This window comes from Podarcis raffonei, chromosome 6 (genome assembly GCF_027172205.1).
Source record: "Podarcis raffonei isolate rPodRaf1 chromosome 6, rPodRaf1.pri, whole genome shotgun sequence".
NCBI classification, from domain to species: domain Eukaryota; kingdom Metazoa; phylum Chordata; class Lepidosauria; order Squamata; family Lacertidae; genus Podarcis; species Podarcis raffonei.
In genome coordinates, this window is record NC_070607.1 from 51,640,899 (window position 1) to 51,762,850 (window position 121,952).

Below are 121,952 nucleotides of genomic sequence, written 5' to 3' on the forward strand. Positions count from 1 at the left end.
AAGGTAAATGGCATTTCCATGTGCTGCTCTGGTTCGCCAAAAGCGGCTTAGTCATGCTGGCCACATGACCCGGAAGCTGTCTGAGGACAAACACCGGCTCCCTCGGCCAATAAAGCGAGATGAGTGCTGCAACCCCAGAGTTGTCCATGATTGGACCTAATGGTCAGGGGTACCTTTACCTTTACCTTGTCCTCCACTGGAAAGTCCCAGAGCAAGTTACAACAGTATAATCATATGCTTAAAAACAAGAAGAAAAATAGATTGTGAACAATTATAAAATCAAGTAAAACAAACGCAGCACAGTAAAAGAAACAAAACAGAAGAGGTAGGCCCCACAAATATATCTCACCCATCAAGCTATTTAGTTTGAACTCCCAGCCCAAATCCCTGGCACAGCACCAACCTTCTTTATTGTGCCCGAACTTTTCTGTTGAGATCTTTCAACTGTGTGCAATGGGCTGAACCGAATACCTAAACCACCCCAATGGTAATGGGTAAATCTTCTTCCAGGCTGAGATTCCACCTTCTCAGATTACAGGAACTTTTTTAAAAGGTTGCACTCCAAGAATCAAGTTTGGCACAGAACCACATGGATTTGTAGGCGACCTTGGCCAGATTCCCAGAAACTGGCCAAATTCCCAGAAACTATTGGTGCTTTCACGCTAAAAATACATATAAGAATACTGGTTTCTAGGTGAACACAGGTTGTTAAGATGAGCATTGCTGAGTAATAGTCATGTAAGGTTCATTTTAGTTCATATTGTTAATGAACATTTCAGGAATGCAGATACTCAGCTGTTATGGGCCAGGTTGTAGTAATAGCTCACATGGATGGGAGGCTAGCATTTTTATCCATTTGGATTTGTGGCTTGCCTTGCCTTTGTAGTTTGGGGCAAGCAACAGGGATAACCCCTGATATTTTGCTGCTTGAGGCACAGGACCCCGGGCCTCTGTTCCACATGCAGAAACCAGCTGCAGCAGCAGTAGAAACTTAAATACTGAGAGTGGGACATTGTGCTTCACCACATCTGAGGACAGCGAATTAGCAGAAGGGGTGCAGAGGAGGTCCTGCTGCATGCAGAGCTTTGTCTTCCAGCACCTCACTGCCATTTCCCAGTTTATGTCATCTGAGGTGGTGGCCTCAGTCTGCCTAATGGTAGGGCCAGCCCTTGCAATTATTGGTAATGTATAATCCTATACAAGCCAAAAAAATTTCCATTGGCAAACTTCTACCCTTCTACAAGGCTGTTTAGATATGACTTACTATTTTTTTTAATGAATTGTTAATTTCAAGTAACAAAACACACCCATAGAAGGGTGTGGTTGTACAGAAAAGGAAGAAAAATAGTGCCTGGTGGTTGTAGCTTTAGATGTTCCAAGAAAGGCAATTAAATGAAAGTGTCTCTTCATAAGGTTCCATGAGTCGATGGAGAGCCTAGGATGCACTACTACCAAAGGAACATAGAATTGTAAAGAGATATTGCCAGTTTAAATGATCAAATGCCTTGACTGCATCCAGCATTAGGAGAACAGTAGATTCTGGACATGACTGATTCCCAAAAAATGTATTGGGAACCTTTCTAATAGGGAAGGCCATGGATCTTTGCCTTATGAATCTGACTTCGTCATGGTGGACATAGTTGAGTAAAATTTTAAAGCCTATTGGCCACTATGCCTATAAATACTGGTAATTTAGCAAACATATTAATCAGTGAAATAGGTCTATACGGTTTAACCTGTTCAAAGTCTTTCTGGGTATAACTGTGATAATTGAGGTACGCCAAGTTTCAGGAATTTGGCCTCTATTGTGTATGTCAAGAAACAATTTCAAAGGGTAACGTGAGATTTGTTATGATTTTTTAAAAATTTAAACGGCTAATGAATCCATCAGGACTAGGTACCCGAAGCCCGAAGCCTGCAGGCAGCTCTCCGCAAGTCGTGGGAGAGCTGTGCGACTTCGAATAGCTTCCTGAAGCGGATAGCTTCCTGAAGCCTGGAGAGCGAGAGGGCACCGACCCCTCTCGCTCTCCAGGCTTCAGTGAAAGCCTGCATTCACCCCATAGGACGCACACACATTTCCCCTTCATTTTTGGAGGGGGAAAAGTACGTCCTATAGGGCGAAAAATACGGTATTTTGGATTTCTGCCAGAGTAAAGGATAAAATTTTGGAATTTATTTTCCCCCCTAGGCATTTTATGTAGACTTGAGAGTCCAGTAGTTCAGATTCATAGTTTTGTGTGTATATATTCAGAATTTCTTTTTTTCTACAATTTTTTTCACCTTTTTGCATTTTGAGAGTGCATCACTCGTTTTGCTTGCTTCATGTGTACTTTTCTCGCTAGGAGGACATGATTTTTGTTGCTGAATTTATGATGATATTGCTTTATCTTCTGAAGTGAATTAAGTATCTGTGGGATTTCTGGAGATCTGGGTTCTGCTCTTTTTCTTAAGAGTTTTCTGTACACTCTTTGGCTTGGCATGCGTTTTCAAGATTTTGGAAATGGCTGTGGCCTGGGCTTGTGATCTTTGATGATCGGAGATGGAGGTGAAAACCAGCTGTCCAGAGTACTGCTTTTGATCCTCTGATTCTGCAGCCCTATTTGGGGCTGTTAAAAGTTTGAGCAAGACTGTGTTTTAGAGCATGCTATGCTCTTTTTGCTTCTGGGGAAGGAAGGAGCAGCAGATCAAATCACCACCTTGCCTTGGTAACATCAAACCCCCCCATCTCATTATAATTTTTTTTAAGGTCTTTTCAAACATGTTTTTGAAACAGCTTTCCAGCAGGAACATTTGTGTAACATGATTAGATGACACATAACATGAAAATTTGCACAGAATGTTATTTTCCTCTATACAAAAAAAGAGCACTGGACTTGGTTATATCAATGTAAAGAAGAGCATCTGGACCAAACCAGAACTTAAGTAAATGATACATAATGAGAAAATGCCAAGGTTCCTAGGAAAGCGCTTTCATCACCCTGCTGACATGAGGCAGGCACCATCACTGCACTCTTGGGGATGCATGCAGACACTGTCTCTGTTGCAGCAGGCCTCTCCAGAACAACACATGGTTTGGTTACATCTGTTCTTAACTGTGATCTATATGTTTTATTGTCTTTAGCAGATGTTTTAAATATGTTTTTGTTTTACATGGCCTAGGCGCAAGCTACATGAAAGACCATATTCCCTCATGCAAACCTGCCTGTGCTTTGAAACTTGCTCCCTCCTTGCCTCCCATTGGCAGGTGAAGATTTTCTTGTTCCAGCAGAAACTGACTGCTTTTAATGAAAGGGCTGGTGCCATGCTGATTTTATTGTAATTATTTGTATACATAGTATGTGTGTGTGTGTACACACACACAATTTCAATAGAATATATATATATATATATATATATATATATATATATATATATATGTATAATATACATGTATATTGTTTTAATTATGATTCCCCCCCTATGTTTTTAGCTGTTCTTATTTTTATCAGGGAAGACAGTGGGGGTATAAATAGGATGGTGATGATTATGATGATGATAGTGTATGTATATGTGTATATATATATATATATATATATATATATATATATCACAAAACTCAGATGTGTTTGCCACTCTAGGCTCCTTTGCGAGGAATGGCAAGCTATAAATGTCATTATGTAAATCAATAAAGCCCAGGTAGAAGAGGGTAGATAAGTAAGATTCTGGGTTTTATGAAATTTTGATACCAGCACCCTGAAGTGAAGGGCAAATGGGACACGACAAACTGGTCTTCTTTATGTCTGTGTCTGTCCTGTTCAGATCTAAGAAAATGTGCATGTGGGTGAGGAGACAGGAACTTCCGCTCCTTTCCTTGGTGTATTCTGCTGCTTTAATCACTTTCCTCCCCAATCTAGATGACTTCAACTCTTGGAAACTCCACCCAAGTTCCAATCCTGGGCTTGCAGCAACAGGGGGGCAAGGCAGGGTTCAGTTCCCCTCATCTGTGTGGCCTTCTGCTGTAAAAAAGGAAATTTAAAAAATAGATGCCTCCAGCCTCTGCTTTCAATGTGAAAAGGGCAATCATATGAAGAGCACCTGTGGCTTCCCCGTCACAGCTAGTAGTTTGGCCCAAAGAATTCCTGCTCTCTGTGCTTTGCTGGCGTCTGGATGTCATTCGGAGGCTGAGTTGGATGTCTCCATTCCATGGATGCCTTCCTGGTGACTCAGGTCCTCCTGACACTGAATGAACAGCGAGCCTGTTGGGAAGCAAAGGAAGGAGACCATCAGAACTGTTGGTGACGGTTCTTCCTCGCAGTCGTCTTAAGACCTCTTGTCAGAACAAGGGAATGCACTGGCTTGGGAGAACTCATCCCCGGCTGGGGTACACCCTGAGATGATTTCTAGCTTCGTTTTTCAAAATGCAGCGAACCATTTCCAGGCTTGTAAATGATGAGCAGGAAAGACTGGAAACTGAGGGCACGCTTCCAAGACTCTGCTTTTATTACACTCAACTGCAAGCCTCGTTCTCTACGGCTTTGTGAACCGGCAGTGACACCAATGCACTATCCACCAATGTTTCGGAGATGACAACGGTGCAGATGTTTGCACTTTCCCCTATTTTCATTCGTGGTGCCGTCGCTCACTTGCTCAGCACAATCCTCTCCTGCCCTGGCTGCCGAAGCGTGGTGTGTGTAAAATATGGGAGTGACAGTTGTCATCCTCAGGCTGAAAAGTGTGTAACCAAGGGTAGGGCAAGAGCTGTGGACAGAGAGGGAAAAACATTCTTGCATGGCAGACACTGATAATCTGAATAGGAATAATAAAAGGTGGTGGTTTTTAGTTCCTCTAGACAGAGGGACGCAGGTGGCACTGTGGGTTAAACCACAGAGTCTAGGACTTGCCGATCAGGAGGTTGGCGGTTTGAATCCCCGCGACGGGGTGAGCTCCCGTTGCTCGGTCCCTGCTCCTGCCAACCTAGCAGTTTGAAAGCACGTCAAAGTGCAAGTAGATAAATAGGTACTGCTCTGGCGGGAAGGTAAACGGCATTTCCCTGTGCTGCTCTGGTTTGCCAGAAGCGACTTAGTCATGCTGGCCATATGACCTGGAAGCTGTATGCCAGCTCCCTTGGCCAATAAAGCAAGATGAGTGTCGCAACCCCAGAGTCAGCCACGACTGGACCTGATGGTCAGGGGTTGCAACACTTTACCTTTACCTTAGACAGAAGAACATGTAGTGGCAAAGGTTGCCTTTCTAATATGTAACTGGCTCACAATTTACTTTTGACTGTTTCTGGTAAACCTCTCCATAGATCCTTTTTTTCCAGGGTGATTTAGACCTGTTACAACTTTTGGGGGCAATCATCTAGTGAGTTCAATTACATCAAGCACTATATGAATAAATAAGTGGGATATTTCTCTGTGTAAGATACTGATCTGAGTAAGATACTATAAAAATAAATAGCATAGCCCATATAGATAATAATGAACTCCCTTTGTTTCTGACCATTTTATTGCCAAAATCTCAGCTTGAAAATGGGATAGTTCCTTTCAGATACTGCTAAACCCTGACCAGAATAGGCCACTTGTCTCCACCTTCTGGATATTCTGAATATAACCCCACCCCCCGCACACACACTTTCCATCAATATCTAATATGTATAGCATCTGCAAAGCCTGATAGAGAGGCAGAAGGTTGTAGTCAACCAGTCTCAAAAGGATGTTTTACTAAGATGAAGTTCTAGCTTTTTGAACCTCTCCAACTAAAAGTTACTTCTTATTAGCTCACTCAAATGATGATAGTTAATAGAAAATCCTTTTTAAAACCACATACCATTTTTTTAGAGTTCTTGGGCCTGAATCAAATCAGTAGGGCTTCCAATTTAACTCACTTGTCAATCGCCTGACATTACAGTGATCTTGGGTGACCTGTTTCTGCTCACATAATTTTAAATCAAATCACAAATGGAATACCCAGAACTTCTGAAGCACTAACAGTCAGCTGATAGTTGGGGTGTCCTGTCAGCTAGAGATGGAAGGATCTATCAATTTCAATTATCTCAGCCTCTCATTATTTTCAATCTTAAATTCAGTTCTCCGCATTTCTGCATCAATTTGCCTTTTTTTTAAAAAAAAAATCTCTTGAGAATTGAATAAATTTATCCTAATAAATACATTTTTATATGCAGTTTTGATTAAGGTACGCATTTTTTGCAGGTAATTTCCTTTGATAAAATGCACATTTGTATATTGTTTTCACTAATATGATCATGTTCAGGCACACTTTCCCTCAATATGCACATTTTTGCAAGCATTGTTTGGTTGGAGAAATGCAGATATGTGAAATTCAGATATGTGAAAATTTCAAAAGGTACAAAAGAAGGAAGGCAAACAAAATTACAAATGGACTACGCAGAATTGGATAAAATGACAAGAAGGATTCGAAACCTGCGGGACCAGAGATTTGCAGAAGATTGGATGAAAAATACGAACTATTTGAAGAGCAACTGTAATCAACAAATTACACTAGTAGGACTACAATAAGTTTTGTAAGGAGAAATATTTGAAATATTGCAAAGAAGAGAGATATTAGTTATGAGATTTAAATGTAATAATGAAAATAAGAAATGTAAATCAAGTAAATAGATTGGAAAATTTTCAGATGTGATTGACAGAAGTAAAAAAAAATGTATAAGATGTTAAAGTATGTTTAATTATTGTTAATTATATGAAAATTATATGAAATTATATGAAAATTATATGAAAATAATTATATGAAAATTTCAAAAGGTAGCTGCGTTTTGATTCACATAATGGTTTTGGAAAGTGAATTTGATAGATTTGCCTTTGCGAACTGGTTAAAATTTATCCTGCATTCCTACTATCAGCTGATAGTCATTGCAGAGCCCAGCACTAGAGGATTCCTGACCAGAAGGATAATCTTAGTTAGCAGCCCTGGCCAAAGTTGAGCCAGCCTAAAAGCCAGAAGCAGAAAAAGAAGTGTGAGGCGGAGGAAAACTGTCATATGCATCTGTGTGTGTTTTGGCTTGGGTGAAGGTTAGGGGGAAATGGCCTGAGGAAAAAGCTACTGGGGAATTATTATTTAGCTGAAGAGATCCCTCTTCGAACTGCAACCAAACATATGTGACCCTTGAGAATGAAGGATTCTGCCAATAAGCAATCTTATCCTACTAGCTGAAAAGCAACACTTCCTTCCCTTATGGTGCTAATTCCTTCAATAAATATGTCAGCTTTGTTCATTTTATAAGTTTATCTCTAGTAGTGGTGTTGATCCCATGTCTGTGCCAGAGGAATCTTTTCGGCACCAGATCAAGACTCAGGCATTTCTTTGCTGATTTATATCCCCCGTGGTCAGGGCCGGATTTAGGTTTGATGAGGCCCTAAGCTGCTGAAGGTAATGGGGCCCTTTGTATGTCCAGCTGTCCTTTGTCAACAACAAATTGTCGCTGTGCTTGTGTGTTGAATATATGCTATATGGTAATTTATGGAACTAATAGGTCCATACACAACACAAAACACTGTTGCTGTATGCAGGTTTTATTTTGTTTTTCATCTTATATTTTGGAAATGTACCTCCAGTTTTTTTCTTTAATTTTTTGGGGGGCCCCCAAGAGTGTGGGGCCCTAAGCTATAGCTTGTTTAGCTTATACATAAATCCAGCACTGCCCGTGGTTTGCAGGCTGTTTCAGTGGTGCATATACCAATGTCTGTGGAGGTGATTTTAAAGTACAGTGGTACCTCAGGTTACATATGCTTCAGGTTATAAACACTTCAGGTTACAGACTCCGCTAACCCAGAAATAGTGCTTCAGGTTAAGAACTTTGCTTCAGGATAAGAACAGAAATTGTGCTCCAGTGGCGCGGCGGCAGCAGGAGGCCCCATTAGCTAAAGTGGTGCTTCAGGTTAAGAACAGTTTCAGGTTAAGAACGGACCTCCGGAATGAATTAAGTACTTAACCTGAGGTACCACTGTATCGTAACTGTATTAGAAGAGTTGCATCCATTGTTGTACCTGCTTTTGCCTCTTACTACACCCATCCCTGGCAAGTGGCCCCTGGATGTTGCCTATGAAATAATGTAGCCCTCAGACTGAGAAAGGCTCCCCGCTCCTGTTTTGTATCTTTCATAAAATGATTTGTTATCTTAGTGATCCACAGCTATGGAATCTCCTTTCTGAGGAGAGAACCACCAGGTTCTCTCTCTTCCCGTGTTTAGATGGGGTTTGTGAGGTAATGATTTATCATTTGGGGTCCCGCAGAAGAACATCAATGGCAATTTCCAGAAGCCCAAGCTGCCACAACTACCAGAGATGCTAACTTGAAACTGAAGAGCAATGCATGCTGGGTGTTCCAAAGCTAGTATTGGTAGATATTATTTCTGCTAAAAGAAAAGAGAGTGCTTGCCGTTGAAATGATGACACAACCATAGCCTAAGAAGAGTGGTTCTAAGGCAGAGATGAAGAACCTGTGGCCCTCCAGATGTTGTGGGACCCTAAGTGCCATCAGCCTTTGCTAGGATGGTCAGAGATTATGGGATTTATAACCTGAGGACATATGGAGAGTCAGATAGGATGTCCTTATAACTTAAGGACATATGGAGGCCACAGGTTCCCTGTTCTAGAAGATGGCAAATCATCTTGGAAAGTGTATGCTTAACTTGTCCATGATACACCATCGTTGTGGCTGCCTCATGAAAATATAAATAAAATATGCTGTGATGCAAAACTGGAACAATCACTCAAAGCCTTGAACCAGCGCTTGATACAACAGCTAATGTCAAAGTTTTACAACCCAAACAGGCCTATAAATATTTCAACTGATATATCAAAACTTTACGATTTCTGGCAATTAAGCTGCTTTGAGGTTTGTTCATTTGTTTTTAAAATCAAGCAGTATATAACTTTTATGAAATAAACTAACTGCATTTGCATCAGACTCTCTCGCTGATACAGAAGCCAGATATGCATAGATTGAAAAAGAGCTACTACTGTTTTCTTATGAAAGATTAACAGTGCAGCCCTATATCCATCTACTTAGACATAAACCCCACCACATAAGTGGGTATACAATTGTAGTGTTAATCGATATATGTGGAAACTGGCCACAAGTTCTTCATGCCATTTTTCAGCATATCACTAAATTACTGTACACTGTATATTCCAAGAATGTCAATTAATCTCCAGAAGCATGATTTCTGTTGAGATGTTTACTGCTGATGCACTTTTAAGAGCATCCAACTCATTGCACGAGGCAAAAGGCTTTAGAGGCTGACATACAATCTGATGTGAATATGATTTTAACTTCCTGTGGCAAATCTTAAATTCTTAATTATTGATTTAATTGGGGCTACTCTGATTATGAGTTACTCAGAGATCACCCCTAATTTCCCCTTACTTGATGATCTGCATGTTTGACTCTTTTGTTACTGTGTATTACTTAAGGAGTAAGATGTAAATATAATTTATATTTTAGAGATAAGTCAGGGCAATTTTTACGGAAAGGAACTCATTTTCTTTTTATTATATGTGCTATCTGATTAGCTTTTTGTTGAACCAGGTATAAATTGTAATTTGATTTGTAAAATATGCAATAAGATTTTTTTTAAAGAGCCATTCCTCTGTTTAACGCATTAGTCAGTTCTTTCCTTGTCTGCTCTAGATGACCTGTTGATTGAGCAGGAAGGTTAGATGACAGTGCAATTTCCTGCCACTTTCCTTATCGCAAAAAGTCCAATCACGTGGGGAAGCGGTTTTTTGTGCAAGACCTCCCAATCAACTACAGTTGCACAGCCTGAATTTGCCCTTGCATGATTGAATCCCACGCCAGAATAGGGAGGAGGAGGAAGAGCTTTCACTTCCCTTAAGGAGTCTCAAAGCGGCTAACAATCTTCTTTCCCTTCCTCCCCCACAACAAACACTCTGTGAGGTGAGTGAGGCTGAGAGACTTCAGAGAAGTGTGACTAGCCCAAGGTCACCCAGCAGCTGCATGTGGAGGAGTGGGGAAGTGAACCCGGTTCACCAGATTACGAGTCCACCACTCTTAACCACTACACCATGCTGGCTGTCACCATGGCTGTCACCATGCTAGTGTCAGTTTGGATGCACCAAACTAGTCATTTAGGGATACACCCTAGCATGGTATGCCTCTAAATTGTATGCAAGAAGCAAAAGAAGGCTTGAGACCGCTATACAAACCTGACACTTTTCTTGTGCTTTATCATAAAACTCTTATGCAACAGGTTTTTTCAAGGGAAAGGAATACAGTGGTACCTTGGGTTAAGTACTTAATTCGTTCCAGAGGTCTGTACTTAACCTGAAACTGTTCTTAACCTGAAGCACCACTTTAGCTAATAGGGCCTACCGCTGCCGCCGCACCACACCGCTGGAGCATGATTTCTGTTCTCAACCTGAAGCAAAGTTCTTAACCTGAAGCACTATTTCTGGGTTAGCAGAGTCTGTAACCTGAAGCGTATGTAACCTGAGGTACCACTGTACAAGATATTTGAGAAAAATACTTAAAAATATGCACATTGGATAAACAAGAAGCAAATAGGCACACTGAAGCACACTGTTTAATTCCAAAGAAGATTTCTCCAGCATCTTGAGATCCTAAAAAGCTGGTTTTGCCAGCTGGAAGCCTATTGGCAAACTTTTCCAGCCAACTCCAACACTCAAAAGTGTTTTCTCTTTCTCTGGCCAAATTCAGACCGCACAAACTGTTCCTTTCAGCCCCAGTTCACACAAGTGGGTGTGACACATTCCTCAGGCTTGTGATTGTCACCAACACCAAAGCCCATTAATCAAGACAGGGCCCTATTGTCCACCAACTGGGGCCAGTCTATCACAAAGACTGAGCGAGAGAATACCAAACTGAAGGGTGGGCTTCTTCCTTCTTATTTTTTTGTGCTTCCCAACATCATTTTACCAGTTTCTGAGCCGGTATCACTTTACACATTGCCTCTGACAGGTTTGCTGTTGATTAATTTCCCACCCAGCATCTGAACGGCTTTCGCTAAGCTCTTTACAGTTATTTCATTTGGGTGTGGCAACACTGCTGGCTGCTACAAGCCCATATGTGGAGAAAACAGAAGGATCGGTCATGGGGGCAGATTCCATTCCCCTCCCCTCCCCCACTCCTGAAACAAGCAATACAAGATGACAATCATCCCGGTGGTTCTGATGCAGCAAAAACTGTGCTTGGTGTATGTTTTTAATGATGCCCATCAGTTCCCCGAAGAGCGTCTGCAGTCCCGCCCAGGAAGACCTGCTATGCCAACATTGCAACATGAGTTATGTGGGCAGCTCAACTGATAAAGCAGGGTGAGCACTGGGTAGATGTGTAGGCTGATTGTGTGTGGGTCACTAGATTTCATCTCTTTGTCAAGCGATCAAGGAAAGGGACATAGGGTGAGATTGTGCAGAGAGGGGCTGGCCTGATTCTCCGTGGCTCCCAAGGCTGAGATCAGTGGAACAAGGGAAAGAGGCTGCAAGCTGGAACACAGATGTAAGAGAGCAAAAAATGGGTGGTGTGCTCTCCGCATACAATGATTCTGCACTGTGTATACACTTTGGCTGTGTACACATTCCCATTTGCTCTGGCTCCAGTGCACTCTGCTGCTGGTGCTCGGAGCTGTGTACACGTTCTTTGTATAAGTTTTTACTGGGTTTTCAATTGTACAGAGAGCATACCAAAAAACATAAAGCCAACATAAAACTTTCCCACTGCCTATAATGAAACAGGAGAGCAGGAACATTAACACCATATATAAGAAAACCATGAATCATTGAGAGACAAAAGAAAGTACAGTCATACCTCTTGTTACATTCGGTTCAGGTTATGTCTTTTCAGGTTGCGTCCCATGGTGACCCAGAAGTGCCGAAAAGGGTTACTTCCGGGTTTCGCTGCTTGCGCATGCACAGACACTCAACATGATGTCACGTGCATGCACAGAAGCGGCAAATTATGACCTGTACACTGGATGCATTCTGCTCATGTTGCAAATGGGGCTCCAGAACAGATCCCGTTCACAACTAGAGGTACCACTGTATAAATACAAGAATAAGAGCTGGGCCTTAATAAAGACCAGAAGAAGATCATGCAAGCCAAATTGTCCTGGCCATTTCTGGCAGATGCTCTTGTCTGTGTGATTCAGAGGTACATAAAAACAAAGCCCCACCATATCACACTAAAAGACTGTGGCTGTTCTTTACCCTGCACCAAATGTAGGTTGTGGGTAATCTTCTCTAAGATTGCAAGGATAGGTTGTTCAAAGGTTTCCAGTGTCACACTACTGTCCACCTGGCAACATTCTGTAGGAATGTCAAAAGTTCCTTCAAAGCTGTTAAGCTATGTACAGTACACATGATGTTAACCACAATGTATATCTAATCTGTAGTTTCTTGAGAAAAACTGCTGGTTGGTGAGTATTCTCTCAAACCAAATTCCATCCAATCTGAAACCGTAAGCCGCAGTTAAGCCCAAATGTGTACTATTTAGCCATCTGTTGCACATGTGCAGAGGGGTGCACAGATGACAGCTTCATGGATAGGTAATGCACATTGAATGAAAATAGCCTCATTCCTTCTCAGGTGTGTACAGCAATTTACAAATGCAACTTGAAATGCAGCAAAGAAGGGGATGACCTCACTGTGTTTTCAGTCGCTCATGTGTGCATGGCATTGGAAACAGAAATTCTTTCTCCTAGCATATCCTGCCTGCAGAATATGTCTCCGCCCTCTCCCCACCTTTCAAAATGAAAAACAAAACATGTTTCTTGCAGATGTGCACATGCGCATCTTTTACAGACAGAATTGACTCTTGATAAACAGCCTTTCCTTTATTTTATTTTATTGCTCTCATTCTACTGAAGTCAGTGGCAATAGTCCAAGTGATTCTTAACGAAGAAAGATTTCAGCTCTAACATTATTTTCTCCCTGTGACTTATTTTTAAAAAGAAACAAATCCTCAGAATATTTTATAAGGTGGTGGCATAACATATTAGACTAGTTATCCTGAAGAGAATGAAAACCTAAGCCACAAACCGCCCCCCCCATTGAAGGGCTTTTATTTAATCTCAAATTTGTGGTTTGACAGCGAAACAAGCTGCCTCCCAGAAGCGCTTGTACTGATGATCCTAATAAGAGGTTGTGCAAGCATCTGTCCCAGATGTTTTGAGTTAAGGAAATCTCACCCCACTGGGAAGTGAATGGAATATATTACATTCAAGCAAGCCCACTATGATTTGGGGCACTTTGCTTCCTGCTGGTAGACCCTTAGATGCATCTTCACTCCCACTGGGATGTGCTGGCCAGGACCTGAGCCTCCTTTTCATTAGACTTTTAACACACAGACACACGAAAACTTCCAGTCAAAGAAATCCTGACGGAAAGGAACGGAGACAAGAGACGTTCCAAACAAATGTTGCACAACAGCTGCTAAGGATATTATGTTCTTGTTTTGAGGTCACACAATTGAAATGGTGAAGGGGAATAGGTGCAATCATGCAATAGTGAGGATGTTTGCTGGATCAGACCAAAGGGCCCGTCTAGTATCACATCCTGTTCTCCCTAACTTTTATCTATGTTCTGTGACCCAGCCCCACTTGACAGGATCACAGCTGTTTTGTACCCTTGCAGTCTCTGCTTTGCGGAGCAGCCGCTCCACCTGTTGTTAAATGATGCCGTATGAGCTGTAACCATAACTCAGCATCTGTAATGCGCATTCCTTTCTCTTGCTAACCACAGAGAATCCTGGAATCTTTTCCCCTCTGAGTTTTTCTGCAAATTGAGACTGCACTCCCCTGCAATTATTCCTATGGCTAGTGGGATCGTAAGGGAGCATGGGGGGGGGGGTCCAATGGCCTCCCAAACCACCTCACCACTGGGAGAGGTAAACATGGCAAAAGTAGTAATCAGAAACTAGGAGTAGGAAAAGCACTGCAGGAAGGTTGGGGGGTAGAACAGGAATGAAATGTTAGAAATGCAAACTCTCTATTGCTATATACAAGATCATTCTCTCCATTGTAGCAAAACCGGCAAAGAATAAACAAATGAAAAAAGAGAAAAGTGGTTCTTGCTTCAAGAGCAGTTTAGTAGGAATATATGTCCAAACAGCCAGGGTCTAATAGTGAATCCATTCTTGGAGACGGAGAATATGAAAGCTGTTTCTGATTACACAGATGTCCCTGTTTAATTAGGAACATAAAGGAAACCCAGCAAAAAATACTACTACTCTTTCTTTGGAAAAAGAATATATGTTATGCTCTTTTCAGTTGCTCATACAACATCCTTTGGACCATAACAGACTTCCCATACCTGATGCTCTCCAGATGTTTTGGACTTCAACTCCCATCAGTCTTAGCCCTCACAGCTGTTGGGAAAGCCTAGCCTATAAGAACAGCTCAAGTCATCCAATCCTGGGCACATTTTTGCATGGGGTAAAGCATAATGCAGAAATGAGGTGCTCATGCATACATTCGGCAGTGCGGTGGCTGTAAATATGTTGTCAGTTTTTAAGTTCACACCAGGTTTGTGCAAAACGATTTTCATTGAAATAGAACACACAGTTGCACCAGGCATAGAGCTACATATACCTTTAAATGACATTTGAAGAACATCTCCCCCCTCAAAGAATTCAGGGCCCTTTTCTCATCCTCTGGACCCCCTGGGAAACTCAACAAACCTGCTGTCGCTGGAACTGGGTGTGAAGAAGACAGCTGAATGGGACACAGCTGTGGGCAGCCTGAGGAAGTGCCATCCACCTTGGGCCTGCCCAGAAAAAGTAAGGCTAGAGGGAGAGACTAGGGTGATACCTGCTGCTTCCAGGAACCCTGCTCCTGCTGAGAGTTTGTTTGCTGAGACCTGGGGGCTGGGAGGGAAGGTCAGAAGGAAAAGGAATTGATTTTGATTTCTAGTAACCTTGTAACATTTCTATATGTAACTGTGTATTTTTGTAATATTTTGCTCAAGTTGTTGCTTCAGTTTCTTTGTATACCTCTCGGAGATGCTTTCAATGCATTGAGTGGTACAGAAATTAAATAATCAAGCAATCCTATTGCTCTGTCAGTAAGCAGCAGTGAGCTCCCCTGTTGGGAGGCCAGGAAAGCATCTCCACATATACCCATGCTATCTGTTACTGCTCTGATACCCTTGCAAGGGTCCCATTGGATTGCCAGTTAGCGAGTCAGTGTAGTGGTTAGAGTGCTGGACTAGGAACTGGAAGACCAGGGTTCAAATCCCCACCTAGCCATGAAATTCACTGGGTGACCTTGGGCCAGCTTAGCCTAACCTACTTTGCGTGGTTGTTGTGGACATAAATAAGGAGGGAAAACCACATATGCCACTTTGAGCCCCTTGGAAAAAAAGGTGGGATATAAATGGCCGGTTTCTGGTTTCATGCTGGGGAGCATTTGTTGTTGTGTCATTTGACATCTGCTGCCTGGAGAAGCAGAGATGCCATCAGTGTGAAGCAACTGTGAGACCTTTTGGTGTGCAGGTGTGTCAGCAGGGGGAGGGACATGAAAGTGAAATGGCTCCATCTACTGTACAACTATTTGATTGTGATTAGATTTGTAAATTATCTTGTTTAAAAACTTCCAAAATCCCCTACGCATGGGGAAAGAAAAGAGATATTTTCCCATCTACACACTCTCAGCATTACTTCTGTGCTAAGTAAGAGATGCAGAGAGATTTGCCAACTTTTCTTCTGGCAGGGCTCCTATCTCTAACAGCTTCCTGCTGTGCAATTTAATAACTGGAGTTTTCCCTGTCAAGGAGATGCAGTGAGCCAGGGAGTTTCATCTGCACAATGTCAAGAAGCCATTAAAAGCAGGGAAGCCCTATTTGTGGGGTGGGGGTGGGGGAGTTGACAACTCTAGAGGTCAGAAAGAGCACCAGAAGTGTTTCTTCCACACATCTGGGTTGCACCTTTCATGCACGGCCTGCCTGTCTCTGCATTGCTCCTTCATACAGAAGAACATTACTCTTCTCTCTCCATCAGAAGCCCTGTGCCTTGAAAATCACATCAGAAACAGAAATTCAGCTTGGGGACAGCTTCCTTCTCCCTGTGTGCCTCCCTGAATATTGTAAATGCTCCTGTTGATTTTTCTTTGCCCATAAAGAGCCTCTGTCGGGGGTGGGAAATATTGGCAACTCTATCAGAGAAATCACTACTGCCTCTGAACATTGTCTTTGGGACTTGCAAAGATCAGATTTGCTGAACAGTCACATTTCAACATCTTCTTTTTAAAGTAAAACTGTGTGCAGATATGTCCTCCAAAACAGAGCATATGTTCTTTCTTCTTTTTAATTCAATTCTTATGTCAAATTTGGTTTCCACAAATTATAGCATGGGAAAGCCCATCCTATATCCCTGAAAAATGTGCCCACTGATGTTTCTCTCAGCAAACTGTGCTTGCCTGGGGACAACCCACAGAAGCTGCTTTTGCTACAGACCACCGAGTGTCCTCTTTTCTTATCTGTTTATACAGAGAACTTTTAATTTCCTTCTATGATGGATTACTTTATTTACAGAAGCAATGTTTATCAACATGCTGCTGGCACAGTCTCTTTCCAGCTGCCTCTGGTCTATATCATAATGTTGTTAGTAGAGCTGAGGTTAAACCAGCCTGAAGGGACCCAGAAAGCCAACGAAATGGGAAGATGTACAGAGGGGGGTTGGGAAGGTGTAGAAGTTCACCCCAAGGCTGGCTCAGCTTACTGACTATACTGCTGACCCTTGGGTAGACAGAGGCAGCCGTCTCAGGTGCCAGATGCTGGAGGGCATGGACTGGCAGCAAGGTGCTGAAAGCAAAGCTGGGTGTGCCATGCAGCCTGTTCTGTATCCTCTGAGACTGCCTGCTACCTCAGCTGCAGTGTAGGATGCGGTCCAATCCCCAACCCTGGAAGTAAGATTCAGTTGCCACTCCAGTCGGCTTCTGTATGGGAAAGGGGTGGTGGCACTATCTTGTCCTTTGCCTCAGGCGTCAGAATATATAGGGCCAGGCCTGCTGAGGCACAAAGCACATTTCCCAGCCACAAAGAATTCTGGGAACCGTTGCTTGTTAAATATTGCTGGGAATTTTAACACTGTGTGTGTGATAAAAGATAGTACCCAGAATTCCTTGAGGGGGTAAATGTGCTTTGAATGTGAGTTGAATGTATAGTGTATATGCAACATAAAATAATTTTTGAGGAGTTTACAGGTGATTGTTATGCCGAAAATGCTTGAGGAAGGAGAATATCTCAGTGATAGTGAGGGAGACTGTGATTTGTGGGTTAAAGCCCACTCACAAATCAAGCAAATGTCTGGAAGCAGCATGAGGGACAATGCGTAAAGATATTCAAAGTGTGTGGTGTAAATTCGGTGTTTTTTAAGAACAACCACCCCTTGGGCTTCCAACTCCAGGAGGAGAAAACACTTGAGTAGGGGGTGGAATGTGGAAATGTCATTTCTGGGACAGCGAGCAAATAAAAACAAAGTGGAACAAAACTGAGGAAAGTGTTGGCATGGACACAATTTGTGTCTTTAACAGCAGCTGAACATATAGAAATTAAGCAAGAGAAGTTTTCCTTATCGTCTCCATACCAGAAAAACCTTTGTTTCTTAAATTCCTTTGCATGAGGCTGTCGAAGATGCTGAGCCAAGGTCTGTAATCAAAAATTTTAGAGTTGAAGGGACCCTGAGGGTCATCTAGTCCAACCCCCCGCAATGCAGGAATTTCAACTAGTTCATACATGAAGGATGGCCATCCAACCTCTTCTCCAAGTTTAGCTGGCTTTGCAATGCCAGGTACAGGAAGGCTGTAAGAACTAAAGCAGGAAAAGAAAGAGCTTTTATTAGCCTAAACGTTGTTGCTGCGTCACTGCAACAAGCTGTATGATAAAGAACTTTGTGGAACTTGAAATCCCGCGTGGAGGCAATCCAGTAAAAGTTATTGATTTACTCCATGTTTTATTTCCTATGCTCTTTGACTACCACATAGCCAATAAAAGCTAAAATGCCTAATAAAAGTAGATGAGACGTGAATACCGATGCCTGCGGGTGTGGTAAAGAAAAATGGGAAGAAGCTGAGGAGCCAATTAGCTTACTGTTAGGTCGCTGGGAGTCCTGCCATCGCACAGACTTTGAGGTTGCAACTGCAGCATTTGAATAAACAGTGGCAGGACATTACCTGTGTGTTTGACTCGATGGAAAGCCCCAGCCTTTAACCTGGGGCTTGGCAGGGATACAAGAATGCTGTGGCTGGAATGAATTCTGCATTATTTGCAGCAGCAGCAGCAGCAGCTAGGATTAATATTTTTGCATGAAAACCTTCCCAGGTTATATGAAAAAATGCAGTCAAAATAAACTTTGATCCTTGGGGAAAGCTACACAGGGTGTATGTGTGTGTGCTGTTACAAAAGCCCTCAATGACTCTCCGTTGTAATGCTAACAGCTCTGCTCTTCAGACAGGTTTGCTTAAGGCAGCCCAGGAATCCCCTTGCAGCTTGTATTCTCCCTTCATATCACAAAGAACCCAAAATACCCAGCATTTATTAATTTCCAGGGTTTACCCCAAATCTCTAACAGTGCACATGTGCTGATTGCCAGTTTACCATGTACATGTGCATGTTTTATACAGTGGAAAACATGCACAGAAGCAGGAAATGCTCAGGCTAAAAGCAGATCATCATTCATGTTCGTCCACTGTTTATCTGAAAGCTATAATTACAGCCCCAAACTCTGTTCAATGGAAAGCCTCACACTTGCATAAGGAGAAGCTAATTGAATTCCCAACTATTGTCAAGTCACTAACCTTCCTTTTTCTGGGCATTGTGCTTGAGAGGGCATTCCCTGGTTGTTTCTGCGCTATTATTTTTATTTTTATTGTTGCTTATTAAACTTATTAGTTGCTTTTTAAAAAACCCAATATAACCCAAAGTGACTTACAACAGTAAATAAATAACACTCATGAAGACCAGGATAAAACAAAGCACAGAAAAATCTAAAACACATCCATGTTTATAAAAGGCAGAATTAAAAGATCCCACTCACTGAAGGAGGGCAGAGAAAATTAAAAGTCAAAAGCCTGGCGCCTACGATATATAATGATGGCGCCAGGTGAGCCTCTCTGGGGAGCGCATTCCACAAGCAGGGAGGCACCATTGAAAAGACCCTTTCTCTTGTTGCCACCCTCTGGACCTCTCCTGGAGAAAACAGGTGGAGAAGGGCCTCAATTGCAAGTGCAGAGTCCTGTTCATAGGTGGAGAGGAGGTCCTTGAAGTATTAGGGTCCTGAGTTGCCTAAAGCTTTATAGGTGATAGTTGTAGCTCTGGGATGGGGAAACTACAATACATTTCAAGTGCATTCAGTCTGGGAAGGCATGTGCTTTCAATGTGTGTCGAATGTGCTTTCAATGTGTGGTGTGGATCTGCCCTAAGTTTGTTTTCTTTCAAAAGGGTGCAAGCACACTCCGCATGGGACAGTGCAATGGTGCCTCGTCAGCTTCTACTGAAGATGTAAAGCTGAAACATCAGTTCATAAAACTGGTGCTGGCATCAAGGAGAGAGGTGCCATTTTGTCATCACAAGCACCAGTCTGTTGGCACCCATGAACCTGGCACAGCCACACTGTGCACAGCAGCCGTAATCGCACTGCACCCACTTCTGAACCAGGAACAAAATCTTGTCTGAGCAATTGGGAAATACAGGAAGACTAGATTGTGGGAGCAGCTTCTCTCTATGACAGGATAATAATTATGCAATTGTTGTCCAGTTAAATAATTATAATCTTCTGAGACAGCTTTCCTCATTCTGGTGCCCTCCATACGTTTTGAGCTACATCAGTCTCAGTCAGTATGGATGTGCTGGCTGTGGCTGATAAGTGCTGTAGTCCAAAACATCTGAAAGATGACAGACTGGAGAATGCTCTCTGGAGAAAAGATTTCCTACATAGTCAGGAGACCTGTCCAGTAGCTAAGAACATTCCTTTTTTAGCTCTTCCATAAAAAATCCCAACTTGTTTCAGCCCATTGGTGATTTTAAACTTTTGTAATGGATGTGTGTGGGAGCTGCTTGCTTTGCTTTGCTTTGTTTTTAAGATGAGGTCATTGGAAGTTGTGAATTAGTCATTAGGATAAGCCGTGTCCACACTCTTCAACATTGTATGAATGTCACACACTAGAGGAATTCAGGGTAATCACAAGCTGTAAATTCCATGGATTGACTTGTTTCTTGGCTGTGAAGATGCTGCTGGTACTGTCCATTGAGAATTTCATCATTTCCACGTGTTTGTTTCAAGCCAATTCATTATTAGTCTTTTTGACCCAGCTGTGAGTCACATTCCTTTGGGATTCCACTCTAAAAATCTCAGTCAAGAGAAGCTGGCCTCAACTGGGGTTCTCTTAGGTCAGGGGTAGGAACACTTACATCTCCAGATGTTGTTGGACTCTAACTCCCATCACCACTGACCACTGGCTATACTAGCTGGGGCTGATGGGAGTTGAAGTCCAACAACAGGTTCCCTTCCCATGACTCCCATCTCTGTCTGTCCATGGTGGTACTGCAACACTGCCGGGAGGTAATTCAGCCAACCATTCTCTCTCTTTGATGTACACATGAGCACCAATTTGGCAGGTTTGCACTTCCAACCTTATAACTGTGCTAAAGACGTATTCCAATATTTCTTTGTGCCTAGGCTGCCTTCCTTTAATCTCTTGTCTGCCTGCCTTCTCTAGGACTGCAGACCTTGGCTGAGCTCTGGAGTGTGAGACCACACTACCCATGTAAGGCACCCATTCAGTGCCAGTTAAGGGAATGCTATTAAGGATGATGGGAGCTGTAGCTATGTAAGGGGGAAACTACCGTTCTCAGGATTCTTTTCAGCAGAATCGTGTGTTTTAGAATGTGTGTTGAAAGTACTTTCAATGCATGGTGGGGATCTGCCCCAACCCTGGCTCATTTGAAGGCTTGCCGTGTTGTCTCCTGGATTTTCCAGCTTCCATGCTAGGTCTGTTCTAACTTTACTGGATTGAACCCTCTAGCTGGACTTTGGAGGTACCAATCCAGCCTAAATATGTGTGCATTTGGAAACTGACCTACAAACAATTACTGTCCTCTGCCTTGGTGATAATTTATAAGTGGAAATTCCACAGATGTAACCTTTTCCAGCATGGCAATGCTGTTAACTTAATGGCTTCATGACAGGCACAAAACATGTGGCCTCTGTAGCAACCCAACTTTCACTATGATCATTCCACATTTGATGCCAACAGTATCACATGGTAGTGTTTCTTCTCTCTAGTTGGAGGCAGTGAATTTTATTTTATATTTTTAAGGATGGTCATGATGATTGCATAACATGTATTCTCTGGAACAAATAACTAGTGTTGCTAAATTTGAAACTCATTTTTTTTCAACTCCCAAGGTCTACCCAAATCCTTGCACATAACAAGCAATATAAGTTCACAACAAGCCAAACACAACACTTTGCCTCCCTAAACATAGGGAATCCATGTCACTTTACTGACCAAGTAGCCCAATCTCTGAGAAAGATGCCCCGACATGTGTCATAATGACCTAAAGTCATTCTGGGACAAGGATAAGTGGCTCACTGTGTAGCCACCACACTATCGCATCTCCTGGTTTAGACAAGACTCAGTAAAGCCACTAAGCTGTCTGTGGGCATGGATAGAAATGAACCTTTGGGACCTGTTGGGGAGTGAAGAACATAACACCAAAATTAAGCCAAGTCTATCTCTTATATTTGGTTAAAAATGTTTCAGATGTCACATACATGTTTTCTGTCCTTGGGTAATTACATCCAATCTACTTCCAGAGTAATTTCAAGGTATTTGCTTTGCTTCTGTTCCAAGCACACACTATAGGAAGCATTGCTATACAGGACATCCCCACTTCCTTAGTAGAGTGATTGTTCATTGTTAAAGAAAACTCCATTACTCTGGAAAACAAAAGTACTGAGCTCCCCTGGAGCAATTTATCCTCAGTTGCGCAGCTTCCCCTGCTTTTCACACCATGGCGATGCAATGCAGGTAACTCTCAACGCATTTAACTTGTGCACATTCAGCTTCACACACTTGGTAAAAAATAAATTAAAATAAAATGAGGTGGAAAGAAGGCAGGAAAAAAATAATTTTGGCAATCCCAGCCACCATTGAACCAAATGTGTTTTGACTATTTGTGGTTTTGGCTTCAAACATAACCACAGAGTACATTGAGAGTCACCTGTGTTCCTAGCCTGGGACACAAAGAGGACAGGGCTCCCACATCTTTAATAGTGGCACAGAAGAGGGATTTTCTATGGAGCTTCTGAAATCCCCTGTTCTGCACAACTAAAGGTACAGGAACCCTGACCACCCTAAATACCAGTACTCATTTGCAATGAACAAGTGGTGATGAGCTCCATTAGATATTAAGAAACATATATTGTTGCTCTGAGTCTTGCACTGTCAGCTCAGGGCCTTACACTATGGGTTGTTGTTGTTGTAAGTGTGCTTAAAGCACACTGATCCAAATCAGGGCCCCACAGCAATTGCCTGATGAAAAGCAGCTAGAAGCATTTTTAACTTTTCTTTACTGAGTTGCTTGTTTGCTAATGCCTTATTCTCTCTGTGTTTCGCCAATGCAAATACTTTTGATAGTTAAAGAACTCTGTGCAGATCCTGCAAACTGCACCATCACTACCCGATGGTTAAGTGCCCTGTGTGCTGCTGCTCCACAAAGAAAGGTATATTGTGTTTGAAAAGACCCAGTGTCCAGAAGACCTGCCCTGGTACGTACCATTCCAAATAAGTCCTCCACACTCCTCTACCTTGCAGTAGGACAGAGCTACCTGTACCTGAAGCATAGCAGAGAGATATAATTTTATGTCCTAATACACAAAACTGTATGGAAGTGGAAAGCCCCTTCAAGTGGGAAGAGCACTTGCGTGACAATTCTGTGAGTACATGGGCTTGGGCCCTTCAGCTTACACTTTCCAAATTCACAGTGATGAAGGAGAACTCCCTCTGACTTCAGGAACTTCGAGGAAGAATCCTGTTGACCCTCAAACCACATGTTCCAAAATAGGCCCCCTGGCTTTTGTGGATCTGTTTTCTAGGGATGTGGCCCAAGAACTGCAGCTTCATCATTAGATGGAAGATTGCTAGTTCAGATAATTTGTATCCCTCTCTCTTACTTCCCTACTTTTATGTGGACTTTGGCTATGCAGAAGCTTGGTGGGAAACACTGAGCGAGACAGGATGGGAAACAGGAAGCTATCAAGGCTGGTGGTGGGAAATGCATTGGTCTAGCAGCTGCTATACCACAAATAACAAACCACTTCGTTCATGTACCCAGTTCCCATGGTCTAACTGCACCAGGTTCCTGGGTAAAATGACATAGGTTGGAAGGCACAGCTGGAGGGGAAGTCACAACTGTGTTCCATCTTCCACCTGACTGAGAGAAAAGTTTACCCATTGAATGAGGCAAGAGCTGGTCCTCCCTTTAGCCCTTTATTCAAAGAACACAGTTTGGCCTCCTGGTGTACCTTTCAATGGGACACACATTTCATTGAATGTATATGCATTTATATGCACACGTTTCATTTTACTTGGCACCAATGTATACAGAAAAATTGTTCACATTATTATCTTGGCTATCAGGCAACAATACCTTGTCTGTTCCAAGTTCTTCCCCAGCAGTCTTTAGTATGATGAAATCTGCACAGCACCTAACAGAAGCTCAGTTAATCATTTCTGACCTCCTCCCACATTCTAGCTTCTGGCTGGAACTAGGTGCAGCCTCCCTGGCTTCACCATCAATCAGCTTTCCCCATGCCTGTTTTGTTTACCAACTGACCCAATGAAGTGTCCAGGAGAACCTAAAAGCTTGTACTTTGTGACATTTTAGTTGGCCACTCTAAGGCATTGCCCTAACCATGGGACTGGTGCTACACAGACCACTTGCCATTCTTCAAGCATGGAGAAACAGGTTACTACATTATATATTTTTGTTAGCAATTTCACATTTGAGTTCTTTAAGAACTACCCAGCGGATGTCATTCAGACCCAGTGGCCTGCCATTTTTAAATTTGTCAATAAGGCCTAGAGCTTCTTCTCTTCACACCATTATTGTCCCTCATGTCACAGAGGCTCAAAACTGGACACCAGGAATTTAGTGTCAATGGTTCCATGCTGGGGAACATTCTTCCAGCAGAGATTTGGCAGGGCTCTTTGCTTTTGTCTATCACACATCTCTTGAATTATTATTTTTTTATAATGCCAACAGACCTATGCAGCTTTTTAAAACGTTTCGATAAGCCAGTCATTTTAATGATTTTGTACTGTTTTCAATGCCTCTCGTAACCCCTTCCCTGTCCTCCTGTAGCTTTTGTATCCAGAAATCCAGCTGGTTCTTTCCATTCCATCAGATTGCCATTCTGTCTATGCCCTCCTTTAGGCACAAGAATTTCAGCTCACTCACTTTGGCTCGGAGGCTTCTGACATTAGCAAAAAAATACCTATACACAATTGTTATGTGCCGGTGTGGTTGCTCAAGAGCGAACAGGCAAGACTCCCACCAGTCTTTTCCAGGCTTTATTATCTGTACAAAAACATTTACAGTGCAGAGCGTCTCAAGTCCATGTCTGCTCAGTCGCTAGCAGAATCTGGGAGTGGGCGGTCCTTAAACCTTCCCCAGCATAACAGTCTTTTGACCCCCATCCTTCTCCTCCCCTCTCTGCGAGCGAACCGACTGCACAGAGAGGGCGCTGGCAAAGGGGGACTTGCCTCCCCTCCGCTTTGCTCAGGCTTGGTGTTGCAGCTCTCTCTAGCATCTTCTGATCCCTGCACCCCTTCCCCACTGGAGGCGGGGCTTCCCTCCTCGCTGGAGGAAGAGCTGCTTTGCATGATCTTCGGAGGCTCCCTGTAACACAACTGCCCTTCCACCTCTCACTTCTGAGCTGATGGCAGTTCCCTGACAACGATCTCTCTGTGTATGGTTTGGCACTGTGAGTACTCTCTGTGTATGGTTTGGCACTGTGAGTACTCTCTGTGTATGGTTTGGCACTGTGAGTACTGCAGTGCTTTGACCCCTTTGAATTACTATTGCTTGTTCCCGCACTTTCAGTGCCCAGTCCTACCCTCACCGTTTGGACAATCATAACCATTTTGTAACTGTGTGTAGGTGGCAATGGGCCCAAAGCTCAAAGGTGACATATGATCAAACTCTTGAAAGACCTACATTGGCTCCCAGTACGTTTCCAAGCACAATTCAAAGTGTTCGTGCTGACATTTAAAGCCCTAAACGGCCTCGGTCCAGTATATCTGAAGGAGCGTCTCCACCCCTATCGTTCTACCCGGACACTGAGGTCCAGCTCCGAGGGCCTTCTGGCGGTTCCCTCACTGCGAGAAGCCAAGTTACAGGGAACCAGGCAGAGGGCCTTCTTGGTAGTGGCACCCTCCCTGTGGAACACCCTCCCATCAGATGTCAAAGAGAACAACAACTACCAGACTTTTAGAAGACATCTGAAGGCAGCCCTGTTTAGGGAAGCTTTTAATGTTTGATGTATTATAGTATTTTAATATTTTTTTGGAAGCCACCCAGAGTGGCTGGGGAAGCCCAGCCAGATGGGCGGGGTATAAATAATAAATTATTATTATTATTATTATTATTATTATTATATAATCAGATTGTTTTTAGGTCCTTTCATAGACTCATAGAATTACAGTGTTGGAAAGGACCCGAGGATCATCTAGTCCACACCCTGCAATGCAGGACTATTGTTTTAAGTACAATAAATAAAGCAGTGTTATTTGTTTATTGAAGTGGATTCAAGGTAACAATATCCTGTAGGGATATTGCATTTTTACAATGCTCTAACTACAGCCTTTTGTCCCTGGCAAAATATGATTCTTCATGACTGATCATACATCCATTGTAATTGCCATATGAAATGCTGCCATGCATAGATGCCTACTGTGTAACATGCACAAGATCACTAGTGAGTATCAAAAGAGCCATCCTCCCCACACCAGACCATGCATGCCCTATTTTATGACCTTTCAAATGTTTCATTTTCTTCGGATATTATGAGCAAACTCCCTGTGCGCCCTAATCTCAGTGCCAATGATGTCAATCACCCTGATGCTGATTGTAGGCCTCAGTGCAGTATTTGCAGCATGAAGATTGCTTTGTCTCTCTTCCTTGGCCACCATTTGGCCGTAGCAGCTAGTAAATGGAAAGTGGCAGGCAGGCAGGATGACACACAATACTTCATGAAGTCTGACCTCATGCCTGAACCTGCAATAAAAAGGTAAAGGTAAAGGACCCCTGACAGTTAAGTCCAGTTGCAAACAACTCTGGGGTTGCAGCGCTCATCTTGCTCTATAGGCCAAGGGAGCTGACATTTGTCCACAGACAGTTTTTCTGGGTCATGTGGCCAGCATGACTAAGCTGCTTCTGGTGAAACCAGAGTAGCGCATGGAAACGCCATTTACCTTCCCTCCAGAGTGGTACCTATTTATCTACTTGCATTTTCTGGTGTGCTTTCAAACTGCTAGGTTGGCAGGAGCTGGGACCGTACAACAGGAGTTCACCCTGTTGCGGGGATTCAAACTGCTGACCTTCTGATCAGTAAGCCCTAGGCTCAGTGGTTTAGACCACAGCGCCACCCATGTCCCATGAACCTGCAATATGTACATATTTTATTGTTTTGCTGTGGAACTAAAGAGACCAGAAACCTACCCTTTGGAAAATCTTATGCAGGATTACCAAGGAAATCGTTAATAGCTTATTTGGGAACTGATGATGCAATTATAGACATATAAATTTCAATACTTTCTGGTTTCATTCCATATTTGCTATCTTTTGCAACCTTTTTGTCAGATTAATTTTTGACATGGATTTGTCAAACATGTGTATTTACAGAGTACACTTCTTTAGAATATGCCTAATATACTAATATATGCCCAGCATTGCTGTTGACCATGCTTCAGAGCACAGGAAATACCATGCCTTAATCTGTGGAAATACGTTCCAATGAAATGGGTTAAGAGCACATGACTGGAGATTCCGTCATCCATGGAGTTCTTGAACCTTCAAGCATTCTACCCCATAAGAGTTCCTTTGAAATGCTTGTGCAAAAAAGTTGGCTAGCCAAATGTTACTCAACCCCTGTAACTGTGCCACAGCCAGCAGCAGCATTATCAGCAGGTATTAGCGGGTGATAAATGTGTATCATCAAATGTTTCTGCACTTAACATTACTATTAAAGGTATGCAAACAGACCATGCAAACAGTTGGCAACCCTGGAGAGTAAGAAATATTCTGACAATTGCTAAATAAGAATAAAACAGCAGCTTTGACAGCAGCTTGGTCTGCAGAAATCCAGAAGTGAAGCTTTTCATAGCATGGAGATTAACATTATCACATAATGTTTGCCAAATAGTTAAAATACACAGCTGCAGGGTCTAATTTAGAAGATGGGGAACCCTACCAGCAAGCCCCCAGCTAAGTCAAGTTTTGACTTAACCATCTTAGTCTTGGATCTCTATGAAACCTTTTTCTAGTGCTCTTGGACTGTTTTGGATTGAGATACAATGTGCCACTTGCAACAGAATATCCTGAAACTCTCATGTTTTTGATTAACTTTGTACCAGATTGTATCTAATGAACCAATAGCACAAGCCGATCTGAATCGCTTGGGAACCATAAGAATTTCTTTCAGCTTTTCTGTGGAAATGAACTGGGTTGTTGTTTCTTCTGGTATTGCTAAGCTGCTGACAGGAAGAAATGCAAGGCGAATATGTTCTCAAGATGGAGTTGATGACAACCTGCCAACCTAGCAGTTCAAAAGCACATCAAAGTGCAAGTAGACAAATAGGCACTGCTCTGGCGGGAAGGTAAACAGCGTTTCCGTGCGCTGCTCTGGTTCTCCAGAAGCGGCTTCGACATGCTGGCCACATGACCCGGAAGCTGTATGCCGGCTCCCTCGGCCAATAAAGTGAGATGAACGCCGCAACCCCAGAGTCAGCCATGACTGGACCTAATGGTCAGGGGTCCCTTTACCTTTATCTAGGCTAGTACTACAAAATGCCAAAAGTCTCCAGTGACTGCATTCCAAGGAATGCAAAACCCTAGGTCAATGCTTCCATCCCTGGAGTCCTCACCACTCTGAGAATTGGTGTGCAAGCTTCTAACAATATTCTCTTGCGGACTCCTTAAAATGGGAGAATCCAGGTATCTAAGTGAAGAGATCATGAGCAGGGCAAGCAGTTCAGAACTGGAAGGAAGCAGTGAAGATGGCCTAGTAAGTTTCCCTTCCCCACTGGCAAGCTTTAAAGATGAGGCATGACACACTCACACACAAGACTCTTGCACCTTGCAGGAATGTTGAGGTTGCAAACTCATGCTCCATCGGTGAAGGTGGGTCTGCTCCCCTCTGTGAAGGTGGTGCCTGGTTCTAGGTTACAAGGCTACACCCTCCTGTTCAGTCATTGCCACCTCATATTCAGCCTCCCCACTTGGGTGATCCTCCCCAGCCTCCACTGAGGCTCTCTGCCCCACAGAAAGATCAGAGGGCCGAGATGACATCTCTGCTCCCCCTTCTAGAGTGGCTGAAGTTGAGGCAGAAAGGGGAGACCTGCCATCCTCCATTCCAAGTTCCCGTCCTGCAGCCCAGCCCTGCCCAGCCCTGCATTTCTTCCTTCTCCTGTGTGAGGCCCTGCCAATCCAAGCCTGATCCCAACAATTATCTACTGTGGGTGCTTCTACATTGTAAATTAAGATTGTAAAAGGTTTGTTAAGATATTGCAAATGGGTCGTTGGCAACAGGTTTGGAGGGCGGTGTTTTTTGTTTACTTCTAGAAAGGGTAACTCCAAATTAAATGGGTCTGTGTGTGTACTACAAGCTGCTGATAAGGAGCACCCATCCCTCTATCAGAACCCATGTGGAAGCACCCCGTATTCCTCAGTAGCCCAGTAGCTAATGTTCTGTTTTTTTAGCTCATCCATCGTTAGTGCTGAGCAATAACAAATGTAAATGAATAAATGCCACAATGATGAACTATCTTTCCTCTCCTTCCTTAGAAAGAGGGTGATCTCAATTCAGAATTATCCACAGATTCCACCTTTGCCTCCAGTTCCCTTCACTAAGTGTTAAGGGCTGGAACTGCAGCTATGGATATAAGCCACCATTCACTCACTTGCAGAGGAAGAAACAAAAAACTATTCTTGAGCTGGCAGCGTCTGGTGACCTGGGTCTATGTAACAAGCACAACAACAAAATTGGGGGTGGTGGGGTTTTGCTTTCACTTTCCGCAGCTATTTAGCCCTTGTCCAGCAGAATGAAAGCCTTGCTTGTGCACCAACAGTACTGCTGAAGCCAATTGTATAGGGCTACATGAAAGCGCTTGCAAAAAGCCAAATCTTTGCTCAAACGGATGAGGAAGGATTGTGTTCTGATGACTAAACTTCTCCGCTATGGAAAAAGAAAGGATGCATTTTGTCATCCATCAGGTGTTAGGCCCTCAAAAGCCACTAGTCCAAGACAACTAAATGGGTGGGAGTCCTTTGAGCCAACAGCTGGTGCTGCTGGGGTATCAGGAAATGGGTTGATAGGACATCCACTTTTTTCCATGTCATCAATGAAGCAACCCACATTAGTTTGATGGAGCCGCATCCTGACTTGGGGATTTCCAAGCAAAGAAGGCTATTGGAAACAGATGTGTTTACACAGACATACACAAAGATGAACTCGTGGATATAAATTATAATCCTCTTTGTACCTTGCAAAGGGGTGCTGCTGTATTTTGTTCCCCTCCGGGAGGCTGGGGGGGAAGACACACACACATATCCTTCACCTGTGGCTTCTCTGCCTGCTCTACCTCTCTATACTTTTGATTTATCAGCTCTTAAGTGACAGATGACTTTAGGAGGTTATTGACATTACTTATTTGTCTGCAATTGACCAGGCAGTGGAGCCCCAAGAAATACAGTGAGATCAGAACAATCAATGGCATTGAGATTTAACCTGAACACATAAATATTGTGGTAGTCAAAGCTTTTAAATATCACTCGCAAGCCATTGGTACATAAGCAAGCATGCACTTTTAAAAACAAAAAGTGGGGGCTAATCACATTTTGTTGTATTTAATAAGAGATTTTCTTTCTGAAACCGAACAAAGAAAAATATGATTCCACTTCAACAAAATTGTGACAGGCAGCTGTAACATGGACAAAGCAGCAGCAATAACGTCCAGACCCTAGACCAGGAGTGGGAAAACAAATTTCAGCCAAATGGTCTTCCGGGATGGGAAGTGCCAGAGGCAAAAGTTGGGTGGAGCAGCAGAATTGACACTTACCTTTGTACAAAAGTCAGAGGTTTCACACACACTCCTCTCCATCCGGAAAGGCCAAAGGCATGATCAGCACTCAAAAGTTTCATTTCAGCAAGGCAAAAGCACTTGAAGAGGACATGGAGAGCAGGGCTGGTGAGGAATATGGCCTGGGGGAAACCCTGAAACTCAGGCAGAGAGGTTTGGAGGCAACATTTGGCCCCCTGACACTGAAGTTCCCAAGCCCTGACACAGAATTTCTGTTTCTTCCTGAAGTTATCAGCCATAAAGAACACAGCCAGAGTTTAACTGGAAAAGAGCTGGTGTGGGTAATTTTATTCTTTGTGACTAAAAGAGGGTTTTCCCCCTCCTAGGGGTGCTTACTGTCCTTCTCCCTAATCTGCCTCACACAAACTCCCTGAAACCTCATGGCTTAGAGAATTGGTGTGTACATAATATTATCACTTAAGTGTGTACTTAAGCAGCAGACCTCCGGAAAGAAAAGGAACAAAATGAAAGAATCACAAATGAATAATCAGCAGGAGGGAAATCGTATTGGGAAGTCATCATCTAACAGGTGCTTGGAGCACTCATGCAACCACATTTCACATAGCAATCATATTTCTCCCAATACGGATTGTAATTTGGGTGCTTGGGCAATGCAATGTCCCATCCAAAAAGCAGATGATGAGAAACATGTGGACAGGGCACACCAGAGGAAAAAGAAATGTGCATATATTGCTCAACAGATGATTGTGCAAAAAGGCCCTCATTACGGAGGACGTTGGCCAGGCAGCCACCCAGCTGATGGTACAATGATCTCCTTTCTTAGAGCCCAAAGAGGTTGAGGCACAAAAAACCAAACCTGCTTGGAATGGAAAGCGGCCATGGTCTGGAATGAACACCACCACTGACATGACACAAGCGGGAATGCAAGCCACAGAGAGACAACTGAGCTCCCTGCTAGTTCCAGAAACAAACTCCATTCACCTCAACAGTTGAGTAAAACTGGACTGGGGCCGGGGAAGCAGGAAACTGAAATGGCACCCAGAGGGACCCCAGATTTACTTGGCTGTGGCTTTGCCTGTCTTAATTTAACATGAAAAACATGTGGGGTAGAGTGTAGTTGCAAGGAGGTGACAGTGCAGGCTTGAATTGAATTCACATGCAGGTGTCAAGGTCCAAAGGAGGCTCAGGTGGAGACATTTTTGGTCAGGAAGAAATGGGTGGGCACCTCCAGGATACCTGTTTATGCAGCCTGCCTCCTGATTTGTTTGCATGGAGGATTAGATGAAGTTGCATTATCTCACACTTTCCATTGAAGCTTACTGTCACTTTTCATATCCCAAGAAGTTCATTTTTTTATTTTATTTTTTTGCAGAAGTGAGATTTCTGCACAAGACCTCCAATCAACTGAATTTATCAGACTGTTGCAATTTTTTGGTGCAATTTAATCTGGAAGCACCCAGGTACGGGGTGGGGGGAGAGGTATCCCACTAACTTTTCCAAAAAAATGGGGTGGATGTGGCTCTAGTCCCCACATAACTGGGAGAGGGAGGAGAACATAGAACCAGGTTCCTGTTAGCTTTCCTTCGGTTTTAAAAGTTCTCACAGATTTGGTCTCTCATGCAAGAGTTATACTAATAGGGAAAAGTCCTCTTGAAACAACACTAAACAAAGGTTTCACAAAATAATGAGGGCGCTGCCTTGAACAAACAGCCTTCGTTGTTTTTCTTTCCCTTCTCCATTCTAAGCTAGACTGATGCTCCAGTGCCAGTAGGGAAGTTGCATGGCCTCTGAAGAATTTTTAAACAACGCTTGAACAACCAGCTCATAAAAAGACCTGAAGGAGATGAGTTGTGCTGCTCATGCTGTTATCCAAACTATGTCTACTCAGATATAAGTCCTATTAAAGTCTATGGATCTTACTCCCAGGTAAACAGAGTTCAAACTGCAGCCTCTGTCACTGACTGGATTACTCACCACGATGACTCTCATGCAACCATGCACTACACAAGAGCCACAATGTTGTTTCTGTGGAGGAGGAGATAATTGCATCTTCTCGTAGAAGTATCAGATTTTCCCCAAGCACAACAGTGTGTTGTTGAGTGCTTAGTGAATGCAACTAACCCACAATAAAAGTGCCACCATGAAGGAAGACTGTGTGCAACAAATGAGAAGCAAATGTGCATTTATGTTGTGGAGGGGAAAAACACCCTTCTAAGAATTCTGGTTACATAGAAGGGAGACGCCACAGTGCGCAATGAACGAAGTGATGCTTGCTGTCATGATGAGAGCCAACAGATGATCACACGTTGAACTGGCCTCCAACTCTTAGCTTATGCTAACATGAGCAAGTCCCTGAGGCTCATTGAAATGAAGGTGGTTACAGCTGATCTGCTCCAGTTAAGCTTCTGGTCCCTAAGCAAAAAAAGATAAAGAAGCTAATAATCACAGCAGTAGTTCCAAAAGCTGATTTATTTCCCACCTTTTCTCAAGGTGGTGTACAGTATTCTTCCCACCTTCCTCATTTTATCCTCAATAGAACCCTGTGAGGTAGACTGAGAGACTATGACTGGCCCAAGGTTACCCAGTGAGCTTCACTGCTGCGTGGGAATGTGAACAATAGTCTCCCACTGCTTCACTCATCCAATACTAACTGCTACTTGTCCTGAACCTCTGGCCTGCATGGCAGCAAGTCAGTATGTCAAGTTCGGGGGATCAAGCCACATAAGCCAAGTTCAAACATCAGGAAACGCAGTCCACGGTCAATCCAAGCAGCCAGAATACAGTCCGGAGTCAAACCTGAAGCACAGTTCCATAGAGGTCCAGGAGCATTCAAGCCAAGGTCCATCAACATGGGCACCTCAGCTCTGCTTCCCTTTTATACTTTGCATGCAGCATCTGGGCTTGAGGAGGCAGGTGACCCTCACCTGTTCCAAGCCTCATAGAATCATAGAATCATAGAATCATAGAATCATAGAGTTGGAAGAGACCACAAGGGCCATCGAGTCCAACCCCCTGCCAAGCAGGAAACACCATCAGAGCACTCCTGACATATGGTTGTCAAGCCTCTGCTTAAAGACCTCCAAAGAAGGAGACTCCACCACACTCCTTGGCAGCAAATTCCACTGTCGAACAGCTCTTACTGTCAGGAAGTTCTTCCTAATGTTTAGGTGGAATCTTCTTTCTTGTAGTTTGGATCCATTGCTCCGTGTCCGCTTCTCTGGAGCAGCAGAAAACAACCTTTCTCCCTCCTCTATGTGACATCCTTTTATATATTTGAACATGGCTATCATGTCACCCCTTAACCTCCTCTTCTCCAGGCTAAACATGCCCAGCTCCCTTAGCCGTTCCTCATAAGGCATCGTTTCCAGGCCTTTGACCATTTTGGTTGCCCTCCTCTGGACACGTTCCAGTTTGTCAATGTCCTTCTTGAACTGTGGTGCCCAGAACTGGACACAGTACTCCAGGTGAGGTCTGACCAGAGCAGAATACAGTGGCACTATTACTTCCCTTGATCTAGATGCTATACTCCTATTGATGCAGCCCAGAATTGCATTGGCTTTTTTAGCTGCCGCGTCACACTGTTGGCTCATGTCAAGTTTGTGGTCAACCAAGACTCCTAGATCCTTTTCACATGTAGTGCTCTCAAGCCAGGTGTCACCCATCTTGTATTTGTGCCTCTCATTTTTTTTGCCCAAGTGCAATACTTTACATTTCTCCCTGTTAAAATTCATCTTGTTTGTTTTGGCCCAGTTCTCTAATCTGTCAAGGTCGTTTTGAAGTGTGTTCCTGTCCTCTGGGGTGTTAGCCACCCCTCCCAGTTTGGTGTCATCTGCAAATTTGATCAGGATGCCCTTGAGTCCATCATCCAAGTCGTTGATAAAGATGTTGAATAAGACCGGGCCCAAGACAGAACCCTGTGGCACCCCACTAGTCACTCTTCTCCAGGATGAAGAGGAACCATTGATGAGCACCCTTTGGGTTCGGTCAGTCAGCCAGTTACAAATCCACTGAGTGGTAGCATAGTCAAGACCGCATTTTACCAGCTTCTTTACAAGAATATCATGGGGCACCTTGTCAAATGCCTTGCTGAAATCAAGGTAGGCTACATCCACTGCGTTCCCTTCATCTACCAGGCTTGTAATTCTGTCAAAAAACGAGATCAGGTTAGTCTGACATGACTTATTTTTCAGAAATCCATGCTGACTATTGGTGATCACAGCATTCCTTTCCAGGTGCTCACAGACTGTTTGCTTAATGATCTGCTCCAGAATCTTCCCTGGTATTGATGTCAGACTGACTGGGCGGTAATTATTTGGGTCCTCTCTTTTCCCCTTTTTGAAAATAGGGACAACATTTGCCCTCCTCCAGTCTGCCGGGACTTCGCCTGTTCTCCAGGAATTCTCAAAGATGACTGCCAGTGGTTCTGAAATCACATCTGCCAGTTCTTTTAATACTCTTGGATGCAGTTCATCTGGCCCTGGAGACTTGAATACATCTAGACTAGCCAAGTATTCTTGTACTATCTCCTTAGTTATTCTGGGCTGTGTTTCCTCTGCTGAATCATTTGCTCCAAATTCTTCAGGTCGGGCATTGTTTTCTTTATCGGAGAAGACTGAGGCAAAGAAGGCATTGAGGAGTTCAGCCCTTTCTGTGTCCCCTGTTTGCATTTCACCATCTTCTCCTCTGAGTGACCCCACTGTTTCTTTGTTCTTCCTTTTGCTACGAACATACCCATAAAAGCCTTTTTTGTTGCTTTTAACCTCTCTAGCAAGCCTGAGTTCATTCTGTGCTTTAGCTTTTCTGACTTTGTGTCTACACGTGCTGGCTATTTGTTTGAATTCCTCTTTGGTGGTTTCCCCCCTTTTCCATTTTTTGTACACATCCTTTTTTAATCTTAACTCAGTTAAAAGTTCTTTAGATAGCCACCCTGGCTTCTTTAGGCACCTTCCATGTTTCCGTCTCATTGGTATTGCCTGAAGTTGTGCTTTTACTATCTCCCTCTTAACAAACTCCCAGCCATCATGAACTCCCTTTCCTTTTAGTATTACTGTCCATGGGATCTCACCCAGCACTTCCCTAAGTTTTATGAAGTCGGCTTTCTTAAAGTCGAGAAATTGAGTCCTAGTATGCTTGGCTGCTCCTTTCCGCTGTATAGTAAACTTCAGAAGAGCATGATCACTCGCGCCTAATGATCCTTCCACTTCTACCCCACTAACCAGGTCATCAACATTGGTTAGGACCAGATCTAAAATGGCTGTTCCTCTTGTAGCTTCTCCCACTTTCTGGACAATGAAGTTGTCTGCAAGGCCAGTGAGGAATCTGTTTGACCTTATGCTCTTGGCTGAGTTTGACATCCAACAAATATCCGGGTAATTGAAGTCCCCCATTACTACTATCTCCCTTCCTTTTGCATGCTTGGCCATCTGTTCCAGGAAGGCATCATCTATGTCCTCCGTTTGGCTTGGGGATCTATAGTAAACTCCCACAATGAGGTCACTGTTATTCTTCTCTCCCTTAATTTTGACCCAAATGCTCTCACTTTGGCTTTGAGGTTCTAAATCTTGGATCTCTTCACAGGTATACACATCCCTGACATATAACGCCACTCCTCCTCCTTTCTTGTCTGGTCTGTTTCTCTGAAATAGATTGTATCCCTCCATTATTACATTCCAATCGTGGGACTTATCCCACCAGGTTTCAGTGATGCCTATTATGTCATATTTAGTTTGCTGTACCAAGAGCTCAAGCTCATCTTGTTTATTTCCCATACTTTGCGCATTAGTGTACAGACATTGAAGTCCATTAATCATTCCCCCGTGTCTCTTATTTAAGGATTTTTTCCTCCCACCACTAGGTCTGCGTGCTGTTTGCTCCATTCGGTCTATGACATTTGGATGATCATCTTCATCAATTGATAGACTCCTACCTTCAGGAGCACTGTCTCCCTCCCCCACATTAGTCAGTTTAAAGCCCTCCTGATGAGGTTTCTGAGATTTTTTGCAAAAACATTCCTACCAACCGTTGTGAGGTGCAGCCCATCGCTTGCCAGAAGTCCATCTTCAAGAAACTGCATTCCGTGATCTAAGAATCCAAACCGTTCCTGTTTACACCATTTGCGAAGCCAGTTGTTCACTTCCACTATTTTTCCCTCTCTCCCTGGGCCACGTCGTTCAACTGGGAGGACAGATGAGATGACAATTTGTGCATTTAATTGCTTCAATTTCCTGCCCAGAGCCTCGTAATCTCTTTTGATCTTCTGGAGGCTATTGCTTGCAGTGTCATTGGTTCCCACATGAACCAAGAGGAAGGGGTATTTGTCAGTGGGTTTTATGATTCCTTGCAGTCGTTCAGTTACATCTTGGATCTTAGCCCCGGGGAGACAGCACACTTCCCGAGACATCTTGTCAGGCCCACAGATCACTGCTTCTGTTCCCCTCAGTAGGGAATCCCCTATCACCACTACACGCCTCCTCTTAGGTCTGGTCGGGGTTCTTCCGTGAGCTGTCCGTTCCAAGGTCGCCTGCACATTCCCTGAAGACTGCCTTTGCTGCTCGTCTTCATATACCTGATCGACTGTAATGAGGGAGAGATCCTCAAATGGAGTCTGCTCTTCGTCTTCCATGCTAGGGGAAAGGACCTCAAAGCGATTGCGTATTTCTAAACAATCAGAGCGAACCCTGGGCCTCCTACTTCTTTGAGTCACGTTTCTCCATATATCTGGCTCCTGTGTTGGTGAACTAGCCTCCTTCTCAGGGGAGTCCCCTGTCTCCTCCTTGGTGGAGACGGTGTGCTCTGTTGCTTCCAAGAAGAGCTCCAGCTCTCTAATTCTTTGGAGCGTAGCTACACGTTCCTCCAGTTGCTGGACTTTGTCTTTTAAGAGGGCAATCAACATGCAATTGCTGCAGGTAAAGCTGCCTGCAACCTTTGGCAAGATGGCAAACATTGCGCAGGAACCACAGGCGACTGCAGCTGTTCCCTCACCCTCCATCTTGAGAAGGTGTCGTTGGGGGTGACTACAGCGGTCCTCCATCATAAAAAGCGTGAAGACAGGACAAATAAATCCCCCCAAATAAACCTATATCTCCCCCAACAAACGTTTGAGACTAGCTCCCCTAAATCTAAAAGATGGATCAAACTGCGCGCGCCGCTGCCCTACAAGCTCTGACAAGCTCCTCCCACAGCTAATCCCCTACCTCAACAGAAGCCCTGCCCCCTCTGACCTTTGCACAGAGAAAGCAGCTAATCAGCCACAAGAAACTCACACAAGAAAACCCTTTTTGTTCCTTCTTCAGCCGCTGCCCTACAAGCTCTGACAAGCTCCTCCCACAGCTAATCCCCTACCTCAACAGAAGCCCTGCCCCCTCTGACCTTTGCACAGAGAAAGCAGCTAATCAGCCACAAGAAACTCACACAAGAAAACCCTTTTTGTTCCTTCTTCAGCCGCTGCCCTACAAGCTCTGACAAGCTCCTCCCACAGCTAATCCCCTACCTCAACAGAAGCCCTGCCCCCTCTGACCTTTGCACAGAGAAAGCAGCTAATCAGCCACAAGAAACTCACACAAGAAAACCCTTTTTGTTCCTTCTTCAGCCGCTGCCCTACAAGCTCCTCCAGCTGAGGAATCACACCCCTCCTTCCCAAGCTAGCGAGCCCCACCTGGCCAGCTAGGGAGCTGGGCAGTGGGCCCTTGCCTGCCCCAGCCTCCTAGAACGCCACTCCTGCTGCTCCCTGTGCCTCAGAGCCCGCTATGTCCATGGGAAAAGGGGTCCCTCTGGCTCTGGTGATGGGTCATGCTGCTCTGGTTCCTGTGCATTGTCCTCCATCCCCTCGCCACCCTGTGAGCACTTCCTTCCCCACCCCCTGCTTACCCTGGTGTGTCCCAATCCCGGCTACACCCCATGTTGGGACCCTCTTCCTCCACTCTATCGTCCTGCCAGTTCATGACACTGCTGCACACACACCCATCCCTAGCCATTGTCCATGCTGGCTGATGGGGAGGAAGTCAGACAACTGGAAGGAGAAGATTCACTCCTAGTTTAAGAGAATGACTGTGACTGGAACTTGGATTTTATAGTATCAAAGAGTTCAGACTCTAATAGTTAATATCTTAATATTATTAATCTTAATAATAAAGATCTTATTCATCTTATTTAATATTTATTATTATTAAATAAGATTAAGAATAAGATTAAAATATTAATGTAATGGTTATATGGGGTTGCTCGTGCGTAAGTTGCTGCCACTCTTGGCTAGGTTGCCTGGTTAAACCTTTTTCTGGCTGGACAGCCCTTCACTTCGTGGCTGTTTCAGTCGCTAGCAAAATCCGTCAGTGGGCATTTCTTGAACTTCTTCCAGTAAAGAAGTTCTTTGACGCCAAGTCTACGCCTACTTTCCCTGCGCGGAAGTCTTCTGCTCAGGGTGGGTGTGGGTAGCAGAGGACCCGTGCTCTCCCCGCTGGTCTCCGGCGAGGAGTCCTGGAGCCCCCTCGCCGATTCCCCCATCTGCCCCCCTTTATCCCTGGTGTTACGCTGATTTCCTTCCCCAGCCGATGAGCTCCCTCTCTCCCTGCTGGGCCCTTCTCCAGCATCGCTTGGGAGCCTTGCCTCCACCTCTGGCTCCGATGTCAGTTCCCTGACAATTAATCTTATTTAATAATTATTAATCTTAATAATAAAGATATGTCCAGGGAACATACGTCTGAGATTCATGCATAGGATTATGTTGTCAGGCTATTTTAATACCACTGCTGTTTTACTGTCGTGATGTTTTTATTATACTTGACTGCTGTTTGCAATTGCTGCCCCCAGGAGTATTTTATACTAAAGATGTGGGCTCTAATTACTGTATACAAATAAATAGGCACAGGATTGCCAAGTTATTCATGCTGAGCTCTTAAGTGAGGAGGAAAGTTTGCTCCACTTAATGCATGTAATGAATTGTTGATGAATTTCTTTTTAAATGAAGATCTTCGCTCAAGGAAATCTTGATCAAAGAAGCAGGACATGGCATAACTCTTATCAAAATGTGGGCAACCGTAGCAGTTCAAAGGGTTGTGGCCTAATGATAGAACAGCTCCAGGTACAGCTTGTTGGAATATTCTAGAAGAAACTTGAAAATGGTCTTGAAGAAGTTGCTAGGCAATGGAAAATTTCCCCAGCAACAGGAGTCCTTATCAGGGCATGCAATCAACTCAGTCTGGGTCAGTGTAAATGAGTATGTGAATGAGTCAGCATTAGGTCTCTGGCCGGATGGCTAAAAGAGAAAAGACTATGTTGCTTTATTTGTTTTGTTCTTTATTAATGACCAGTGTGAGGTTTTGTAAATCATAAAGACTCTGAGAAACAGAACCAAAATGGTGTTTATTCCTGCAATGAGAATTTCACTAAGAGATAGCTGGAATGCTGCTGCTGTTGCTGTAAAGAAGTAAAAGATGCAGGGAAACTTTTCTGTAAAAGGAACTCTGCTGCAGAAAGGAATGAAAACTCAAGAACAGATGCTCACGGACAACAGGGATCCTTGCCTGAAATCTGACAGGCAGCCAGAGCTAGGTGGACCATGAGTCTTACCTGGTATGCACAACTTCTTATGTTTCCAATTTCTTGTGTTCAGGGGTGCCAACTTGAATAAAATAATGGCGGGGCACAGGTAAGCCCCACCCTGAATAATTGATCACATGATGGGGCTCAACCACACCATTTGAATGGCAATGCCCATCAACTTGGGAGGACAACCCCTTTAGATATTTTACTGCGGGGGGACAAAGAGACCTTGGGCCCTAGGAGGTGGCTCCTATGCCTGTGTTCATATCATTTGTGACCCTGAGCTCAGGTCTCCTAATAAGGTAAAGGTAAAGGCACCCCTGACTGACTCTGGGGCTGCGGTGCTCATCTCACTTTATTGGCCGAGGGAGCCGGCATGCTGCTTCCGGGTCATGTGGCCAGCATGACTAAGCTGCTTCTGGCGAACCAGAGCAGCACACAGAAATGCCATTTACCTTCCCGCCGGAGCGGTACCTATTTATCTACTTGCACTTTAACATGCTTTCGAACTGCTAGGTTGGCAGGAGCAGGGACCGAGCAACGGGAGCTCACCCCATCGCAGGGATTTGAACTGCCGACCTTCAGATCGGCAAGTCCTAGGCTCTGTGGTTTAACCCACAGCTCCTAATACAGCTTCCCAAATGACAGCTTATACATCATCTGCAGTATAGTCTACTTGTCTAGTCAGAAGCAAGCCTCACTAAATTCAGTAGAACTTACTCCCTGGTACATATATTGGGTTATAAGCTCTGGAATAAGTTTGGGAGGCAACTGAAACAACAGGTGCTGTGTTTTCCAAATTTCTCTGGAGTTTTTGCAAGAAAGCCCTAGCCCCAGCGCTTGCAGGAGAAGAGACATAGATCTGGAGACAGGAGATCTGTGACTGGGTTCAGAAAACATATGGAAATTAACAGCAGTTGGATTTGGTCCAAGGTCAGAAACTTAATGACTGTAACCTTCTGGAACCAAACCAAAGCCTCCTTGCTTTCAAAGAGTTCCCTTTCCTTCTGTTAAAGAGGGTGGTTTAAGAAAGTCCTCGTCAATTGTCACTTTTATAAATAATTTTTTTTAAAAAAAAATCACAATGAGTCAAGCCAAAAGTTTTCTCCGGTTTGTTACCCGGTCAGTGTGTTGAGTGGAAGAAAGCCTAAAGACACAGGGACTGGGTGCCTCTGAAGCAGGAAACCAAGAACTGCTAGGAGAAGGACATCCCAGGGAAAGGGATGAGACAGGGAGTAAAAAGGAAACCTACGTAGACCAAAAAGAAGGCAGAACAAGGGGCACAGGAGAGGGGTCACATCTGGGGCTGGGAGAGGGGGGAGAGGGGGAATGCAGCATCAGCCCTAGGCTGCAGCATCAGAAATCCCTGAGACTTCATATTCACTGTGTGGGCTACCCCCACTGAAAACAAAATCACATTTCAGGGAATCGGCATGGATTGCTGCAATTTGTCCTTGCTGTGGCAGTTCATTACAGAATCAGCCTTGGTTGGCGTCCAAAATCCAAGTCATTGAGACTGAAAAACAGCCTTGTGTTGTTGTGCCTGCAGATATTCCCAATAGAGCCCCCCCCAGGTCCTTCTTCTCTTAGCAGCATGTTCACAATGTACAGGGGTGTGCAACAGCCACCATCTAGTGTTCCTAGCAGGGGGTGGACGGGGGGGGGGAGCAGCTGCGCGCACACACACGCACACACACACACACACATGCACACCCTGCTTACAAGCTCAAGGTGGAAAGGATTTTTGATTTTGAACCTGAGAGTGTTGACTTCTAGGGAAGTAGCTGCGTTGGACTCTTGCAGCAAAAACCACCAAGAATCACAGATGTAAAAGGCTTAACAGATTTATTGTGGCTCGGAAAAAATACATGTTGTGTGTTGAGTGGGTTGCAGCCTCCTTCCAGCTTCATTGTTGCAGAGTTATCTAATAAGCTGCAAAGGGCAGCAAGCTCATAACATGTTCCTCACAGTTTGTGGGCAGCCACTGAAACTTCCTTCCACCTCCCCCTTTCCTGGTTATGAAAGGGTGAATTGGCAGAAATGGGCCGAGTCACAGCCCATCTGGGGAGTCATTGTTTTTCCTGGAGGTTTCTGCATCTTAGCAATTAAGCTGCAGGTCTGGGTAACCACTGCCTCACACTTCACCTCATTGACGTGAGGGCGGATATGGGCTTTGCTGACAGAGAGTCTGCGGGACGCTGTGGGACATGCCAGTGGTTTATCTCAGCTGGATATGTCCCAGCCTCTTCCCTGATGGAGGGGACTTGGCTGTGGCTTCATCTGTTTCTGATCAGATGTCCCCTCTTTGACACAGCTTGTCTTGGGTGGTGGCGGTCAGGGACTGATGGGGACTCCTCAGGTGGGCGACGAGCAATATACCCCCCTCAGTGGCATGCAAAACAGTGTTTTAGGGGTGCAGCAGCACAGAGAAGTGACCCTGTTTGTATGATTAGCTGTCTTATTGTGAAAGTCAGCTCAGAAGGGCATTGCAAAATGAGATGAAAGCCAAGCTTGAGTCAAGGTGCCCCAGTGGCCTGTGGTTAAGGGTCATCAGGTGTAGTAGCTGAGGAAGCGGGGGGGGGGGCACTTCCAGAAAACCAGTTTATTGAGCATTCAGGTTGATCTGTTTGCAGGGAGGATACGCAACATAAGCTACTTACTGAGCATTCATATTTTATTGTGGGGTGGTTATACAATGTTGCATCAAGCAAATGTCGTCTTAGAATTTCAGCTGTCACTTTCCTTATTGCAAAACAAAAATGCCCATTTTTATTGGGGGGAAGTGGGTTTATTGAGCAAGGCTTCCCAATCTACTATAATTACACAACCTGAATTTGCAGGTTTGTGACTGAATCCCACCCGGAAGGCCAGGAAGCAAACACACACACACACACACACACCTTACTTTGCACCAGACACAAGGCTGTCACATCCTGCCATTAACACAGGCCTGATGGAAATTCCTGGATAAGGACTGGTCTACTGTACAGACTGGTGACCTGCTCCAGTTGTGCAAACAAGACCACAAATGATCTGCCCTCCTGCTCCACAAAGAGAGGGTGAAGAGATTTCAGGAAGCAGGGTGAGGTGGCAAGATTCACAGCAAGGTTCAAATGCCTACTCTTTAATATCTTCAAAAATAAATTGCAAAAATGCAGAGTATTCCACAAGCATGAGCTCTGGTTTCCTTTTTTTATATACTTCATAATCATTAGACATATAGAGTTGTATCCCATGCTGGTCCTACTCAGAGTAGACCTATTGGAATTAATAGAGTCTGGGAAGAATATATGATACACCAGAATGGTAGGAATGAGGGGTTTCAGAAGTGGGACCATCCAATATATCCTATTGTAGTTTCGCTCTGGCTGCTGTCAGACCATTTAAAAACGTGAAAAGCATCTTTGAGCCTCTCTCTTCCTATTGTATTATGTCTCACAGTTCTTATTGCAGGATCATTTGCAGAAGAATGATCTGTTTAACTTGGATCTGCATTCTGACCAATACAGGTTCACATTAGCGGCTTACCTGAGCATAGACAAAAGAAGACAGTTTAATCACCATGAATTTGGACTTGGCGGAGTCCTTAGTCTTGCCAAGGCATGTCTAAACAGCTGCTTTTTATATTTCAAATTTGTCACTGAGGAGCACCAGCAGGAGTGTGGGAAACTTCTTTTGGGGTGGGCTGGGGGAAACCCTGCTGTCCAAAGGCTGGAAAGAGCCATGCAAATGGCATATGCAGCCAATTCTTGTCCAACAATGGTCCCTTTGACATTTATGGGCTCAGGGTTTTTGGAGGACCATATGCTCCTGAAGCAAGAGCCATGTGGACATGTTGCCTCAGAGCAGAGATAGGCAGCCACATTTATTCAGGGCATCTAACCATGCTTTAGTACAGGGCTGAAAACATGGGCTGAAACACCATTTTGATGAACTTTTCTGCAGATTATATAAAGCAGCTGCTAAGCTCCAGAGCACTGAACTTTCCAGGGCAATGGGAAATCAAAACTTAGTTTCATTTTCCCTATTTCATTAAAGCTAGAGTGCATGATTGAATAGCCTGCCAGTCACATATTTAGCTAATTGGTGCCGATGAAGTGTTTAACTAAAACTATAACAAATTGGATGTTTCCAGGCCATAGTCCAATTCTGTTCCAGAATACTTACTCATTCATTCTCTAATAGTATTCCAGATATAACACAGAGGGAATCCCTTTCCTATTGCTTATTAAAATAATTTGCAAGTATTCTGTCTATGATATATTACTCACCCATCCCATTAGGCTTGGAAACTTAGTGAATGACCCAGTTAAGGACTTTCAGTTCCTGTTGACTGAGCTGTGGAGGTTAAATGCATGCTTGAATTTTGCTGATTAGTAAGCTCCAAAGTACTTTACTTTGACTGGATCATGTCCATTATAAGGAAGGAAGGAAGGAAGGAAGGAAGGAAGGAAGGACGGACGGAAGGAAGGAATTGTTTGGTTCATAGATGGTATTCAATGTAAGTAAGTGCAAGAACATTTCTGATTTTCTTCTGTACACCCTTAGTCGCCAGTGAGGCTTGGAGAGTATCACTGTGGTTTGTCAAGCTCCAGAATATTCAAAAGATGTCTCTGAGGCTGAGTAACAGACCTTTCATCACTGTGAGTCAATGTGGATCATTTCAGATGATACGCGTGCACACACACACACACACACACACACACCACCTCTTAAATTTTTTCCTGTGTAAATTTTAAATATTATTATTATGGCTGCTTTCTCAAATGCTTTGTAAAGTAGATTCCTTAGAAAGTGCTTCAAAATATGCCTACCGTGCAAACCAAGGGTGCTTCCAGATGTGGGCTTTGTTTGCAAATGGGACATTGAGATATATCACAAATGTAGGGTAGCCATATGTCTGGAATTTCCCGGACGTAGTCTGGATGTGGCAGTCGGAAGCAGTGTCCGGGTGCAACTCACTGAAATGTCTAGGGAAATCTGGACGTATGGTAACCCATGTCGGAACTGTAGATTTTGCCAAATTTTCTTTAAAATAGCTGAAAAGCTTCGATTTTTTTGAGTTTTTGCAAAATAGAAAAGGGGGAGGAAGCAGCTCAACCCTAATAGGTCATTGCCAACGGGTTTGTTTGTGTTTGTTTTTACTTATTGGATTTCCTACAGAAATTATTGATCTTGATTAGATGAGGGGGTGGAATACAATCTGCCTGTAATTTGAATTTATTACAGTGAAATGATACTAGTCCAATTTAAGTTGTTTGCTAAGAAGCACCAGAATAAAGTTATAATTAATCAGGTCCCTCTAAAAGCTTATTCCTGACAATAAAATTTTTCTTCATTTCACTTGTGAATGAGCAAATCTTGAAGAACGCTAAACATTCATTCAGTTAGAGTTATTTTTAGCAAAACTATCTCTGGAGAGAGTTCTGGGAAAGGCCAGATATGTCAGTAATTTTTATGTGCATTGGTCATAATAATTGAAGAGGCAAAATACAATTAAAAAGCTACATCTAGCCATAGAACCACTCAACCTTACAAAAATTCAAATATAGAAATTGGAATTGGAAGTAAAAATTGAATGGATAAAAATAAGGGCAGGCTAATAAACCATAATAGCTAAAAAAATTTAACCACAATAACTAAAAATAATAGAAAAACCGGTTGTCTCCAGTCTCTAGTGGCTTTAATTCTAATTTTAGAAGTAGTCAGAACAAATTTTGCAACTGTTTTGGTTAGCTCTGCATGCTTAACTTCCTTCCAACCAAAGTGAGAAGTTTGTCTTTTGCAGTATTTCTTTAGTTAGCTAGTTCTTCAGCTGGAAAATGTCCTCAGATGCCTTCTTTATCAATCAATAAAAGCAGGACACTCCTTGCCCAGTGCCTATAGGCATCCAATCTAAAAGAAAGAACACAAAAAGTACAGGAGGAGAGAGGGAGGGCAAAGTAAATCCAGGCAACAATTTCTCAAGCTATAATGTTCCAATAATGGTCAGCTAGAATGGAAACAATTCAGCGAGAGGAGGAAGAGAAGGAGGAGTCAAGTACAACTTGTCTCTCAACAGAGCCAATGGAATAGTCCTTCCCATGACATTAAAAATGTTGTTTTCTAGAAGTAGTAAGAGTCAGCTGCCAGTCCAACTTCTGTACATGGAATAGGAAGGAGGCACCATCTTGCCCTTCACCTTGGGTATCAAAATGACTTGGGCTCCCCATGTGTGGCTGGGGTTGCCTGCAGCTGCAAGGATCATTAAATGCTTCTCCACACCCTTGTGGGTCCACAGGATTATGTGATAGCTTAGTAGCCATCACCACACCTTTTTGAACAGCATAGTACAAGTGTTGCTACTTCCCATGTAATCTGGCAGGCTAACGTAGGTGGGACATGTAAACCGGGGTGGAGAACTTGCATGCCTCCAGGTGTTGTTAGTCTCCAACTCCCAACACCCTGACCAATGGTGTGTTGGCTGGGGCTGCTAGGAGTTGGAGTCCAATGGCAGCTAGAACAGCAAAGGTTCATCATCCCTAACTTAAACGATACAGTTGCATGGAGTCCTAACTCTCTAGCAATCTCTTTATTAAATGTCTACCTATACAGATAGGCCAAATTTGGTGGAAGTCCCATCGCCAGAACCATTTGAAATGGGCCAGACCAGCTTGAGTAGTAGGCAGCTCTGAACTGACGTTAGATAGTCAAGGACTAGGGCAGGGGTCAGCAACCTAAGGCCCATGGGCTGGTAGCGTTCCACAGGGCTCATCTATCCGGCCCATGGCGCCCCCTGCCACCCCCCACTGCCTGCTCTTACTGGCATGGCATGGTGCAGTGTGGTGTAGCGCAGGGACTGACTTCCAGATTGATGGCGCCTGTGCGCATGTGCATGGACATTCCTCCAACCTGGATGTGCACTGGAAATAGCATGTGCGCACGGAGAAGCACCCGTGTGCATGCGCACACGCTATTTCTGGTGCATATCCGGGTTGGAGGAGCAACAGAAATAGTGTGTGCACACGCACATGGGTGCTCCTCCAACCTGGAAGAACGCGCATGCGCACATGCTCTGGCCCATGAATGGATGCTAAATGACAGGTTTGGGGTTGAAAGGTTGGGACAGGCATAGGCAAACTCCTGCCCTCCAGATGTTTGGGACTACAATTCCCATCACCCCTAGCTAACAGGACCAGTGGTCAGGGATGATGGGAATTGTAGTCCCAAACATCTGGAGGGCCGGAGTTTGCCTATGCCTGGGTTGGGAGGACAGTGGATTCAGATAGTGTCTTAGGCTGCTGTAGCTTGAGGCCTGATTTTGATTGTGTTTGCCCAACAGTCTCTGAGTCAGTAGAAAGCAGCAGTTGGGGCTTTTAATTGCGGTGTGAGACACTGCAAAGCGTTCCACAGCTATCATTTCTCAGAGTGTTTACTAAACATCTCTGTGTCAGTTGCGGACAGACAGGCAAAGGGCCAGGCCTCAGGAGCGAAGCTCCATTGGAGAAATGATGCTGTCCGTGACTCATATGCGTTGCTTGAAATTGATTGCCGAAAGTGATTATTTACCCCACCTGCTTAAATGGGTTAATATTATTGGAATCTCTGACTTTCCAGAAGGCCAATTGAGGTTGTGGGGGAACTGTCAATGCAGCCTGAGCATGATGCATCTTTGAGGTCAGCTGGGGCCTTCTTGTACCTGTGCACATAATAATAGAGCTCATAGTGGTCATACTGAGTGTTCCTACAGCTGTATCTTGACTTGATCCTCTGGGTCAGCCAGAGGATGAAGTGCTACAGTTCAAAAATGGCACATTCCAGGGTTTAACTGGGAGCAGCTGGCCAGGGGGGCACCACTGGGTTGCCACCACTAGTGCATCCATGCAGCTCTAACCTTACTGCTGTACTTCATGTTACCCAGGTAGGTTGCAGTGATGCAGCTGCTGGAAGGCTGGCTCCTGAGTTCATGTTAAAATCACATTCTCTGCCCTGTTGACCTTTAATTTCAGAAGAGTGTGTGGTTACTCAGCGATGTGGGAAAAGCATGCTGCACATATTCAGATCAATCTATCCATTATTATTACTTCACACTAACTAGGGATGGGGGAGAAATTGAATTCCATTCTCATTTAAAGCCGAATCTATCAAATTTGTACTTTCTGAAACTACAAGAAATTCACACTTGTTCAAGTTTTGCAATGCAGTTCAACCAGGCAGTGTTTACAAAAATGCATATATTATGGGGAAATGTGCATAAAAATGACTATGTTAGTGAAATTAACATAATAAAATTCATGTTTAGAGAAATTATATTAAGAGAAGAATGTGTACATTAGTCAAAGATGCATACAAAAATGTGATATTTTAACAGGAATCCACACTAGAATGCTGAAGATTTTTCAAGAGGGCTCTTTTGTGAGTTGCTGCAGAAATCTGGGGAACTGAATTTAAGCCTGGAAAAAGAAGAAACCACTTTTTTTTTAATGGAAACTGCAATGGGGGGGGGAGTGCTTGATGATTTCCCACAAGCATCTGGTTGGCCACTGTGTGAAGAGGATGTTGAACCAAATGGACCGTTGGCCTCATCCAGCAGGCTCCTCTTATGCTTGCAGAAATGTAGAGAACTGAAATTGACAGATTCTTCTATCAATACTGAAAACCAGTTCTGAAACTAGGCCCTGTTGAGCCCTGTCTCCATTCAAACCCTATCCTGTTCACTTCCTAGTTACTGTGCTCAGTGAATTGTTAGACTCTGTTCCCCCAGAAAGCCACATCACAAACAGCTGCTCACCTTCGGTCAGATGGTAAGTCAGATGGAATGAGAATGAAGCGGGACTTCAACTCTCCTCATGAGCCATAGCTTCCACACAAGAGTAATGAGTAGTTGCCCTTCCATCAGACACAACAACTGGATGAATTACTCCCCCCAAACAAACAGAAGACAAGGGAGCAATTTTGACTCCAGTCACCAGTGACTACCGTATTTTTCGCCCTATAGGACACACTTTTTCCCCTCCAAAAATGAAGGGGAAATGTGTGTGCATCCTATGGGGCGAATGCAGGCTTTTGCTCTCCAGGCTTCGGGCAGGTCTCTGCAAGCCTTGGGAGCCCGGTGCGACTTCCTGCCAAGCTCCCAAGGCTTGCGGACAGCAGCCTGCAGCCCGAAGCCTGGGGGGTGCAGCGGAGCACGCCCCGGGCTTCGGGCAGATATTCCGCAAGCCTGGAGAGCCCAGTGGGAGTTCCCGCCGGGCTCCCAAGGCTTGCGGATAGCAGCCTGTTCTGGGGGCTGGGGTCAGGGGAAGCTCGGGCTTCCCCCGCCCAAGCCCCGCGCCTGGGGGAAAAATAATTTTCCCCCTTTATTTCCCCCCCCAAAAAAACTAGGTGCACCCTATGGGCCGGTGCGCCCTATAGGGCGAAAAATACGGTACTTACCCTTAAATCATGGAATAAAGGGTAGAGGATTGCAAACCTCCTTGAGTGTCAATGTCTCCTTATGAGAAGAGCTTTTTGATATTAGCTGATGGGATTGATCTGGGCCCTGGAAGTGGTTCCAGCAGCTTCAGTTCAAAAGCTTCTTTACCTGGCTGTGCGACCTGCTAGCACATCTTTCCACCAGTCCTTTGCTGCCTCTGTGTGACCAGACTCTTGCCTACCTGGGTGCCCTTTCACTTGGGAACTGGCCTGAAGCACAGCCATCTGAAGGAATTCCCAGGCAAAGTTTGACTTAAATGTAAAGAACCATAAGAAGAGGGAGTAGGGCCCTGAAGTTGCCCATGAAGAGTTAGCACCAGAACAGCTGGCTGAACCCAGGGCTTCCCCACCATGGTGTGATGTACTGTATTTATTTGAAAATTACACTGATTATTTCCATATGTTATGAAACTATTTCTTTTCTTCTTTCTTTCTTTCCATTCCCTTTTTCTTTTTCTGATGTATTTCCCCTTTTTAGCCATGCGTGTAAGTGGCCACCCTAAGCCTCCCACAAGGTTCTGCTTGTGCTCTAGATCCCTACCATGTCCAACGCCATACATCTGAGCAAGTGCAAGGCTCCAGTGCTTTACTAAACCCACAGCCTGTAGACTGCAATGATTCAAGGCAGGAAGGTTTGCTGCTTGCACATGAAGTGGGCAGAAACATGACTATGGCAGAGGAACTCCATGAATCAAAAGAAAGAAATATATGACTAAGGGGCAAACTAGACATGACACAGCAAATCAGTTATCGGAAAATCCCATTTGTTTTTATACTGGCATGTTGGGGAGCGGGGAATTGGATTGAGCATGTGGGGTTAACCCTTTCCTCACTCCCCACCTCTCTGATTTAAATATGACACATCCCAAGCTGATATTGGCTGTAGTGGCTATCCATTGCAACTCTCTTTTAAAATCCTCCCCTGTTGGTTGCAGCTTGGACAGGGGGCATTTAGATCAAGGAAATCATGCAATTGCATTCAGCATGTCCACCCTCAAATCTTTGCAGACAACAGCAGTAATAAAAGTGGGATTCCTTATACGCTCCCTGATAATGTCATGGACACAAATAATCATGAATGCACAACACAAACGAAATCTCTGGAAGGGTATTAGTTAGGTCTTTAAAAGACACACCTTGGCAAGGCATCGCAGTCATAATTGACAAGTCTTCTGAGGAAAGGTGAAACTGGGTAAATTTAGTTAACGTGTAGCCATTACAAACATTTAAAAGGCTGCTGTGCAACAGAGTAGGGATGGTTGCTTGTTACAGAAGGTAAAAAGGAGCAGAGGAAAACCTGAAATGTCCAGAGAGACATTAAGCTGAACATTTAGGCATGTCTGACTGGGGGAAAGAAGCCATTGGTGAGGATTCTCCTTCCTCACCCGCATTTTGGATGCAAGTTTTTCCCCCCAGGGTTACCTTTAATATTGGGTACGAAGAGAGGTGGCTTATTTCATGGCCCATTCTGAAAGCCTGCTTGGACAACTGCATTTTTTAGGGTTCAGGAAATGTGCCGTTTTTACTCCCCTGTCCAGCTGTGTCCCCCCTTCAGGTGCGACTCAGTTGTGAGCATCTCACATTCTTCCAGCACTCAGATCTCAGTGGGTAATGTAATTCTTCCCCCAGCTAGCATGTTTATCACTTTATTAACTAGTGTGGGAAACACGTGTGGTGCCTACACCTTTAAAATCTGTTTTTCTTTTTTCACATCCTCATCCTCTAGTCTAGTCTGACCTAGAGGAAATTACTTGCACCTGAGTCATGGTCAAAACCAGCAGAATGTAAACTTGGTTGTGGGCAGCTGGCTTAAGGCCCATTGATGCCAATAAAACTTAGGCATGACTAACATTCATTGACTCCAAGGGTCTGTCATTGTAATGTTATGACCGGCCAGATGGGTGGGGTATAAGTAATATATTAGTATAAATTATTATTATTACTATTATTTTTGAATTGGAGCTATTCTCCACTGTAACAGGCCAAGCGCAGAAAAACCTTTAAATAACAAAGAGAGCTGGCAAGACTACCTCCTCTGCTCTAGAAGGGCTCCCCTTATTTTGCAACCTCTTTTTTTCTTTTTCTTTTAGCTTGATTTGTTTGGTTGTATACGATAAATAGTCTACCTGCCCTCTCCCCACAAAGCACTGCTATTCCCTTTGGAGGATGACTAGGGCCTGCCACTATACCACACCTCCTGTTCCTGGATAAGGTCAAGCATGAGTCTAGAGAAAAGGCTTTTCATCATCCAACCAAGCGCCCAAATTCTGTGACTGTAGACAGCTCTGTCAACTCTGCTCCTTGAAACCAGCCTTGGTGTCTACAGCACTGGAAGTGGTTTTGCGCCGTCCAGCACTGCCTTTCCCACAGCGAGGGGGAGTCTGGGAGCCGCTGAGTCCTTGCATCAGGCAAAGGGGGACATAGACTGAGGACGAGGCTATGTCTGGCAGGGACTTGTGGAAAAAGAAATTGCAAGATGCTCATCAATCAAACAGTCCAAGAAACCAAAGAGCTTCAGCAGGAGGGCACCAACAGGCTAGAGTTATCATCCCATCCTCCTTGCAATATTTTTGACTAGGGATGAAACATCCTGTCTGAACAGGGTCACAGCACAGCAGCCCCCTCACCTCCCACAAAGCTCTTCCTAGGAAGGAAATTCCCAAGCTACCTCATGTCACACAGCCAAGCCAGAGAAGAAAGAGCAGCCATGCTTGTTGCCGTGTTGGCCAAGAATGATTGCCATTTCCTCTCTGCCTGAGCAGGGCCCTTTAGAAACTGCATGAAGGCTGTATAAATGGGTGGTCTAGAAGTGGCCTCTGTTCTTCTTTCTACATCATTTGTAACTTCAGAGGTCTACATCATGCTCCGCTGTCATCCTGTGATATGTTCTACTTCCACCTCCAAAGGTTGCAGTCTTTCACTGCAGCTCAAACCCCTTGATTTTGTAATTTGCTTCTGTGTACCTTCCCCAGCTGGAATGGCCAAAACTGTACACACTATTCCAGATGTGGCCACACCATAGTTATGTGCTGTTATGCCACCTGACTGACTATTCTTTTGTTATGTTGATTCGTGGTTAATTTCCCAGAATGATTGGTTGGTGTTTGCTCAGTAGGATGAAAGTAATCACCTGGAGATAGTTCCTTGATGGGTCCCAATTTATGCATTCCAATTATGTATCCATCAGAGCTTGGAGAGGGGGAGAGAGAGAGAGAGAGAGAGAGAGAGAGAGAGAGAACAAACTGTAGGCAGGTAGGTGTATGGGTGAGTGAGTGAATCAGAGGAGCAGCAGTTTCCAGATTTAAAAAGTAAAAAAAACCAACGGAATTGGGTAAATGTACCTTTGGGGGTAGAGGGACGTGTGGTAGGTGCTGTGGTGTAAACCACTGAACCTTGGGCTTGCCGATCAGAAGGTTGGCGGTTCGAATCCCCACAATGGGGTGATATCCCATTCTTCGGTCCCAACTCCTGCCAACCTAGCAGTTCAAAAGCATGCCAAAAAGTACAAGTAGATAAATCAATACCGCTCTGGTGGGAAGGTAAATGGCATTTCTGTTTGCTGCTCTGGTTTCACCAGAAGCGGCTTAGTCATGCTGGCCACATGACCCGGAAAACTGTCTGCGGACAAACACCGGCTCCCTCAGCCTATAAAGCGAGATGAGTGCCGCAACCCCAGAGTCGTTCGCAACTGGACTTAACTGTCAGGGGTCCTTTACCTTTTTACCTTTGGGGGTACTGATCTTCCTGGGGATCAGATATGGTGTCATCCAGCCTTCACCAGTCTGGGGCAATCCAGATGTTGCTGGACTACATTATTTCTGACCGTTGGCTGCAGTGCCTGGGGCTGATGGGAGTTGGGTATTCAACAACTTCTGGGTGGCACCAGCTTAATGAAGGGCTAGCAGATCTGCTGCCTTTATGCTCTGCTTGTGTGCTTGTAAATAAAGCCAATAATATGAGAGTTGGTTGGTGCATGATGGCCACGAAACTGTCCTGTGAATCAGGAGATCCTCGGTTTAAACCTCACCTCTGGTCTGAATTCACTTGGCAGGCTTAGGCAAGCTACACCCTCTCAGCCTCTGATTCCCCCAGCACCACCACCACTACTACCAACAAGGGATAATAACAGTACAGATTTACTTTACAAGGCTGACACTGTTCTAAGGAAAAGTACACTGAACACTTGAAAACACTATGCAGATGCTTATCATGATGAGGATGATGTCAACATCATTACAAAAATGCCATAAAGTCTCCAGTGTCCTCTCATCCAGAGAAAGCCAGACATGTGTCCGGGAAACTTCTCCTAGTTTGAGGAATTGGAGGGGGGCATACAACCATATAAAGGCATCATAGCACTGACTGTTTCAGAATCAAGTTTAGTCACTTTTCCTAATAATCCCTAACATGCAATTTGCCTTCATGATTGCTGCTGAGCCCAGGACCTTGTGAAGGTGTCGGTCATCTATCTCCCTCCCTGCTGCTCCAGTAACCAGCTTCCCCTGTCATCCAGGAATCATCACTAAACAAACATACACTCTTTATCAAGAATGGCAAGCAGTTAGAAGTACGCAAGCCTTGCACCACTTCTCACCACTGATGTTTGGCACCAATATCCTCAAAGCACGGCAGCAGCCCATTCGGAAAGCAAGTTAGGAGAACAGAGCCCTCTGCTGGGTGGCTGTGAAAGGAAATACACTTTGACAGCTTATTTTGGTTCCACTCCCAGCTTCCTTTCCTGTTCTCAGTTTAATTAAAAGACCTACTTTCTGTTTCATTCTGTATCACTCTACAAAATAACAGGTATTTACATGTGTATGCCTGCTTGCTGGTTTAATCAAAAAGCACTGGCTCCCAGCCTTGACGGGATAGTTTAGGGAGTAAATAGGGCCTTGCAGAATAGACACCAGCAGTGACAGTGAAATACCTGGTCAGGGTGGCCATCCGGTGATCAGGATTTGCAACTCTTAGTATTTCAGTTTGCCACAGAGAGAGAGAGAGAGAGAGAATGGCTTTCTTTCATTTCAATGTTTTTATTAGAAACACACAGAATTGCATACATGTGGCTTTTTATTTGTATCAGTCTACTGTTGTTTTAACTGTGTTTTAAATTATTGCTGTAATGTTTTAGTGATAATTTTATTGTTTTTTGTAAACTGCTTTGAGTTTTTTCTACAATGAAGAGGCATATAAATTTTATGAAACAATAATAATGATACATAAAGGTAAAGGGTAAAGGTACCCCTGACAGGTCCAGTTGCAGATGACTCTGTGGTTGCGGCACTCATCTCGCTCTATAGGCTGGCGTTTGTCCGCAGACATGTGGCTAGCATGACTAAGCCGCTTCTGGCAAACCAGAGCAGCACACAGAAAGGCCATTTACCTTTCCGCCAGAGCGGTACCTATTTATCTACTTGCACTTTGACATGCTTTCGAACTGCTAGGTTGGCAGGAGCAGGGACTGAGCAACGGGAGCTCACCCCGTCGCGGGGATTTGAACCGCCGACCTTCTGATCGGCAAGTCCTAGGCTCTGTGGTTTAGACCACAGTGCCACCTGCATCCAATAATGATACATATTTATAATAACATATTATTATAACATTTCCCCATTACTATCCCTATAAAAAGTCATAATAACAAGAAGGGAAAAATATATAAGTATATGACTTTATATTCACACATTCATTTGATTATAAATGAACCAACTAAGGCTTTAAATAGTTCCAAAATGTATTTCTGTTTCATGTAAGAAAAACTGGATTTTTGATAAGAAATTGCAACTTCTTGAAGAACATTTATGGGCAACATCAGGGAGGATCTTGCTCAGTTTATTTTATTCCATTCCCTAAAAGAAAAGCTGACCTGGGATGACTCTGCAAATTGGTGCTCATCACTTCATTACAATAAGTGATTGCTTTTCTGCATGAAATAGCCATTATGGATCATCAATTGACCTTGGTTTAGCAGTAGTTTTCAAAAGAGGCGGTTTACATGTTCAGCTGTGAATCACTAAGAGATAAACCACCACACAATTATCACACAATTGTCATGCACGTGTGAGTCAGTTCTTCATGTAAACAGGAGCAGCTTGTGGGAGGAATTTATGTCTCAGTCATCTCAGGATCACTGGCTTTGTAGGAGGACGCAAACTAGCTGAGGGAGGTCCAATGGGGCCCTGTCCCACCAACCTCAGTCTGTCCTCACCAAGCCCCTACCTGTCTCCTTTCTTACATACTTACTTCCAGGAGGGGCATTACCTGTCAGCTTCTTCCTCCTTAGTCTCAATGTTGTCCTCTATAGAACTCAGCAGAGAGGAAGGTGGGGACTATGCTAGATGTTCCTGCACCCCAGTCTCCGAGCAGCAAGAGATTCCAGGAGTTTGAGCACTTACCCGGGATCCAGCTTCCTTGGAGTGAAGGTCAGTGGAGACTGTGGTGTCTCTAGGACACATGCTCTTATTTACAGAGATATGCAGCCTGAGCACAGGATGGAAGGACTCATAGCAGTTACACTTCAATAGATCTTGCCTCCCCATTAGAACGTCCCCAAAGGCCATAGCTTTGGGTTCAGCACAGCTGAGAGAGTCAAGCTTCTTTCTCCAGCTTCCAGCCAAGTCAAAAGAACACTCAGACAGTCACCCCTGAACTATTGTTCTTCTTTCTAGGGTGACATGGCACCCAGCCAGGCAAGGAAAGGCCCACCCCTCCTCCGCCTGGAAAGCACCATCACTTGGTTGCTGCTAGAGCAACATGGCACACTTTTTAACATGCTGATGGGGTTTTAAAATAGGTCATTGTCTACTAGAATCTAAACCTCACAGATACAGAATCACAGAGCTGGAAGGTCCCCCCACCACCACCCAGACTCCCCCCCCCCCAAAAAAATATATATATTATACAGTCATACCTTGGGTTACAGATGCTTCAGGTTGCGTTTTTTTGGGTTATGGACCCGCCAAATGTACCGGAATGGGTTACTTCCAGGTTTTGGAGGTTGTGCATGTGCAGAAGCACCAAATTGCAACCCGTGCGTGCGCAGACACATCGCTGCGGGTTGCGAACGTGCATCCCATACAGATCACGTTCACAACCTGAGCGTCCACTGTATAGTGCTAAAATTAATTGGCTCTGCCTCTGAATGGCTCTTATAAATTGCATGTCCGCCTACCTTCTGGGCTATGGAATTCATTGGCTGGTGTGGCGCTCCTTTCCTCCCTATCTGTCTCTGGCTTTTCCCTAGGCAAAATGATTATTTCCAGCCTGTTGCTGGTTGCACTTGGGCTGCCAGTGAAATCACGGCCCTGTCTAGGCCAGAGGTGAGCACAAGCATATCTTGCTGCTTCCTTCCTATTCATGGAAGTACTGTGAATTCTTCCTGGGATTATTGCATTGTGTGTGGGAGTTGGTGTGGACTAGGGAGGGGACCGCTACTGCAGCACTTGTGCCTTGTGCGATGCTGATTGATGGCTTCCATGCACAGCCAATGTGGTAACATTACTGGAGCACAATGCTGTGATTAGTGGATGGTGGCAGAGTTGTCATGGGTGCTGGAAAACGTCTGCCGTCTTGTTTTCTGCTTTGCACGTGTGTTTTGCTAGGCACATGGATTTGTCACAGCAACCTTGGTCCTGGTGTGGTGGTTGCTAGAGTAACAGTAGGATCATTCTACCTGCCAGACAATTAATTTGCTACGTTAAATTCATTCCCGTCAGAGTGATCCTGTAAAAGTGCCTCCAAGATGTTCATTCAGTCAATTTAGTATTTGTAAAACTACAACACACAAAAGACTCCCAAATCTGCCTCACTACAATAAGGATGTCTGGCACTGTAGGTAGACCAGGCACACACACCAACAAAGAAGAGATGTTATTATCATAACTAAATTACCAATCTCTTACGAATCATTGAAATCCCAAAGGAACCCCTGTGGGTATTTCTCAACCCAATAAACTGTTTTATTTAATTTGTGAAATGAGTTGACCACAGGGAGGAGAGGATGCCTATAGTAAATCACTGGCATGGACATTTCATACATAGCACAGATTAGTGGGATTCTTAGCATGGGATAAATTTTAAATTGATGCATTACAGGAAAGTGGTATGTCAAAATAGAATTTGGAAATAACTGGATGTAACTATTCAGGAGTTTAGTTCCAAAACGAGATGATAAACATTTTGACATTTTTAGGAAATGGAAACCCAGGCCAGTGTGCATCTGTATGGCAAAATGTTACAAAGAATAGTTACTACTTCTTTTTCTTTGGGCTTTTCTCCAAAATGGAGGCAAGTGCGTACAAGCGCTGTGCTGTGTCCATATCTAGCTTCATTAAAGCACCAAGTAGGAATGTAGAAATGAGTCTCCATAGTTACTGAGCAGGCATTCTTCCCTTCTTTGGGTGCCATAGCAACACGGCATTTGGCTGGCTGGCTGGGGGAGTCAAGGGCCCTCTCCTGCAGACTAACTCATGATTACTTGCAGGCAAGATCAAAAGAAGCAAACAATAGAGATCAAGCCTGGGCTCAATCATAGAATTATTGCTAAAGCACCATCTAGTCCAAACCTGTAAACAAACTGAGGCTCATTCCACCCTCCTGCAGGTCAGGCTCTGCAGTCATGACCCACAATATAATTTGTGCAACGGGAGCAAGTAAGATTGAAATCCCTATTGTGGAGTGAATGGCACACGCAAGTAAGCGAAGCAGTAGAAAGGGAAATGGGAAACCTACGCAGCAGGTCAGTCTGACCTATAAGAATCTTTGCCCATCCACCCCCATCCTCACATATTGCGACAAACCAGATCCTGAGTCTCAGGGAAATCCAGCCCCCGCGGCAGCTAAAAAAGCCAATGCAATTCTGGGCTGCATCAATAGGAGTATAGCATCTAGATCAAGGGAAGTAATAGTGCCACTGTATTCTGCTCTGGTCAGACCTCACCTGGAGTACTGTGTCCAGTTCTGGGCACCACAGTTCAAGAAGGACATTGACAAACTGGAACGTGTCCAGAGGAGGGCAACCAAAATGGTCAAAGGCCTGGAAACGATGCCTTATGAGGAACGGCTAAGGGAGCTGGGCATGTTTAGCCTGGAGAAGAGGAGGTTAAGGGGTGATATGATAGCCATGTTCAAATATATAAAAGGATGTCACATAGAGGAGGGAGAAAGGTTGTTTTCTGCTGCTCCAGAGAAGCGGACACGGAGCAATGGATCCAAACTACAAGAAAGAAGATTCCACCTAAACATTAGGAAGAACTTCCTGACAGTAAGAGCTGTTCGACAGTGGAATTTGCTGCCAAGGAGTGTGGTGGAGTCTCCTTCTTTGGAGGTCTTTAAGCAGAGGCTTGACAACCATATGTCAGGAGTGCTCTGATGGTGTTTCCTGCTTGGCAGGGGGTTGGACTCGATGGCCCTTGTGGTCTCTTCCAACTCTATGATTCTATGATTCTATGATTCTATGATTCTAACTTTCTACAGCAATGTGCTGCCACTGGCTGGCGCTGTCTCTGATGCCTCATGTAAGGATTGCCAGCACTGGGCACCAGTGTGGCCATCAGTGCCTCCTATGGCACACACATAAGTTCTCAGGAAAACTCTCCTCAGAAGTCCACAATACACAAGAGACTGTTTACTCTTCCTGCTCAGTTCCTGTTTGCACTGTCTCAGCTTCCCTTACATTGAAGGTGCTCCCTTAAACATGCCCACTTTGGACTGGTTGTAAAGATTGGACATTCATCCTCCCTTCTGTTCTGAACAGAGGAGAGGTGCAAAGGTTTTATCTCTGAGTGAGTACAGCAGGTCCTCCTTTTGCAGGTCCTCTTTCCCCCTCAATTGATGGGGGGCACACCTGCATCCCATTGTGGTCCTGTTTGTAGGTTTGGCAGCCATTTTGTCTTCTCTCCTGCCTCATGGCAGCCTTTTTATGAGCTAGCACTCACATCACTTCATCAGCAATTCCAGGTGTGCCCACTGGTCCCGAAAATTTGGTGAGTTTTGCATCAGAGGAAGTAGAGAGAACGAAAGTGGGTGGATGAGGCCCCATTCTATCCTGAGCACAGCCCACAAACAGAGATTGCAAAAAACAGAATGACAAGGCAAGTCTTATTCAGATGGAAGCTTTGCCACACATATGCCCCTTGATGTGCAATGAAGTGCTCGGTTCCACTTAGCAGGATGAGGCCTGCTTACCAAGCAGCTACATGTCCACGGTCATCTCTTCCCACCCTCTGGCTAAAATGCAGTGACATTCCTTGTCCACACGACTGCTCCACAAAGACAATTCCAAAAGATTGCAGCTCTGATCGAAATCTCGATCCGCTTATCATATGAAGGATGGATTCAATTTCTTGCCTCAATACTCAGTGGGTTCAGGGAGCTGCCCTCACTAGCCTATCAAATTTTATCCCCCGTGTCTCATAAGCCAGGCTTGCTTCAATTACAAGTCAGACATTTGGTGTCTCATGCTGTTGAGCACTCAGCCAGAAGAAATTCGGCAGACATCTGTGCTGCTAACTTTCAGGTGTCTCTTGAAAACTGTGTGTGTGCAGGCTGCTTAATTTTTTTGGTTAGCTGGTCACCTTAATAAGTATCTGTATTTTAAAATAAATTTTATTTTTAAAAAAAAGTTTTATGTTTTAGCAGTGTACACCACCTTGGTGTTTTATGATATGGCAATATAGAAATACTTCTATATGTATATATAAAATAAACTGTTCTGTTTCAACATGACAGGTTACATAGACGATTTTGGCATTTGGTCACACTGCTACTTTATTTCAAGGCATATCCCTTTGCAAGAATCCACCAGCAGATGTCACTGCAGAGATGAACAGCAGACTAACAGGGATGGGTGTTAACAAATGCCCCCTCTGCACAACACACTCAAAGCAGTATTGTGCCACTTTAAGCACTCATGGCTTCCCCTGCCTCCAAAGAATCTTGTGAAACATACTTTGTTAGGGATGCTGACAGTTGTTAACAAACCCTTATTTATACGAAGAGACCCTCACAGAACTACAATTCTGATAGTGGTTTAACCATCAATCCCTCTTCCCAGGGAGAATTAAGTCAGTCTTCCCTATTATGATGAGATATCTTGTGTTTCTGTTTCTAGTTAAAGTAATTATTTCTACATTTGTGTACATATTAGAATACACATATTTTTTTAAGATGAATTTTCTTTTTCAGGTCTGCAGCGCAAGATTTGTGTATTCCAGTTAAATCCACCCTCAAAACAATGACAGGTTATGGTGCCTTTGATAACTGAAGTATCCAAGTCTCTTGGGGCCAGAGTGGGTGGTTTGCATAGGCTAAGGCTAGAGTCACAGGTGAATGAATTAATATGAAGATCATATTACCAAGTCTGACTTGGCTCTGGTTCCTGAACTGTGCTTTCTCCCTGCTTTATATCTGAGCATCACAACTATTGCAGCTGCATCCAAGTTACTTCCAATTTTACAAGGAGGACACGTTGCCATTTAATTGAGCTGTGCTGTCATGCAGACCTAATGTCATACAGTGAGGTTTGGCACTAAACCAGAAGTATAGAAATCAGGAGTGAGAACAAAAGAGGGGTGCTTTGTTTCTTCTCTCCTGTGGGCTACATGCCCTACTCATCCTGCAAATGCCTTGGCCTGCTATTTGGAGTGGCAAGGATTGGCTGGGGGGCGGGGCGCCTCTGGCTTATTGAGTCAGTAGTCCAAAGACCAGATGAATCTTCTATTGGCAACCACCTCATTCACTTGGCCCTTTGGTTAGCATGAATGGCTGATATTTACTAGATGTCACATTCTTGACCACCAAATCTCCAGGGGGAAAGTTGACAGAAACCAGGCAGAAAGGCAGAAAGCCTCAGGGCTGTTTGCTATGCACATTTTTCAACTTGATGGGAAATTGCACATTGGAGGTGGGTACACAGAAATACAAAAAGTTCTAGCAAAAGTATAGAAGAGATTCACCCAGAGGTAACAGAAAAGAAGTAAGGATTATCAGAAGACATAGGCCATAGGCAGAAGTGATGCAAGGTTAAATTGTCTTTAATTCTTGGGAGTGGAGGTTAGTTGTGGATAAGCACAATTCATAGTTGCAGAGTGATGTTTCTTTAAAACCTTACAAAGGATTCAAAGAATATATAATCTGCGTAGCTCATTGGGATTATTCCTTTTCATAGCAAACTCTTCAAAATGAATGGATTTTGCCCCTAGGGATGATACTCATTTCCTCAGAAAGGAATATTCTGACAAATTCTTTCAAATTTTCTTGTTTGAGAATCTCCTGAACTGCTGGGGAATATTATTCCTCTCATGGAGAATATTCAGCAAAATCACCTCCTCAGTTTCACCATCCCTGAGACCAGTTACGGGTCTTATTTTCCATAGGATTTAACATTATTTTAGTGTTGTTGAAGGGAGCAATGCCATTGACCCTGGCTCCTCCCTGCCCTCCTCTTTTAGCCCATTGCTTCCTTCATCCACCCAAAGGAACTAACAACAGAGTTCCAATGAACATTATGCAAGCTGATTTTTTTTTCTTTTCAGAAAAGGAGTTTTTGAGAAATGTTTGCAGTTTTTTGGTTTTTGAGCTCCCCATAAACTTTTGGAGGCTTTCGGTCCTCCCCTGGGGAATGTTTTGCAAATGGCCCACTATTTCAAAACAAATAGGATGTGGGTGTGGCCCTCCCTGGGAGAGGGAAGGAGCCCTAGTCCCATAAGACTGTCTTAACCAACCTGGCATCCTCCAGATGTTTTTGACTACAAACTCACATCCGTGTGCTCTCTCCTAAGTAAGGACTGTTCTGGCACAAGCAGAGTTGGTTGTGGTTTGAGGGGGTCTATGAACAGGAGGTATGATACTGAAATGGCCGCAGTGTAGGAGATGTACACGGCAGTGGCGGCAGCATCAACAGTACTGAATGGGATGGATTGCTTCTTTCTGTACACGAGAGACCAAAGAGCACAAGGTGTAGCCTCTGCGTCACAAGCAGTCAAGCCCTGATGGATATGAATTGCTCTACGCCTTTCAGACCTTAACTCTGTTTGTTTGTTTCTTTCACAGAGGGGGCAAAGTCTAAACTCGAAGCTATGTATCCAACCCAGTCGACTCCTTCCCTGCTCTGCTTTCAGGCGCTGTGCGCAGCAGAGGGGGGCCTTGCGCTTGTTCTACAGTAGGAGCTATCGCTGCAGCAACTGAGAAGGTGAGTTGCTTCACCATTTCCTAGCCGCTCGCTGATGGTACTCAGATTTCCCTGTCCTTCTGCTTTCTCATACTTCCAGGTACAGCTAATCCCATTTCCAGGGAGTGTTTGTCACGGTGTCTAAAGGGAAGGGAGGAATAGAGTGACTTTCCATACAGTGGAACGGATGTTCTGAAGCTGAAATTTGCACGAAAGTGGGGTTTAAAATAATCTATACATGTATCAAAAAGAACTGCTTGTGCTTTTGCCTTTCATACAAAGGGAATGGCCACATCCCCTTCTCCAGCTCAACCCCACATATGGAAGAGACTGTAGCATAGTGGTAGAGTGTGTGCTCAGCATGCAAAAAGTCTGAGGTTTAGTCCCTGTTTTCTCTAGTTAGAAGGATCAGCTTGAAGGGAGCAAGGGGAAATCCAGTTACTGGAGACAAATGAACAAACAAACTGGCCTGGTAGGAGGAAGCTTCCTGTTGTCCTCGTACAAAGCTTTCTGGCTGGAAATACCCTAAATATAATTGATTCCTGGTGTCCTGGCATCCCAGCAATTTGGAATATGGAGATGGAACAAACTGCTTGGCTCTTAAGAGCACCCATGGCTACTAAAGGCCGCTATTGTATAAATGGAAACATAAGACTCAGCCATAAAATATTATTGATCATTAGGCAAATTTCAGGAGAGAGAACTATGGCCTAGTTCCCATGGCACAGTAAGCTAAACTATGGCTTAGCATGAATGTGTAAGTAGGTGTGCAAGCTCTGGGAGAGGGGATTGTGGTTGCTTTGCTCTTCATTGGCCTTTTGCCTGCTGTGCTGAGCTAAGCCATAGTTTGGCTGAGGGTGTCATTTGAACCCGGGCTTACCACTTAGTTCTCCCAGGCAAACCATGAGCTGTAAACTATTAGCCTGGACTTGGACAACACACTAAGCCTGAACAATGGCTTAGCTCAGTGTGGTGCAGCAAAACAACTGGGTTGAAGCAAAATAGGCTCTCAAGGAAACTGAAATACTTCCACATTTGATGTGGTGTGGCATGTGAAGCAAGCCACCCTTAGTTACACCACACAGAAAATAAGGAGGATTTGTGGCACTAAGTTTCCATGGATTAAAGCCCATTTTGTCGGCTGCATGAAGTTTTATCCCAGCTGGTTTATGTGTATGTGTGCATATGTATATATGTAATCACACAGAGAAAAGTCAAGTGTGGGGGCATAAGCAGAAAGTCCAAAGGGCTGTGAAATGCTCAATTTACAATGAGTGACATTTCCATGCAAAGCTCAACTGTGCAAGGTAAACATAATTAATGGACTTGGTGACTAATAAGGGTGGACACATCTTTCAGTTTCTTCCCAGTTTCTTATTTTTCCAGTCTTAAGTTCAGTTCTTCACATTTTAACATCAGCATGTGAATTTATTCATTTTTTTAAAAAAAAGGTTTTCATGAAAATTCACCAGCATCTTGGTGTGAATTTCTCCTAATGTACACATTTTTGCAAAGAAAATATCCCTACAATTATGCATTTATGTATATTAGTTCACTAATAAGTGAATGTGTATGCACACTTTACTCTGGTATATGCCTTTTTATACACATTCTTTGGCTGCATTGCAAAATTCAGATAAGCGTGAATTCCACAGGGTGGCTGTGTTTCAGACCTTGTATTATTTCAGAGAGTGCAAATTAAGGAATATTTAAGTGTGAACTGAATAAAAGTTCTCCACCATCCCTAGAACCTAAGGATGATGTGGAATATGCAGTATAAAAAGGAAGCAGTACTGAGGACCATCTGATGCTGTTCAGGTTGTTGTTTTTCTGTGTTGTTTTCCTTCCATTCATTTTTCTTTCCCTTCTTTTCTTTCTTCTTCTATTTTGGGTTTTTGCTAGTTCTATTTCTTTTTCTCCTTAGCTGTCTTTCAGCCTCTGAATAGATTTGAGTGGGCAGCTAGATGTACAGAAGTTCACAATTTGATCCAAAGTCTTTAATAGAGAGAAGCTTACCACACTCCACTACTTCTTTCATGCACACCTGAAATATTGATTAGATAGACATGAGTGTTGGGCATCTGTCTGGAGATATAACTGATGTATAATCCACAGGATCAAAAGTCAGGAAGATGGCAGCTCTCTTTCACCATAGGAATGACATTTCTTACAAGTAAGATTATGCATATCTTTCATACCATTTGATACCACTGGAGGACTCTGCTTGCCACAACCAACTGTTCTTCACGTTATATTCATTCTTGCACATGGACAAGAGTCTTTCTTCATCAGGAAGAATTTGATTCTGAAAACTTTAGACCTTTTATGTTCCGTCTTTGGAAGACGCCAAGTTCTAATTAGGATTCTGTGGTTTGCAAATACAAAATACTACATAGTTCCATGGCAGTTTTAAAATATGCATATTTTCAGCCTTGTTGCTAGTTAAGGTTTGTTTGCTTTTTTGTTTATTACTTGTATATCCCACCTTTCTTCCAAGTAACTTGAGGTTTAGCCTTACAACATCTTTGTGAGATGGGTTAGGTTGAGAGATGGCGACTGTCCCAAGGCAATCCAATGAGCTTCATGGGTGGGCGGGGATTTGAGCTTTGTTAACTAAGTTGCTGCTATCAGGATCCCTTGAAGGCTCATTGAGATGGATGCTGCAGCATCCCTACTTGTGGGGAGATGCCATCAGTACCCAGTTTTGACTCCATGTAGTAGTGATGAAGGGACGCGGGTGGCGCTGTGGGTTAAACCACAGAGCCTAGGACTTGCCAATCAGAAGGTCGGCGGTTCAAATCCCCGTGATGGGGTGAGCTCCCGTTGCTCAGTCCCTGCTCCTGCCAACCTAGCAGTTCAAAAGCACGTCAAAGTACAAGTAGATAAATAGGTACTGCTCCGGCAAGAAGGTAAACGGCGTTTCCATGTGCTGCTCTGGTTTGCCAGAAGCGGCTTAGTCATGCTGGCCACATGACCCGGAAGCTGTCTGCGGACAAATGCCGGTTCCCTCGGCCAATAAAGCGAGATGAGCACCGCAACCCCAGAGTCGGTCATGACTGGACCTAATGGTCAGGGGCCCTTTTACCTTTACCTAGTAGTGATGTAGGGTGAGGGAATTTAAGGCACGTAAGGTGGATATATTTAAACATTTTAAAACCTAGGGAACATTTCAACCCCTTGTGTCTATTTGCTTCCTCCACAGTGAAACTGAGAGCAGCTTCAACAAAGCCAACAGCATGACCAGGCCAAGTGGCAAGTCCATTTACCGTAAGAACAGCCTGTTCTTTTCTCCTGCGTTCAACATCTCCAGTCTTAATAAGTCTGAATCCCCATCCGAGAGCTCTCAGGGTTTCTTTGTTCATTTTTATTATTTGCTGCAAAGTCTCATATTGGAAGGGGGGGGAGATAACCAAATTGTAGGTGCCACCTGCGTCCTCTCCTATTTCTGTCACAGCAGTATTAGAACGCTTTGTACCTCAGGGAATGGCCTTAGAGTAATATAGTTGCCACTTTCCTTTATGATTTCACTTCCCCTCCTCAGACAGCAGTGAGATCAGCCGTCCCTCACACACAAGCTAGTTAGAAGGGTGGAGAGCTCCCCCCCCATCTTCCTGCTTGTCAATAAAAAATAAGAAATGCTCCCTAGTTGCACAGTTAATCATTTGACATTGGAGCAATATTAATAGAAGCCACACATCCATTCTAATCACCCAGCAATGAAGCCATAGGGCTGTAGTAGACAACATGGTGAAGCAGAGATGATTACCTGACCTCCTAAGTGGGTAAGTCACGTCACTGCTGTTTACCAGGAGGGATGAGATAGTGGGGAGGGTGATGTAAAGCAAGCCCTAGGAAGTAAGGTCTCATAACATCTTCCTGCTTAAGGCAAAGGTGAAGATGGGGCCTCCATGGCTCTATGTGCAGAAGTCAACTGGACTGGCAGTTGGATTTTCTTTTGGTATTGGCAGTAGGATTGTGTCTTCCACAGCACCTCAGGCCAACGTGGTGGCAGGTGGTGTGGCACACACAATTCTGCCGTCCAACTAATGGGTACAGCTAGGGATCTGGATGCTGCGTCCCCACAGCACCTGCTGCCTAAGGCAGTTGCTACACTCTGCCTAATAATAGGGACGGCCCTTCTCCAACTTGTGCTGTTGCTTGCAACTCATTGGCCACATGAGAAACTCCTGCCAAGCTGTCTTCCTTATGAATTGTTGGAGCCAAAGTTATTGGGCCATTCTGAATTCCCTGATATTTGTACAAGAGGTTGTACAAACCTCATACAGAGGTTTGGATTCATATATTTAAGTGAGGATTCCCTTACATCTGGCGATACTGAAGCTGATTTCTTCATACTGTGTCTCCTCTCTCTCCCTCTTGCTCTCATAGACCAGCGGAAGGAATATACTGAAAGTATGATAAAGCACCAACATGAATTCCAGCACCGGGTGGAGGTAGGAAAAGCTTGGGGAAGCAGAGACATTTTATTCTGTCCAGTCATGGGGGAAGAATGAACTGGTCCCATGCAGTGGTGCCAGTTCCTACACTTGGTGGTGCAACACAATTCCTATCGTTTTGCTAACCTGCTGGTGGCCTCATACTCTCTCCTACAGGGGATCCCATGTGGGTCGCCCATTCCCTGACTTTCATCTCCTACATGTGTTCAAAGGAACATGTTTGGTGAAGGGAGCAGAATCGCAGCATCAGGCACCATACCCAACCTACACACATTCATTTGAATGCATTCAAAGAACACCTACATGAATAAGGCTTTCTCCACAGAAATGGGGAACCCGCTCCACTGTATGTGCAGAGGCTCTCATCATTCATTCAGATGAATGTGGATCAGGCAGGGACAGAACACGCCAACTGTGATCCCACTTGCTCCCTCACTCAAGGCTGAGCCATGGGCAGAGGAGCCAAGAGCTGTGGGGGAAGCAAGTAGCCAGGAGTGCATCAGAGCTCAAGAAATCCTTCTTGTTCAAGGAAAGCTTTTATACTCCTTCCTGCCCAGGAAGATTCAATGGGAAGCTTGAGTGGGTGGAGCCAGTCCAGGACCAGAAGGTTTTCCACCAAGAAGATTGCCACCAGCAGGTCCATAAATCACCACAGGGCAATCCAATAAAATCGTCACACAAATGATCCATGAGTTCCTGACTACTGTGCATAGGGATTTGTATACCAGAAGGAACTCAGGCCATAGTCTCTCAGATCTGAAGTTACCCTGAGGTCCAGCACTAGAAGTCTATACTTGCTACACAATTTTAAAATACTTAGCTGATAAATCATCTGCTTTTTGATCATCCCGTTAATCAATTAATTAAATTTAAATATATTTGTATACCACTGAACCCTCAGTGTAGGATTTTCTGAGATAGTAGGAGGAATGAGCATCTTCAATATTTTCTTTCATTCCTTTTCACAGTAACATACTAGGACCAAATTATCACTAGAAATAAACACACTACTCAGTTAATTATAATTTGCCCCTGTAGATAATTTGCCCCTGCTCAGTTAATTATAATTTGCATTTCCTCCACCAATGGTTAAACTAAAGCTTTCAGCTTACAGCCCTTATAATTTCATAGAAAGGGTAGAGCACCACAGCATAGAAGACCATTCTATGCAATACTTCCTGGTCCCTTCTGTGGAAACTGTTTATGTGGGGGTGGAGTGTCCTGATTATCTGCTGCAACAATTAAACTATGGCTTCTATTCCCAGCACGTTCTTACCTGCAATGTTGATGGCAAGGAAATTAGCAATGTAGAGAACTGTATTAACCGACTCAAGATGATGGATGCCCAAGGTCAGGTGTGGGGACAAGACATGCTTTTGCAGGTGAAGGATAACAGATTGTTGCTGACTGACATTGAGGCAGAGGTAAGCAGAGCTGCTTTATTTTATTGTGCACACCATGTAATGTCAGCGGGGGACAAGTTGTGATAAGTAACTGAGTCCACATCTTGATTGGAAGGGACCAGACCTCTAAATACTTATTTATACATTTATTCATAAAACATTTCTATACTGCCTTTCACACCAGCTAAAGATATACCTATGATATTACCATCAAAAATGATTAAAAGTCAAGCTGGTCTCAGCAGATCGTCCTCACTCTGTCACCGGTTGGCTTGTAGAGCTCCCCACCCCATCCTTCAGACCTGGAAGATTGTGATAGGATTGATTGCCAGGGAATCCCCTGCTCTGCTGCTGACTGTACACTGATTTCTTTCTTTGCTTACAGGAAGAGCTGGATAGTTACCCCCTGGAATATATCCAGGAATGTGCCTGTGTCCTGGACAGCTGCATCTACAACTCCATCTTGGCCATCACTGTGAAAGAAATGAGACCATCCAGGACTAGCATCATGCTGTTTCAGTGCGAGCAGATTGGAGTGAGCAACTTCAGGGCCCAGAGGAAGGAAGAGACCTGGGCGGGGAGGGGGGTTAGGAACTAACCTGCATGTTCCATGAAATGCAAGATTGCATTTACTGTGTCTTTTTAGATAGTCGTGGTGGGGCCATGGCACATGGGGAACTTTCCCCCTGAACCATAATCCTGATTCACACCCATCCACCCAGCTGCTATTTGGTAGGTTTTTTTTTTCCTGTGGCAAATAGCAGCTGGGGTGGGGAGGGATTTCTGCCAGGACCATGGGGGAAGAGCAAAAATCTCTCATTGTGCTCTGATTCTCATTGCCTCCCATTGTTGTGATTTAAAAACACAATCATTGCAGTCACACATTAACATGTATAGTTTGACCTTTATCCATGTGTCTGTGTGCAAGATGGATGGAAAGAAAGAAAGAAAGAAAGAAAGAAAGAAAGAAAGAAAGAAAGAAAGAAGGAAGGAAAGAAAGAGAATCTGAGAGTAAGAACTGCGTTGTATAAGTTCCCTGTACTCACTACAACTTGGATCACTCAAGTACGTGTCCTCCATCCTGCACTACCATGAGCTGAGAGGAGTTCCATAATCTGATGACAGATTGCCTCCCAAGGGTATAGGGAACTCATTACTGCTGCTATTGCAAAAAATAGAAATTGATAGTGATTTCTATTCCCTGTGCACCACAGTAGTAGCAGCAGTTCCAGCTCAGAGCATGCCTGAAGCTGAGATTAGAGGAAGATATTTTCAGGGGAACTTTGGTAGATGCTGGTGAATGGTTGTAAAAAGTGATAGACTTGCTTTTACTTTCCTCCAGGCTGAGCTGCTGAAAACCAAAGTGGAGAAGGCCGTTGAGGAGTTGAGAGAAGAACAGCAGAATCACAACTTGCTCAGGTAGTGAGAGATTTAGAGGCCTGCAGTATGGACCGCCAAACCTTTCTTTCTCCAGAAGCCTGCTAGATTTTAACTTGTGCATAATCATTATCAATGCAGAACTCCTCAGTCCAGAGAGACTTCTCCCCCAAGTCAATGTAAGATATATCCCAGCCATAGAGAAATGTATTATTTCTACTGGCCACCTGGAGCCCAATCAAACTGAGTTGTTAGGCTGTGAATCTCTGCCTCACTTGTCTGTTAAGCATGTGGCATCTCTCTCTCTCCCATATTCACAAGCTTTTTCTCACACTTTTTGGTGATTTCTAGTTATCCAAATTCTCCCAGGCAGATTCCACCAGTGCTCTTCCAGTTCCTTTAGGTTCAGGTTCAGTGCTGAATTTTCCAAGGTTTTCCTTCATTCTTGCTTTCCAAAGAATGTAAAGGTAAAGGTAAAGGGACCCCTGACCATTAGGTGCAGTCGTGATCGACTCTGGGGTTGCGGCGCTCATCTTGCTTTATTGGCCGAGGGAGCCAGCGTACAGCTTCTGGTCATGTGGCCAGCATAACTAAGCCACTTCTGGTGAACCAGAGCAGTGCACAGAAATGCCGTTTACCTTCCCGCCAGAGCGGTACCTATTTATCTACTTGCACTTGACGTGCTTTCGAACTGCTAGGTTGGCAGGAGCCGGTACCGAGCAATGGGAGTTCACCCCATTGCGGGGATTCAAACCGCCGACCTTCTGATCGGCAAGTCCTAGGCTCTGTGGTTTAACCCACAGCACCACCTGGTTCCCCTCCTAAGAATGTACTTCTTCTCAATTATCTTATCAGGAGCAACCTGGAGAATATGTTGTACCAGCAGAGCCGATCATCACGTACTGACAAATCCCCACTGATCTCCCAAGAAAGAAGACCAGCAGGGCCAATGGAGCCGAACCATATGCCTTCTCCAGCACAACAGCCTTGGCAGAGGCAGCAGCAACATCCTTGGAGAGCTGGCCCAGTCCCTGTGGACTATGGTAATGATGATGTTACAGTCTCTCTTGCAACACGCAGCAGCATTTGTAGCTCCCACTCTCATAATGCATCAGGAAGCAGTCAGAGGAGACATTGTATCTCCTAAGGAAGAATAAATGCCTATGGGTTGTATCCAAAGTAGCACTGCATAACGTGTCTCTTTAGTGCAAGGACTTCCACTCCTCCACCTGCATCCCCCTAAATCTGTTCTAGGGATTCACCCAACCCTCTAAAGCAGATTTTGAGGAGGGTGAAGGTGGGCACAACCAAACGCTTTTACGACATGGGCCTATAAGAGTACCATTGTACTGTCGAGAGTGTATTAACTTAAGGTCTGTGTGTGTGGTTTGGGAGCTGCACAGTCAGGGGGAAAACAATGCTGTCCAGGGTTGTAAAGACTGCGGAGAGAATAATTGGGTGCACTCTTTCCACCTTGGATCAAATCTACGCTTCCAGGTGTCATAAGAAAGCTGCAGAGATAGTGCGCACCCCGGAAATGATCTCTTTCAGCTTCTGCCTTCTGGAAGAACCCAAAGAGGGTTATTAAGACTAGGACTAGTCGCCTGAGAAACAGTTTCTATCCAAATGTGATTTTGGTTTTAAATGCAGTGTAAGGTAGTCTCTATGGGAGTATATTGTATTTAATTATGGGGTATCAGAGTTTTTAGGGGGCTAAACAGGCTGGGATAGCTGGGATAGCAGGTCTGTTGGTTTTGAATGTCTGATGTAGATTTTTTTCAATTTCGTTGTTCTGTAAAGAACAATGACAATAAAGATTATCATATCGTATCGTATCACATCGTATCGTATCATCGTATCGTATAAGGCTGGATCCTCCAGCAGCACTGTTTACACAGATAGGCTGGTGATTAACATAAAGCTGCTACACAACTGGACTGGTTGCACACTTGGTTGAAAGCATATCCTATCTGACTCCTTCAGATAGGCCAGCTGGCCCCACCACCTAAGGTCTGAATCAGCTGTGCCATTGCTTAGGATGTGTATCCTACTTTGCAGAAGATAGCTCTCTGTCTGAAGAGCTGTCAGAAGGCTCTATTTAAAGGGCTATCCTCTATTTAAAGGGCTATCCACTTCAAGCCCAGTTTAAAGTTAAAGAAGCATAAGAAGGAAGAGTAGGGGGTCTTGTCGTTGCCTATCAACAGTAAGTACCTGAACAGCAGAGTGAGCAGGTCACCTGGTCCCAGCCTTCCCCACTATAGTGAGATGTATTTTATTTTCGTATAAATTAATTTTAGTAATTATTTCAAATGTTGCAGCTCCTACGTATAAACTGCCACATGCAAATTTTCTGCGAGTTATGTGTCCTCGTTGTCAGTGGTGCATTTCATCTCTTTTGGCAATATGTTAAATGGTTGCCCTGCTTCCTGATGTGGTATGTCTTGCTTCACTGCGAGAAGCGAAGTTACAGGGAACCAGGCAGAGGGCCTGTGGAACGCCCTCCCATCAGATGTCAAGGAAATAAACAACTATCTGACTTTTAGAAGACATCTGAAGGCAGCCCTGTTTAGGGAAGTTTTTAATGACTGATGTTTTAATGTATTTTTAATGTTTTGTTGGAAGCTGCCCAGAGTGGCTGGGGAAACCCAGCCAGATGGGCGGAGTATAAATAATAAATTATTGTTATTATTACTGATCTTGGGACTCTGATTGTTGCAGAAGCAGAACAGCCACTTCACCAGCAGCAGAAATATGAGTCAATGTATGAAGACCCTGGGCCTCCAATGATGCAGGACATAGACAGAGATGCTGTAAGTACTTTCCCGGATACCACCTCCTGCTAGCCCCCAACTCAACCTCTTTCCCTGTTGTCTTTCTAGAGGGTAGGAACCTCAAGCACTGATAACAGGGGGGATTATTTGATTAAGCAGGGCGGGTGTTATGTACTGAGTTGAATAGGATCCAAACTGCAGCAGTCTGATTGGTCCTGGAACAATAGGATCCAAAAGGCAGCAGTCTGATTGGTCCTAGAACAATACAGCAGTATGATTGGTTGGCAGGAACCACCCAATCATGCTCCAGATAGAAGTGAATCCACAACCTGATTGGCTTACAGTAGAATTCCGGAATTAGCCAATCATGTGCAGCCCATTGTGTAAATAATGTATATAAAGCAGATACTTTGAGGGGACATTCATTCATTCATTCCTCCTCACCACTATGAGCTGAATAAAGAGCATGAAATCACTTTGCGACTCTGAGTATATTTCAGCAGGAAAGCTGTGTTGTCTGGGAGCTTGATTGGACAGAGGGAGAGAGGCATCTCTTGGCTGTGAGACCTGGAAGACCAGCTCCCTGACTTGGAGGCCTTTTTCCACCTGGTCTGGGAGGGGAGGGCTCAGGCTGGCTCCAGCTACAAAAGCTGAGGCTGCAAAACAGACTTTGGGGCTGGGGCATTGTTTAGGGGTTTTTGTTTTTGCTATTATTGAGATTATGATGATAGATGATAGATAGATAGATAGATGATAGATAGATAGATAGATAGATGATAGATAGATGATAGATTTGTATCTTTATCTTAAATCTTAATGTGGAACCTTTTCAATTTGGCTGTGTGCTTTTTGAGGTTTTATTTATTGTTCATGATTACTTTTGTTATCTTTGTAATTAAGTATTTTTTTATATTGTAATCCACCTTGAGCATGGCTTTAACTATGGAAAGGCAACATACAAATAAAATAATGAATGAATGGTGTGATATGAATGTCTATTGGATAGAGACATGAGTTGGGCTACTTTGAAGAACACTGTGCAGTCAAGAAGCACTTCTGCTGAGCAGATATTGACAGATAGCTCAAAAACTGGTTTGGAGGATAGAAGGGAGTCAGGAAGATGGGCAGTTAGGAGCCAACCTTACAAACATTAATGGATTCCTATAACCCTATAACCCTTGGTCCGGGAGTAATTTGTGATAGCCAAATGTATTGTATGACTAATTTACCTGCTCTCTTGTCTGAGACTTTTCTCCCAGACTCGAGCTGAAGACCAAACAAAGTAAAAATGATAGATAATCAGCCAGTATAAAACAAAGTCTCCAATGATGGCTGTGAGAATTTGAACTTCTGGTGGTTCCTTGAGAAACAGTTTTTGATGCAGTGTCTGATTTAATTTTTTTTTTATTTTTTTTTGTTCCTTTGCTGGCCACAGGAGATCCTGAACCATGTATTGGATGAGATTGAAATGTTTGTAGGGAAAGTACAGGAGACCAGTAGATCCCAGAATGACAAGAAGAAGAAGAAGTCGAAAAAGAATAAAGGCAAAGAGGGTAAATAAGAATGGCAAAGAGGCCGCCATGAGGTTCTGAAAGCGGGCTGACCCCAAGCATTTTTCTGCCTTAAGCAGATCAATAAATAACAATGCCTGCCTTGGTGAGCATCAACCTTGGGTCCCTCATGTGTTATTGAACTACAATTCTCATCAACTGTCATGGATGACAGAAGTTGTAGTCCAAAAACATCCAGGAGCCCAGGGTTGAAGAACAGTACCCTACCCTAACACCAGACCAAGGTACGTACTGCTGAAGTGATGTCAAGATCCTGTGGTACTTGAGACAGATAATATCATGGGCTTTTCTTCCCCTCCTTGACAGTAACAGTACAATAACAAGACACAGACAATGTATTTACATCGAAAAATCGACAGGACCACAGTCAATAGTACGGAAAAGGCACCTATGTCAGCCACTGTGGCATCACTCAAAAAAATAAGCTCAAAGCCCCTCTCCACTGTTCAGAATGGTTTGGGCATCAAATCCTGGCATTCAATGAAATATGAGCATGTTTAAGGGAGGAGGGACTTTTGTAGGAGAGGCCAGCCAGCACAAACAGGAACTGAGCAGAAAAAGCAAGCAGTATCTTATGCGTTGCAGATTTTTGACAGAATATTTATTGTGGGTTTTTGCAGTCACTGAAGATATTGCCAGGTACAGTGGCACCTCTAGGTGCTGGATTGGAGGGTCACGGGTTCACAATTCACGGCACAGAAGCCGTTCTTGATTATGTCGACCAGGGATGGGTTGTGCACTTTGGATCAGGGTATCTGCTAGGAAAGGGGAAATTTCCAAGCAGATGCTGCAGCTGGCCAAGGCCTGTGGAGGATTAGCCTTGGCAGCTGTGTTAAGCCATAAGCCAGTTGCTTGGTTACGTTCTGTCTTATCTATACTTTCAACTTAATGAAGAGCCTGTGAGCTAGTGAGTGGGTGGGTGGCTTCTTTGTATCCGATGCACTCAGGATGGTGAGATAGAGATTGGATTCCAAGTAATTCATTCATGGGGACACTTCATGTCCTTGCAGAAATATGAACATTCTAAGCAGATTTGATCGCTTATTTGCTATCTCCTTATCTGCCCTTAGAGCTCCTTTGACAGCTGAATGTTGAACCATGACTCACTGTTTTCCTACTTCAGATATAACATTGGTCTTTAATATTCTATTTTATTTTATTTTGGTCCCTTTTTGTTGGGAAATAACTGGGGAACGTCAGTTAATCCTGAAGTCCCATGTGTGTAGGGAACTGCAAAAGAAAAATGGATGACTCACTGAATTAAAAAAGGGGGGGCTTGACTCACTCTTTAGCCAAAACAGCCCTCAGCAGAGTTTAAAACAGCATTTTCAAAGCAGGGGAAACATACTGTAGGTTGTTAGACCTTTAAATGTCCAAGTATTAAGCATTCTCCCCTGCCTCTACCCCTCTCAGAGTGAAGAGACCACAAGCTTTAGTAAGTTTAAATGTTTTACTTATAGTAATCACAGGTCTCTCTCATGCATTGTTCAGTGCTACAGCAGAAACAACACTGGCAAGGTATATTTGTTTGCAAAATACAAAAGTGAGTCTCAAACACACAGTCTGAGTCTAGAGTCCCAGCCTCAGAAATGTGCTTTGCTTGCATGGTTCAGAGAGAGGGGAACAGGAAACAAACCATACTTCCTCCCTCCCCTTGCCTAGAAATTTACAGCTCTGTGTTCTTTAACCCCTTTCTTACTGACAATTATGCACAGTTACGATTAGCTGCGTAAAATCTCCCACACTTTCCCCATGCCTCTCCTAAAATTAGCTCTTTTTCGGGAGCTATTTTTAAAACAGGCCCAAACTCACAGCTACCAGATGTACCTACCAAACATGCATATCTCCATAAGCCAACTTGACAATAAAATATATGTCCTTGGTGAATTAGTATTGAGAGCTTCTGGGAGCAATGGAAACTCTTGCAATAAATGTGGCACTGGTTGGATTTTCAGTGTAAAACAAGCCTGTGCAAAGATGTGGGGTGAGTGGGCGAGTGTCAGACGAAAGGAATAAAAGGGTTTGTCTTTTATTAGGCAAACTATCTGCACTGTGCTTGAAAACTTCAATAACTGGGATGAGGCTAGGAATCCTGTGGCCCTCCAGATGCTGCAAGACTACAGCTCCCATAGTCACACACCATTTGCCACCTTATCTGAGGGGAGATAGGAGCCAAACAACATCTGGAGAACCACAGGTTCCCCATCTATGGATTGGAAGGACAGTAAGGCAGTGATCTTTACTTATGCTATGCTGGCCACCATAGCTGTCAACTTTTCCCTTTTCTTGCAAAGAATCCTATTCAGAATAAGGGAAGCTAGTGACAGCTATGCTGACCACACCCACGGCTAGCAAAGCCAGTCTCTTGGATTTAAACTGACTTTGTCCCTTTGAGGCTATCTGGCTCAAACCAGCTTCTGTTCATGTTACCCTCCAATTGTTTTGGCGTATCTGGATTGTAAATAGGTGTTGAAAGCTGTGTGCATGTGTTCATGCTATGAACCAGCCCATAAATTAAGAGCCTAGATAAACAATGGCTTCTACATGAGTAACCTGCCTGTAACACCTGTTTGTTTCTGGTTGAGCTGACTGACTGATTCTTTCTCTGGATCTGCAGCAATGCCTCCGGAGCCTGGGTTCAAGGACTGTTTCCAGAAGATCAAATACAGCTTCATTTTGCTGGTAGGTCAGTGTACAGCCTGCACAAACTTGGCAAGGAAATTCTCCAGCATGAGCAGGGCTGGCCGTGTATCTGAAGAGAGAGGCATCTCCCCCGCCTGAAGGCCTGGCCTCCCAAGTGCAGAGCAACTAGGGCAGATGCACAAAGAGCCCTATTGTGTCCTGCTGCAGCCATTCATTGCAAATGGAGAGGTTCACGGTGGATTTGTTTTGGAGATATCTTGACCCACCAGAGCAGGATAAGGAATGTATGGATAGGAGAAGGTGGGGAACAGGGATGTGAACCAGTACGGAGATGGATAAAGGATCAAATAGTATCCATTGATTATATTTTGTACCTGCTTTCCAGATGGAAAAAAAAACCCTTTCCCCAAAGCAATTAAAATTCAATACACAATGCTGCTGGCAGGCATTCTCCATAAAAGACACAGGTCCTCCCTGTGAGCCACAGTCTAAGGGACAAACCAGATGACATGCCATTTTTACAATTAGCAAGTGCAATTAGGAACAGTGTTTTTCAAAAGGAAGGGCAAGCCTGATCCTGACAATGTTTTTCTTCATTTTCTCTCTTAGCTGCCCAAGTTTCAGTTCCTAACAGGAGGCTGGTTGGGCACTAACTCTTTTTTCTCTACCGACTTTTCTCATCCAACTTGCCTCTTTTCCCGGGGGGAAGGAGAAGAGATGTGAGGGAAGAGGGAATGACAGATAACAGAACACCATGTGTAGTTTCAGTCTTAAAGGCAAGACATAGAGGGAAAGGGAAGTGGAGAGGAAAGATAGAGAAGGGAGAGGATATTTGACAGTGCCAGAAAAAAGGGGATGAGTTGCTTACGGGCAGCAGGCCCAAGTCATTTTGCCACCTGAGGCAAAGGACAAGGTGGCACCTCCCCCATTCCATGTACAGAAGCCAGCCAGATTGGCAGCAGTTGAACCTTACTTCCACACTGGCAATCGGACAGCATCCTCCACCTCACCTGAGGGAAGCAGGTTAGCTTAGGTAGCACATGACGACGCACAGAGCTGTGTTGACTCCTGCCACCCTATTTGCAGCTGCTACCTGAGGCAGCCACCTCATTCTGTCCCACAGTAGACAAGCTTTGGTAGCAGGCATCAACATCCAGTTGAAGGAGGCCAGGCTGATCTCCCCTTGCTGGTGGTAGCACTGGGCAGAAATGGTACCGCTACCCAGTGTTTCATGGTCCTCGGGCCATTGATTGGGAAGGGGAAGAGTGCCACTCCCTAGTCTCTGCCACCACAGAGCAACTGAAAGTTGAAACAGTGTTTTTGCTAAGGGGTGGAGAAGCAAGCTTTCTGCAGCTCCATGCATTAAAATTAATGGTCCTAACTTAGTCATGTGCATTTTGATAGGTCTGCTCTGAGAAAAAGTTAGTTAAATGCCACCCGGAGAAATATATTAACAGTGTAAATATTAGCTTGCCTTCCCCCCCCCCCCAGGCACAACTTGAACATACAATGCAGCAACCAAGCGCTCCTGAGATGGTTCAGCTCATCTTTTCCACTTTGAAAATTGTGAGTATTCTAGCCAGGAACAGACTCCTGGAGGCCTCTGGTGGTAATCTACTCTCCCCCATTATTATTAAAGATATTATTTGCCATATCAGTGTGTGCCACTGAAACTCTGCTATGGATTTTCCTGTGCCATAATAATTAGATTTCATAGTGCTTGGATTAAGGACTCCATGCATTTTACTCCTAACCTGCTCCTGATTTGTTGGTGACCTTGATGCCCCCCAAGCACTATTATATATATCTCACTTTCTGCATGAAAGGGGACAATCGCCAAATGATACCTGTGAAGAAAATTCCTAAAACCTTGAGATCCCTAGAAGGAGGCAGTAGAGAAATGAATAGTATTAGCTTTGGTCCTCTCTGTGTGTCAGTCTTTGGGCACAACAAAGGGTTCTTATGAGCTTATGTTCAGAAGAAGCCTTCGTGGAGACCTGACCACACTGGGCAGGGACAAAGAGACTGTCAGGCTCCATGATCTCATATGCTGTTGCTTTGCAGGTTTTGTCCAATTGTCCTTGGACCAACTTGGCCTCTACGGTGTCCTCACCTTTGCTGATTCCTGCAGCAATTGACTTGCTAAGGCGCTCATTGGATTCCAAAGACCAGCTTATTTGGAAGAATTTGGGAGATGCTTGGAATCTAAGCAGGTACGGATAAAGCCCACAAAGGAGATAGCATGTGCAAAGCAGCATGCCATTTGAACTTAAAGATAGGCATTAATGAGTACATTCCAGTGACATATCTCACTGTAGCAGGAACCTGGCCAGAGGCATCTGCCAGGCCACCACTGGAAACAGACAACTGGTCTTCTGGCCTGATCTAGCAAGACTCTGATTATGTTCTTCATTTGCAGCTGCACTATGTCTTTTGTTGACCCTAGCTCTGAGTCACACCTTGAAAGTGTGTAAAAGTACAAGTAACTCTGCCACGCAAGTGAATTTCCAGCAGGAAGTCTGAAGAAAAGGTCATGGACTTAATATCCTGCATTGCGAGAAACATCCTTGGCTCCACATCTGTTGTTTTTTTAAAAAAATAATATTTATTAAAGGTTTAAAGATTACAGAAAAAAAGAAGAATGGAAAAATGAAAAATTAAATAGAGCAAATCAATACCTCACAATACATAGGAAAGAAAAAAAACAAAAAACAATACAGTAAAACAGAAAAAAGAAAAAGAAAAGCATTTAAAAACACATCCAATATTTCCATATCTTTATCTTTCATTTACTTGTTTCATCAACCTCCTCACACCTCCCTTTTTTTGTATTCTAGTTCAATTAGCTGTTTTAGCAAATCCTTTCCATCTTACTCAATTTTTGTTCCATAATTTATCTTAACCCAATCTAACCTTAAATTTTCCACTTTGACCCATTAACAATCTATTTTTACTTAGTTCTTTATAACCTTTCTGCTAAAGCCATGTAACTTCATTCCAGCATCCTTCTAACATTCCTTAATTTTACAGTATTTCTGTAAATAAACTTTAAATTTTTTCCAATCTTCTTCCACCGACTCTTCTCCCTGGTCTCGGATTCTTGGCTCCACATCTGTAGCAGGATGCACTTTCTCATTTTGGAAGGCCCTTCACTACAAGTTCTCTTCTTCCCCCATAGGGCAGAACATCCAGAGGGACCATCCATCCCCAGCTACCAGCCCACGTTCTTGAGTGGATGGGTGCCGCCGATGCCCACTCGGAGGCAGAGCTCTGTTGATTTCAATAAGGTGAATCTCTCCTTTAAAAGCACATGAAAAGCAGAAGTAGACCTTGCAACCTGTAGTACTGAAACACAAGGGGGAACTGTGTGTTTCCCTGGTAACTAGCGATGACAAAGGATAACATCATTCTGCTGCTGTCTCTGCACATGAATTTAATGAGCAAGAGCAGTGGCTTTGACTCAGAATAAGCTTTTTAAATATCCAATACATTTCTTGTGTTTTCCTCCACACAGGTCCGCACAGAAAGCCGGAGTAGCTTCTCAAGCAGGTATGTTCTCTCACTGGCTCTAGCATGTGACATTGTTGTTGTTGTTTAGTTGTGTCTGACTCTTCGTGACCCCATGGACCAGAGCACGCCAGGCACTCCTGTCTTCCACTGCCTCCCGCAGTTTGGTCAAACTCATGTTAGTAGCTTCGAGAACACTGTCCAACCATCTAGTCCTCTGTCGTCCCCTTCTCCTTGTGCCCTCAATCTTTCCCAACACCAGGGTCTTTTCCAGGGAGTCTTCTCTTTTCATGAAGTGACCAAAGTACTAGGAGATAAAGTTTAGGGTTGTGGACATGTGCAAATCCCATTGAACCCAACAGCAAAACAGCACATAGAAAAAAATGTGTTTGTCTCAGGAGTCTATATCCTCACAATTCTGAGTCCCCTTGATTATCCCTACACAGAAATTAATCAGAAAATGATTCTATCAGCCATGTATATGCCTGTATGTGAATATGTACACGTTATTATAGTCCTAAAGCAAGGCTCTCATTTTCCATTCTCCTGCTCTCATCAGGGCATCTGATGCTCCCCAACTTATGCAAGCCATATGTGACTTCCATGCAAGAAACCCCAGGGAGCTCACATTAATGAAAGGAGATCTCCTAGAGGTAAGACAGAAGTTCCTTACCCTTCAGCAAACTAACCTCCTGGTAAAAACAGCACTTTCAATAATAATAATTTATTATTTATACCCCACCTATCTGGCTAGGTTTCCCCAGCCACTCTGGGTGGCTTCCAACAAACTATTAAAATACAATAGTCTATTAAACATTAAAAGCTTCTCTAAACAGGGCTGCTTCAGATGTCTTCTAAAAGTCTGGTAGTTGTTTTTCTCTCTGACATCTGGTGGGAGGGCGTACCACATGGTGGGTGCCACTACCAAGAAGACCCTCTGCCTGGTTCTCTGTAACTTGGCTTCTTGCAGCAAGGGAACCACCAGAAGGCCCTTGGCGCTGGTCCTCAGTGTCCGGGCAGAATGATGGGGTGGAGATGCTCCTTCAGGTATACTGGAACGAGGCCATTTAGGGCTTTAAAGGTCAGCACCAACACTTTGAATTGTGCTCGGAAACGTACTGGGAGCCAATGTAGATCTTTCAAGACCGGTGTTATGTGGTCTCGGCGGCCGCTCCCAGTCACCAGTCTAGCTGCTGCATTCTGGATTAGTTGTAGTTTCCAGGTCACCTTCAAAGGTAGCCCCACATAGAGCACATTGCAGTAGTCCAAGCGAGAGATAACTAGAGCATGCACCACTCTGGCGAGACAGTCTGTGGGCAGGTAAGGTCTCAGCCTGCGTACCAGATGGAGCTGATAAACAGCTGCCCTGGACACAGAACTGACCTGCACCTCCATGGACAGCTATTCCTTCTGCATAAGCTCAGCAAGCCTCCTGCCCTGTTGCTTAATTGCACCCGTGTGCACTCCAAATGATCGCAGCCCAATCATGACTCAGGCAGGTCAGGAGGGGGGGGGAACCAGATCAATGGGAATAGGGTACTAATTCCCATTATCAAGCAGTGGTTTCAGCAATGTTGCATGAGCTTATTAGAAAGAAAAGACACACTAAGGGTTAAAGACTTTGAACACTAATCTTTGTCAAGAAATCGCTCTTGCTGTAGATGGACTCTGGAGCTGGAAGCTAATCAGTAGACAATAGAACCTCTCTCACCCAAAGAGAGAAGTCTCTCCAACCTTTTTTTAATATCTCTGATGATTCACTGTTCCAACTAGCTCATTCCATTTCTGCCTCACTGATAACTTTTGCTTAATGCTTACTGCAACCTTTGCCAATGCCATGCTCTCCAGATATTTTCGACTCCAACTCCCAAGAGCTCCAGCCAGCATGGCCTTGGAGATGGGAGCTGTAGTCCAAAGTAACGGCAGTGTTTTTCAAGTTCCATCAGTGCAACAGACTTTCTCCCTCCTCTAGTGAGGGAGAAGATTACATTGCACAAGCAGGAATCATTGAACTGATGGGACATGGGACTTGGTGCTATGTTGGATTCCACCCTTGGAGATCACCAGCTTGCTAAAGCCTGGTTTACTATCCTGCATTATGGAACTTGAAAGTTAAGTGGGTAGCCTGTGGCTTGTACTAACATCACTGATATCTCCTTTCTCATGGTTACATTCCACCCTCACTAGAACTCAAAGGCAGTATACAGTGGGACCTCAGTTTAAGAACAGCCCTGTTTACGAACTATTTGGTTTACGAACTCTGCAAAACTGGAAGTAGTGTCTCGGTTTGTGAACTTTACCTCGGTCTAAGAACAGAATCCGAACTGTGGAAGGGCACAGGCGGCGGGAGGCCTCATTAGGGAAAGCGTGCCTCCATTTAAGAACAGTTTTGGTTTAAGAACGGACTTCCGGAATGGATTAAGTTTGTAAACCGAGGTACCACTGCACAGGTATTTCATTTTAATCAGTTGCAGTGTTTTGATGTAAAGCCACTTCCGAGTTGGGGAGGAGGTAGGGTTGCGGGCTTCACGCCCACCCCACGTGTGCAGGGGCTGGATGCAGCCCCCACGAGACTGAGGGAATCCCGGCTGCGTCGTCCACCCAGCCAGCCAATTGGGTGGCTGGGGAGGCGTGGCCAGCCCTATTTAGGGCTGGCGCGGCCAGGGCTCGCCCTCTTTTTGCCGTGCCAGCCGTCTCATTTTCCCACCCTCCCTCCCCTTAGGTAGGCTCCTGACTTTGCTATGGACTTCAGTCGGTCGCCGCAAGGGGCCTGGTAGGAATTTTTCCCAATTGGCAAATTTCAGCCAATTGGTTTTTCGCCTGCCTCATAGCAACTCGTCACAACTCCTGGGCTTTTGGGTTTGGCATTGGTAAGAAGGGGTTAAGAGGATGTGGGGGGGGAGGAAACACCATCACCTCCCCCCAAAAGCTAAGGGTAGTCCGATAAAGGATTCGGGGGGGCGTGGCCCTGTCCAAAGCCTATGGAGGTGTGGGCCTAAGGCACGCCCCCGAGCGGTGACCCAGGGGAGCTCCTAGTTGATGTGCCTCAGCAGGACTCCCCCTTATGGTGTTAACGCTTGCCGGTCTTCATGCAATCGGGCTGGAGCCGGCTAGTCGATAGGACCAATGCCTAAGCCAATACCTTTCATTCCTGTAATCAATAAAGTTGTGGCCTAATTCGCCCATTAAACTAAAACTTGGTGTCCTGTGTCTTTATTTTCTCCTTGGGGGGGGCGGGAACTCGCCACACAATCACACATTCTCCTTTGTTTAGGTTTTGGATCAACGGAAAAAATGGTGGCTTGCTAGAAATGCTGCAGGAGAGACAGGCTATATCCCTAACAATATCCTGGAGCCTATGGAACAGAAGACACCTAATGGGAACAACGCAGAGCAAGTAGGTACTATTCTTTATTGTACTGGATGGCATTGCAGGGGCACAGAGATATGGAGCTATGAGTTTGTAAAATACATCTGCTCTGCACAGTCTTTGAGCATATCTGTGTCTGCCCTTCAAAAGAAGCAATGCAATGCATGACCAGAAACCTAGAAAGTTCTCCAGAGGAAATTTAGGTAGCTCTGCAAACACTGCTGGGAGCCAGCTGTGCATGGGACTCCCTCTGCTTCATTTCTCTCCTCACCCCCACCCCCGGTTCAATATTGGGACATAGGCTTTTTCTCCCCCCCCCCCTTTTCACAGAAGCGGATGAACTTTGCAAGCATACCAACCCTCTGTGGTGGCTAAAGCTTGCCAATTTACAGACTAAGAAATTCACAAGTGTTTGTACTGAAAAGCTCTGAAATGTGATTTACTGTTGTTGTTTTTAAGGAACCATCTACAGCTCTTTAAAAAAGAAGAAGTAGTAGTAGTTCTGGGCAAAATTTGATGGAATTTGCAGACAAGCTTGCCTATTCTGAATCCTGCCAGATTTCAAAAGGGCAGCTGCAGTGGTTTTCCAAGAAAAGCAGCTATTAGAAGCAGGGGTGGGGTAACTCCAGCCAACCAGGCCTCCCCAATTGGGCCCCTGAAGCCATTTCAGGCAAGCCATATCCACCTGCTCCACAACCGACATCTGTGGATCAGGTAAAAGCAGAGCTTGGCCAAAGAGGGCCAAGCACCCAACAACCACCTGCAGCCCTGTGCTCAGTGCTGGGAAAGTGCTGGGTGGTGATGGATTTCAGTCAGGACCATGGCAGAGAAAAAGCATTTAATCTGCCCTCCCCCAACACCAGCTTTTAATTTTTTTTAAAGCAACTATGCAAAATCATATTTAGTTTTATTCTGAGAGCTAAAAGAAAGAAAAATTAAGTACCCAAAATTGCAGCCACTCAGCTGTTCAGGATGTAAGCCTTTAGTTGGAGGCAATCATTGTTCTCTATTAAATATCTTTCTCCTCGTGTGTCTGCATTAAGGTTTCAAGAGACTTCCCTGATCTCCGGCCCAGTTCTTCACCAGCAGAAGTCACAGTTTGGCTCAGGATGAAAGGTTTTTCCAAGATGTAGGTGCTGCATTAATAACTGACCCAAGAAAGCTTATCCCTAACAAATAACTCTGCCCCACACCCTTTCCTAGGTGCTGTGTTTCTGATACATAGCTTAGCGGACTGCCTGCAAAGATAATAAACTTTCAATTTAGACTTAAAAGGCATGAAGATCAACAAAGCCCGATAGCACAGTGGCACTATTATCGTGGTCTGGGGCCAGTTTCAGAAACTGTCTGGTTATTTCTCCATTGAAAAACAATGGAATAGTAGGGAGTGCCACTCTTGTATACTTTATCACGAGGATGGTGTGTGCTGAGCATTTAAAAAAATCCAAACTCTGTATAAAGATGACTTGAATGGAAAGCTCAGAAATAATGAAATGTGATTTGATTATCTTGCACAGTATGTTCTACAACCAAAGAACATGGAGGTTTTGGCAAAGTTCAGGGAGAACAGGAGAAGGGAAGGTTGTGAATATAAGAGATGATCTATAGGGCTAAAAAGCCATCCTCAAGAGATTTGTGCAGTGGAGTGAGATTCTTCCCAGCTGTAAGCCCTGTTCTGCCTCCCTCTAGCTTCAGAGATTTCACCGAAAGACTACTATAGACAAAAATGTGGTTTTAAATGAAGAGGATCTCAGTGCTGAGTTCTGTATGAAATATCCAGTTCTAGGTTTGCTGAGCCATACAGAACCAAAAGGACCTAGAGGCTCAAGCGATGGGATTGGATGTAAAAGAGCGAGGTTCAAGTTCTCAGTCACCCATTTAAGGAAGTTGCTGTCTCCCAGCCTTACCTATCTCACATAATTGTTTTTTCACACAGAATGATAAACTCATATAAGCTAGATATGTGAAAATAAAGTGGGCTAAAAACTGCTTGGTCACCTAGCACTGTATTTGTGGCAAAGTCTACCTTCTGCCTGACACAGGCTTGAGGAAGAGGTGGTGCTGTGGTCTAAACCACTGAGCCTCTTGGGCTTGCTGGTCGAAAGGTCAGCAGTTTGAATCACCGCAACAGAGTAAGCTCCTGTTGCTTTGTCCCAGCTCCTGCCAACCTAGCAGTTCAAAAGCACACCAGTGCAAGTAGATAAATAGGCACTGCTGTGGCAGGAAGGTAAACAGTGTTTCCAAGCACTCTGGTTTCTGTCACGGTGTTCGTTTGCACCAAAAGCGGTATAGTCATGCTGGCCACATGACCCAGAAAGCTGTCTGTGGACAAACACTGGCTCCCTTGGCCTGAAAACGAGATGAGCACCGCAACCCCAGTCGCCTTTGACTGGACTTAACAGTCCAGGGGTCCTTTACCTTTTACTGTGCTCTTCTCTTTGGGAATGTCTCAAGCCTCTACCATCTTTTGCCACCTTGCTTTGATGCTCTCTCTCTCTCTCTCTCTCTCTCTCTCACACACACACACACACACACACACACACACATACACTTTCCCTTCTTCCTTCATCTTTCAACAGCACGGTGAAGACCCTTGGAGTCCTTGACGGAAACCAGATTCTGTCACTGAGCAGAGAGGAGCTGAAAGCAGTTTGCCCAGAAGAAGGAGGAAGAGTGTTTCTCATGCTTTCAACTGTTAAATCAGCACTGTAGGTAAGACACCCTCCAACAGAATACTCATCTGTCTTGTGGCAAGAAATATGCTATAGGGTGGCCTCTTCCCAGGCCACACATCCCTCAGGCTGCTTTGCACCCTCCTTGAGTGTTTTTGCCTGGCTGGAATAGTCCTTGGATTGTGGTGATACCTCTCACTTGCCTGGACAGAGGATAGAGAGATGTGTGTGGGTGCATGTGAAAACCTCTCAACCTTTATGGTCAGAGTCTGTTTTAACTGTTAAGAGCCATGGCTGTTTCTCTACCCACTTTTGCCTCTGGCCAGCTCACCATTGGTATGCAGTCACCAGACAGTTTCTCATGATGGAATCTGGCCTTCAGGCTGAAAGCCAGTCCCCTTTCCCCTCCTGTAGGGAATATTTGACTGGATACATTGCCACAATGCCATTGTGTTCTTGCACAGGCTACATAGTTTCCCATTGCCTCAGTTTCTCCCTGGTGGAGATGAATGTAGGCAAAGGACCCAACTCCTAGGGGCCGAGGTCCCTTTGCCCCCCAATAAAATATTTGAGGGGGCTGGCCCCCCAAAGTTGATGGGCATTGCCATTCAAATGGTGTGTGAGCAGTGTCTCTCTTGATCAATTACGCAGGGCCTCCCAATAGTTTATTCAAGTTGGCACCTGACTATAGGAACACCATGGGTGCTTAATTCAGGGAGATATGCACAAGTAGAACACAGGGGTTTTCTACTTGTGTATGTTCCTATACAGCGAGTACCTTAATTCAGGGGGGTAGCATATGCATAGCTTGTTGCATTCCTGCATCAGCTTCTCTCTCTTCAAGCCCCACAGAAAGTTGACAAAGAGACCAGTGACCCACTCTTATGCACTAAATGTGTCAGTTTTAGGATTGTCTCACTTTTAAGACTGGGGGTGGGAAACCTTTTTGGCTCCAGGGACCAAATCATCATCTAGCCCCATCATCTAGTACAAAGCTTATGGAGAAGCGCTTGGGTCACTGTTATCAAGCTCAACCATTATGGAGCTGCTAGAAGGATAAAGTAAGCAATTCTGAAATATAACCTCAAGCTCCTTAGAGGTTTGTAAATGTGGTAAATGTAATGATTAGAGTTTATCCAGCACCAACTCCTCTCTCCTTGCTTCTCTTGACAGGATGATCCACCAGAGCAGCCATCTTTAACCACTACATAATTATCGTAATAGGAACGTGTTAATGATTTTCCATTTGCTTTTCAAGAAGGTGAAGTGTTTTCCTCTGCAGCTGTGTGCATACAAAAAGTTGTAAATAGTGGGGCTGTAATGCCATAAAATAAGAGGTATTGTCAATGCAATTTCTGTGCGAATCTCAAAATATATGCAAGATAAGGAGTAGGACAAATTAGCACAGCAGTATGTTAGTGTAGCAAGTTTAGGAAGGCTGTGTTATGACCAACTAAACATTCTTGATTTAGTCTCCCAGAAAAAGAATCAAACTTTTCTTAAGTTAGAGCTATGTCCGAGTGTCCCAGTACCATTTTTGATGGGAAAACGTGAACTTTCAAGATGCGTGGAGGAGCTCACTGCGAGAATTAAATGTTTTCCAACTAGTTCCTATATGTTTCCATTTGTGTCAAACTACCCAATAAATTTTAATCTTTAATGTGTCACAACTGCTTGTGTTTTTGCTGTATAGCAAGTAATGTAACTACTGGTCCAGAACCTTTTCAAAAATATTTGTGAAAATTGTGTATTTCCTACTAGGCATGTGCTCTTATCTCACCGTAGGTTAGATTTAGCAACAAAATAACTCTACAGGCTACATTTGCACCTGCAGCCAAATCTTAACCCAAACAGCCTCACTCTAGGGAGGGAAATCCTTCTCTAGAAAAGAAAGCATTCATAATAGGAATATAAAGAATGCCACTGGACCTCAAATTAGCAGGAGAGCAACAGAAATGTCAACCCTCTCCTTCCACAGATGGGCAAGACATGTTCATACAACCACTCGGAACAGCAAGATAAAAGCAACACATTAATGGCCAATAAAGGCATGATGGCACATTCAACAGAACAAGAATATCATTCTTTATTGGCTACTACAGCTTTAAAAATACAGAATAGTTTCCAACCATTCTATAGAAAGAGTACTACATTCGGGGGTGGGGCAGCCTTTAGTCAATCCAATCAGCTCTACTCAAGGCAAAAAGAAGTCTTCTTGTCTAGCAGCAGCAAGGAAATTTTTATTCTTCATCTACTCTTTCTTGTTACACCATTTAGCCATCTTGTTATTAATGGGAGTCTTCATAAAGCGGCTGGATTTCATGTAGGCAGCAATCTTCTCTAGGGCCTGGAGGTGCAGAAAAAGAATGTTTTTAGGAAAGGATGTGGGTGAAAGAATCCACCTCAGTAAGACAAAAGTTGAAGAAGCCATAGGAAAACTGACACTGCTCTCAACTGGCACTGGTTTTGCTCATGCCAAAATGGCAAGTCTGCATTATTATTATTTTTTAAAAAAATGTTCCTTTGTTCAACTTTTCTTTAATGGTAGGTGATAAATGAAGGCCACAGGTTGTATCCTATGATAGTTCTAACTCAGAGACAACCCACTAAATTTAATAAGCCAAACTCAGTCATGTGCACTAACTTCAGTGGGTCTAGTCTGGGTAGGAATAGCATTGGCTACCACACAATTCTTCATGGTTGGTTGGCTTACCTTAGTTGCCATATTTTAGTTCCCATATTTTAAGTGTGTACACCCTGTGTGGTAATGTGTGTTTAATGTGCATTTAATGCTGGATGTAGGCATCTTTGGGGGGCACTGTCATTTTAGACTCACAGCTGTCCAGGGCAGCTGTCTACCAGCTCCATTTGGTACACCGGCTGAGATCCTATCTGCCCATGGACATGCTGTGGTGCATGCTTTGGTTATCTCCCGCTTGGACTACTGCAACACACTCTATGTGGGGCTACCTTTGAAGGTGACCCAGAAACTACAACTAATCCAGAATGTGGCAGCTAGACTGGTGACTGCAAGTGGCCGCCAAGACTATGTAACACTCGTCCTGAAAGGCCTACATTGGCTCCCAGTACTTTTCGGAGCACATTTCAAAGTGTTGGTGCTGACCTTTAAAGCACCAAACAGCCTCGTTCCAGTATAACTGAAGGAGTCCCACTCCTTCAGGTATCATCATTCAGCCCGGACACAGAGATCCAGCTCTGATGGCCTTCTGGCAGTTACCTCCCCGCAAGCAGAAAAGTTACTGGGAACCAGGTAGAGGGCCTTTTCAGTAGTGGCGCTCTCCCAGTGGAACGCCCTCCCTTCAGATGTCAAGGAAATAAACAACTGTCTGACTTTTTGAAGACATCAGAAGGCAGCCTTGTTTAGGAAAGTTTTTAATGTTTTAGTATGTTCTGATATGTGCTGTGAGCCACCCAGAGGGGCTGGGAAAACCCAGCCAGATGGGCAGGGTATAATTAATACAGTGGTACCTTGGGTTAAGTACTTAATTCGTTCTGGAGGTGTGTACTTAACCTGAAACTGTTCTTAACCTGAAGCACCACTTTAGTTAATGGGGCCTCCTGCTGCCACCGCGCCACCGGAGCCTGATTTCTGTTCTTATCCTGAAGCAAAGTTCTTAACCTGAAGCACTATTTCTGGCTTAGGGGAGTGTGTAACCTGAAGTGTATGTAACCCGAGGTACCACTGTAATTAATAATAATATTTACATACAATATAATCCCCATGTTGTCCCTGTCCTACATTGTTTGACAATCTAATGCACATTCTGCTGGGATGGTTATAACCAGCTTTGTGCCGAGAATGCACTTCTCAAGCACATTCTACTTGTGTACACAGAGAGCTCTTTCTCAGGTCATCTCCTGCTGGGGCTGGCCTACTGATGCTGTAGGTGCATGCCATTCTCCTTCAACGTGTTTATCTCATCTCTAAAGGAGATTGGCAAAATAGGAAGCAGAATATATTTGTCTCTTCTAGTTGAGGGGAGGAGAATAGAGAAATACATTGCACAGTAGTTTGAAGACAGGTCCAACTGTGTGTACAGACAACACCGATAGCAGCTGCCCCTTGACACAATGTTATGGTGCAAAGGTGTGTACAACCGCAAACCGCTATGTACAAAAACACTGAGAAATGACCCCCTGTGCATTTCAAAAGCTACATGTGTAAAACAACAGCAGCCAAAGTGTTCACCTACTGAGTTCAACATGACCCAGCTGTGTTACTGTGCCAGTGCTGAGGAACTCCACTCACAAACAATTTGACCAGGAAGCAGCTGAATCTCTGAGCTAAGCCATCTGGTAGAAAATAAGACACTCCAGGAGGCTTCTGGAGCAATCCATCACTTCATGAAGGAAGGAGCTCCCACTGTATGGGCAAGAACACAAACAAAACCTCCTTCTCTCTCATAGCCCACAAAGATGTCAGTCAAGACCCTTCAGCAGAGTCAATTAATTGCTAGCACCCACTGCCTTGCTACCAGTCACATCTAGGAACATATGAAATGATGGATGAATGGGAAATTGCCACCATCTCCCTCTGAAGCAAAGCATGTTTCAGAACCCTGGCCTTTATGTGCAAAAAAGGAGACAGACAAATGTTTATTGCAAATTCCTGTTTGTGCCAACTTGGACAGTTGCTCTAGCCAGTTTGGAACTTTGTAGTCAATCAGTTTGTGGCTTCTTGCCAGAAGCTAATGAGCCAAGTCACAAGATGCAGGCAAAGACCTGCAAGCAAGCACGTTTTGGGGAGACAACACTAACCTCAAAACGGGAGACAAAATCCTGAAGGTTCTTGAACTGATCAAGGCACTTGGGTTCAAACATGCGGTTTTGGTCGAGGACATCATACATGAGGAAGTCAACAAAGGTGATCTGGAAAGAGACTCAAAAGTGAGACACCAAAGGGAGCAAGCCTGCCTTCAGATGCCTCTAGGTGGACATGCACATACCTTGTCTCCAGCAAACCACTTTCTGTCCCCTAGGAACTTTGAGAACAGTTTCAGCTTTCCTGGCAGTTGCTCCAAGTACCCAGGTTTTAGTTTCTCCTGCAAAACAAGCAAGGGAGAAGATTGGATCCATGTTCTCAGCTAAAGTTCAGCATAACTCCCCTCCAGCCAACAACCTATGAATTTGATGCTGTCAGTGCAAGAATTATCAGAGAGCAAGGCTAGATGGAATCTTGCCTTCAAGGAGTAATATGTCAGGAAAACAAAAAGTTATTAGGCATGACCTAGAAGGGCTGCCTTATGGAGATTTTTTTCACTTTCCTCAAGCCAAACTATCAATCGCTATAACACCAACAGGAGAAATTTAAACACGCTGTTCTGTGAGCAGATTCACATTTACGCAGCAAACACTGTTGCTTTGTGTACCTTGGTGTTTCCTGCAGAAAATGCTTGTGAAGTGTGAATCCCACACAAATGCACGCACATGCACACACGTCCCATCTCTAGCAAGGTTTCTAGAAATATGATCTAGACCAGTGTTTCCCAAACTTGGGTCTCCAGCTGTTGGAGACTACAATTGCCATCATCCCTGACCACTGGGGTCCTGTTAGCTAGGCAATATGGGAGTTGTAGTCCAAAAAAAGTTCGAGATCTTGGAAGAGTCACATACTTCTGTCACTTTCATGCATTTGGTGAAAGAAACATTGCTCAGTCTATACAGTGTGACTCACTCTCCTTTTGCAGACAGCCTATAACAGGGGCCAATCACCTTTTTGGAACAGTGGGCACATTTTGAATTTTGAGAGAGTACTGGGGACACCAGTCACAAAATGGCTGCAATGGGGGCATGGCTTAACACAAAATTAGAGGCAGCCACCAGCAACAAGCTTAAGCTTTCAATGGAAATCAGCTGTCTCCTGCCAGTCCCAATTGTGGGATCACACAATATTTATTTTACACAGAGAGATACACTGAGGCTGTCTAATAACAACAAGGAGCACTACCCAGCACCAGAAAAATATACAAGGTCATCACACCACACTCACTCTCAGGACCGCAATACCTGAAGGACCGCCTCTCCCCATATAAACCAACCAGAACCTGATCATCATCTGAGGCCCTTCTTCTTGTGCCTCCTTGAGAGATACAGAGGGTAACATTGCAAGAATGGGCTTTTTCTGCAGTGGCTTCCCGTTTGTGGAATGCTGTCCCCAGGGAGGTTTGCCTGGCACCTTCATTATATATTTTTAGGCAGCAGGTGAAAATGTCCCTCTTCAACCAGGCCTTTGGCTAAGATTCTACAGCCTTTTAATTGTGTTTGTGGGATGGGGAGTTATTGTTGTTTATGTTTTAACTATTTTGTGCTTTTATCCTGCATTTTCATCTTGTGCATCTCCCTAAGATCTTCAGATGAAGAGTGGTATATAAATTTAATCAATAATTTCACAGAAATTGCTTAGAAAGTACCTGCACATTTTGCCCTGTCTAGGAGGGCTAGATACTTACTTTTAAAAAAAAGAAAAGGAAGGAAGCTCAGAGTCTGGGGCAGCACCAGCAAGAGCTTTTGCAAGCATTAGGGCATCTGCAGGCACAACCCCGTCCTATAACATCCCACCAGCCCCACAATAGAACAGCAGCTGTGAATAACAGAGGCAGGTGAACTCACAAAATCAGGGTTGTACACGACCATCACGAGGCTCATGCGGAAATCCATCACCTGATTCTCCAGCATATCCACTCTGACAATCTCGTCCTCTGTTTCTCCACCTGGAGACAACACATGACAATGAGAAATCCCAGACAGACAGAAAGAAGCCAATCCCAATCAGCCAGCCAAGATCCCCCAAAGAACTCAATTCTACTCACAGAGCTTATGTTTGCGCGCAATGTACCGGAGAATGGCATTACTCTGCGTAAGCTTGGTCTTGCCATCAATTAGGTAAGGAAGCTGGAAAGTAAGCAAAGAATGATCAGCTTAAAGACAAATCAGCTTGAAACTTTGTGCTTCCACCATTAATCGCCCCCATTCACTCTACTCACACTCATTCCTCAACCATTGCTTCCCAACCCAAGGCCCCACAGAGGAGTACCACAAGGAAGAAAGGCACATTCCTCCACCAAATCTCCGGAACTTCTGGATAACCCAGGCACATTTCTCTTCCCACCTGTCATATGATAGAAAAAGACAGTGACCTACATTAGGGAAGTCCAGGCCCAGCTTCTCCTTCTCATTGAACCATTGGCTCTTGTCATAGTCGGGGGCTGGAAGAGAGAGAGCATTTTCACTTCCTGCACATAAAATTTGCTCAGTCACTCTCCTTCACACAGGCAAGGGAATCAACGTTTAAGAAATGCCATGCACGCATGTGCGCACACACACACACACACACCGTGAATTTGTGGCTAAGGTTGCAATCCCAAGGAAGGTGCTTAGGACAAAGTCCAATGACAATTCAGCAAGATTTAATTCTGAGTTAGCTTAGTGAGAGCATTCTGAGGGATATTTTTCTACAGAGGCTGATAGATCTGGGCCTTGCTGAGTTATAGCAAGCCCTGTTCAAGTCAAGGGCACAAGTTCAGGCAAGCATTCTGAATTGCTTTCCCACACTTTACTTGTCCATCTTGCTAGGATCTATTCAGAGGAGTCTCTCTGAAAGTTACATGGAGCAGTTCTCTGTCTTGGTTTTAGATTTTCTTTCTAGATCCTAAGAAACCGTGGGGACATTCTGAAGATTTCAAGAAATCGCTTTGCAAAATGAAGATGCAGTTAAGAGGAAAACAGCAAGTTCTGAGCTATGTGGATTATAAGACAAAGCCTCCATTGTGATCAAGGCTTTTCTGGACAACCAGGGTTTATAAGCACAATCAGTTCTTGCTCTTACACGCTTTCAAATGCAGACATCTGCCTCAAGATGGTGCTTCTGCTATAAGATCTCCATCTCCCAGCACTCAAATGTCTAGTATTTTGCAGTTAGGAAAACTTCTCCCTCATCCTCCTTGAACATTCCCAATTAACACAAGGAATGTGGCCTAAGTCATTCCAGGTTTTAAACACTAATTTGAGCACTTTGAACTGGACCTGGAAACAAACTGGCTGCTGCTGCTGGCTTAAAAAGGGGTTATATGACTTCTAAATAGAACTCAAGTAAGTCAGTTACCCGGCTGGCACATTTTGAACCAGCTGTTAACTGTTAACTGTGTTACAACAGAGGGCAAACTCTAAACTTGGAGGCAGTGGCATCTGGCCACATCCTCAGCTTCTTTGTAGGAAATCAAGCAGATTCAAGAAGTGACTCTGGAAAGGGCCATTGCCTTTTTTCCCCCATTGTCCACTTCCCACCAGCTGTGCAAAACCAAAATATCCCCCATCACCATCCACTAAGACAAGCAGGAAATGTGGACCAACTGAGTGGTGCATAGACTGCACTCTAGTGCATGAGCGCATCTTAATTCTGAAACAAACACAAAGAGGGCATGTACCCAAAAGATTTGGGGTACCGAAATCATTTCTAAATATGTCCTTGGTGGTTGCATACTCCCATACTGTGCAAAGCTACTGTTGGAATATTCATCCATCCTTAAATTAAGAGAAGCTTGCAGAGAAAAAGCCACTTAAGAGGTACTGTCCCTGCAGTTATGCTCTCCCTATGCTCTCTGTCACTCTCTCATGTGCAAACACACACAAATGCAAGGGATTAAGCTAAAGACACCAGAGTGAGCTAGCAATATAGCACTCAAGATAAAACCTACTTTCACAATCAACCTGAAAAGCTCATTGTGACGGTTTGGTAACAGCAGCCTCTAATACACCTTTGCATTCATGGTATGCGCCTCCATTCTACACACCAAGGTGATTCAAATGTTGTGGCAGTAAGTGGGAATTTGAATCATTTAGTTTTCTGTTGCTTGTTAGGGCAAGTACAGACCGCAGAAACCAAACTTACATATCCACACTTGGGTGTGGGAGAGCCAAGATTTAGTTAGATTAATTCTGCCCTTTTTTTACTCTTGAACAGAGTCACCACACACACAGTTCTAGGAATATTCCTCCAAACAACATCTGGTAGCCATTTAGAAATATATGGTGGTGTGTAATGCGACATATATAAACATTATGTAACAATTACATAACAATAAGAAAACCGATATATTAAATATTATCTTTCCCTTCAACGGTTGCATGAATGTTACAAGTCCTTCATCAACACACACACACAGAGAGCCTTCCAGCAACTTGACATACCTTCAGATTGTAGTACTGAAGTTTAACGTAGTTGCAAAAATGCAACTTTGGGCATTTCAAATAACTGGCTGACATAAGCACAAGCGAAACACTTTCCCTACCAACTCTTGTTCAGAATGCCCAAAGGCAAACTGCCTCTGCCCCAGTGGCGTAGCGTGGGTTGTCAGCACCCGGGGTAAGGCAAGTAATTTGCGCCCCCTAACCCGTGGATTTGTGCCCCCTAACCCTAACCCCCAGATGTTGCGCCCGGTGCGGCCAGCCCCCCCTGCACCCCCCACGCTACGCCACTGCTCTGCCCCACCAGGAAACTATTAATAAAGCAGTAACTTTTAAAAAGTGTTTAGTACTCTGACTAAGAGGAGCTTGGTACATTCTAAGCTTAGCAATACGCACCTTCTCCACAGCTGTAAAACTTATCTTCAAAGGGGGTGTCTGTGTACGCTAGTAGCAAGCGGATGCTGTGGGCAAGCTGAAAAAAAGGAAAGAACAATAAAAAGGTATCGCAGCAGCAGTCAGCATCTAAGATGGAGGAGGAGAGGGCAGAGGGTGAAGAAAGAGCTGTGTGTGAAGGAGGGGGGCTTTCCTCATCCTCTGGGCCCCCTGGAAAACTCAACAAACCTGCCGTACCTGGAAATGGGAATGGGGAACGCAGCTGAAGGGGACACAACTGTGGGCACCCCAGCAAGTACCATCTGCCTTAGGCCTAACCATAAAAAGCAAGTCCAGAGGGAGACTTGAAGTCCGCGGCTTCCAGGAACTCTTCTCCTGGTGAGGCATTTGGGGGTGAACTGAGAGTTTGACCCCGAGTGAGAACCGAGAGGCTGTGTCAGAAGGGAAATGAATGTAATTTGTACTAGTGGACCCCTAGATGCCTGTGGGAAACCCGCAAGCGGGATGTGAGCCCCAGGGCCCTCTCCACCCCCCCCCCGCCCACTCCTGATTTTCTGCAACTGTTATTCAGCAGCATTCCTCCCTCCAGCTGTGGAGGCAGAGCGCAGCCATGGTGGCTAATCGCCATCGCCAGCCCCCCACCTTCCACGTGCACAGAGCGGTAGAGTCCTAACAGCAAAACACGCAGGCAAGGTAGGCGTGGACGAAGCAGAGCTGGGCAGGTGGGAACCGCTCGTCCAACGAGCCTCCGCCGTGGGCGCCCAGTCGAGCTCCGCTCGCGCGAAAAACGAGGCGAGGCGAAGGCCCGTGTGTGTGGGGGGGTGCACCTCAAACCGTCTCGCAGGACCTGCCGGCCTTTTGCAGGGGGCAGCAGACACGTGGAGCAGCCAGACAAAAGGCCTCCGCCGAGCTCCGTCCGCCTTGCCCCGGCCGCTGCCCCGGAAGATCAGCTGGGGGCCTCCAGGGCAGCCCCTCGACGGCAGCGCAGCTTCCCAAGGCCCGGGGGCTGGTGGGGGCGGGACGGTCGCTCGAGCTCCTCTGGGGAACTTCTCCCTTCTCGCCTTAGAAGCCACGGGACCAAGAGCGCACCCAAAGGCCCCCCGCGGTTGAGAGGGCGTAAGCAGCGGCTGGTCGGGAGCCCCTGGACGGCGCGCCGACTTACGCAGGGGCGACCCACGGGCGCGACTCCCCCCCCCCCCCGCGGGAGCACCGAGAGCCTGGGAAGGCTCTGCAGAGCTGGCTCAGCAGGCGGAGGAGGGAGACCTCTTTCTCACTTTTTGCACAAGGAACTCACCCCTCGGATGTCCCAGTAGCCTAAAATCATCGTCATGTTGCCTGTCGAGCTTTCTTTCTCTCAGCCTCACTGCCAGCAGCCACCTTGGAGGAGGGACTCAAGAATCAGCCGCCGAGGCGCGTCGAGTTCAGCTCTTTAAAGGGCCAGAGCCGATTAATCTTATTTTTAATTAGGTGGGCGGGGCGTGGAAGCAACGTTTGGGGAACGGCTTTTCATTACAGAATATATGAAAACTTCAAACACACATAATCCTAAAACTGGCTTGATTACACATTAAACCTGCCCCGGAGAACAGCACTTTCCCATTGTGGTCAGTCCCAATTAGCACCGAAAAAGGACGGGGGGTGCGAAAGTGTTTTGCTTTCTTCTAATCCGAAGTTATTGTGGCGTCGTGTTTTTTACGTCCTACACCACCTTCTTAGACTTTTCATGTTAAGTTTTGTGAAACTTTATTTAATAAAGTTGCAATGTGATCTTTCTGTTGCGAGGAAAGGGCGTTTAAAAACAAAACAAAACAGGATCAAGTGAGAAGCATTCGTGGAACTTTTGGAAATTTCTTAACCACTCAGCCCTGTCCATGTCTGCTGAGATGTAAATCCCACTGAGTTCAGTCCCCAGTAACAACTTCGGCTGCAGCCTAATGCCCACTTACTTATTACTTAATTGGGCACAAGACTACAGCCCAAGTTAATACAGGCATCCCCTGGGAGAGAGAAGCTGGAGAGCAGCCAGACACTGCAGGCTGGAGTCAGGTTTTGGAGAGAGGACTTTGAACATTCTTACAAGTAAGTTTGAAAAAGTGCCTCAGGGAATTAACCCCTTAAGTGGCTTTTTTTCACTGCAATACAGTATTAGACAGAGGGCCTTCTCGGTAGTGGCGCCCATCTTGTGGAACGCCCTTTCATCAGATGTCAAAGAAATAAGCAACAATCTGACTTTTAGAAGACATCTGAAAGCAGCCCTGTTTAGGGAAGTTTTTAATGTTTGATCTTTTATTGTGTTTTTAATATTCTGTTGGGAGCTGCCCAGAGTGGCTGGGGAAACCCAGCCAGATGTGCAGGGTATAAATTATTTGATTATTAATTGAAAGCTACTGTCTATTCCAACAATTCACACACACACACACACACTGCAGTGTCTCATCTCTTCTACCACACACCTTTATTGAAAAGTTAACTGTTGAAAGATTACGGAAAGAACTAAAAAAAACAACCTACTTAGGCAGGCTTTATTATTATTATTATTATTAAAATAAATTTTATTAGTATTTTCCACACAACAACAACAACACGAAAGATATCAAAAAATAACAATACACAACACACAAAAATCAACATTCGAAAACTAAAAAACAACAACAAAAAAGCAAAAAACCCAAATCCATATCTTACAAGTTAATATTATAAACACTAAAACAACAACATCAAGACATTGACTTCCACCAATCCCACAGCACCTCCTTTATCTCTCATTTTGTCTTCCTGTTTTCTTTATCATCTCTATCCTAACACCTAGATATAAATCCTTCTTTCATATCCTTTCACTTCACAAGGTTATTCCAGACTCAGCCAGATTTCTGCCCTCGAACCTTGACTTTTGAGGTATTCATTTAGGCACTCCCATTCTTTTTTTTACTTCACTTTTTGGTTTTTGTCTTATTATGTCTGTCAATTTGGCTAATTCTAAGTATTCCAAGATACTTAGGCATGCTTTTATGGATCATGTAGAAAGGCCTTAATTGGGAGGAAAGGCAGGCTAGCACTTCCCAATCATACAAACGAAACCTGTGGCTTTATATCACCATGTGTCCTGCCAGTGTATCTGGCTGACAGGCATTGGCACAAGGGCATCAGTTGCACTGGGCAATGTTGCAAGGGACGACAATTCCTCCTCCTCCTCCTCCTCCTCCTCCTCCTCCTCCTCCTCCTCCTCCCCCCTCTCCCACAGTCAGGTTGTTTTGTGCCCTGTGAGCTCTTGGAATAAGAAGCCAGGACAATTGTTTCAGTATCCTTTTCTTTTTTTATCACAATGACAACATTAATTAAGAGTCACAATGACAACATTAACACAACATAACATACATGTTTAAAGGCACGAAGGGATAGTGAATCATTCAGAGGCCATCCCTGATGCCAACACTCATCTACAGAAGCTTTAAGGTCCACATTCTCCTCTTCTATTTTTTATCGCCCCACTTGGCATTTTTCAAGAAGATGGGAGTCTTCAGGTAACGGCCAGATTTCATGTAGGCAGAAATCTTCTCCAAAGCCTGCAAGAGAGAGTCATTAAACAGCAACAACATCACACATAGCAAGAGTCTAAACCCAACTCTGGAGGAAACCTGAAAACAGTTGTCTAGGACCCAAAATGCTTTCCACTCAGGACATGCTTGCACTCTTCTTGTGTGTTTTTGCCTGGCTATAATGTGTCCCTGAACTCTGAGAATGCCTCTCATTTCCTTAGATGGAGGATAGAGTTGAGTGTCAGAGCACATGTAGAAATGAGCCTATGGTAAGAAAATAAAATTTACAGCAATTGCTCAGCTGCTTTTGCCTCACCACTGAGAGTGGCCTCCAGAAGCTTTTGCAGAACAGAATGTGGGCCTTGGCTGAAAAAGGATCCCTACGCCTGGTATACAGCAACAGCAGATAGCTTGAAAAACATGACAGAGTTTCTGTGTGGATTCTGCCACACACACAGCCCAGCAAATACTTTCTCATTATCTGGAGAAGCAGATTTTTGTTGTTATGCAATTTTGCCAGTCTCTCATAGCATGTATGGCTTCTACACAGCTTGTGTGTGTAGATGTGTGAAGGGGGTGAGGTAGGGGAAGCACCTTTCCGCAGGAAAACCCTGCAGAAACACACCCACCCCTAGTGTTAGAATGCACAACTCCTATGTGATGGCATATACACAGTGTCTCTACCCCCCCTTAAAAAGAGTATTTAATATCCATAAGGGAGGGGGTCACATGTGTAAATCTGTGGAGGCTGGCACCAAGTAGAACAGCTAAGAAAGGATGAAAGGAGACCAACATTAGGTAGATCCTTTTTTTATATATAAATATTTATTAGCTTTTCACAGATTATAAAAACACAAATCACAACAAAAAACATAAACACACACAAAACACAAAAAACACCACATGTATAATTTCAAACCCTTTTTTCATAAAAGATTTTCCCGACCTCCTCATACCTCCCCTTACTGCATTCCATTCCCTAATTAATTTTGATCAACAAATCCTTCCCTAATTTCTAATAAATAAGTTTTAACCTTTCTTTCCATATTACATAATGGTTACAGCATTCAACCTCATATTTTCCAAATCCACAACGTCTCAGCATTCCACAATTTTACAATGTTTCTTAAGATAGTCTTTAAATTTCTTCCATTCTTCTTCCGCTGTCTCTTTTCCCTGGTCTCAGATTAGGTAGATCCAGAGCCAATGGCAAGCAGAGCCATAGAAGTCATAGAATCATAAACTTGGAATGGATCCTGAGGGATCCCGGTCAACCAATTCTGGTTTTGTAACCATTATTCTCCCTGCTGAATTCCACAAAGGCAGCACTGAGACTAAGGCCACATTCACACTGTACATCCAAAGTGCTATGATACCCCTTTAAAGAGTTATGGCATCGCCCAAAGAATTCTGGGAGTGGTAGTCCATTAAGTGTGCTGAGAGTTTCTGCTCACAGAGATACGGTTCAGAAATCCCAGAGTTACCTGGGAAGGGGAACTGATTGCTAAACCAATGTGGACAGTTGCTCTTAGAGCCAGGGAGTAACTTGCAGGAAGCACCCTTAACAAAAACAGCTCCCAGGATTCTTTGGAAGAAGACATGACTCTTTAAAGTGCTATCATGGCACTTTAAAGACATAGAGTGAGTGTGGTCTGAGGAGGAGGCTGACATGTAGTCCTACCCTGTGGACTGGTTGTGAATAAGGATGTATAAAGAAAGGGACAGATTAAGGGAAACTGCCAATATTCAGTTGGTTGGTGGATCACATTTCTTCTGCTATGGATAAAAGAACAATTCCTACTGGAGATCCATGCATACAACACAGTAAATCTCACCTCAAAGCGGTCAAGGAAATCCTTCAGATTTGGGAACTCATCAAAGTACTTTGGCTCAAACATCCAGAGCCGTTCCAATACATCATATGCAAGGAAATCTACATAGGTGATCTAGGAAATCAAAAGAGGAAGACGTTTTAAATGGATCCATAAAACTAGAGAGACATCTTTGTTTCTATGGAATTAGGCATAGCCCTTGTACCTTCTTTCCTGTAAACCACTTCTTGTCCCCCAAAAACTGGGAGAGCAGCTTCAGTTCCCCGGATAACTGCTCCAGGTACTCAGGCTTCACTTTTTCCTGCAACCAGAAGTTCTTGAATTATTACATACACAGATTCATTTCCAGTTCAACTCTTGTGAAACCTTGAACTACTGACTCCCCAGTTATAGGACTCTCTTTCTCTCTCTAACTCTAAAGATCTTTTGTTCCTCTGCTAGCCCTCGAAGAGCAGAAAGAAAGTATTTGTTAAGACTTACATAAGTGCTATTTTTTGACCCACTCACTCCATATTGATCCCCAAATCATTCTCGTCATTGGCTGGATTGCCAACCTGGAAGGAGGATTCAAACCACCAGACTCACAAAATCTGGACTGTAGCAAAGTCTTGCAAAGGTCATTCTGACATCCATGAGCTGGTTTTCAAGCATATCCATCCTGATGATTTCTTCTTCACTCTCACCCCCTGTAGAAACGCAACATACACAGAAGGTAAGAGCGCACCTCTAACCAACTATTTGACAAGAATATTATCAATCAATTAACTGGTTAATTTTAAGCTGGCATCCAAAGAAACACTAGTGCCCAAAAGACTCACATATCTTGTGCTTGCGTGCAATGTATCTTATGATGGCGTTGCTTTGTGTGATCTTCGTCTCACCATCAATTAGATAAGGGAGCTAAGGAAAGGATAGAAAAAGTTAATGGTGCCAGTGCAGAAGACCCAGAACATTTCATCGCCCCATCATCCTTGCTGGACAACTTCCCATTTACATAGGATGAACAATGCCAGCAGAAAGGATGTCTAAACTGAAATGGCTTCAGGAGAAAACACACTGTTGGGTGTTAGTTTTTGCATCACAGCTCTAGTATAATTATTTAGGGCTACTCAAGGATTGACGAAACAATTTTGCACAGAATTTGCCACCACCAATTGGGAAACACTGCACTTGAGAGTTGTGTGTGAGAGTTTAGTTGCAGAAGTTACCAGGCCTAGCTTCTCCCCCCAGGCACACTTGAAAGGCCCTCTGGCCTCTGGCTTCCTGGCAGCCTTTGCTCCAGCAAGAAGCCAGGAATGCACTGAAGATCTCAACCTCCAGCCAATCCACTGCTTTAGATTCTGCTCACACACCGTCATCATTTTCCACTGAGCTGCGACCTGTACTTGAAGCAGCAGTGCAGCAGTGCAGCAGAGCCAGATGAGAAAGAGCCCAGGACTCTGGCCTGATTGCTCTCACTCATCTCAAAGAGGGAGCAGCAGCAGAATGACCCCACCATCCCCATCAATGCACAATGACATATTGCTGGGTTTTTCCACATTTGCTACATACATTTGGGAAGTCCAAGCCCAGCGTCTCCTTCACATTAGTCCACTGACTTGTGTCAAAATCAGGAGCTGTAAATACAGGTATGAAAAGTAAGTCCATGGTAAGTCTGCTCTCACTTCTATACCAGTCAGGCTTATTTTCCCCTTCATTTCCAGCTTCTCTTATGTTTTTGGCTCCATTCCTAAGGGGGTTATCAGGCATGAATCCTAGCAATCTCATACTGGGAGCCATAGTCCAACACAACCAGAGTGCCAGATTGGGGAAGGTCATTCTAGCTGCAGAAACATATTGGCCACTGTCCAAAGTACAACCCATACTTTTAAAGAGGCAATTGCATCTAGAAGTAGACACAACAAGAGATTGTCTGTTCCACTTCAACTCCCATCACTAAACATTTTACATGGCCTACATAAAACACACACACAAACCTTAAAATCATTGAGGTCCACCAAGACATTTGGCATGTATGAAAGCCAGAAGGCATACTCAGAAACACTAAGCCATTGTTAAGTGATCTTCAGTGTGCATTGTTACATGAGAACGTAACCACCTTTTTGGCCAGATGACGGTCTGACCAGATTGAGCAGGAGGCTTACACTAAGTGGCCAGCAGAACTTGCAGGCTGCTGTCTAACCTTTGGTCCACCATTGAGGATCAGAGGCAGCAGCTGGGGTGGGATTTAATCCTACTCTTTCTTGAAAGTCACATAAAAAGCACAAGTTACCGTACTTCTTTAAAAAAGCTCCATCTATTTCCAAATGTTCTTGGATATATTTTTTCTCTGCTTTCCACAATTCCCACAGCTAGATAATTCAAAGACACTAAGCAAAAAACCAAAGCAGCTGACAATAATCCTAACTGCTGAAGGGATTCATTGTTGGTCAAGAGATAAGCACATGGTTTCTGTACTATGAGCAAGGTCAGTGATAAGTAGCAAAGGTTCAAAGAGGTTCTCTGTATCAAGGCGGCAGGAGGTGGAACAGGATATGACGGCACTTTCAGCCCTTCCCCACAATCCTCTGTTTTGGAGGTGGGGTGCCACAATGGCATTAAAGAACTATTCCCCCTCTTGTTACTGCTTCAGGTGGAAAGTGTGTTTTAGAAGAAACATCATAGCTGAGCAATCTGATGTAAGAACTCCAGATTTCACACAAGAAGCACATCAGAATGTCCAGCCATAACAAAAACTTGTTTTGGCGACTTCTTTTTAAAAAGCCAATTGCCATCGCTTTTCCACATACATCTGTGGTGGTTAACATCTGCCCCACAAGCCAGATTAGGCCCAGCAAAGGTCCCAAATTGGCCCATGAAGCCATTTCTTCCAATCACACTTGCCCTACACTTGGCATCCTATGTGACACTAGGTGTTGGGCAGGTAAGTATGTGGCTGTAAAGAAACAATTGGGACTTTGAAGTGTGCTCCTAAGTGTGGTTCCTTAGCGAGGAAGGCTTTCTGTAAGCCCCAATCAGCTGATTGGCACTGACACCAAGCCCTGTTGGGATTGGCTACCCTGTGTGGGCAAAGGAAAAGTCTTCACCTGCCAGCATGGGGTCATCAGATGATTGTGGAAGTGGCCTTTGAGAGAATGTCTGAACCTGACCCACAGGCTGGATTCAGCTCCCCACCCCTAAAACACATACAGTGGAACCTCTAGTTAAGTACCACTCTGGGCACGTAAGTTTCGGGTTACGAACGCGGCAAACCCAGAAGTGTATACTTCCAGATTTTGCTGCGCGCACAGAAGCGGCGCCTCTGCCTATGGACTTTTTGGGTTGCAGACGGACCCCCGGAACGAATTTAATTTGTATCCGGAGGGTCCACTGTATTTAGGTGTCAGGTTAGCCCTTCTCTCACACAAAGACACAAAACACTGGCAGTTTTACTAGTTGAGGTTTATCAGCAAGAACAGGCTTCCAGCAATCCTTCCCAAGGCCAGATATAAGCCAGACCTGCCCCCGCTTCCTGCTGGCCTTGCTTTGTTCTAATCGCTTGCTCCGCCTCCTACTTCTTGGAAATTCAGGTGCAGCTAATTCTCCTCTGGAGCTGAATCCAATTGCCTCCTACCACCTGCGTCCTGCTCCTTCATCTCTGTGCTGCTGGGAAACCTTACAGGCAGCCTTCCAGAGAAGGCTTATCTCACTTTTGTTGTGTGATAGAATCAAGTTTCTCATTTCCTCTGCGTCTTCCTACCCCTCTGCAGATCCCCCTTTGCCGGCCATGTCTCTGACATCAAGCAATCAACGGGGAAAAGGAACATTTTAAGTAACAGCTCACCCATGCCTTTAAGACAGGCAATTCCCATGTTTAGAATACTTATACCTTAGAAGCAACAGTGAACAGCTATGTCAATTAACAGCTACAAAGCTTAGACACATCTAATGTTTAATCAATGGGACTGCAAAACTGCCTTACCAAGACAGGAAACCAAATGCCATTTTGCTTCCAGCAGTGACCAGCCAAATGGCTCTAAGAAGGTCACATGCAGGGCAGGGGGAAGGTAGCTATAGCTTCCCGCTTGTTTGTCCCTCTACTTTGATAATGCAGCTAGAAACTCCTCTGGAGTCAGCTCCTTACCATCTCCAAACGCATACTGCTTGTCCTCATATGGGGTCCCTGTGTATTCCAGAAGGAGTCGGATCGCACCAGCGAGCTGCAGGAAGAATAGTGGAAGAATAATCACCAGTGGTAGAAAAGCCAGCAAACTACATCTGCTCCAGACTAGCAATGGCCCAAGGCAAAGGATATTGGCATCCTTCTGAAATTTCACAGATGAAGATAGCAGATGCTTGCAACTGAAGGTTACTGTCCAATAGCACCCTGGCATCACTGAACCCCCTGTTTCATGTCAGTGGCTGTGATCAGACATGACAGGAAAACACAGTTTTTGGTGACAGAAATGAGCCTACTGTCAAGGTTTGGGGGCTGGGTGTACTTTTTCAAGCATAGGAACAAGATCAAAAGCTTTCTTTTCTTGTTTTGATTAACTGCAGCTTGTCACCCAAGGTTTAAAAACTGTGGCCTTGTGCCGGTTATTTGTCTCCTGGCAAGGTCAGGACCGGATTTAGGTTTGATGAGGCCCTAAGCTCCTGAAGCTAATGGGGCCCTTTATATGTCCACCTGTCCTTTGTCAGCAACAAATTGTTGCTGGTTTTTTGTGTTGAATATATGCTATATGGTAATTTATGGACCTAATAGGTATCTAAAGCCATTTGCACAGGTTGCCATGCAACCAGTCCATGCAGAATGTGTTGTTGTTTAATCATTTAGTCGTGTCCGACTTCTTTGTGACCCCATGGACCAGAGCACACCAGGCACTCCTGTCATCCACTGCCTCCCACAGTTCAGTCAAACTCATATTAGTAGCATGCAGAATGTAGGCATCCTATATACAGAAATGAACAAATCAGTGATATTTTAGGGAGCAGGCTAGCAGGCGGAGCCCATTACCTACATCATAGGAGCCTACACAACATAAAACACTGTTGCTGTATGTAGGTTTTATTTTATTTGTTTTTTATCATATTTTGGAAATGTACATCCAGATTTTGTCCCCTTTAAATTTTTTTGGGGGCCCCCAAGAGAGTGGGGCCCTAAGCTATAGCTTGTTTAGCTTATATGTAAATCCGGCACTGAGTGAGGTGTAAGGCGAACAAAGGAAGGGGGCTCTGTGCTCTACAAATGGGTAGAGCCCCTCCATCATCTCCCATATACAGTGGTACCACGGGTTAAGTACTTAATTCATTCCGGAGGTCCGTTCTTAACCTGAAACTGTTCTTAACCTGAAGCACCACTTTAGCTAATGTGGCCTCCTGCTGCCGCTGTGCCACCAGAGCCCGATTTCTGTTCTTATCCTGAAGCAAAGTTCTTAACCTGAAGCACTATTTCTAGGTTAGCGGAGTGTGTAACCTGAAGCGTATGTAACCTGAGGTAGCACTGTAGTTAGAAGCAGACACCTGGAGCATCCCTGCGTACTCCGTCTGCCTTTCCCCAGCCGCTGCCCCGAGGGATCCGCTGGGGATCTCCAGCAAAGCGCCTCGACGGCAGCGCGCTTCCTCAGCGCGACCATCAGGGACCCGGGCTCCTTTCAGGAAAGGTCCCCGAGGGACTTCTTCCTCCTCGCCTTAGAAACCACTCGTCCTCGAGGGCACACAATGGCCCAGGTTTCTCCAGCCAGGGCTTAAACATCGGCTGGCTCTGTGCCCGCGGCCCCTGAACGGCGCCGATTTGCGAAAGAGGCACCCGCAGGCGCGACTCCCCCGGTGGGAACAGCGAGCGCCTCGAAAGGCTCTGCAAAGCGAGGCAGGAACCCCAGACTCAGCAGGCGGACGGGACGGGGCGGGGCGGGGCGCCTTTTCGGCTCTCCCTCCCTTTCCGCGCAAGGAACTCACCCCTCGGATGTCCCAGTAGCCCAAAATCATCGCCATGCTGTCCGCTGTCCTCTTCTCTCCCGTCGAGTTCTCTTTCTCGCAGCCTCACTGCCAGCAGTCACCTCGGAGGAGGGAGGGAGGGAGCAGCAGCGGCGTCGAGTTCAGCCTTTTAAAGGGCCGGAGCCCTTTATTTAGTGTTATTTTTAATGAGGCGGCAGACATGGAAGCAATGCTTTGGGGGTGGCTTTTATTACAGTTTATAAAACCTGCAAATACGCATAATCCTAAAAGTGGCTTTATTATTGCACACAAGCCCGCAAACTCATATTAAACCTGCTCCAGAGAACAGCTCTTCCCATTGCAAGCCCCCCCCCCCAGCCAATAGAACAAATTTTGAAGAGTGTCGTTCACCACCATGTTTTTATATATATATATATATATATATATATATATATATATATATATATATATATATATATATATGTTTAATATATAATATTTTATATATATATATATATATATATATATATATATATATATATATATATATATATATATAATGAAAGTGTGGCCTGTAAATATTTATTTAATAAAGTTCCAATATGACATTATGTTGGGAGGCGGGGTGAAATTTATTTATTTATTTATTTATTTATTTTAAAAAGGTCAAATGAGATGCTTGGGTGAGACTTTGGGAAGTTTCTTAACTGCTCAAACCTGTACATGAATCATCAGTAGTAAACCCCACAGAGTTAAAGGGGACTTTCTCAATAGTAAGTGGGCTCAAGACTACAGTCCAAGTTGGTACAGACAGCTCCCAGAAGGGTTCAGCTGGAGAGCAGTCAGATGCTACAGGCTGAAGCCAGTTATCAGAAGAGAGGGCTTTGGACAGAGTTCAGTATTACTAGGTAAAGGTAAAGGGACCCCTGACCATTAGGTCCAGTTGTGGCCGACTCTGGGGTTGCGGCGCTCATCTCGCTTTATTGGCCAATGGAGCCGGCGTACAGCTTCTGGGTCATGTGGCCAGCATGACTAAACCGCTTCTGGCGAACCAGAGCAGCACAAGGAAATGCTGTTTACCTTCCCACCGGAGTGGTACCTATTTATCTACTTGCACTTTGACATGCTTTCGAACTGCTAGGTTGGCAGGAGCAGGGACTGAGCAACAGGAGCTCACCCCGTTGTGGGGATTCGAACTGCCGACCTTCTGATTGGCAAGTCTTAGGCACTGTGGTTTAACCCACAGAATTATTAAAAAGTGGCACAGGGAATTAACCCCTAAGGTGCTTTTTCTCAATACAGTCATACCTCGGGTTGAATGTGCTTCAGGCTGAGACTTTCAGGTTGCGCTCCGTGGCAACCCAGAAGTAACAGAACGTGTTACTTCCGGGTTTCGCTGCTCGCGCATGCACAGGCGCTCAAAATGACGTCACGCGCATGCATGGAAGCGGCCAAACACGACCTGCACACAGAGATGCACCGTCGTGTCTTACGTTCTATTCAGAATGCAAACGGGGCTCCGGAATGGATCCCATTCGCATCCCGAGGTACCACTGTACTGTATTAAAGGCTGTTGCCTATTCCAACAATGTGTACACATACTGTTTTGCCCCATGTCTTCTACTGCATATCTTTCTTGAAAATTTGACTGGTGAAATATTAAGGAAATTACTAATTTAAAAAAAACATACTCCTGATGGCTCACGTAGAAAAGCCTTAGGTGGAAGGACTGGCATGCTAACACTTACAAATTGGGCAAACAGGAGCTGCTGCATTAGACCACAATGCTTCCTGCCAGTGTATTTGGTTGGCACGTATTTATTGGCACAGTGCACTGGGCAATGTTGTAGAGGACAACCTTCTTCTTCTTCTTCTTCTTCTTCTTCTTCTTCTTCTTCTTCTTCTTCTTCTTCTTCTTCTCCTCCTCCTCCTCCTCCTCCTGCTCCCCCCCACCCCCATTCAGGTTGTTTTGTGCCCTGTGAGCTCTTGGAACAAGCTCTTTTGATAAACAAGTAGCCACCAGCTTGGTTTGCTGGCAGCATTTTAAACCCAACTTTGAAGCATGGGAATTGAAAAGTACATAACACAAATAGAGAATTTTTTTGTGGCTGCAGGGCAGAAAAATTAAGAAGCCAGCACAATCTTTTCAGTATCCAATAGGTTTTATTAATGACAGTCTGGATTAAGGGTCACAGCATAACATACATGTTTAAAAGCATGAAGGGATGGTGATTCACTCAGGGGCCATCACTGATGCGAACACCCATCTGCAGAGCTTTAAGGTTCACAGTCTCCTCTACACTTTTTCATAGCTCCACTTGGCGAGTCTCCAAAAGATGGGAGCCTTCATGAAACGGTCAGATTTCATGTAGGCAGAAATTTTCTCCAAAGCCTGCAAGGGAATAGTCATTAAACAGCAACACATAGCAAGAGTCTAAACCTGACTCTTGAGAAAAACTGAAAATAGTTGTTTAGGATCCACAATGCTTCAGAAATGTTTTCGCCTGGCTGAAATGTGCGCTTGAACTCTGATAATGCCTCTTGCTGGCCTGTAAGGGTGTACCTAGGGGTTGACCAGACTGCCCCCACCCCCTGGCAACTAACGCAGCCAACTAATTCTGGTTTTGTCCCCATGCTACTCCCTGCTTGAATTCCACAAAGGCAGCACTGAGACTAAGGCCACATGCACAATGTACATTTACAGTACTATGATACCCCTTTAAAGAGTCATGGAATTCCCCCCAAAGAATTCTGGGGGCTGTAGTCCCTTAAGTATGCTGAGAGTTTCCAATCACAGAGCTGTATTACAGAGTTCACAGAGTTGCCTGGGAAGAAGGAATGATTGCCACACCACTCGGGGTTGTTGCTGTGGGAGACAAAGAGCAACTCGAGGAATTGCATTTCCTTTGCCATCAATATAAGAACAATTCCTACTGCAGATCAGTGCATACATCCCAGTAAATCTCACCTCAAAGCGGCTAAGGAAATCCTTCAGATTTGGGAACTCATCAAAGTACTTTGGCTCAAACATCCGGTGCTGATCCAATATGTCATATGCAAGAAAGTCTACATAGGTGATCTAGAAAATTACAAGTGGAATACATTGTAAATTGAGCCCTAGAACTAGAGAGACATCTTTGTTTCTATAGAATTATACATAGCATATATACCTTCTTTCCTGCAAACCACTTCTTGTCCCCCAAAAACTGGGAGAGCAGCTTCAGTTTTCCAGGTATCTGCTCCAGATACTCGGGCTTCAGTTTCTCCTGCAACCAGAAGTTCTTGAATTATTAGGTACACAGATTGATTTCCAGCTCAACTCTTGTGAAACCTTGAACTGCTGACTCCCCAGTTATAGACTTCCTTTCTCTCTCATGCCTGCTTATTGGTTGTAACTTTACAGACTTTTGTTCCCCTCCCAGTCCCACAGGAGCAGAAAGAATTATTTGTTCAGCCTTACGTAAGTGCTATCTTTTGACCCGCTCACACACCATACTGATCCCCAAATGATTCTCAACATCTGCTAGATTCCTGATCAGTTCCAATTTGGGAAGGGGGGATGCAAACCAAAAAACTCACAAAATCTGGACTGTAGCAAACTTTGGCAAAGGCCATTCTCAGATCCATAATGTGGTTTTCAAGCATATCTATTCTGACCATTTCTTCTTCACTCTCACCACCTGTAGAAATACACAGAAGGTAAGAGAGTACCCACCAACCAACTATTTGGCTAGAATATTATCAGTCACTTAATTAATTAATTAATTGATTTTAAGCTGGCATCCAAAGAAACACTAGTGCCAAAAAGACTCACACATCTTGTGCTTGCGTGCAATGTATCTCATGATGGCGTTGCTTTGTGTGATCTTCGTCTCACCATCGATTAGATAAGGGAGCTAAGGAAAGGATAGGAAAGGTTAATGGTGCCAGTGCAGATGAAGCTACCCATAAAACTTCATTACCTTCTCATCCTTGATGGACAACTTCCCATTTACTTAGGAGAAACAGCACCAACCGAAAGGCTTTCTAAGCTGAAATGGCTTCAAGAGAAGCCATTTCGCACTGCTGGGTGATAGTTTTCATATCCTAGGTGTAGTATAATTACTTAGGGCTGTCCAAGGATGGATGTGATAATTTTGCACAGGATATCCCAGTGGCAAAAAACCAAAATTAAAACCAAAAAACCAAAATAAAAATCATAAGGGATGTCTTTTTCTTTTCTGATCTAGCCTTTTCTTTTAACACTGCGCCTTCTTTCTTTTGACACTCAGCAGCTTCCAGTCTTTCTCAAGTCCCCCAAGTCCCACAGAATCTTTGAGGAAAGTCTTGCACATTAAATGTATGGCGTTTAAGGTGTGTGCTTCTTGTTTCATTGAATGGAGACTAGAGACAGGGCTGGAATAAGGTCTTTAGAGGCCCTAAGCGCTTAAAAGATTTTGATGCCTCCATGTATATCATATTCAAAATATAACAATAAACCATAAAAGAAAATTATATTTTTCAAAATAAAACAAAACCAACAGTAAGATGGAAAATAATGTTTATTTTTTACACTTCCACTTTATTTATATCTGAAAATTTTTCTCCTACTTTTTCTAATTGCAAAGTCTTTGATCAGATCCTCATAACTAATCTTGCATAACACATCTGCTTCTACACTTGGTAGAGATAAGGCTTTGTTGCATAGTTGTTCTGCTGGGATTTTTGATAATCTTCAACTGAGAAAATGAACAGTCAACTGAGCAATTTCTGACCACTAATGTTAAAAATCTGGCAATGGAAAATTTCTGTGGTGCCCTACTTATTTTGCTTAATGGTTAATCCTGCCCTGGACACAGAGATGGTTGAGAGAATATGTGCAGAAACTAGCCTAAGACATAACGGTAAAATTTGCATTGCTCCACCCAGTTTTGCCTGTGGCCCTGCCCAGCACTGGCATGTGGCCCTTGGAAAGTTGCTCAGAACAGAACATAGCCCTCATAAACTAGAGAACTGTGCGTGAGAATTTGGTTGCAGAATTTACAGGGCCTGGCTTCTCCCCCAGGCACACTTGAAAGGCCCTCTGGCCTCTGGCTTCCTTTGCTCCAGCAAGAAGCCAGGAATGCACTGCAGATCTCAACCTCCAGCCAATCCACTGCTTTAGATTCTGCTCACACACCATCATCATTTTCCACTGAGCTGCGACCCATGATAGCTCTCACTCATTTCAAAAGGGAGCAGCAGGAGAATCACCCTACCATCCCCATCAATCCACAACAACATGTTGCTGGTTGTTTCCACAGTTGCTACATACATTTGGGAAGTCCAAGCCCAGCGTCTCCTTCGCATTAAGCCACTGACTTGCATCAAACTCAGGAGCTGTAAATACAGGTATGAAAAGTAAGTTTTCTCCTTCATAGCCAGATTCTCTTGTGTTTTTGGCTCCATTCCTACGGGGGTTATCAGGCATGAATCCTAGTAATCTCATGCTAGGAGCCATAGTCCAAAACAGCCAGTGCCAAGTTGGGGAAGGTCATTCTAGCTGTAAAAACACAGGGCTGAATTGGCCACTGTTCAATATACAACCCATACTGCATACAACAGCAAGAGATCATCTGTTGCATTCCAAGTCACATCACTAAAACATTTCATGTGGTCTGCATTAAACACACATACAACCCTTGAATCCTTGAGGAAGTTTTGCATGTTTAAAAGGCAGAAGGCATACTCAGAAACCCTTAAGTCAGGCTTCCTCAACCTCGGCTCTCCGTATGTTTTTTGGCCTACAACTCCCATGATCCCTAGCTAGCAGGACCAGTCATGAGGGATGATGGGAATTGTAGTCTCAAAACATCTGGAGGGCCAAGGTTGAGGAAGCCTGCCATAAGTGATCTTGAGAGTGCATGGTTACTTGAGAACATAAAGGTCTTTCTGGCTCAGATCAAGGTCCTCCTAGCCCAGCTATCTTTGCAGGAATCCCAGCAAGGAGCACACTAAGTGGCCTCCAGAACTCACAAGCTGCTGTCTACCTTCAGTCCACCCCTGAAGATCAGAGTCAGCAGCTGCACCAGGATTTAATCCTACTCTTTTGTGAAAGTCAAATAAAAGGTGCAAGTTACTATCTATCTATCTATCTATCTATCATCTATCTATCTATCTATCTATCTATCATCTATCTATCTATATCTATCCATCTATTTTTAAGTGTTCTTGGGTGTTGTTTTCTCTGCTCTCTACCATTCCCACAGCTAGATAATTCAAAGACACTAAGCAAATAAATTAAAATAAAATAAAATAATAAAATAAAGCAACTGGCAATAATCCTAACTGCTGATGGGATTCACTATTGGCTGCAAAGGGACAGCTCCTTACCATCTCCAGGTGCATATTGTTTATCCTCAAATGTGGTCCCTGTGTATTCCAGAAGGAGTCGGATTGCATGGGCAAGCTGCAGGAAGGAAGAGACAAATCTTTAGTGGCAGAATAATCACCAGTGGTGGAAAAAGCAGACAATTACATCTGCTCCAGACTAGCAATGGCCCAAGGCAAAGGATACTGACATGTCTGCTGATATTTCATGGATGAAGATAGCACATGCTAACAAGGTTACTATTCAATAGCCTCCTCGCATTACTGAAAACCCTGTTGCATGTCAGTGGCTGTGATCAGACATCACATAAAACCATGGTTTATTGTGAAGGGAGGCTACCCTCTTGGCTTCGGTGCTCCCCACTCCTTTTCAAGCATAGGCGCAAGCTCAAAAGCTTTCATTTCTCATTTTTTTCTTAATTTTAAATATTTCTCAGCCACCTTTCATCAAGAAGATTCCAGTATAGTGTATAAAAGTGTGAATAAATCTGTTCCTGCAACATATGAATAGAATACAAAACAAACAAACAAAACAAGAGGGAAAGAAGCAGAGAACGAAGGCAGCTCCAACAAAAATATCACCTCAAATGCCTGGGCGTTACAGTGACTGCTCCAGAAAAAGAGAAAAATACAGCATATTTTAATGACAGGAGAAATGGGGGTCAAGTGGCGGGGGGGGGGAAGCTCCTTATGGGAGGCACCTGCCTTCCCCCCACTGCCACCCTGGTGCCACCTACGCTGGGCAAAAAGGGAGACCTGAATGTGGCACTGAAAAATATTGCCATGTCATTGCCATGCAGAAAGCATTCCACATTCAAGGCACCATTACAGAAAAGGAACTCTGTTCCAGAAGGTCCTTGGGGTAGCTGGGATAGCTCAGTCAGGAGAGCACGAGCCTCTTAATATCAAGGTTGGGGTTCGAGCCCCACACTCGGCAAAAGATTCCTGCTTTGCGGGGGGGGGTTGACTAGATGACCCCTTGTGGTCCCCTCCAACTCTACAATTCTATCTTTCTAGGATGTTAAGTGCCTTTCCAGGAGCTCTCTGCGCAGGGACAAACTGGTACCTTGAACATAGATCTGGGGCCAGGGAGCAGGATGGGGCTGGGGTGTGCTTTTTTGCACCTGCACAGAGCGCAGGAAGAAAAGGAAAGGAAAAGAGACGTGGCCAGCCTGCCTCCTTAGGACTCCAGAGACGCGGGTCTGCCGGAGGGAGGCGGCTGAATTTTTGGCAAGATGGAACTGGCTCCTTCTCCTCCTGCACCACCATCACTGCTTTTCACTCTCGCTGATGACACCGTCACCCAACTGTTATCCAACCCTTTTTGGCACCGGATTGAAGAGGTAAGAGGGGAGGGAAGCGGCTCGGCGCCGGGATTGGCTGCTCAGCTTGCCCGTCGGGGCGTATCTCCGAGCTTCCCCGTGAAAATCAAGGGGGAAATCGCGGCCACAGGAAACGAGCTGACGATGCAATCCCGTCGCCCCCGCGCCAAAGCCGGAATTTCAGGGAACTCGAGGTCTGGCGCTGAGTCACGCCATCTCCGCGTGGGGCCTGATGCTGTCCACACGGGCTGGCAGCGACTCTCCGGGCTTTCAGACCGGGACTCTCCCACAGGTGTCTGGAGACGGCGGCGATTGATCTTCAGCGTGCTAAATAGATGCTGGAGCGCCGGACGTTTGATTGATTGATTGTATTTCTATGATGCTTTTCACCCAAATGAATCCCAAAGCAGCTTACATACAATAAATAACAATAACTCAGTGCCGGATTTACCTATAAGCTAAACAAGCTATAGCTTAGGGCCCCACTCTCTTGCCCCCCCCCCCAAAATACTGGATGTCCATTTCCAAAATATAAGATAAAAAACAAATAAAATAAAACCTACATACAGCAACAATGTTTTGTGTTGTGTAAGCTCCTATTTGTTATGTGCAAATGGCTTTAGATACCTGTTAGGTCCATAAATTACCATATAACTCATATATTCAACACAAAAAACAGCGACAATTTGTTGTTGGCAAAGGACAGGTGGACATATAAAGGGCCCCATTACCTTCAGTAGCTTAGGGCCTCATCAAACCTAAATCCGGCCCTGATAGTAGGATATCCTTGTCTTTCCCCGAGTTGGGTGGCTTAGTAAGCGGGGAGAGGGTTGCAGCCTGAGCCTCTCGCCGGACTCCGGCAGCCCGTTTCCCTGTCTGCGATTTTTTGACTCCCAGGCAGAAGTCAACGGGCGAAGTTTTCTACTGCCGCTACATATGCGTCTTCGGAAAGCTGCACCTGTTGCACGTCTGCCTGCGAGGCACTCATAGAATAGACGCCCGCCCATCAGAAGCAGAGCGTGAGTTTTGGTACCAAGACCGGAGCTCTGCTGGCCAAAAGACATCCCCAGCCTGCCGCCCGCCAACCAAGGACCCCCGACGTACCCCACGGATATCCCAGTAGCCCAGCGTCACCCCCATCTTCGTCCGGCGTCGCTGGCTGCTGTTGCTCGGCTCAGGTAGAAGCAGGAACCCCGCTTTCGTGGAAACGCTGAGCGCCGCTTTCAAACTTGCCCGGCGAGTTTCCGGGAGAAATGTGGATGGGCGACTCCCATTGCGAGCTCCGTATTACCGAGGCGGGCTCCGCCCCCCAATCGCTCTTGTTTCCAGAGGCTTGCCTCGCCTCCCGGCCTTGGAGCCTTTCCTCCAACCTCGCCAGTCACTTCTGTTGTCCTCGTAGGGGCGTGGGACTGCCAGCTCCTCCTCCTCCTCCAGCCCCAGACCCACTGAAAGCAAACGCTCCTCTTTAGATGGTTCTCCTGCAGCTTTGCAGATGCTGAGGATAATTTGCACATCACAGATCTCTTTGCAAAGAAGACTTTTAGAAAGGTCAGGGACAGGGGTTGTGAAAGAAACAGAGGTGAATTGAGAGTGATGCACAGGAGAGGAAAAAATATAACCCTATGTGTTTTGGGCGTGGGGAATGTTAAACTGTAGGACTGACCTTTCTAATCTCTGGGTCCAGCAAGTGATGAAATCTAATCTTCTAATACCTGTAATAGCCAGGCTAGCCTCCTGGACAGGTGTCAGAAGAGCAAAGGAAGGGACTCTGTGGGAGACGGAAAATGGGTGGAGCCCCTCCCTCAACTCCCTTTTTTAAAAAAAGTTTTTATTTATACTTTTCAAGTTTATACTTTTCATTAGTTTCTTCCTTCTTGTTTTAATAAATTTCTGTGAGTTGTCCACCCTTCTTTCATATTCTTTTTCTTTACTGCTATAGCTTCCAGCACAGGGACGCGGGTGGCGCTGTGGGTTAAACCACAGAGCCTAGGACTTGCCAATCAGAAGGTCACGGTTCAAATCCCCGCAACAGGGTGAGCTCCCATTGCTCGGTCCCTGCTCCTGCCCACCTAGCAGTTCGAAAGCACGTCAAAGTGCAAGTAGATAAATAGGTACCGCTCTGGCTAGAAGGTAAATGGCATTTCCGTGCACTGCTCTGGTTCTCCAGAAGCGGCTTAGTCATGCTGGCCACATGACCCGGAAGCTGTACGCTGGCTCCCTCGGCCAATAAAGTGAGATGAGCGCCGCAACCCCAGAGTCGGTCACGACTGGACCTAATGATCAGGGGTCCTTTACCTTGATAGCTTCCAGCAGTGAGAGCCCTAATGGTGTTCTTACCTCTAATAAATTCTTGTATTTATCCCAGGCATAGGCAAACTCAGCCCTCCAGATGTTTTGGGATTACAACTCCCATCATCCCTGACCACTGGTCCTGTTAGCTAGGGATGGTGGGAGTTGTAGTCCCAAAACATCTGGAGGCTTGAATTTGCCTATGCCTAATTTATCCCATACTCCATCCCCTCCCTCAACTCTTGGATAGCTAGAAAGACAGAGGCAGATTTGAGAGGGCAGTGATGTGGCCCAGATGTCAAAGCAACAAGCTGGGAGAAGGCAGAGCAATACTTGATTTCTGTTTGTGAATCCATGCCTGTGGCAAGGGGATAAGCGAGACCCTCTTGGGGTGTTTATGCTGTGAACTCCTTCATCGTAGGTTCAGGTTGTACAAGGTGAGTCCTTTAAAAGAGGCCCCATGGATACAGAGTACATATGCTCCATGGGGCCTCTTTTAAAAGACTCACCCTGTATATATGTGTAAGGCAAAGGTAAAGGACCCCTGGATGGTTAAGTCCAGTCAAAGACGACTATAGAGTGCGGCACTCATCTCGCTTTCAGGACAAGGGAGCCGGCATTTGTCCACAGACAGCTTTCCAGGTCATGTGGCCAGCAGGACTAAACCGCTTCTGGCACAACAAAACACGTGACGGAAACCAGAGCACACAGAAACGCCATTTACCTTCCTGCCACAGCAGTACCTTTTTATCTACTTGCACTGGCGTGCTTTTGAACTGCTAGGTTGGCAGGAGCTGGGACAGAACTACGGGAGCGTACCCCATCGCGGGGATTCAAACCGCTGACCTTCTGATCGGCAAGCCCAAGAGGCTCAGTGGTTTAGACCACAGCGCCACCCGTTGTGTAAATAAACTATATATCATAAAGACACCATGGTCTCATTCCTGAAGGAAGCACACACCCTGAGTATCCCTGGAATCTTGCACCATTCAGGAATTGGGGGGGCTTGCAACAATATATTCCTAACCTCACATTACCATGCTGGGCTCCTTTAGGAAAAAGGATGGGATATGAATTTAAATTTATTAGTAATAATACACACATTTATTTATAGCATTTGCATACCACATTTTCCTCCAAGGAGCTGAGGGTGGCTTACATTTAATCCCTCCCACAACCCTGTGTTACCACAGGTGAGGTTTAAAGGCAATTATGTATTGTGTGGGGAAAGGTAGATCTCTCACATAATACTGGAACGAAGGGTTATCCAGTGAAGGATACTGGAGGCTTTGGGAAGGACAAAAGAAAAGACTACGTCACCTCATGCATAGTGAAACCAATGGCCGCCATCTTGGGTGGCTTTAAAAGAGGATTAGACAAGGCATGGAGAAGGCTACCTACTGATGGCTACTAGCCATGACAGCAACATTCTACCTTCACTGTCAGAGGCAGTATATGCCCCTGAGTTGTTGCAAATCACAAGTGGGAAGAGTGACTTTGCTTCTAGTCCTGCTTGTGGGACTTCTCACACGCATCTGGTTGGCCACGGTGAGAACAGGATGCTGCACTAGAGGGGCTTTTGGTATGATCCAGTGGAAGTCCTCTAATATAGTATCTTTTCAAAATAATTAGCTGAATCATTCAAGCTATAGACTCTATAAAGAATCTATAGAGCGAGAATTTAGAGTAGACCATTGCTCGCCTTTGTTTCAAAAATCCCTGCCCCTGGCCTGAACCTTGCAACTATGTGATCCTAGACAGGGAAGAAAGGAAGTGGTTTCATCACCCAACAGAAACCAGTCCTGCCTCAGGCTGAGGTGGAAGAGCAAGATGTGGCAACCTCCTTATATTTTAACCTACCATAAATAGGGGCCTTGGGTTCAGCGTCAAAAACTGGGGTGTAATTCCCCCAAAGACTGGACTTTGTGATAAGAAAAGTGAAGGGGAAATGTGCCTGAAATTAAATATACTTAAGGCAACAGGAAGTAGAGGGAGGAAAGGTAAGAATGAGATAACCAGGAGTTTAAGTGATTGGATAAGTGTTTTGTGAAATTTCTCTAGGAATGCAGCACCTGCAGTTGAAGTACTAAATCAACAAACCTGAACCGTTTCTTAGTTTCACCTAACAAGAGCTGAACTCTTCATGTAGAGCTCATGGGTTATTACATTGCATGTGTGGAAAGGTGATTAATTCTGTCACTAAGTCTTTACAAAATGCATGGGATTTCCATGAAATGGAGCTATGAATCTGATTGCAGATGTGCAGTGTGTATTGTTTAACAGCAGGTCCTTTTACATGATTTCATGGGAACAATGCATGACCACTGGGTCTTAGTATTTTATCTTGGTGTTGGGGTGTGTGTGTGTTTTTAACAGATGGTTGCGAAGTTTTGAAAACCTGTGCCAACTGGAGGTACCGGTTTTGGACCTTTATTTTTTTTAGCATGGGTGATATTTGGATCTAAATTGGTGAACATAAGATATTTAAATTTATGCAATTGAAGAAAATGGGTTGATTTGTTTTTTCATTATACCATACATATCTATCTATAATACATTTAATTCTTAAAAGACTGAACTCATAGGAAGTTGCATAACAAAACAGGACACTGGAGAAGGCTAATAAACCAAATTGTGTTTGTCCTTTTAGAGCATATTCACATCAATGGCTTGAGATGCAGCAAGGTCATCTCCCCCCCCCCCCAATGTGCCCAGTTGCGTTTCAAGCCACAATGTTTCCCTGCCCCACAACCCCCCTCGAAAGCCTAATCCTTCAAATGTCTTCTGCGCTTGCATGCTCATCTGCACAGCAGCTTCTGGGTTATGTTCACATTAGAAAACTGGATACAAAGACTGAAGGTGGCTTGAGGAAAAAATGCATCAAACAACAGTATTTGTCAAGAATCTATAGGATCAATAAGCATCATGGCTGACATCATGTAAGCGCAGCTTCAAAAATTAGCAGCAAGGCAGCCCTGGATGTGGAATAAGTGGTAATGTGAATATACCCCCCGTTATGCAGAAAAACTGACTGAAGAATACTAAGAACACCTCATGTGCTGGAGAGAGGGCTTCTCATGCTCTGTATGGATGGTTTTTCACATCTTGTGGATTATTTTGATGGGAACTTGTGGCACAAACATGCAGCTTGCCGCCAGGACATCCTGTGTTAGGAAATTAACACTGGTGAGCTGAGGAAACCTTGAAACCAAATCTGATGCTTTCTCCTGTGACACTACGTATTATCCTACCTACTAAATAAAAAGGGTGCTCCTTTCTTTAGGGATAGAATTCACTGTTATTCAGTTGTACAGGGCGATTTTGCATTCTTCTGCAATGAGGCAGGGCTAGTAGAGTCCTCCTGCTGTGCTCCTGGCCTGGGCTGCTCACCATCTGGTACACCTGTCTCAGGTTACCTCTCTCTCCCCCCACCCCCGCCCGGCCTTCGTAATCCTGCCTTGCACAGAAATCTTCCCACAACTCTTATGGTGCTCTCTTGGCCCTGCTTCCTTTTGGTTTGCTAGAGGTGTCCCTCTGGTGTTCAGATACCCAATAAAGCAGATCAAGGTTTGGATGTTATATTAGTAATTGTGTCTCCCACCGTTATCTAAACGTAACAGAACTTAACGTAACATACTGGGGCCCACAGAGATCTCCTCCCCTGTTGATATGAGGCTGGAAATAAGCATTCTGCTGTAACCAACAGAATGCCAGAGGGACATTGCTGCTGCTGTGAGTGCTGGAAGGAAGACTGCTCCCTGCAGCAAGGCCCATTTCCACCTGGCCTAGTGGGCGGGGCCAAGACTCACCTTGAACAGCTAAAAGAGGCTCCTGGGAGGCCGGAGGGACATTGCTGGAACAGCTCTTGGGTTGGGGAAACTGGCTAAAATGTTTTAAAAGGTTCCAATTTTGGTTCCTCTGTTTCATTTTTGTTGGGTTGGTGTTGGTTAAATGTTTAGTTGGGGTTGGCGGTTATTTTAATTTGGATATAACTGTAAACTGTTGTAATTATTGTTATTGGCTTCTATTGATTTATTGTTTTGTTTGTTCCTTGTATAGGATATTTTGTTTTTTAATGTTTGATGTTTTTGCTGTGTTTTTATATATGTTGTAAGCCGCCCAGAGTGGCTGGGGAAACCCAGCCAGATGTGCGGGATATAAATTTAAAAAATATTAAAAATTATTATAATAGATTGAGAGGTGTCCTTCGCTGTGATATGTGTGGTGCCCGAAACAGTTCTTCTGGTTTGCGAAAGGGCTCAGAATGGCCCACAATCCCTGACATACACGCACTCACCCTAAGGATTCAATCGCTTCACACAAGGCACTGTGGCAACCGAGTCCAGGAGTTTTCAATCCAGGCAAACCTTCGGAAACAGTAGGTGGTGGAAGGAAAGCATTTGCAAAAGACGGGGATTTTGGTAGCTGGCACCCATCGAGGTTCCCTTGCCTTGCACCCCCTCAGGAAAAATGAAGGAGGAACAGTTGTTATCTCTTGCTCCTCTCAAATGCAACAATCCCCCAGAGCAGGGGTCAGCAACCTTTTTCAGCTGTGGGCCGGTCCACCGTCCCTCAGACCATGTGGGGGGGGGGGCGGACTATATTTTGGAAAAAAAGAATGAATTCCTATGCCCCACAAATAACCCAGAGATGCAATTTAAATAAAAACACACATTCTACTCATGTAAAAACACGCTGATTCCTGGACCGTCCGTGGGCCAGATTGAGAAGGCGATTGGGCCGCACCTGGCCCACAGGCCTTGGGTTGCCTACGCCAGCCCCAGTTTCGTTTCAGAAAAGCTAGAGCACCATCTTCTGGCAACTTCGCTACATGGCATTTTGCAATTATTTCATGCTCCACAAGTTTTCTCATCTC

The 121,952-nt window shown here is 44.5% G+C and overlaps 2 protein-coding genes and 1 long non-coding RNA gene across 9 annotated transcripts; 2 read left to right on the forward strand and 1 right to left on the reverse strand.

The window, feature by feature from the left end:
* Nucleotides 1-62,337: 62,337 nt before the first annotated feature.
* EPS8L3 (EPS8 like 3) lies at nt 62,338-87,900 on the forward strand. Of its 2 annotated transcripts, none has more exons than XM_053392819.1 (20): nt 62,338-62,486; nt 64,581-64,638; nt 65,668-65,732; nt 66,855-66,919; nt 68,188-68,346; nt 68,711-68,860; nt 69,668-69,744; nt 70,558-70,745; nt 72,421-72,512; nt 73,909-74,026; nt 76,662-76,726; nt 78,179-78,253; nt 78,752-78,900; nt 79,866-79,974; nt 80,202-80,236; nt 80,754-80,847; nt 83,469-83,591; nt 84,608-84,693; nt 86,144-86,276; nt 87,410-87,900. In XM_053392819.1, the coding sequence occupies exons 2-19, from the start codon at nt 64,598-64,600 to the stop codon at nt 86,274-86,276; spliced, it is 1,824 nt and encodes a 607-aa protein (XP_053248794.1). In that variant the 5' UTR covers nt 62,338-62,486; nt 64,581-64,597; the 3' UTR covers nt 87,410-87,900. The 2 variants fall into 2 exon arrangements, with proteins under 2 accessions (XP_053248794.1, XP_053248795.1); XM_053392820.1 differs by lacking the exon at nt 62,338-62,486 and adding an exon at nt 62,537-62,565.
* A 397-nt stretch (nt 87,901-88,297) lies between these two features.
* LOC128415945 (glutathione S-transferase Mu 1-like) lies at nt 88,298-116,165 on the reverse strand. 6 transcript variants are annotated; one of them, XM_053392822.1, is made up of 9 exons: nt 107,197-107,243; nt 97,128-97,167; nt 95,837-95,912; nt 93,398-93,462; nt 93,067-93,148; nt 92,867-92,967; nt 91,204-91,299; nt 91,016-91,126; nt 88,298-88,583 (listed from the first exon to the last, which is right to left on the reverse strand). In XM_053392822.1, exons 2-9 carry the CDS (start codon nt 97,161-97,163, stop codon nt 88,488-88,490), a joined length of 663 nt encoding a protein of 220 aa, XP_053248797.1. In that variant the 5' UTR covers nt 97,164-97,167; nt 107,197-107,243; the 3' UTR covers nt 88,298-88,487. The 6 variants fall into 6 exon arrangements, with proteins under 6 accessions (XP_053248797.1, XP_053248798.1, XP_053248796.1 ...); XM_053392823.1 differs by lacking the exons at nt 97,128-97,167; nt 107,197-107,243 and adding an exon at nt 107,139-107,191; XM_053392821.1 differs by lacking the exon at nt 107,197-107,243 and having other exon boundaries at nt 97,128-97,270.
* Nucleotides 114,447-116,041, forward strand: LOC128415946 (uncharacterized). Its single transcript, XR_008331109.1, has 2 exons — nt 114,447-114,808; nt 115,685-116,041. It is a non-coding gene; the product is annotated as an uncharacterized LOC128415946 (long non-coding RNA).
* Nucleotides 116,166-121,952: the final 5,787 nt, after the last annotated feature.

Bases quoted from the DNA above. Each gene is read 5' to 3' on its own strand.
- EPS8L3 (XM_053392819.1), top strand. From the start codon at position 64,598: ATGGCAGCTCTCTTTCACCATAGGAATGACATTTCTTACAA. The intron at 76,727-78,178 runs GTAGGTCAGTGT...CCCCCCCCCCAG, and splicing joins AATACAGCTTCATTTTGCTG to GCACAACTTGAACATACAAT. The intron at 80,237-80,753 runs GTATGTTCTCTC...TGCTCTCATCAG, and splicing joins CGGAGTAGCTTCTCAAGCAG to GGCATCTGATGCTCCCCAAC.
- LOC128415945 (XM_053392822.1), bottom strand. From the start codon at position 97,163: ATGACGATGATTTTAGGCTACTGGGACATCCGAGGG. The intron at 93,149-93,397 runs GTAGGTCACTGT...CTTACTTTCCAG, and splicing joins TGGGCCTGGACTTCCCTAAT to CTTCCTTACCTAATTGATGG. The intron at 88,584-91,015 runs GTTAGTGTTGTC...CTGCACCTCCAG, and splicing joins ATTTTGTCTCCCGTTTTGAG to GCCCTAGAGAAGATTGCTGC.